Source organism: Rana temporaria, chromosome 1 (genome assembly GCF_905171775.1).
Source record: "Rana temporaria chromosome 1, aRanTem1.1, whole genome shotgun sequence".
Taxonomy (NCBI): Eukaryota; Metazoa; Chordata; class Amphibia; order Anura; family Ranidae; genus Rana; species Rana temporaria.
In genome coordinates, this window is record NC_053489.1 from 353,085,061 (window position 1) to 353,229,239 (window position 144,179).

The following is a 144,179-nucleotide window of genomic DNA, read 5'->3' on the forward strand; positions in this document are numbered from 1 at the left end:
TTTGACAAAAAACTGATTTAGGTAAGACAGGTCTATTACTAGCCTCCATCCTCCTGAGGCTTTGGGTACTGGAAATATCGGGGAGTAGAGACCTTGGAATCTTTCTTGATCTGGAACCTTTTCTAGAGCGTGCTATCTTATGAAATCTTCCACCAACTCTAGAACTACTGGGTTGGAGGGCTTGTTGAGCATGAACCTCTGTGGTGGAAAAGACCCCAGCTCTAGAGAGAACCCTCTTGAGACGATGTCCGTTACCCAGGAGTCCGACGACGTCTTTTGCCAGATCTGAGAAAAAAAACTCAGCCTGCCTCCCACTGGAGGAAAGGCGCTGATGGCGTCAGGCTTCTTTGGGCTTATTGAAAGGCTGCTTCTTGGCTGTCGCTGAATCTTGCCTTTTTTTATAGTAGGACCTTCTGCCCCGAAAGGAATAGTTCCTTTTTGGGGAGTATCTGGATCTCCCGTAGAACGGTTTACTCGACCTTTTCTTCTCTAAGGGAAAGGCAGCATCTTTCTCCTCATTGTAAGATTTGAGAATATCTTTCAGATGAGGGCCAAACATGGATGAAGGATGGAAAGGCATGTTAACAAAACTGACTTTGATGATATGTCACCCGACCATTGCCTTATCCAAAGCGCCCTCCTGGTCGCATTGGACAAGGCGAGAGATCTGGAAGAAAATTTTAGAACATCCACAGGACCATCACATAAAAACTCTGCGGCCGACTTCATCATGTCAACTCCTTTCAACAAAGAGTCTCTAGACACCCCTTCTTCTATATCTAGAGATAATTGACTCAGCCAGATCCTTAGGGCTCTGGCTACCGGAACTGAGGAAGCCGCCGCTAGGTAATTATTTCGCCAGATCCAGCTTAGGTGGATTTTCCCACTCAGATGAAAATTTGGAGTCCAGCCTATAAGAGGATTTAAAGCGGGCCCCCGCATCAGATTTTCTGTCAGGATTGGCCCAGTTCTTTTTGAACCAGTCACTCAGAATGGGATGAGAAGGGAATCTCATATCTGGGATCTGAGGAAAATAATATAGCTGAACCTTCTTTAGTCTAGCCGATACATCTTTGGAAGATTCTATAGTGTCCTTTACCGCAGACAGTAACTTGGGAATCTTATCTTTGGGTAACAAGTACAAGTCGTCATCCAAATCATCAAAAACTATTTCCGGATTGGATGAGGAGGCACTATGTTCCCCAGATGAGGAGTTAGATGCAGCAGGGGATATATCTCTGGTACTTCTCTTTCTCTTTTTGGGCACCAGAGAGTCTTTAATTTCTTTGAATGTGTTACACATTTCTCCCTTAAACCATGACAGGAAAGAACTAGCATTATCAGATTGATTCAAACAAGATGCGCAGGTGTCACTTGTATATGATTCTGGCAGTGGTTGTTCACATTTGTTGCATAAGTTGCCACTTAAATAATATGCTGCTGCAGATTTTAAGTATAAAATAAGTAAAAAATAAGGACCATGCCTCCTACCTCTGACCGGCCAAGGGATCTGCTGCCTAGGCTGAGTGCAGCCATTTGCAGATTCCGCCGGTCAGAAATAAGCCAGGGACCCGGACCGGAAGTGACGCGGCAGAGCACTGGGATCTCCGGACCCCAGCCGCCTATACTGTACACCATATTCATGCAAGCTGTCGGTCAGCAATCGCTATCCAAAAACGAGTACTTAATTTGCCATCGGCGCTTACCGTTTCCTCCGGTCCTAGACGTGAATTCCGGAACTCCCGGAAGTGCGTCATAGGTCTGCGCGGTCCTCTGTGGCGACTTCCGGCCTATGGAGCGCAAACATCCCCGGTATCCATTCAGCCGCTGAACGGGGAATACATGGCGGCCTCCTCAGGAAAACAACGTCCTTTATTGCCGGACCAGGGGATGTGGGGGTGCAGGCCGAGGGACCGAGGATAGCACCCGGTATACAGCCGCCCCTAAGCTCAGGAACCCAGAAGCACCGGGTGTGAGCACTTGCCTCACGTCTTCTTCATCTGTGGTAAGAAGAAAGAAAAAAATACGTCTGTGTGTGTTCTTGGGGGAGGTTTATAGCTTCAGGACAGGTGGACTTGCTGTGCTTGATTAATTGATTTAACTTGTCTCACTGCTAGTTTAAGTTTTCTTCCTTTAGGGGTTAGATGGAAAGCTTAACCCAGTGGCGGAACTTTCAGGGTCGCTGCAGTCGCCGTTGCGACTGGGCCCTGCCGCTGTGGGGGGCCCTAGTTGCCGGGTGTCTTCATTGCGGGACAATGAAACGCTGGGTACAGTCATGTAATGTGGATTATTTCAGTGGAGTCTGAGCCGCGGTAGCGCTTGCTCCGGCACGCAGAACCACCTCCACCTTCTGTCCACTGGTTGCTAGAGCCGCTTGGCGTGTAGCAACCAGTGACATCACGGCTGCAGTGCACGCCCTCCGTGTTCAGAGCTGAAAGCGCGGGAGGATTTCCTCTTCCTCCTCCGACCTCCGCGCTACAGCTCTGTCTCCTGGGGTCCAACACAGCTGAGATCCGAGGCCGCCCCTTAACAGTTTCACAGCATCTGAGAGGGAGAGCAGCAGCATGACATCTGAGAACAACAACAGAGAGTGGGGGCCCCGGTGAGCAGCAGGAGGCTGGCTGGAAGGAACAGCGCAGGAGTGAGAGAAGACCTGACCTGAGCAGCAGTGACATCCTCCCAGTCCCAGAGCCTGCACTGCACACCTTCTGCCAACGTCTGCTCCAGCTGTGCCTGTCAGCAAGAAGAAACAGGCTGACCGAGGACAGAGGACAAGGATGGTCTGGAGGTAGGTGCATCACACACACACCTACCCACAGACAGGGGCTGGGACAGGGTGTACAGGAAGGACTGCAGGCCAGCTTAGGGGGTCAATTTCACTCTCTCTTCCACCCCCCCTCTCTCTCCTATCCCCCTCGCTCATCCACCTCTCTCTCATCTACCCCCCTCTCTCCCTCCCACCCTCTCTCTCCCACCCTCTCTCTCTCTCTCCCACACACTCTCTCTCTCTCTCTCTCCCCCACCCTCTCTCTCTCCCACACTCTCTCTCTCTCCCACCCTCTCTCTCTCCCTCTCTCTCTCTCCCACCCTCTTTCTCTCTCCCACCCTCTCTCTCCCACCCCCTCTTTCTCTCCCCCACCCTCTCTCTCTCTCCCCCACCCTCTCTCTCTCTCTTCCACCCTCTCTCTCTTCCACCCTCTCTCTCTCTCATCCACCCTCTCTCTCATCCGCCCCCCCTTCTCTCTCATCCACCCCCCCCTCTCTCTCATCCGCCCCCCTCTCTCTCTCATCCGCCCTCTCTGTCTCTCCCACCCTCTCTCTCTCCCTCCCACCCTCTCTCTCTCTCCCACTCTCTCTCTCACCCTCTCTCTCTCCCACCCTCTCTCTCCCCCACCCTCTCTCTTCCACTCTCTCTCCCACCCTCTCTCCCCCACCCTCTCTCCCCCACCCTCTCTCTTCCACCCTCTCTCTCTCTCTTCCACTTTCTCTCTCTCTTCCACCCCCTCTCTCATCCGCCCCCCCTCTCTCTCTCATCCGCCCCCCCCTCTCTCTCACCCACCCCCCTCTCTCCCACCCACCCCCCTCTCTCTCTCCCACCCACCCCCCTCTCTCTCTCTCTCACCCACCCCCCTCTCTCTCACCCACCCCCCTCTCTCTCTCTCTCACCCACCCCCCCTTTCTCTCTCTCTCACCACCTCTCTCTGTTTCATTCATTCACCCCCCCCTCTCTCTCTCACCACCCGATCTCTCAACCACCTCTCTCTCCCACCCCCCTCTCTCCCACCCCCTCTTTCTCTCTCCCACCCCCCCTCTCACTCCCCTCTTTCTCTCCTCCACCCCTCTCTTTACCACATCATATCTCTCTCTCTCTCTCACCCCCTTCTCTCTCTCCCCCCAACTCCTCTCTCCTCTCCCACTCCCCCGCTCTCTCACCTACCTGATCTCTCACCCACTCTCTCCCAACCACCTCTCTCATCCACCCCCTCTCTCTCCCAACCCCTATTTTCTCTCTCCCCCACCCCCTCTGTCTAAAAACTCATATCTCTCTCTCACCCCCTCTCTCTCCCTCTCAAAACCACCTCTCTCTCTCATCCACCCCCCCTCTCTCTCTCATCCACCCCCTCTCTCTCTCTCATCCACCCCCCCTCTCTCTCATCCACCCCCCCTCTCTCTCATCCACCCCCCCTCTCTCATCCACCCCCCCTCTCTCTCTCTCCCCCCCCCCCCCTCTCTCACTCACCCACCCCCCCTTTCTCTCTCTCTTTCATTCATTAACCCCCCCCTCTCTCTCTCACCACCCGATCTCTCATCCACCCCCTCTCTCTCCCACCCCCTCTTTCTCTCTCCCACCCCTCTTTCTCTCTCCCACCCCCCTCTCACTCCCCTCTTTCTCACATCATATCTCTCTCTCTCACCCCCTTCTCTCTCTCCCCCCCAACTCCTCTCCCACTCCCCCGCTCTCTCACCTACCTGATCTCTCACCCACTCTCTCCCAACCACCTCTCTCATCCACCCCCTCTCTCTCCCAACCCCTATTTTCTCTCTCCCCCACCCCCTCTGTCTAAAAACTCATATCTCTCTCTCTCTCACCCCCTCTCTCAACCACCTCTCTCTCTCTCAACCACCTCTCTCCCTTTCTCTCAACCATCTCTCTCTCTCTCAACCATCTCTCTCTCTCTCTCAACCACCTCTCTCTCTCTCTCAACCACCTCTCTCTCTCTCAACCACCTCTCTCAACCACCTCTCTCCCTTTCTCTCAACCATCTCTCTCTCTCAACCACCTCTCTCTCTCTCTCTCAACCACCTCTCTCTCTCTCTCAACCACCTCTCTCTACCACCTATCTCTCTCTTTCTCTCTCTACCACCTCTCTCTCTACCACCTCTCTCTCTCTCTACCACCTCTCTCTCTCTACCACCTCTCTATCTCTACCACCTCTCTCAACCATCTCTCTCTCTACCATCCATCTCTCTCTCTCAACCATCTCTCTCTCTCAACCACCTCTCTCTCTACCACCTCTCTATCTCTCTACCACCTCTCTCTCTCTCTCAACCACCTCTCTCTCTCTCAACCATCTCTCTCTCTCTCAACCATCTCTCTCTCTCTACCATCTCTCTCTCTCAACCACCTCTCTCTCTACCACCTCTCTATCTCTCTCTCTACCACCTCTCTCTACCATCTCTCTCTCAACCATCTCTCTCTCTCAACCACCTCTCTCTCTACCACCTCTCTATCTCTCTACCACCTCTCTCTACCACCTCTCTCTCTCTCAACCATCTCTCTCTCTCTCAACCATCTCTCTCTCTCTACCATCCATCTCTCTCAACCATCTCTCTCTCAACCATCTCTCTCTCTCAACCACCTCTCTACCACCTCTCTATCTCTCTCTCTACCACCTCTCTCTACCATCTCTCTCTCAACCACCTCTCTCTCTCAACCATCTCTCTCTCTCTACCATCCATCTCTCTCTCTCTCTCAACCATCTCTCTCTCTCAACCACCTCCCTCTCTCTCTCCTCTCTACCACCTCTCTCTATATCACCCCTCTCTCTCTCTACCACCCCTCTCTCTCTCAACCACCTCTCTCTCTCTCCCCCACCCACCCCTTCTCTCTCTCACCCTCACCAAGCCATTCTCCCCTCCCAAGTGGACACTGACTAACGGGTGACAGCTCTCTGGGGACTCTGATGTGTGGGGGGGCTCTCTGTATGGGGGGAGCTCTCTGTGAACCCTGATGTATGGGGGTCTCTCTGGGTACTCTGATGCATGGGGGTGCTCTCTGGATACTCTGATGTATGGGGGGTGCTCTCTGTGGACCCTGATGTATGGGGCGCTCTCTGTGGACCCTGATGTATGGGGGGCTCTCTGTATGGAGGGGTTGGATCTCTGAGGACTCTGATGTATGGGGGCTGGGCTCTCTGTGATATCTGATGTATGGGAGGGCGCTCTGTGAACCCTGATGTATGGGGGTGCTCTCTGGGGACCTTGATGTATAGGGGGCTCTCTGAGGACCCTGATGTAAGGGGAGACTCTCTGGGGACCCTGATGTATGGGAGGAGACTCTCTGGGGACCCTGATGTAAGGGGGACTCTCTATGGACCCGGATGTAAGTGGGAAGGCTCTTTGGGCACCCTTATGTAAGGAATTGTCTCTCTGGGGACCCTGATGCAAGGAGGATCTGCACTTAGTTATGTGACAATATATACACATACACACACGTGTATATTGTATACATGTTTATACCCGCCCAAGCATATGACTTTCTTTACTTGCTTGCTACACTGCTATGGGCTCTAGCCCGAGATCTTTTGTAGACCGAGCAATGCCCATATATGGGGGGGGGGGGCCCTTCATGGTTTCTTGCACCGGGGCCCTGAAGATTCTAGTTGCACCTCTGGCTTAACCCATTGTGTGCCGCCGTAGGACGCCCAGGAAATAGTTTATTCCCATTGACGCTGGGGCATTTTATACTCCCACTGGTCACAGTCCAACCCCTCTAAAGTCTGGAGGACAGTACACTGGCTTTTTTGTTTAGAAAGTTTGGAGACTCTAAAGGGAAGGATATAGTATGCTGATTGATTACATTCACTAAAACGCTTTGTTATATTTCATACCGATTTAGAATACATCAAATGTTGTTGGCAATACCTGCAAAGTAAAAAAAAAAAAAAAAAAAAAGCGGCTGGGAGACAGATACCATCTTAACAAAGTAAAAGCTAGTGTCAATCATCTTAGACTCCGCCTACACCATATTAATGCACACAAAATCCACATTTGATGTTTAATAAAGATTTATTAAGCTATTCTGAAACAGGTTTTTGTTAGTCATGTGACTGGAGGGGCACCAATCGGGGCTGCCTATATACAGGCTCACACTGTAGAGAGCATACATCATCAGAGTAATAGAAGCCCCTCCCAGGGATTTTTCCCTGTAGATGCCAAAGAACAGAAACGATCATGTGACCACACAACAGCGCTGCAGAAATAAAGTACTTTGAGCATTTAAAAGAAAAAAATAATTAATGATCTATTCGATTTATGTGGATGAATGCTGATTAACAGTTCTTTCTTTAGTATTACTCTAGGTTGTTTAGCAAAATAAAACAGGGTAGGACTGACACCACTCAGTTGAGAAAATGATGCGTATTTTTAGCCCACAACAAGCTTTAGGAAGTGGAGTGCATTTCTGGCAGATCAAGAGGGATTTTTATATTTTTTTTGTACTTGCAGATGCTGTAAAGGGATAAAACACAAATAAATGTGGATGTTTTAAAACGAGATATTGTTTTTTTTTTCTGTTGCATTGATATACACGTTAAATGTTACCATTTTAACCCTATGACTTGTACATAGACTCAATTTGCAAGAATGGTGAATTTAGTTCACCTCACCTATTATGCTGTAATATTAACTATTAGTTATTTGAAAGTTCCCACTTTTTTTTTTTGTAACGCATAAGTAAGATTCATTATAGAAACAAGCGAGAGAAGAAATTGTAGACATTTATTTATACAAGCACATGTCAACAGATCACATTTAGCTAAAGCTAACTATTTGTTAGCAAGACTGGATTAACCCTAATACTTGTCACAAAAATGTGTACACTGGGCCTTTTTCGTAAAACATTCAGGCAAATTTTGTCTTGGCGGTTGAACCGCAAGTGCATTGGGCAGAGACATGCTTTGGTGGAGGAAAACCTCTTACCATATAGGCATTCTTATGCTGCACAAAGAGATGGACTTCAGAGTGTCGGCATTGTGTTTGTTGACCCTAGAAGGTATGAAATCTGTCTGATAGATGTAAAAACCATAATGTAGGCTTTCTAAAGCTCAAGTGACCCCAAAGGCTCATAGAAATAAGATATAACTGAGCACAGTATACAAGCGTAAAAAGGGAGGAAAAAAAAAAATTGGCTGCACACCACTACGGAGCTAAAACGAATAAAATCCTTTGTCACGTGCCACACAAACAAATCAGGAACAAATGTTGACGTGTTTCACAGGGACATTTCATGCTCAATTATAACCAGGGAGATGTCCGAGACCCAACTATTTAAGTGCAGGCCTGATGGAAATACACCTGCAACAAATTAGGTGTCTGACTATCCCTGGCTGAACATAAGGGCACAAAGAGTTACAATCATTAATCGATATATGCAATATTAAAAAAGAGAAATCATATAAAAAAAAAACACACAAATCAAGACCCATTTATATAATAATGTGTGTAAAACATACACAGTGTATTAAAAATGAACAGAAAAAAATGTGCTACACTGTCAATGACGAGTATGTGTATATCAGCTATCCATACATATACCCACTATAATATAGAACTGAAAATAAATAAAATAAGTCAGAGTGAAGATGGTAGTAATTAAATCCCAATAATGATAGTATGTGTATATTTTAATGAAAAATAGGAAAATTGGGAGGAAGGCCTCAATAAGAGACCCTTATTTGGTAGGTCTGGTATCTCAGCCTAATCAATACTATACAAACATGTTTTAATAAACCCCAACAAACTAAGTATAAAGGACTATAACGGTACCCAATTTTTGTAAAAAGTATTATATGATAAAACTGCACAAACAACATGCAAATCTCACAAAACATTACCAACCATGTAACTGCAACAACTCACTCTCCTATAAGGGAGCCACCGTAAATCTGTATTCAAGGAGTACTAGATGGTTTTGGTTATGTTTTAGGTGCAGGTTTTGTATGTTGTTTGATATGTACAGTTGTGCTCATAAGTTTACATAACTTGTGTGCATTATCAGGACAAAATCACCAGGGTAACACAAAGGGGTTTGAATGGCTATTAAAAGGTAACCATCCTCACCTATAATCCGTTTGCTTGTAGTGTGTGTGTGTGTGTGTGTATATATATATATATATATATATATATATATATAGATATATAAATAAATAAAAGGTCAATGAGTTTCTGGACTCCTGACAGACCCTTGCACCTTTCATCCAGTGCTGTGCTGCACTAACGTTTCTGGATTCTGAGTCATGGGAAAAGCAAAAGAATTGCAAAGGATCTGCAGGAAAAATAGGATTTTTGTACTCACCGTAAAAACCATTTCTCCAAGTTCATGGACAGACACAGCAGCATCTTGACCTTAGGGTATTATCCTCCTAGGAGATTTAATATGCTATTTTTCTGCCTAGTCAAACACATCACACAGTACAGTACCTCCCAGGGGACGGTTCCCCTGGGTACACCCCCCTCGTTCATGGACGGACACAGCAGCATCTTGACCTTAGGGACGTCCCCAAGCAGTGTCAAAAAATTGAGGGGTGGGAAAACACAGCAAACCAACTTCACCTCAAACAAACCAGAGCTCCTCAACGGAGGAACTGCAACCTTAAACAGCCGCCTGCAAAACCTTGCGGCCGAAGGAGGCATCCGAAGATGCACTCACATTCACCTTGTAAAACTTTGAGAAGGTGTGGACCGACGACCAAGTCACTGCCTTACTACACACCTGTAAAACAGACGCCTGATGGCAGAAAGCCCAAGAGGCACCAATTGCCCTGGTTTAACGCGCCGTAACCGGGAAGGGGGCGCCCGCCCCTTTAGAGCATAGGCCTGAAGCACGACCTGCCTGATCCACCTAGAAATGGTGGCCAGCGAGACCGCCAGACCCTTTTTAGGACCAGTCACCGACACGAACAGTGAATCTGACCTCCGGAACGGTGCCATAGCAGACAGATGCACCCATAGGGCTCGAACCACGTCCAAGGAATGCAGCGCAGCCTCTCTTGGGTTCACCGGCCGAGGACACAAGGATGGGAGAACAATGTCCTCATTAATGTGAAAGGCCGAAACAACCTTAGGTAGGAATGACGGCTGCGGCCGCAGCACCACCTTATCCCTGTTGATGACCAAATAGGGAGCCTTGCAAGACAAGGCCGTCAATTCAGAAACCCGTCTGACCGATGTAATTGCCACCAGAAAAAACACCTTCTGGGAAAGTCAATAAAGGGATCTCCCTAATGTTCTCAAATGGAGGCTTCTGAAGCACCAAGAGAACAAGATTCAAGTCCCACGGAGGCAGTGGAGGACGTACCGGAGGGGCCAAATGCCGAACCCCCTGCACAAACGTACGCACCAGGGAGTGCGCCGCCAAGGGTCGCTGAAAGAAAACAACCAAGGCTGAAATCTGCCCCTTAAATCATACTTAAGGCGAGTGTCTGGTCCACTCCACGCTGTAGGAACAGCAGAATCCGGGACATCACATATGCACGGGGGTGCCAATTCATCTCCTCACACAGATGTAAGCCTTCCACGTACAATGGTAAATCTTCCGGGAAGTAGACTTCCACACCCTCAGCATGGTAGAGATCACCGAATCAGACAGACCTCGGTCCCTCAGCACCTGGCTTTCAATAGCCACGCCATTAAAGCCAACGACTGTAATGCAGGATTAAAGATAGGACCCTGCGACAGAAGGTCCTCTCACAGTGGCAGGCGCAACGGAACATCTGCCACCAGACGCACCAGGGACGGCGAGGCCAATCTAGAGCAATTAGGATCGTCGGTATCCCCTCGGCTTCCACTCTGCGGAGCAGACGAGGAAGAAGCTTCAGAGGAAAGGCGTAGATTAGGCGATAGTGGCGCCACCAACGCGTCTGACACGTCCGCTCACGGGTCTTTTGACCTGGCCACAAACATCGACACCTTCCAATTGAATCGTGATGCCAGGAGATCCACGTCCGGAGTGCCCCATTTTAGACACAGACTCTGAAACACGTCCGGGGGTAGCGACCATTCGCCTTGGTCTAGCGTTTGGCGACTTAGGTAGTCCACCTGCCAGTTTAGTACGCCCGGAATGTACACAACCGAAAGAGCTGGAACGTTCTGCTCGGCCCACCGGAGGATGTGGGCGACTTGTGTCGCCTCCTTGTGCCCCCCTGATGATTGACATAAGCCACAGTCGTGGCGTTGTCCGACTGAATCCTGACCGGGCAGCCCTGTAGACTCAGAGACCACTTGGAGAGGCACAGCCTGATCGCCCAGAGTTCCAGGACATTGATCGGCAGTCGGGATTCTTCCTGAGTCCAACGCCCCTGGGTCAAATTCCCGGAGGGGCTGGCAGGTGATAGACACATCCTCCTCTAACTCTGAGCTTGAAGAAGCTCTCAGAATAAGGTCATCCAGGTATCCGACAATATCGATTCCGCGCTGCCTCAGCAGGGCCAGAATCGGACCGAGCACCTTGGTGAAAACCCTTGGCGCCGAAGCCAGGCCAAAAGGGAGGGACACAAATTCAAAGTGGTCCTCCCCGACCGCAAATCGCAGAAATCTCCAGTGCTTTGCGCATATGGGGATATGCAAGTACGTGGCCTTGATATTCAAGGACGGCAGGAAATGCCCCGGATGGAGCGCTGCTACCACAGAGCGAACCGACTCCATCCTGAATTTTTGCACCCTGACAAAACAGTTGAGGGCCTTGAGATCCAGGATTGGACGGACCCCTTCCTTCTTGGGGACCATAAACAGATTGGAGTAAAACCCCTGAAACCATTCTAGTAAAGGAACCGGCACGATCACCCCCCTCACCAGCAGATCCTGAACAGCCCCAAACAGGGCCTCCCGACGACCCGGAGGAATCTGGATGTTGGCAGAGAAAAAAAATCTGTTTGGTGGACAAGAGAGAAACTATCTTGTACCCCGAGGAAACTACTTTGCAAACCCACCGGTCGAAAAGAAGAGACATCCACCGAGCCACGAATTCGCAAAGTCGGCCCCCCCACCCGAGAGAGGGGCGGGGCAGACCTTCATGCGGAAGCAGGTTTTTCCGCAGGCTTGTTGGGCACCTTAGAGGCCTGGGAACGTTTACCTGCCGCACCGGGCGGACGAAAAAAAAAACGCTTGGGGGCAGAAAAGGACCCCTGACTTTGGCGAGGCTCCTTGCCCTTACCGGATTGTGGGAGCAGAGTGCTCTTACCTCCCGTGGCATCTTTTATGTCATCCAGAGATGCCCCAAAAAGCCTTTGACCCCTAAAGGGCAAGTCCACCAAGGCCTTAGAGCAGTGTTTCCCAACTCCAGTCCTCAAGGCACACCAACAGGTCATGTTTTCAGGCTTTCCATTATTTTGAACAGGTGATTTGATCAGTTTCACTGCCTTAGTAATTACCACAGCCGTTTCATCTGAGGGAAATCCTGAAAACATGACCTGTTGGTGTGCCTTGAGGACTGGAGTTGGGAAACACTGCCTTAGAAGACACTTCAGCCAGATAAGGCGGCGCAACACCACCACATAGGCCGAGGCTCTGGAGAGCAAGGGAAGCGTAACCAGGGCTGACTCGCAGACAAAATTTAAGGCCCTTCACCAACTGGTCGGCCAGCGCCACACAGTTCGGAGGGGCTTGATGCTCCTCCAACTCCTGAAGCAACAACTTTACCCGTTCAGCAAGTGTCTGAGACACTAGAGCCCCGGCCAAGACCGGTCTCACCACCGAGCCCACCACCGTGAACATGGAGCAGGCCACAGCCTCAGCTCTCCTATCTGTGGTGTCCTTAAAAGCGGGAGCCCCTTCCACAGGCAACGTGGTCGCCTTGTTCAGTCTGGACACAGGGGGGTCCACTGACAGAGGAGATGTCCATTTCTTCAGGAAATCCTCCTCAAAAGGATAAACGGACCGTAAAACATCTTGAAACAGAAAAAAAACTTTTGCGGCCGATCCCATTCCTTGTACAAAAACTTTTCCAGATAAGGAACACAAGGAAACACTTTTGCAGTGCGGGCTGGCTTACGGAACCCAAAAAGGGACCGACATCTCTGATGTCTCCGCCGAATCCTAAATTTTTTGAGTATCCCGCACCGCAGTGATAAGAGCTCCCACCAGCGCCCTATCATGTGCCGACCCTGATGCAGAGTCATCCTCCCTGTCCGTGTGGACTGGGCCTGCATCCTCTGACACCTCGGAACCAGGGCCGGGACCAGAGGCTGGGCCCGATTCCGTGTCAGAGGCATCCCCAGAAGAAGGCGGGGGCACTTTTTACCCCCCTCCTTTGTTGCCAAGGTAGAAGCGGCGCGTTGCCAAACGCTTCTAGCCGTCATAGCATCCACAGAGACCGCAGGTACAGGGGCACTAAGGGTTAACTCCGGCATGTCTGGGGGAGAAACATCCGGTTCGGACGCCATGCTGACCCACCCTTTTGCCACCCTTGGAATGCAAGGCAAGATCCACAGGCCACCCTCCTGGCCGCAGCGGGGAAAAAGTGTTTTATGGGATGTGCTTATTGGGTTACCTTTATAGGCTGAAGAATGGCATGTTTTGCTTTTTTTAAAAGTAGTTGTAAACCCTTTACAACCACTTTAACCTACAGGTAAGCCTAGATTAAGGCTTACCTGTAAGTGCTTGAAATATCTCCTGAACCTCAACGGTTTAGAAGATATTCACTAAAATCACAGGCGCCGCTGTCTACGACGCATGTGCCATAGACAGTGGCGCAGGTGCACTGTAGCGTGCCATTCCCGATTGAGGCCGTGCCGTCACTGGCGGCTCCCACGTGATCCCAGCTCCGGCCAATCACAGCGCCGGAGCCGCGATACCCGGAAGTAACCTCCAGGCAAGAGGACGGCTGCGGAGGCTGTCATAAAGAGGACCCGTCACGATATATTCCTATTACAAGGGAGGTTTACATTCCTTGTAATAGGAATAAAAGTGATAAAAAAAATTTAAATGTAGAAAAAAAAAGTGCAAATATAATAAAAATGAAGTAAAATAAAAAAAATGCCCCTGTCCCACACACACGCAAGTCCCGCCCACATATGTAAGCACCGTTCAAACCACACATGAGAGGTTTTGACGCGTGCGTTAGAGCGCCAGCAACAATTCTAGCAATAGACCTTCTCTGTAACTCTAAATTGGTAACCTGTAAAAAAAAATTAAGGGTCGCCTATGGAGATTTTTAAGTACATGAGTGTGCTCAATTTTAAAGCGCGACATGTTGTTAGGTATCTGTTTTACTTGGCATAACAATCTTTCACATTATACAAAAACATTGGGCTAACTTTACTGTTTTGTAATTTTTAATTCATAAAACCGTTTTTCTCCCCAAAAAAAGGAGTTTGAAAATTATTGCGCAAATATTGTGCGATATAAAAAGTTGCAATGACCTACAATTTATTCCCCAGGGTGTCTGCTAAAAAACATATATAGTGTTTGGGGAGTTCTGAGTAGTTTTCTAGTAAAAAAAAAAAAAATATGGATTATTGCATGTAGGAGAGGAGTGCCAGAATAAACCCGGTATGGAAGAGGTTAATTTGCAGTTATTTCCTCTAATTTCCGTTTTGGCTATGGGACAGGAAGTGAAGGCAAATCTCCACAATGGGACACTGATGGCGGGGGGGGGGGGGGGAATGTAAAATCGGCAATTGTAATTATGGCATCACTAATATAAAAAGAAGCTAGTATTCTGACAATTTTCATTGTAGGGCAGCACACAATTTGAGATTTGTCCACAATACTTAATAGCTACTTGCAGATGTAGTTAATTGCTAATGGTTTTAAAAGAAAAGGAGGCCCCTACTGCCAGATTTAGAATCCATGGCAACCTCCCCTATCCTTTCATGATTCAGAGTGGCACAAGACGAGGATGTCCTCTGTCCCCGGATCTCAATATCATGATTATGGCACATCTACCCAATGGCATCAGGTGCAATGATTCCATACTGGGCATTACACTTGGCTCCTGCACATACAAATCAGCCTCTATGCAGATGACTTATTCAACCCAAAAATTGGCCTACCATCCGTACTTAAACCAGGAATAAACCCAAAAGCAAACATTTGTTATACAGTAAAGCAGGAACAAAAATTGTTTCTGGACAGCCGCACTCTGAACAAGTTGTAGCCTTTATTAAAAAGGCTGCAAGATAGTTTATTTTGAAAAACCGATTTGCTCGCTCTGAATCACCAGGTGAAAATAGAAGAAAGTCTAAAAAAACAAAACAGAGACATGCCAGACGTGGTTTCCGCTTCCGGGGGGAGTGGTCTGAGTATGGAGGAGTGAGGAGGAATGTGAGGAGCCCCTAGCGCGATCCTTGCGTGCACCCAACAGCTGACCGACTGACAGTGGACTGAAGCGTCCACCGCAGAGCAACCCAGCGAGAGCGGCCAGTATATGCTTAGAGCGCGTTGAGGTTAAGCAGACCGTGTGTCCCAGGGAGGGCAGCCTGCAGCGGCACATGTCGCGTCGCGGAAGACGACCCGGAAGGACTACTCGAGCACCCAGCACTCAAGCTCACTCATACATCACCCGCTATCTCAGGGCGAAGACGGACGCTGCGTTGCAGTCAGCGGCGGTCGCCGGGAACACCACCAGCACGAGAGATTTGCAGGAGATGGCAGCTGCTGGAAATACGATGGCGTGTGGAGGAGATTCTCTATCAGAGGTATCGTTTCCAGCGGCGGCGGTGACACCCACACAGAACAGAGGTATGTCCAGGGGGAGAGATTGCTCCACGGAAGCAGAGACTAACAAGCTGCTGGTGACAGAGGTATGTCTGGGTTATAATAATATGCCCCCACAACTACATGAGATACAGGAGGAGAAGGGACAAGAGTCCAGAACTGACATGGAGCAGCTAAGAGCACTTATTAAGGCTCTCCCCACAAAGGAGGACATACAGTCTCTGATCAAAGGCATTATGGGGGCACTGAGAGAGGAAATTGAGGAGGTACGTGCTGGGGTAGCAAAGGCTGAGCTTAAAGCTACATACTTAGTAGAGCTAAATTGTAGACTGGAGCAGAGAATGGGGAATATGGAAGAGGAGCATGCGAGACAGCACCAACAGTTGGCTATGATACAGCTACATTCTGAGGAGGCTGAGGACAGAAGTAGGCGGAATAACATCAGAATTAAGGGGGTCCCTGAAAATTTGGAGGGTCCCGCTCTGAGAGAGGCGGCCATGTCCATATTTAATCAAATTCTGAATAACCCTGTTGATACACCAATTGAACTGGACCGGGTCCACAAAGTCCCTACTTTTCGTTCCCCAGCCCAAGGAGGCCCTAGAGATGTGGTGTGCAGAGTACATTTTTTCAGGGTGAAGGAAGATATAATGCGAGCTGCATGGAATGAGGGAGTGATAAAGTGGGAGGGTGTCGACATACAGGTCTATCCGGATCTATGTAGGCTCACAAAATGGAGAAGACGAATGTTAAAACCCTTGCTGGAATACATACGCCTTAAAGAAGCTACATACCGATGGGGGTACCCCCTGGCAGTGATCGTTAAAAAAGCAGGGCAGAACTTCAATCTAAGGTCCCCCGCACAACTAACAGAACTTTTTCAGTTTCTGGGAACAGATCCTATTGAAGTTCCAAATTGGTTAGAATCACCCATACTGTTGGATCGATACTAGCTCTAAAAAGACAAAGGGAGACTGGGGATCGTAACAATGGGCCTATGTGAAGACAAGAGGAGAAATCCCTCTGGAAAGGGTGAAGAGAAATGGAGGGCATTTGGACATCTTACCCCCATATGTTTTTTTTTTTTTTTTTTTTTCAGGGGGTCTGAACTAGAATGTCGGGACTCTGCCTGTGTTTTTTTTTTTTTTTTTCCTTTTTAGTGTTTTTTTTTAGGAGGGGGGGGGGGGGGGGGGGGAGGGACCCAGAATACTGTTGTATACCGGTTAAATACAAATTGATACAAGTGAAAGTGAAAATGAAAAGTGAAAATGACAGTGAAAATGGAATGAGGGATTAAGGTCCAAACAAGGTGTCTGGGAGAGATAGGCGGGGGTCGTTCCCCCCCCCCTCCCTCCCTCCCTTTCCCTTTTTTTTTTTTTTTTTTGGAGGGAAGCGTGGTGGGAGCGAAAAAGTAGAGGAAAATGCTAGAATGACCCCCCATTAAGGGGCGCCCTGGTGCCATAAAAATTAGTAGAAGATCAGATGCCCCGTCTGAGGCCTAGGGGGGGGGGGGGGGGTAATAGGAATGTATACTTTTTTTTTTTTTTCTCTAGGGGAGGGGGGGATGTGTGTGGTCTGGGGGGTATCTTAGGGTGGGTAATAAGGGGGGGGTTAAAGGCTTGTGGAGAGGGGGGGGGAGGGGGAGGAGAGAGGGGGGGTGGGGGTAGGTTAAATAGCACCATAGGGGTATAAAGGGTTTATAAAATAAGTGTTATACAAAAGGGATATTAAAACTAAATTAAATATAATCACAAGGATAAATGGGGCCTTTTTGTGCTCCCCTTCTATGTGTGTATTGTTTTTTTTTTTTTTTTTTGGAGATAAGGCAGGTTTTTAAGCCTTCACTAAAAACACATCGGAGTGAAGCATGGACACGGGGATAGAAGTGATAGGGAATAGATAGGATATAAGGGTTAAAGGGGCTTGGGCCGAAGTGGGGCTAGGAAGGGGTAGGTAGGGGGGAAATTAAAAGGTCTGAAGGTTTGAAGGCCAAGCTCTCAGACGGTAGTAAAATATCTGGGTTTTTTTTTTTTATTATGTTGTCTTTTTTTTTATGATGTTGTATAGCAATGCACCATGGAACTATACCTCTTAATGAGGACTAAGAATAAGATAGAATAAGGTAGAAACAGGGTTGTAAGCTATGTTGCATGATACTGATGAGGAAATGCTTATAGAAATTTATATATGCTAGAAGAAGCTAATATGGCAGAAGGATGAGATGCTAAATGTATATTTTCCCTCAACAGTATATAGGAATTTTCTTATATTTTTTTTTTATGGGGGGGGGGGGAGTGGGCCCGGGGGGGGGGGAGGAGGGGAGGAAAGGCACATGTGCCATTTTTTTTTTTTTGGTTCTATAGGTTCGCCTTTTTCTCTCTTCCTCCCCCTCCCTCGTCCCTCTATGTTTCCCCCCTTTTTTTTTTTTTTTTTTTTTTTTTGGGGGGGCATGCTTTGGGAAATCTAGGGGCGGAGATTGTCAGAGGGGGGTCTTCGGAATAAAGGGGTATCCTTAAAGCTGGGGTGAAGAGATACATGGTTAACATAAAGTCAATGTGAAACGTATGAAGGGGTGCGCGCGGGCAAACGCGGGGGAGCTCCCGACGCGTTGTCCTCGCTCTTTTCTGCACATACACTCTCCCCACCAAAAACGCCTCTCCTCCAGTTGGAGGTAGACCGGAGGCGTTAAATAAAGGGAAAGGGGATTTTCCCCTCTCCCTGGGGTTTTTTTTTTTTTTTTTTTCTCTCTCTCGTTCCCCCTCCCGTCTAGGTCCAACAGCGATCCGCCTCCAGAGTAGCGAGGGGACGCGGGTTGGAGCCGCGGGGGAGGGGAAAGGAAGTGAAATTACTCGGGCATTGGGGCGTGTGACCAGTCCTCGAGATACGGGGAATAGGGGTAGGGGGGTTTTTTTTTTTTTTTTCTGTATGTCTGTCTAAAATTGGGGTCGCGGCCTTTCTCTCTCCCCCTTCTCCCCTCCCATCCTCCTTGGTATCTTCGAGCCCCCTCGTGAGGTTAAAGGGTAATCCCCTACACTAGAGTAGAAAGATGACAAAAACGGATATAATTAATTTCACTTCATATAATGTCAAAGGCTTAAATAGCCCAGAAAAACGTACTAAATTATTGGCAGAACTTAGCAGGATTAAGGCACAAGTAACCTTTTTACAAGAGACCCATTTTCGAAAAGATAAAATACCCAGATTGGGAAATCAAAGTTTTCCGACTGTATACCATGGTGCCTCGCAGACATCGAAGGCGAATGGAGTGGCAATCTTGCTCTCAAAACAAATGATTTGGAAGGAATCAAATGTAATTACGGACGATGTAGGCCGGATGCTAATCGTAAAAGGGGAGTTAGGGAATCAAAAAGTTACTCTGGTGAACTTATATTTACCCAATGAAGACCCTACAGCCGCATTGGAAAAATATCTGGAAATGGTACAACAACATAAAGAGGGGTTCCTTATCATGGGGGGTGATCTAAATATAGCATTAGACCCAGTGATAGATGTATCAAGGGGAGTGTCTCATATCTCCAACACAAAACTACGGAAAGCTAGGTGTTTATTGAAAGAAACTCAGGTAATAGATAGCTGGAGGATGACCCATCCGCATGACAAGGATTATAGTTTTTTTTCTGCGAAACACAAAACATACACAAGGATAGATTATGTCTTTATAGATCAGAACATTCTTTCAAGATTACGAGGAGCAGCGATAGGATCTTTTACGATATCCGATCATGCGCCAACCAATTGCAGTATAGAATGGGGAGAAAGGGGGCCACGAGAATGGAATTGGAGAGTTAATGAGACACTCTTAAAAGATCCGGATTATGAGAAGCAGATAGCTAGGGAATTAGACAATTTCTTCTCTATTAACGACTCAGATGAAACACTGCCTATGAATATCTGGGAAACACATAAATGCTACCTAAGAGGGGTACTAATCTCATTGGGGGCACATAGAAAACGTAATCTGAGTGCTAAACTGGATAGTCTGCTGGGGGAAATCCAACTTCTGGAAACAGCACATAAGAAATTACAGACACATCAGATAGGGGAAAAGTTGGCGGGCTTGCGGGAAAAATTAAATCTTATGCTAACGGACAAAGCAAAAGCCAAATTGAGCAGGTGTAAAAGAACTTTTTACGAATTCGGGAATAAACCCAGCAGGTTACTGGCGAACGCACTCAGAGATACGAGATCCCGCAACCAGATCGAAAAAATTAGAACGCAGGGGAATGTACTGGTGAGCTCAACACAGCAAATAGCTGAAGCATTTAGAGTCTATTATTTAAACTTATATAATTTGGAGAGGCAGGGTGGAAGAATTAATACTGCAGAAAGGGAGGAAAGGGCCAAGGAATATCTATTGTCTTCAAAGATGCCAAAGATACCTACAGAAGAAGCAGAAAAGATAGATGGCCCGATTACAGTTGAAGAATTTCTGGGAGCCTTAGGAGCATTAAAAGCGGGAAAGGCGCCGGGTCCTGATGGTTATACCTTGCGGTATTACAAAATTTTTGCGGAAAAACTGGCACCTAGGTTCGTTGCGGCTTTTAATTCGATCCGCGAAGGACAGAGGATGCCAGCGGAAACCTTAATGGCCGAGATTGTAGTGATTCCCAAGGATGGGAAAGATCCCGCCGAGTGTTCAAGTTATCGGCCAATATCCTTGCTAGATGTCGATTTAAAAATCCTGGCGAAGATACTGGCAGATAGACTGTTGCCGTATATCCCCGCTCTGATACACCCAGATCAAGTGGGTTTCACCCCGGGCAGAGAAGGGAGAGAGAATACCCAAAGGATAATAAGCACAATATATTTAGCACAACAACGCCACCAGTCCGTAGTTTTGATATCCGCTGATGCGGAAAAAGCCTTTGACAGGGTGGAATGGGGATATCTAAAAGTCATGCTATCACATATTGGTTTGGGGAAGGGCTTACTGAACTGGATCACAAGCCTATACTCCTGCCCATCGGCAAGAGTGAGGATTAATGAGAAAAAATCAGATCCCTTCCCTATCCATAATGGAACCCGACAGGGATGCCCCCTATCCCCAATTATATTTATTCTTTCCCTGGAGCCCTTTTTAAGAACTATTAGAGCAAACAGCGATATAAGGGGTATACGGGTTGGGGAAGACGACTATAAGGTGGCAGCGTATGCTGATGATCTACTGTTCACATTAACGTCCCCGATAACATCGCTCCCCTGCTTATTAGCAGAGATAAAAAGATATGGAAAAATTTCCAATTTTAAAGTCAACTACAACAAATCGGAAGCAATGGGAATTGAGGTGAACAGTGGATTACGGCATCAGTTGGCCGGTAGTTTCTCTTTCAGATGGACAGATTCCCATGTGGAATATTTAGGGACGAAGATACCGAGGAAATTGGGCAGGATCTTTGAATTAAACTTTATACCCCTGATAAAACAAATAAAGCTAGATTTACAAAAATGGGATAAAGAAACATTCTCATGGTTTGGCCGAATAAATATAATAAAAATGAACACGATGCCAAGGCTAATCTATCTTTTGCAGACCCTTCCCATAACATTGCCGATGGGATTCCTGAGAGACATACGAGCAAAGTTTATGAAGTTCATTTGGGCTGGAAAACCGGCCAGAGTCCGGAGAAATATACTGACTCTACCCAAAGATAAAGGAGGAGTGGGCCTCCCAGATCCAATGGGGTACTATGATGCCTCTCATCTAGCACGAGTAGTGGATTGGTGCACACAACAGGCTGACAAACCCTGGGTCAATCTGGAACAAGAAGCCAGTAGTATCCCTATAGAAGGTCTGGCGTGGTTGGGGGAGAATAAGATACCTCAGAGCGCAAAGAAACACCCGATGATAAAGGCTACACTTAGAGTTACCAGGCGGGCGTGTAAGAATACGAATCTGGTGAAATGTATCGGCCCTATGACACCTATCCTAGGAAACCCGAGCTTTGGGCCAGGGTTAAAAGACCGCTATTTCAATAACTTGAGACGGAAGGGAGCCTGCAGGCTGATACATTTCATGAGAGAGAACCACGTAATGCAGAACGAAGATTTAGAACTGGTATATGGGGAAGACTTAGATATATGGAGACGTAATCAGTTGAGAACGTTTTTAGGATCTCTGAAGACCCACGAGGCAGAAATAGGGACTCCGTCCAAATTTGAGGAAATCTGTTTAAAAAAAGAACCATCGAGGCATATGCTATCATATATGTATACCTTATTGATCGAATCAAAGGCGCCACGAGAGCTTGTCTTCATACAGGCATGGGAAAGGGATCTGGGCGTTAAGTTTTCAGATACTCAGAAAAATAAGATCTTTGCATTTATACATAAAGCCTCAATCGCATCTAGGTACCAGGAGGGGGGATATAAAGTTATGACAAGGTGGTACAGGACACCAACAATACTAAATCGTTTTTTTTCCCACTACGTCAAAAATTTGCTGGAGATGTCAGAAAGAGGAGGGCACCATGGTACACATATTCTGGGAATGTCGGGTGATAAGAGAATTCTGGAGGATGGTCTCGGAGACAATCCAGGAAATTACCGGGATAAACTTAGGAGACAGACCTGCGGCGTTCTTGTTACTCGACATTCCCATATCAATGGAAAACTATAAACAATCTCTAATCCGTCACTTGATAACAGCCGCAAAAGGCGTGTATACCTATCCTATGGAAGAGTACCGTCTCCCCAACAAAACTGCAATGGCTTAGCAGAATAAATGAGATACAGATGATGGAAAACCTCACAATGGGAATACAGGAACGAGAGGAGACCTATTGGAGGACCTGGACTCCATTCATTGAATATAGGGAGCGGAGCTTATAGGGGGGGGGGGAGGGGGGAGAGACGGGGGAGAGACCGGGGACAGATGCATTTCTTCTTTTTTTTTCTTGTTTTTTTTGGGTGGGGAGGGAGGGAGGATTTTTGGGTGGACGATTAACATTTCCTCGGGCTTAGAACACCCCCTTGGAGGATAGCAGACGAAAATAGCGGGTTCACCAAGGATAGGGGACCTGGGCCAGTACAGAGGAGATTAGAAATGTAATAGGAGGCGGAAATATAGAGTATATGAGATGCTAAGGTGAAGATTACAAGGAATGTTATAAGGCTGTAAAATAGAGTTTATGAGATGTTAAGGTGAAGATCTCAATGAATGTTATAATGATGTAGAGATTGTAAAAGCTGTACCTATTGTTTCATGTCTGTGGAAGGAACAGAGGAAAAGAGAAAAAAAGATATACAAAATAAAGAATTATAAAAAAAAAAAAAAAAACAAATGCAGCCATTTTCACCTGGTGATTCAGAGCGAGCAAATCAGTGTTTCAAAATAAACTATCTTGCAGATATATCAGTGAGAGGGATGAGACGACCCATTTACTACCGTCAGGGGTGCTTACAAACGATCAGCTTTTATGTAAAACCTTTATCCCAAAAGAAAAAATGGTTTGCTGTAACTGCTTATATAGTGTTAGCTGCAATTAGGCGTCAATTTGTTAGTTTTTCTTAATTTGCTAGTACATCCAACCCTCCCCCTCCCCCAGACTGAATGCTACTGTCCAAAAGGTGCCCCTTGCTGTGCAGATTCCTCCAGAGTGGGGACACACTAAAGGAGGTGTGCTACTGGCCAGATCACCAGGTAAAAACAGAGGGGGGGGGGGGGCCTAAAAAAAAGAAATTAAATTACATTCTTGGTTTTAATACCACTTGAAGGAATTCAGAATATATGAGGAACTTGGCAATTAAAGAGTGAATTGAAAGAAAAGGACAACGGTATACCACTGTTTCACAAATTTATTTTACAAATATATTTGTAAGCAGAGAAGGGCTGTTCACAAATAAAAAAATCATAGTCAATTGTTTCCACTTACATAATACACAATTACGCTGTTAAACACAAAATCAGCAGGGAGTAAAATACTTTGTTACATCCTAACTGCAAGAAAAGCTCAAAATGTAGCAACATAGAGCTAACACTTCTTGTGTGGAGGGAGATTCATGACAGTTTGCTTTCAATGCCTATAATACAACATTGTTTTAAAAAGTAGTTTCTTTGAAAAACGAATAAGCAAGGAGATTGCTGGTGAGCAGAACAGTCCTGATGATACCGGGGAACATTATGCGGACAATATACCATTTTATTGTGGTAATCTAAACATTTGTAAGGCTGGGCACGGAACAATTTTTCATTGTGTATTGAAAACAGGTCTGTGATCCAGTGATGAAATATTGTCAGAGATGCGTTCTCTGCATTTAAAAAAAAAAACCTTTTTTAAAAATTAAAACTTTACCAATTGAGTGGGAAAAGATCACCAGAAGCAATTCTTTACAACATATGTGATAAAATTCAAGGTCAGTTCCCAGGGAGAGTATTTACAGTAACTGCGACCATTCTGGTTAAAAGGGACTAAATGTTGGGTTAGGTCATTCTTGTGCTGGTGGATCCTGGCACTCCCGCTTCACTATAGGAAAAGAACAGGTATGTCAACCATAGAGATTTGTATATTTTGATACAAAACATCAACATTTAAAATTAAAAAAGGATGAACTACACAAAAAACAGTATAGACCGATTGGGGCTCCTGCATACATGAAATCTATAATCTTTTTAATAAAGTAGCATGCACACACAAAAATATGACACCACAAAAATCAATAAATTATATTGTAGGATTAAATACCAAACAAATGCTAGAAAAACATGTTGTGGGGGAGGAGATCTCAAGTGGAATAAGAATATGAATAATATACAAATAATCAAAAGGGGTTTATATAGGTTCCTATGTTGACACCAGACATTAAAAGCCTGTTAATTAAAACGGTCATCTTACATTTAGAAGCCACATTTCTTTGGAATTCTAGGTAAAAAGGAACAACTATGGTCATGCTTTGCTAAAATGCTGCTGTTAGAGCAAATTCCCCCCCCCCCCCCTTCAATTTATTAACAAGGGAATACAGAACACACTTACCGTTTCCTGGTGGACCGGAGCCTGGTGGAAATGGTCCTCCCGCTTTGAAATCTGCAATAACGAAACATGTTCCCTTCACATAACTAGGTCAGGATACAGCTCACCAAACCAGGTGCCAAAAAAATGTGAGCAGTACATTTTTAATTATACAGCACAACTAATAAACAAGGCACTAGGACTATGCAGGGATACAATTACACAATAATACATGCAGCCATGTTCAAGATGAACAAACGGTAGAACACAACATGCTCATCAAAATCTTCAAACTGGGCAACCAGAACCGGTGTTTTTGCCTCCAGGTAGACGAAATTGATGTCACACAGTCGTACAGACGCCAACACGTTTCAAGGGGGACCCCTCCTCAAAGCAATTTTTTTAATTTATTTGGAAATTAATGTTGTCTCAGATAATGCACACGGCCGATGTGCCCTCTTTTTTACATATAGTGTCTATGGATTCCCCAATCTGAGGAGGGCAGCAAGGCCCAGTGGAATGTAGTGAACAGAGACCTGGTTCATGCTATAGGCATGAACCAATTCCACAACACTGGTGCCATACTTGAGTGCAGAAAATGTTTACTATAAATTGTTCCAAGGCATGCGTCTGCATTTGTTAGCTTCTTGGTTCAACAAGAAACTGGACAGATGAGTCTAGGATGCAGGACCCGACTGTGGAAGCAGCAGATGCCCTGGTGGAACCACGGTATCAGTATGCCCAAATGTATGCCTTTTCTCTGCTGAATTGTTTACCTCACCTTCTTCTAAAGATCAATGCTGAGGATATTCCAGTTATTCTCATAACTTCAGAATGGCCATGCAGCATGTGGTACGTCAGCCTCGTTCGTCTGTTAGTGGATGCTCCATGGCCTCTACCAAATCGGTTATGTCAAGAACCGATTGCTTACCCTGCTTCTCATTTGATGGCCTGGCTGTTGGATTTAGTTATTCTGACCATGCCTACAACTCATAAATCTATTTCTCACAAAACTTTGAACCTATTTGGGACATTTCTTTGACATTGTTGTAAGGTAGTCTTTTTGTTACAACTACTTGTTGGTGATTTTTGGAGTTATCAGCATTGTCCTGTAGGAAGCCCCATTTAATCTTACACAAAAACAAGGTTGTTTTAAGACCATGAACCCATTTCTTTTCCCCCAACTCATTAATGATATTGTGTTGCTTTCCCTGTGTCCAGCTCCAGAGCCTTGACGTGGCAAGGACCAACCGTCTACATCCAAGAGCATACAGCTGGTCGCTTACACCAGCAAACACATACAGCTATATTCTGTCTATCATTTGTACAAGTGGCTGTAACCACCACCTGTGTCTCTTGAGCTCAGAAATACGCCCATATTTTTGCAAATAAGACCATATCAAGCTAGTTACCGTATTTATCGGTGTATAACACGCACTTTTCCCCCTTTTAAAATCAGGGGGAAATCGCCGATATCACTTTTTTTTTTACCAACAGGGCGGGTGGGGATTGGGCGGTGGTGTCATGCCGGCCGTCCCGCCTCTCCTAGCCCTGGGATAGTCTGCTGGCATACTATAAAGATTAAAAAAAAAAAACACTGCGAGTCCCTTCACATCCTTTGAAGTGTCATAGCCCGCACACACCTCATTCTCCCTGTTTCTGGCCACTCTCCTTCTCCTCCCCCTCCGAGTCTAGTTTAAGGTTGGAGGAGGAGAGCGGTCACATGAAACAGAGGAAAGGGATCATGTGACCAGCCGGAAAGGGATCATGTGACCAGCCGGAAAGGGATCATGTGACCAGCCGGAAAGGGATCATGTGACCAGCCGGAAAGGGATCATGTGACGCAGTATGTACGAGAAGTGACTGGCAGTGATTGTATTAAAACTTTAGAGTACGCTGGAAGTGCTGACCCAGGAAACTGGGGGGTCTCCTGGGAGTGCAAGGGGGCTCTGCAATGTAAAGGAGCTGTGTACTGTGCAGGGGGAAAATTCTGTGTAATGTAAAGAGGAGCTACATAATGTGCGGGATCTGTGCAAAGTGCAGGGGGGGGGGCGCTTTGGTCTGTGTAATGTGCAGGGGGGGGGCTTTGGTCTGTGTAATGTGCAGGGGGGGGGCTTTGGTCTGTGTAATGTGCAGGGGGGGCGCTTTGGTCTGTGTAATGTGCAGGGGGGGCGCTTTGGTCTGTGTAATGTGCAGGGGGGGGGGGGGGCTTTGGTCTGTGTAATGTGCAGGGGGGGGGGGGGGGTGCTTTGGTCTGTGTAATGTGCAGGGGGGGGGGCTTTGGTCTGTGTAATGTGCGGGGGGGGGGAGCTTTGGTCTGTGTAATGTGCAGGGGGGGGCTTTGGTCTGTGTAATGTGCAGGGGGGGGTGCTTTGGTCTGTGTAATGTGCAGGGGGGGGGGTGCTTTGGTCTGTGTAATGTGCAGGGGGGGGGGGTGCTTTGGTCTGTGTAATGTGCAGGGGGGGGGGCTTTGGTCTGTGTAATGTGCAGGGGGGGGGGCTTTGGTCTGTGTAATGTGCAGGGGGGGGCTTTGGTCTGTGTAATGTGCAGGGGGGGTCTTTGGTCTGTGTAATGTGCGGGGGGGGGGGGGGCTTTGGTCTGTGTAAGTGCATGGGGGGGGGGGGCTTTGAAATGTAAAAGGGGCTGTTGAAAGTTTTTTTCCTTAAACTTCCCTCTTAAAATTAGGGTGCGTGTTATACGCCGATAAATACGGTATATAGGACTTGCAAAAAAAAAAAAGTTAGCTTCTGTTATTTGGTTAACAAAAACAAATAAATAAAAAATAAAAAAGACCGGTACCCATTTCTATAGTAAAAAAATGGCAACATTTTGTATTGTATATGAAAAGGAAGTTTAAATGGATTGGATCAATTTTATGTTACCTTTCTTTAAGGTTCAAAATTGATAATTTTATTTCCATTTTTGGACTGATTGTATGTATAAACTCTCCATTTTACAAACAAAGACAAATGTTTTTGGTTTCAGACTTTCTTCAATTGAGCGGAGTAAATCGTTTATGTATATTCTAGGTTAAGAAGTCTGTAAACAGACAGACATTCTATAAAAGGTCAGCTGGTAAACACGTAAAAAGCAGTATTTTCCAGCATTTCAAGTTGCCAGCCCTTGAAAAAAAAGGAAAAAGCTGAAATAAGAAATTTTTTACAAAAATTGCTTTTTTTTTTTTTTTTGTCCTGATCAAAATAAAAAGTACAAAAATAGACACCCAAAACAAGCACCAAATGTCTCCTTTGTGAACAGACACCTAAAAAAGTATATGAAATGAATTGGATATCCTAATCTTTTTCAGTACTTACTCTCATCTCTGGCTTTCATTCGTGCAATGAAAGAGTAACTTTTGTTCCTACGGTAGTTTTCATAGGGATCATCAAGAGAGACTCCCACTCCTTTGTACTGGTCCCATTTGTCACGGATGTCTCCCCCTTTTATTGGGTCCTGGATACCCTGCTCATTAGCACCAAGGCCTCCAGCTCCACTCCACCCTAATAGAAAATAATGTTTTTTGTTACATCAATAAATTCAATGGTTTCCACTGCAAAAAAATATAAATTTTTTTTTTTTACAGATGAGCTTTTAGAGAGCATATCTACAAATCTCCAAACAAGCTATGAAATAATATATATTTTCAGATGAATTCTGTAAACAAAACTTTAAAATGCAGTTCAAGTAATCAGCTTCACTTTTATGACAGACCAACAGCAGTGCATTCTTGACCTACATTTTATTCCCCTGCGGCTCTGTTTGGCTAATGGGAAAAAGCATTAGCCCTGTGAAGCTAACAGGGCTTAGGACTCACTTTGCCTCATAGGACTGTGCCCAGTACCTAAGTGACATGAGGAAAGAAGGGGAGATAGTGCTATCCTACCCAATTTCTGGAAGTCCCGAGCATGTTTGTTCAGTACCAGAGACCAAAAGGGAGAAAAGGCAAGTACAGATGTGTTCAAAATAAAAGCAGTTCAACGTCACTAACCAGATTAATCACGGTTTTTGGTATAAATTATATTTCTACATGGCAAATAAAATTTACTAGTAGGTGTAGTGGAGTAAAATAAAACAAAAAACAGACCAGTGATCAAAGAAAGTGTAAAGTTACCTGTGAGTACTGTAACAATTAGAAGACGCTGATGTGAAGCCAAGCTATTGGCAAGTAGACCCAGAAAAAGTCCCATTGTTGAAAAGAAAAAAAAATGACATGTGCTGAAGAGGTTACAACTTGCCAAAGAACACATTGACTGGCCTATAGAGAAATGGCGCAACATTTTGTGGACTGAAAGCAAGATTGTTATTTTTGGGTCATGGGGCCGCAGTTTGTCAGATGACCCCCAAACACTGAATTCAAGCCACAGTACAATGTGAAGACAGTGAAGCATGGTGGCGCAAGCATCAGAATATGGGTGTTTCAACAAGAAAATTACCCTAAACACACCAGTAAGCGAGCAGCATCTTGGTTCCAGACCAACAAGATTAACGTTATGGAGTGGCCAGCCCAATCCCCAGACCTTAATCCAATAAAAAAAAAATTGTGGGGTGATATCAAAAATGCGGTTTCTTTGGTAAACCATGAAATGCAAAGGAATTGTGAAATGTAGTGCAATCTTTCTGGGCTGGAACACCTGTCCACAGGTGCCAAAAGTTGGTCGACTCCATGCAACACATATGTGAAGCAGTTCTCAGAAACAGTGGTTATACAACTAAAATATTAGTTCAGTAATTTACAGGAAAGCTAAATCTTCAGGAAAGTTTTTCAGTTTATACAGTAAATGTTTGAGATTGACAAAGAAAAATGCAGACACTATTTTTTCCTTTTCTTCACTTTCTGTAAAGCAATAACAAGTTTGACAAGTGTTCCCAATGCATTTGCATGCATGGAAATAAAAGCCATAATAAGGATTTTAAGCTTTACTCATTTTTTTTTAAACACACTGCTATTAATTTTTAACACAACTGTATGTGCTGTTGTTGGGGATGTCAATAATGTTACTTTTCCCTGCATTTGTAAAGCACAGGTCCGCTCTCATTTATTTTATTTTTTTTACTTAAGTTTCCTTTTATTACCGGCGACATGTGAACATAGCATGGCATAAATGTGCTCTACAATAAAAACCTTTAATATATACGAGGGGATAGACAGGTGCGTTCTACATGCCTATGTCCTACTGCATGCCTAGACATCACCAATTATTATATATTTTTTGTCACGACAGCTAAATTTGCAAAAGCAAAAAGAAAAAAATACTTCATGTGCCTGGATTATTAAAAAAAAAAAAACCACACACAACACAAAGAATATTCACCCATTTTTACTAGCATTTGGTGCCCCTTGTTCTCCTCCCCAAGACGGAGGATATTTGTTGTACTTGCTCCAGCTGTGGCACCCAAACCCGATGAAGAACTAAATAAAAAAAAAAAAAAAAAAAACACACATGTGAGAATGCAGTTGGCAATGAGGATGGCCGCAACATTTGACAAAAAGAACAATACAAAAAATAGTAGTGTCATTGGTGTCATTCCTTGTAAATGTGAAGTGTCATATTAAGTGTCACTTTATATCAAAGTGCCATGAATCCAATCTCTTATGTGTCGGATTAGAGATACAAAGATATACAGTTCAATAATGGGAAAGTTAAGTCCCCATGGTAACATGTGTAAACTTATTGTTGTGCTCCTGCTGCCCCAAATGAACTCTTGGAACATGCTGCAAACATGTTTAAGGTAAGAATGTTTAAAAAAATATAGAGGGGAGGACCTGTACAATATTTATATATATATATTATATAAAAAAACACACACGTTTGGAAAAAGCAAGTCAAAAAGTGTCCAAGTAGCGAGGGTATCTCGTTTAAATCCAACAAGGGGGCTATATTCGTCCTGTATAGGCATCAGGGTTTTAAAAAGGTAAAGATACTGCAAGGTAGGACATTTTTCTTTACAACAAAAGGAGTAAAGATTGCTCAAAGTGGGCTTGGATAGTTGGTTAGGTAGGTAGAGTGCATTTGATTTCTCAAAAATAGAATAGATTGTTAAAAAATAAATCTTAACAAAATGATTTTTCCAAAAAAAAAAAACACACACAACTTAGATAGGGCTGTGGGTACAAATGCCTCTATACATTTTAAACTATAAATTATCACCTGGTTCAATAAGTGAAGGTAGGAGATAGATTTAATGTTGCAATAACCAGTTTAAAAATGGAAAATACAGGAATTTAGTGAACAGAATATGTTAAAGCCCTAAATAGTGCACACTGCGGCCAATGACATTCATAACCATTTAAAATGTACCTATTATACAGTAGCTGGGCACACAGTAATTGAACTGATGAAAATGTAGGGTCCAATTCAGATACTCTTACTAGAAAAAAAGAAAGTATTTAAACCATTTGGTTTAACATTTACTTACGGAGGGGTAGCACTGCGAGATCTAGATCTGCGCCGTTTTCCAGGTGAAAAAGATTTTGATCTCGATCTCGATCCTGACCTTGACCGACTTTGAGATGACCGAGACCTGCTTCTGCTCCTAAAAAAAAAAAAAAACATAACAGAAAAGCCATTAGTCTTTCGCCAGCTGGTTGAAGATGATAATCATAGCGCAAACACCGTAAGAGGTAGAGATAATACACACACACACATGCAGTAGTCACCAGCAACAAAGAACTAGTTTGTCCATTAAGGATTGAGGAGTAAGGCTGGGTTCACACTACTACACTACTTCCATCCTACTTTGCTCTGCTACATTGGTCCTACATTTATCCTACATTGGTCCTACATCCATCCTACTTTCATGAACAGGATACTACTTTGGTCCGACTTCAATGATATTCAATGGGCCTGAAGTAGGATCAATGTAGGACCAAAGGTAGTACAGGGAGCATTTTCAAAGTCGGACCGACTTGTGTAGGACGCTACAAGACGCTCTCATAGGGAAACATTGAACACAGAGCAAAGTAGGATGAAAGTAGTGTAGTAGTGTGAACCCAGCCTAAGGCTGGGTTCACACTATACTACACGACTTTCATCCTACTTTGCGCTGCTACATTGGTCCTACATCCATCCTACTTTCATGAACAGGATACTACTTTGATCTGACTTTGTGATAGTCTGACTTGTTCTTTGACCAATCAAAACAATCTCAGAGTGAGATAAATTCCTTTTACTGCTGCTGTAATCACATGTCGGATATCAAAAGTCGGATGGTAAGGACAAGGCTCCTACTTTGGTCCGACTTCATTGATATTCAATGGGCTGAAGTAGGATCAATGTAGGACCAAAATAGTACAGGGAGCATTTTCAAAGCCGGACTGACTTGTGTTGGACCAGTTAAGACGGCTCTCATAGGGAAACATTGATTTTCACACATCATGCGACATGAGCTCCCAATGTAGGACCGTTTGTCGGACAAGTGTGAACCCAGCCTAAAGGAGGGAACAAGTGTTCACAATAATATAAATTAGGAACCTAATCAGGCATTATTCTTTCACAATAAACTTTACCTAGTCTACAAACTGAAAACCCGCAAACTCATTCTTGCTTTGCATGGCCTAAGAATTATTAAAAAGCTAAAAGAATAGAATACTGCCTAGGCCATGAAAACTATTCTGGGTTTTAAAATGGTCAACTGAACCTGTAGTTTAAATAAGCCAAGAACTTCAGGCCACTGACTGGAGAGCTCTGACTCAGCAGGGGGTGTGTTGGATCCACTCTGCAACATGCTGGCAGGACACAGGCTTTCCTACTTAGGCTGCAACTGTTTTCTAAGGAAGACATACTGTAACACTTTATACATCTTTTGTTACGATGCCCCTGCAATGTATTTAAGCCAAATCTGAGAAAAAAACACACACACACACACACACACACACACACACACACACACACACACACACACAGGAAAGGTCTTTTAACCACTTGACCTCTGGAAGGTTTTACCCCCTTGGTGACGAGGGCAATTTTTTGCTCATCAGCACTGTGCTACTTTAACTGGCAGTTGTTTAGTCATATCAATTAAATGTATATAATTTTTTCACACAAATATAGCTCTTTTAGTGGTACACACCACTGGGTTTTTATAATATAAAACAAAGACTGAATATGTTTTAAAAAAAAAAGCGATATTTTCTAATTTCTAACATATCCAATAAAATCCAAATTTCTAAATTGAGGCCAAAATGTATTCTGCAACATGTCTTCTGGAAATCCAACACTGCTAATGACACTGGCCGAAAACAGGGCAATTAAGGGTTAACTGTGGACGACAATCAAAGGGTTAAATGTGCCCAACAAAGGGGGCGTGGCCTGGCGCATGGCGGAGTAAGACGCTGACTCGTGAGCTCCTGCACACACCGCGCTCACGAACGGCTTTCCAACCGAGTACACGCCGCATCACAGGTCGGTAATGGGCAGGAAGGGAGGGGGAGACACTCACCATACCCCCGAACCGGGAAGGGACGGCGATATCGATCGCTTCTTTCACAAAATCCGCCCGGAGCAGCGTGACCCCCCTCCATCCAAGATGGCGACGGCCCGTTCTGCAGGGACACACTCGGCCTCCCAGGGCTCCTCTTCCCATAAGTCCTCCTCATCAATGAGAACCAGGCAGAGGGCCATCTCTCCCCCTGAGTCGGATGCGGGCTCGACCCGCTCAGCTTGCCATTCCCCAGAGTCACACCGCTCATATGGAGGCTGGGATCTTGAGGCCTACATAAAGGCCTTACCTACCAGGCATGACTTTGAGGCCTGTGTGCAAAGGCTAGAGCGTTCATATAAGCAAGAGATGGCTGAACTCAGAAGGGATGTCACACATAGGCTGGAGGAGGTGGAACAGAGTGTGGAAGAAACAGTCACCACGCTACAGGCTCATGAGGTTATCCTAAATGAACACACTGCTCAGATCCAGCAGCTTATGCTCTCTCAAGACGAACAGGAAAATAGGGCCAGGCGCAATAACATACGCGTCCGCGGCCTCCCTGAAACAGTTGAAATCAAAGATTTGGCCCCAGTAGTCATTGGTATCTTTAATGAACTGTTGCAGAAAGATAAGGAAGACCCAATAGAGCTTGATCGGATCCACAGAGCGCTGGGGCCTAAGAACCCCAACCCAGATTATCCCAGGGATGTGATTTGCAGGGTTCATTTCTATGCCATTAAGGATGCCATTATGCAGGCGGCTCGTACACAGGAATCTGTTTATTTTAACGAAACCCGCATTCACCTTCTACCAGATGTGTCTAAGCTGACTCTAGACCTCCGCAGAGCACTGAAACCCCTGACCGGGGCATTGCAGGCTAAACAAATCAAATATCGGTGGAGCTTCCCTTTTCAACTATCGGCATCCCATGATGGGAAATCAGCCTCCTTCCGCACCCTTGGAGATCTCCCCAAGTTCCTGGGTACCTTTGAACTGCCACAGATACCCCTGCCGGACTGGCCCCTGAAAGCCGCAACCCCTGGATTCCAGCCCTCCTCCGGATGGAAGAGACAGTCCAAGAAACCTAGACGCTCCAGGGCGGAGGCCCCCCCACCGCCAACTGATTGAGAGACGGAGCCCTCTGTCCGAACTTACCCCTTATTTTTTCAGCTCCCCCTTATTTGGGGCATGGATCGGCTGGACTGTTTTCCGGTAGTTGTTATGGTTTGAAATAGGTCGGAGCACCATACCACTGACTGTTCCTGATGTGCCTTTTTTGATAACAAAGTTCTTTATTTACTGTGTGTTACTCAGGGCAGCCTAAATCTCCCGTAATGGCCCCTTTTCTTAGGGTTGCTCTGACCTCTCAACCCCGGGCCCAGCCCTGACCCTCGAAAACAGGAGGGCTCCCCCAGCCCTCACTCACCCTCTTCCCTCCCCCCCGCCCCCTCCCCTACCTAAGATAGGCCTAGGTTTCATACTAGGGCTGCATTTGGTGTGTATATATGTTTCGCTTGGGACCCCTCCGGTGGCACGAATACGGAGGCACGAACAGGTGCCTCAGCACCCCAGATCTGCTGGGGCTTTATGCTCTTTTTCTGCCGCCCGGGAGGTCCCAGTTAACTTCAAACTGTCGTTACTTTGAATTGTATTATTTAACTCTATGCTTGCGGTGTGTGCGGGCATCTTGCCATGTGCTGACCGCGTTTCCCCACCTAGGATATTCAGCAGGCCACGATGGCACCAGCTGGAATGTTGCTAGCAACAAGTTTAGTGCGGCCCTACGGGCCAAGATTTTTCTGTGCGGTCTCTTTCTTTCTCTTTTTCTCCCTCTCTCTGTCTCTCTTATCTTCTATCTCTGGGCCCCTTGCCCGTTCCTCCCCCCCCCCCTCCCAATCCCCCCCCGTGGTGTGCCGGTCTCTCCCTGTAGCTCTCAGGTCCCCCCCCTTGTGCCTCTTATGGCTGTCCCTGCCGCCTTGAAGATTTCCTCCCTGAATTGCCGGGGCCTCAACGTACCGGAGAAAAGGAGACAGATTTTGTACCATTTTCACAAACAACGTACCCAGGTTCTCCTTCTACAGGAGACCCATTTCAGATCAGACTCACTCCCCAAAATTGCCAGTAAACACTACCCCACCTGGTTCCACAGCACCAACCCCTTAGCTAAATCTAAGGGGGTCTCGATAGCCTTCCACTCCTCCTTTACACCGGATGTCTTAGACAACTATGTTGATCCCTCAGGGAGATATATAATGCTTAAACTGTCATATAAAAACACGATCTATACTATCACTAACATTTACTCTCCCAACCAGGACCAGCCGCAGTTTCTCTCCTCCGTGATCACCCGCCTGAAGAAGTTTAGTACGGTCAACATGATCCTGGGGGGCGACTTTAATGCTGCTCTTGTACCCCATCTGGACACATCTACCGGTAAGTCCTCGCTCTCCCTGGCTGCCTTGACCAAGCTGCGCTCCCTCCTTTCAGACCTTTCCCTGACAGACGTATGGAGGGTCCTGCATCCCTCGGACAGGGATTATACCAACTATTCCCCCGCACATTCCTCATACAGTAGGTTGGACTATATTTTGGTCTCACAGACTCTACTTGACCTGTCACCGACAGCATCTATCGGTGTCAAGCTGTGGTCAGACCACGCCCCTATCCACCTCACCCTGGGGAAGATCCCCTTCTTCAAACCTAGGTCGTCTTGGAGACTTAATGATAACCTGCTCTCAGACTCGGCCTGTACAGCGGATATCATTCAGACAATTGCACACTTTATTTCTGACCACGCCCAGGACGGGACAAATCCCTTGACGAAGTGGGAGGCCTTGAAATGTGTTCTTAGAGGCAAATTCATTCAGCATGGGTCTCGGCTAAAGAAGGCTCGAACCATGGACATTAATCGCCTCCTCGGTGCCATTACTGCTTTAGAGGACTCACACAAGCGCTCCCCGGAACCCTCTAAATTAGTAGACTTGGCAAACGCCCGGCGGGACCTTTTACAAATTTTTGCGGACAGAGCATTAGTGGCCAGGGATAAGGGGCGGTTTACACATTATGCCCAAGCTAACAACTGTGGTAGGCTCTTAGCAAACACGCTACAACCACGGCAGGCAAGGAAGCACATTCCCTTCGTTGCTTTAACCAACGGAAAGAAGGCTCACAGTAACTCGGCGATCGCGGAAGAATTCCGACGTTTCTATTCGGGCCTATATAATCTCCCATCACAGATGACAGAATCCCCGACCAAAGGATCCAACTCCCCGGAGGCTGTCTCCTCTTATGTACAGGACACTGCCCTCCCACCTATTCCGACTGCGGAAGTAGAGGAGCTTGAGACGCCTCTGACGGAAGCAGACTTGCTCCTGGCCATTAAGAAATTGAAGAATGGTAAGAGCCCCGGCCCTGATGGGTTCACCCCCCGGTTTTATAAATTTTTCGCACCCCAGCTATCCCCATTGCTCGTGAAGGCCTTCAATGCTATTGATGAAACACTATGTCCATCCCCGGGCCTTTTACACGCCCAGATAGTTGTCATCCCAAAACCTGGAAAGGACCAGTCACTTTGCCCCAACTACAGGCCAATATCTTTGCTAAATATTGACCTGAAATTATTCACCAAAATTCTATCGGAGCGCCTCTCCCCCCTACTCCCTAAAATTATACACGGCGACCAGGTGGGGTTTGTCCCGGGCCGGGAGGCTCGTGACAACACCACCAAAACAATCCACCTTATAGCATATGCGAAACGCCACCACATCCCGACCTGTCTTCTTTCGTGTGACGCCGAAAAGGCCTTCGATAGGGTCAGCTGGCCCTTCCTAAGAGCCACACTTACCCAAATAGGCCTGGGCCCCAAGATGTTGGCACGTATCATGTCCCTATATAGCAACCCTACTGCGTCGGTGTTGGTTAATGGCGTCGTCTCGGAACAGTTTGCGATAAACAACGGCACCAGGCAGGGGTGTCCCCTATCCCCCCTCCTTTTCGCTCTTGTTATAGAGCACCTGGCACAAGCACTAAGGGCAAACCCTAGCATACGGGGCATACCAACCCCCTCATCTCATTGCAAGCTCTCCCTTTATGCAGATGATCTCTTGCTATACGTCACTCATCCACATATCACCATTCCCTCTATTCTGGCTGAGATCAATAGGTTTGGTGCCCTGAGTAATTATAAACTTAACTTATCCAAGACAGAAGCTCTGAATCTCTCACTAATCGCAACCCGTCCTGACGGCCCTGAAATCCAATTTCTCTTTCCAATGGAGAACTAAATCTGTCACCTATCTGGGGACGGAGATACCGGCTGACCTCTCGGAAATATACTCCCTTAACCATGGCCCTCTCCTGCATAGACTCAAACGCCTCACTGAGGATCGCCTGAATCTCCCGGTGTCCTGGTTCGGGCGTATGAATACTCTGAAAATGGACATTCTGCCCAAGTTGCTATACATGTTCCAAGCTTTACCGATAGCCCTCCCCTCTACGTTCTTTCGGGCGCTGCGATCAATGTCAATACGATTTGTATGGAGGGACAGCCGCCCGAGACTGAAACACAAGCTACTCTGCTCTCCCATCACTAGAGGAGGGGCAGGTCTTCCAGACTTCGAGCGGTATCACGCAGCAGTGGTCTGTTCGAGGATCTTGGAGTGGTTCCCACGGCCACTGAACAAAGTAGCCACCTTGACCGAACAAGATCTGTCTCCCATAGACCTTCGGGCCCTCCTTTGGGGCCATGAAGGAACACACAAAGCTCTCGCAGGTCTGTCACCCTTGACCAGGGACGCTCTGGTGGTATGGTACCGACGGAGGGCGACCTTCGCCCTGACCACTGACCCAAGCCCACTGACCCCCATGTTCGACAACCCAACACTCCCAGAAGGCAAGCTTGCCCACGCGTTCAATGGATACAGGAGGGACCAGTGGCCCACCGCCCGACAATTTGTCGATGCAGGCACGGGCTCTTTCGTAGCTGACGAGTCCTCCTCCCTACCGAGGGTGACCTGGCTCACGCGTATACATTTGACTACTTATTGTAGGCAACTTTATGACTCGAGACAGATACATAGGCCCCCGACGGAATTTGAACAATTATGCTTACTCCCAGAAACCCCACGTCATACCCTCTCCCTATTATATAAAATGATCCTGGAGCATATGGGTACTTCTCTTCCCAAATTCACCGCAGCTTGGTCAAGGGAGCTGGGGACAGACATCAGTGAGGCAGCCTGGCAAAAAGCCTTTTACTACACACATAAATCCTCCATCTCGAGTTATGTTCGAGAAAAGAACTACAAAGTCATATCACGATGGTACAGAGTACCGTCTACCCTCAGGATCATGTTTCCCTCTGCGTCTGACTCATGCTGGAGATGCAACTCGGCTACCGGTACGTATATCCATATTTGGTGGGACTGTGAAATTATCCGTCCATTTTGGACCCAGATATTTCAGATCTACTCAAACATGTATGATAAACCCCTCTCTCCCTCCCCAACAGTTGCCCTGCTGTCCATCCTTCCGGGGACCTTTAAATTTCAGAAACACACTCTCCTTAGATTCTGTCTCAGTACTTCTCGGCAATTGATCTCCAGACACTGGAAATCCCCCCTACCCCCGTCCCTAGCAGAATGGGTTAATGAAATGAACGGAGTCATGTTGATGGAAGAACTCCAAGCTAAGGCCCTAGAAACGCACGCCAAGTTCTCCTTCACATGGGGAATATGGAGGCACTACTCTTCCTCAGATGCGTTTAAAACACTACTTTCACCTGACTCGAGCTCTCCTCCACCATGATAGACCCAAGAGGATCTACAAAAGCGAAAAAGGTCCAGAGCCCGGAGTGACCGGGCACACCGCACACACCCCCCCCCTCCCCCCCATTATCCCTCCATCCTCATCTTTCCTACCCTTCCCCCTTTCTCTCTCTACTCCCTTCTCCGTTCTCTCTAACTGACTTTTTACTTCTTTACCTTTCTTCCTGATCATTCGACCTTTCACCAACAGGCTAGGTTGGGCCAAGGCCATTGTTTATTTTTGTGTTGTTTTAGTTTAGCCCCCTTGGCTTTCACCTTGCGGATTCAGAGACAGGGTCCTCCCGCTGCCTTTCACAAGATGGTACCCCTGAAGTGTATAAGTTATCCTTTTGCTTTCTCCTGGCCTAGGGCGCAGCAGGCTCCCAGTGGGGCGCCCGGGCGGGAGTAGATGACAGCAGTATACATAGGAATACTCGACAGGGATATATGTGTAATTATCTCTCAGGTCTTGCGAGGGGATTCATGTTATGTTATGATTAATACCGTGGAAAGTGTCTGTCTACTTCAGGGTAGTCCGGCCCGCCCGATGTGGGAGGACCGGTGCCCGCTTTCTTTGATGTCTGTCAAAAATTCTAATAAAACTTTTATTGAACGTAAATGTGCCCAACAAGTGTATGCAACTGTATATGTGCGGCTTGTAACTCACAGAATCTGTCTAGCTTCTCTCCCTGAACGAAAAGATCTCAGGGAGGAACAAACCAGACAGATCCTGTGCGTTCTGTTTACAAAACACAGTGGTCTGTGCTTTGATTGGCCACAGCCGATCAGCAGCTATACGGCCAAAATCATTGGCTGGAACCTGCTGACACTCGATCTGTGGCCAATCACAGCATAGATCAGCAACGCACAGTGTGCCCAAAACCCAGGAAGTAAGCCGCAACGTACTCCTAAATCACTTAGCCTGGAGCGGTCCCTTGCCCACAGTAAGTGCACTGTGGGCAGGCAGCAAGCAGTTAAAAGGGGTGATCCAGGCTTTTTTTTATGTTTATTAAAAGTCAGCAGCTACAAAAAGTGTAGCTGCTGGCTTTTAATAAACATACACTTACCTGTTCCCCTGTCCATTGACGTGCCGCTGGGAGCTTCATTCCGGTCCCCCCCATTCACCTCCGGCGCCTCCACTGCAACTATGGGCACCCGGCCGTGACAGCTTTCGGCTTCGCGGCCGCGCAGCCACTGCACATGCGTGAGCGGCGCTGCGCCATTTGATTGGACAGGCGATCGCCTGGGACCTGCCACGTGTCCCAGGCGATCGGCAAAAGGCGATTAGAGTATTCGCCTTTGCAGCCCCTTAGCAGAAGGAGGAAGTGGGACAGGAAGTCTCACTCCTCCTGAAGCCCCCACTCCCCGCCCCCCAAAAAAAAATGACATGCCAAATGTGGCATGTAAGGGGGCGAGGAGTGGATTAAGCGGAAGTTCCACTTTTGGGTGGAACTCAGCTTTAAGAGCAAGGTGCATGCATTATATAATGTATTTTTGTTTACAGAGCAGTATCTTCAAAAGCATACACTATTTAAACACCTTTTTTGTTTATTAATGCAGTTTTCAAAAGATACTTTAGAAATGTGGCATATTTTCTGGCTCCCAGTGACATTTTAAAATGGAAATAGTACAGGAGTTTTTTTAGTCAACCTGCAGCTCTACAGCCCATCTAAATATCCTTAAAATGTGTACACAGTCAGTAGGTACATATGGCAACAAATAAACTCAGTAAAATGTATGTACACTTCACCTGGACCTGGATTGAGAATATGATCTGGATCGAGAACGAGATCGTGACCGAGACTCAGAATAAGAACGAGAAGACTTAGAAGATCTGGAGTGCGAGCGCGAAGACGACCGGCCCCGACTTTTTGATCGACTTTTAGATCTTGATGTCCTACTGAAAACGACACAAATTTCAAAAATTTTAACAAATCAATCAGAAGCTAGAAGAAAGAATAAATACAGCTGCAACACAATAGAAAGGGTAAACATTGTAGCAAGTCTGGAATACTAATTACATAAACACATTACATACACCAGTTTCATATACGGCATTAAAGGGGTTGTATACCCCGCATGCACATTTTTACCTACCAGGAAAGCCTATAATAAAAAGCTTACCTGTAGGTAAAATTAATATCTCCTAAACCTTTATGGTTTAGGAGATATTCTCTTTGCATACAGCTGCTGACGTCAGCGGGACATGTGCTTTGAAGGTGCGGCGGATGCTGCCGGAACTCGCTCCAAAAGGGAACTCCCACGAGCATGCGTGGGAGTGACGTCATTGCGGCTTTGCCCACTCACAGCGCTGGAGCCGCAAACTCAGAATAAACGTAGAGGGACCATGTCAGCTCCCTCAGTGATGACCTGGAGTAAAGCATATCATAATGATCTAGTATGAGGTGCATATTAGCTCATTATGCCTTTGCCTTACAGGTTTACATACAGGCTTACATAAAACCGCTTACAAGAAAAAAAAAAAAAAAAAAATGAAAATACTGCACTGCAACACAATGGGAGCTTGATCTTGACTTTAAACTGTACAGATAAAGGCAATGAATATACACAAATTTCTTAATAAAAAAAAAAGAAGGTTTAAGATGTACATCTCTGATGATGAAGCAAGAAAAAAAAATAAAAAATCCACAGTGTTCTTAAGCTTTATAGCGTATTTCCACTTTTGCAGTCAAATTTCAGAAAACCCCACTATGCATTTGCTATATGTTCCTATTCACACAGAATGCCACACACACACATGCTCATGCAGCGATCACATGCAAGTGATCAGGACCTGGACACAGACTGCTCGCCTGTGATCGCTCCTTAAAAAGATTACATGCGAGTTGGTGCGATTACCTACAAGAGACAGCAGCCTCCCATTGCTTTCAATGAGGCTGCCTACTCACAGCTAATCACCTTGAGAAGAAAAAAAAACACTGAACGTAATCTTGTAAGTATGTTTGGAAAGGGGACTATTCCTGATAGTTTTAAAGGGTGTTTTATGAAGTGCTGAGAGAACCAGATTCAAATCCCTTAGAGTGACAGCCGACCACACAGGGCAGACCACATAAAAAGACACGCTGTACAAAGGTCTTAATCGAAGAATGGAAGGCTAGCAGTCTATGGAACAAGCCCATAAGCACCAGGATTTGACCCTTGCTGGTATTCAGGTTTAAATGCGTAGTGTCACACACGCTGTGCTCTTGTTCCCACCAATTCTGCATGAGGTTGCACCTACCAACTACTGCTTCCAATCACAAGAAACATGCTTTTTAGCCCCACTTAGTCGTTGCTGTCACCTACAGTGATTTGGTCACCTTTAGCCGCCTGAACATCTCCTGCTTCCAGAAACTGGTTTTAAGCACCAAGGCTTTGGCCTAATATCTAGAGCCAAGTTGTCCCTACGTAGCATCTTGACATGTCGAATCGCAGACACATGGGGAGCAGTCCCACTCTACCGAGTCCCGTCTAGTTCACATTTACTAATAGTTCCAGGGCAGCCTGCAGTGCTCCTCTCCATGCCTGAAACATTGTCCCCTGCTTGAGTCCCTACAGTCCTTAGAGTCTCTTGCCTTCCTCAGGCATGGCCCACTTCTTATTTAGTTTCCAGTAGGATGTCACCACAGCAATACGTTCTGTGGTAAACCAATGCAAAAATGGGATAAAAGTGCCCAATGGTTTCAATAAACAAAGCAGGTCCTACTCACAAACTGAGTCTTCAGATACAGGGTCACACCAGAGGCTGTGCCAAAGCTCTGGACCTAGAAAGCGCTCAACGGCTAACACATCACACAAAGATCTGGAAAGCACCACAGTGTGGAGCCCAGAGGTCACATTTCAGGCAATTGCCCAGTCTGGCAATGACCTCCAAAGTTATTGCCAAGGCTGCATTCACACCTGAGCGTTTTGTCGCCTGAAGCATGAAGCTCCAAAACGCTAGAGGGGAAAAAATACATTATTCTCAATGGAGATGGTTCACATCTCCACTCCAAAACGCCTGACCCTGAAGCTCAAACAAGTTCTGGACCCTTTTTTGTCGCTCAAATTGAGCGTATTGGGGCGTTATTCTGTTTTTAACATTGGTGACCCAAGACCTATCCAAATTCGCAACAAAACACAGTAAAAAACGCTGCAAAAATCACGGCAAATTGCGGTAAAAATGCAGCAAATATCGCGACAAACGCGGTAAGAAACGCTACGCTCAGGTGTGAAGCCTTAGGGTAAACACTCCAGATCCCCAATTAAGAAGCATGTAGGGAAAGTCTCGATTGAAGAAAGAAATGGTCAGAAAAAAGGCCAAAACTATTTTTATTATTGAAACGGTATCCAACTTCCTAGGATACTAGCAAACAAACTGAAGTTATCTGGGAGTGGGTCGCTGCTTTTTGTTTGCCGTGTCAAGAATAACCCAACTGTGCGTGACCACAACCATAGGAACCACATCTTCCTCTGCCTTCCTTCATATTACATGCCTGTTAGCATAGCCTGTATATGAGAGTCATCAATAACTTTACATTTCTTATTACAGCATGCCAAAGACTCAATTCGGTACTGTTAAGCCCTGTACACACGATCGGTTTGTCTGAAAACGGTCCATTTTCATCGGACAAACCAATCGTGTGTGAACCCCATCGGTTTGTTTTCCATCGGTGAAAAAAAATAGAACGCGGTTTAAAATTTTCCTATGAATAAAAAAACTGATAGAAAAAAAACGATCGTCTGTGTATAACTCATCGGAGAAAAATCCACACATGCTCAGAATCAAGTTGGCGCATGCTTGGAAGCATTGAACTTAATTTTTCTCAGCACGTCGTAGTGTTTTACGTCACCGCGTTGGACGTGGTTGGAATTTTGACCGATTGTGTCTAGGCAAGACTGATGAAAGTCAGCTTCATCGGATATCGGATGAAAAAATCCATCAGATTAGATTCCATCAGATATCCGATCTTGTGTACAAGGCATAACACTGTATGTTGACCAATAACCCAATACAAAAACAGATACTGTAGAGAGCCTCGTCCTTGAAACCAGAATGAATATGTTACTTTGTTGAGAACCATCATAGCAATTCTTATTTTTTCATTTAATGGAAAAACTTTTATGGAGGGATGAAAGGAAGAAAAGTGGTATTGGATATTTCATTGTAAAAAAATAAATAAAAAAAATGTTTATGTGCAAAAGATATGGAGGAAACCAAGTTCCTATTCGAGGTGTTCAAGTTCCATGAAAGAGAGAAAGAACCTATCCTCCTCACCTGCTCCTCTTGTCTTGGCCTTTTCGTCGGCGGGCTCTCATCTTCGCTCTGAAAAATTCATAAAGGCCATTCTGCTCCCAGCCTTCACTGCACATGTAAAAAAGACACAGATTCAGATAAGCTAAATGAAACCGCAAGAAATTACAGAAAAAAAAAAAAAAGTTTTTATATTACCTCCACAGAAACAGATAAACAGCATTGCATATTATCTATGGCCCTCACTTTGAAAACCACAGAATGCAAACACAGCTGTAAAGAGGAACTATAAGAGCCGGTTCACACAGGGGCGACCTGGGATCCGACTTGAAGTTGCCCCAAGTCGTGTGGAAGTGAATGGAGCCGTCTTAATACACACTACTGAAGTCACTCCGACTTCAGAAAAGGTTCCTGTACTACTTCATTCCGACTTGTAGGCAACTTGTACCCATTGATTTCAATGGAAGTCGCCTCAGAAGTCTGATCACTGTCTTAACTGAAGCAACAATACAGGAAGATAACTTTCTCAGGCAAACCCCTCCCTCCCATAGAGCTGATTGTTGTTTGATTGGCCACTGGAAAGCCTCCTGTCCTGGAGGCGACTTGAAGTTGCCTTGTACTGTCCTGGAGGCGACTTGAAGTTGCCTTGTACTGTCCTAGAGGCGACTTGAAGTTGCCTTGTAAGTTGCCTGATGATTCATACTCAAGTCGTGTCCAAGTTGCCTCCCAAAGTCGTGCTGGAAGTCGTGTTGCCCCTGTGTGAACCGACTCTAACCATTTTTGGTCAAGTGCATTGAACTTGTTTAGGTTTATAAAGTGTTTAAAGCCATTCACTAATAAACATTACTACTGGTTAAAGCAATGATGATGATTTTAGAGATCAATCCTGGCTAACTAAAAAGTCCAGCACTGGTAGCTTTAAGGAATAATAAACCCAAAAGCAAACATATTGCAGCTCATCAATTCTTAGATGTGATGGCTGCATTCGTTTTTCTGTCTTTTTTCATCTTGCGATCCGCAAAAAAAAAAAAAAAAAACTTTCCTGCAGTATATCAGTTTACATGGATGAAACAAACCAACCCACACTGACAGGGGTGATTAGAATGATCATCTTGTGTTTCTTCATGCAAAAAAAAAAAAAAAGTTTGCTACAGCAGGCTAATTTCATAGTAAGGCGCTTTACAGGTGCTATAGTGCTAAAAATAGCGACTGCAAAGCGCCTCTCCTGTCACTCCAGTGCGAAAGCCAGAGGGCTTTCACACTGGATCGGTGCGCTGGCAGGATGCTAAAAAAAACGATCTGCAAGCTGCATCTTTGAGGCTCTTTAGGAGCGGTGTATCAATTAAATCAATGGGCAACGCCAGCAAAGCACAACTGCAGTGGCACTTTTAACTCTTTTTTGGCCGCTAGCGGGGATTAAAAGTGCCCCGTTAGCGGACGGAAATACTACGTAAAGCACCGCTAAAAAGTAGCAGCGCTTTACCGCCGACGCCCCCAACGACCCGAGTGTGAAAGTGCCCTAACTGCTTCAAGTGTAAGCTGGAGTTTGGCTTTAATTTGTTAGTGGTTTTAAATCTGCCAATACATTTATCAGCCTGTCCCCAGACAGTGGTGTCTCTCCTCTTCCCATTCATCCAGAGTGGTGTGTTACTGGCCAGATCACCAGGTGAAAACAGAGGGGGAAAAGCCAGAGAAAATAAAAAAAACGGATGCAGCCAACACATCTAATGATTGGTAAACAGTGTTAATTCTGATGTTTCGTTTCAGCCATAGTCTTGACTAAAATGTCTTAATTTTGTTTTGGTCTTATTTTAGTCACCTGAATTATTTTAGTAGTTGTCTTGTAATGCATTTCTCTAGAGTTGCCAAACTCATTATACACTCCTGGAGTAAAAATTGAATGACATTATTTATGGTATAAAGCACAGGTGTCAAAGACAAGGCCCGCGGGTCGAATCCGGACCTCCAGGCCATTTCATGTGACCCTTGCACATCTCCTGCAGCTGCAGGAGAGCGCCAACCCCCTTCTGGTCCTCCTCCAGACCCTTACTTTATGCTTTCAAGCAATGCATCCAGCTACTTCCCAGCAGCAGCAAAAGGAAAGGGGGTGCACTGTGATGTAAGGGAGAGTGGGGGACTCAATTTCTGATGGTGGGGTGGCTCTTGACATCTAATGTAAGAGAAGGGGATGCGCTGGACATCCAATCTTACAGATACAACCGTCCTTTTGAGGACAATCATAATGGGGATGCGGCCCACAATGAAATTGAGTTGGACACCCCTGGTATAAAGGGTTTCAACATGCACTACACAGATTTAGTTGTTGCGATATATAACGTCTTTATAAATAAAACAAAGTTCCATAAACGCACACAAATATTGCTGTCCGTGTTATCTGCTTGCCTGTACATCCCGTACGGGTAAGCCAATACTCGACAGGAAGACTCAAACTACCACTACGCTCCACATCGCCCCGTCGTAGTTCATTGAAAACTACAAGCCGACAGCTGCAAAGGATGTCGGGGGATTGTAGTTCATTCATACACACAGAACCATATGAAACATCTTACATATTAGCATAATATAAAATTGATATTAGTACTTCTTGGCACCATGTTACATTCTTTTAAAAGGTGGACAGTCTTTTACACTTTAAAAGGGCATCTCAAGTGTGTTAAAACTTACCTGTTTCGAGGTCTATCATGTGATGGAGGGCTATAAAATGCCTCAACAGCAGCCAAAAGCCTTTCACTAGGTGGCATTGGAGGAGGGAGGCGGATATCTTTGGGATCAAGAGGTTTGTACTCATGATCTTCCAGCTGCATAGAGAGAAAAAAAAAAAAAAAAAGATATTACCAATAAAAGTGTTATCACAAGGCAACAGACACAAAGCTGAAACGCAATTTAAAATGTTCAAACACATTAGAAATACTTCAGTTTTCCAGATTGTCATCCGACTGGGATACAGGTTTAAGAAACGTCTTCTAAAGTCAATAAACACAACAAACAATACCAAGTGGTATTGAAAAGACTGAAGTAGTCAGGTGGATATTAAAAGACGAAGCTCAAAAAAAAAAATAAGTCTCAGATGTCTCTTATTAAGATAGACTATTACCTGTCTGAAGGGACAGTATGCTAGCTTGGGGGACAGTTGGGCTGTACCCATTCTACATCAATGTGAATTAAATTACTGCCCCGGAAAGAGTAAACAGTCCAGAACCTGGAGATAGCAGCTTCCATCAGAAGGTTGTGAGCCAGATGTTTTGGTTGCTGACAGAATCCACATCCAAACTGATCCACTTTTGTACCAGACAATCTGCTAGTGACAAGTTGCATCTAAACATACAAAAGGCAATAGTACTAACCTTAACCAATGGCGCCATAAGTCCTGCAGGGAGGTCAAAGTAAGGAACATTCGGAACAAGACTGGGGTCATCATGGTTGACGTGTGGAGGTCCTGGTCTACGCATATGAGGTGGCTGACCATTAAACCCATGCGGTGGTGGGCCAAATTCTTGGTGTTGAGGACCTCCCCACGGAGGATGTTCATTCATGCCAGGATGTGGCATTCTGTGGCCTTGGTGATGGTGTGGTGGTCCCATATCTAAAGCGAGCAGAAGAAAAGAACAGGGAACAGTCAAAAGATATAAAACAAGAGTGCTTTACAATATACCAGCATACTGCATACAAATGACATCACTCCAAGTGTTAAAAAAAAAAAAAAACACATTAACCACTTTAGCTCTCGTACCTGTACCCCCTATGGACCAGGGCAATTTTTACATTTCCACTATGTGTCAGTTTATTTGGTGATAACTTTGTCATTACTCGAGACAATACAGGCACATTTTTTTGGGGGGGGGGCGGGACATTTTTCTGTCAATATGGTTTTGCACAGGTGGTTTTATTTTCTATAGAAGCTAGAGCCAGATTTTTTTTTAAATACTTTTCAGGATGTTAATTCAACACACCAGGGATGAATACTTAGCAGAGAAAGTCATGCCAGTAGAACCACTTTGAGGAATTTTTCTCGAAGGCCCCGCTCTGAGGCCACCAGATTCTCCATTTGATTAAAGGTTACCGAAATTGATGAAATGGAGGATGAAGGTGGTTGTGTCTGTTTCCAGAAAAGCAGGATACAGCTTTTCACTGCCATAAGCAGCAATGATAAAATGGATTGTCTGCAAGTCTTCCCTGAGATCTGGTGATGGTGCTGAAGAACGAACGCCGGATCCCACGGTACGACATGATCAGTGAATTTCTGGGCAATGGGGTTGATTTACTAAAGCTGGAGAGTGCAAAATCAGGCTCACTTTTACACATAAACCGATTAGCTTGAAGGTTTTACTGCCAAATTTAACTGAATAAGCTAAGCTTAGAAGCTGATTGGTTTCCCCAATGTGACGTACCTCCGACCAAAAAGGAGTGCAGAAACCAGCAGAACCAAAAGATGAGACATAGGGGAAACATTTTATTGATCCTGATGGGTGTGATATATCAGCGTGTTAACAGTTTTAGATTCTGATTCTTGAGACCTAGAACTGTTAGAATATTACTTTAAATATAATTTTGGGTATTCTTGTTGTGCAGCACTGAAAGCACTGGCAAACAAAAACAGTGCAAGCTTGGTAAAACCCCTCCTCTGATCAGGATGCCATAGGTTTGTGGGAAAAGTGGTTCCAAAAGCATGGCAATGGTAAGGATCTGTGTCCCTCAGTGAACATAATAAACTGGATTTCAAGGTTCATTTAAAAAAAAAAAAAAAAAAAAAAAAAAACACAGATAGAAACCTTTTTTTAAAAAAAATAAAAGTATATGCACTAGCTACGAGTAAGCATCACATGATGTGAAACATGTCAGCCACCTTTTTCATTTTGACTGCATCACTTTGGTTGTTTTTTGGATTTTATTTGTATAATAAAGACATTGGGCCAAATCCACAAAGACCCGGCGTAACGGCGAATTTCTAATTTAAGTTACACTGCCTTAAAATTTCTACCCAAGTGCCCGATCCACAAAGCACTTACCTAGAAATTTCTGGCCGTGTAACTAAAATTCCGCCGGCGCAAGGCGTTCCTCATTTCATGGGGGCGATTCCCATTTAAATGAGGCGCGCTCCCGCGCCGGCCGTACTGCGCATGCTCGTGACGTCATTTTCCCGGCGTGCATAGCGCGAAATTACGTTACGCCGGGCTTTGTGGATTGCGACAGGTCAATAAAGTTGCGTCGGGAAAAAAAAAATTACGGCGCGGGAAAAAAGATTCAAATTCGAAAAAAAAACGCGTCGCTAGACAGAAGGGTCTGCTTTTACATGGTGTACTAACTTTACCCCTAATTTTGCGTATGCAACTTAATACTTACGGAGAAAAAACGAAGCAGAAAAGCTTCGTGGATCTCCGTAAGTGCTAATTTGCATACCCGAGGCGGCATTTCGACACGAAATGCCCCCAGCGGCGGATGCGGTACTGCATCCTAAGATCCGGCAGTGTAATTCAATTACACATGCCGGATCTTCTCCCCAACTATGGAAAACTGATTCTGTGGATCAGTTCCATAGTTAGGACCGGGGATACGACAGAGTAACAGCAGTTACTCCGTCGTATCGCTTGAGGATTTGGCCCATAGTTTTAAGGAGTGCGGCAGTCCAGGACCTTTTTCTATCCAATGCACCTGTGCATTGCCAGCATCCTTTTGGTTTAGTGGGATGAAAGCTAAGCCAAGGTATTAGCAGTTTTTAGAGCGGTATAATTTCTCACTATATGCACTAGGACACAGCTTTTTATGTGACAGAGTGGAAGATATAAATATCAGTTCGTTTTGAAGCAGTGGGGAGAGGCGTAGATCAGCAATAGTGAAAGATGACAGGTAGGGAGGGGAGGAGGACAGAGGGAGACACGAGAGAGCTGCAGATAGCAGCATAGGACTGAGGCACATACGCCGACAATGGTGTCAGGGCTCAGCAGCCCCGATATATCGTGGTCAGCATACAGGAGGGGAGGGTAGAAACTGGCAGGATCAGCCAGGTATTTCAGGTGATAGAAGGGGCCAAATTACACAGCACATGTACTGTGCTATATAACATGTTTCAAAAGAAATAAGATCTTTATTTTATTTTTTGGGGTTAACAAACGCTTTAACACATGTCATCACCAGACAATATCCAAGCACAATAAGAATTGTTACTTGCATATAAAAACTATTCTACAACTAAATAATAAATAAAACAACTGTCAAGAATGGCTAAATGATCCGAGAGCCTATAATTACCTAAGAAAAATTTTGAACTATAAATACATCACCAATAACAGTATTCTAAAAACATGATCCAATATATAACCTAGGTTTACCTCTTTCTCTTTCTCCCTTGAAGGTTATAAGATCTTGAGAGTTGATCTCTGTATACAGTTAGGTCCCATTAGGGGTGGGCAGAAATTGACTAACAAGAATACAGTCATTACCTTGTACACATTTGTTTACTTCTTGTTTCCTGTTTATTGTGTGTTTAAATATCAAACCACATAATGCGTTATTGGCCTACCCTAATGCTATAATTGTTGGATTTTATCAACCATTAAATTATTAAACATTTTAAGTAAAAATAAAACCTGGGAAACGTGTGAACAGAACACCAGTGTTGGAAGCAATTGCTTAGTGCCAAAAAGCCCAAGAAGCAAACCTATATCTAGTAGAGAGCATCTCGACAGGAAACGTGCCGTGTTTGTTATAGTGGTTGTAAAAGACAAACGGTCGTTTTTTTTTATGCATCAAGGTAAAAGAATCTTCCAGTTGTTCCCCATCCCACCTTCCCTAAATATTTACCAGAGTCCAACATCGATTCCGCACTGTGCCTGGCGTCCATTCTTCTTTCCCCTCTTTCTTCTCTCACAGGCTCTATTTAAAAAAGAAAAAGAGCCTTTGCAATCACTTGAAGACAATAAGCTTAAACGATGATCATTCTGTGCCACAGAGAAGTGGCTGCTCTTTGCTGAGACCATCAGGAATAACAAAGACCAAGTCAGTCTTTTTAATGTAAGCAGTGGCTGCAAGGTAGACCTGCAGTACATCCAGGTAATGGAGGGAAGTCTCCATTTGATGAACTGAAGCAAAGAGGGAGGGAAAAACAATGTCCTGGTTGAGGTGAAAAGCAAAAATTACCTCGGGTGGGAAGCAAGTTCTGGGTCTCAGCACCAAGACCAAAAAAAAACGTTTAATAGGCTAAGGCCAACAGAAAGTGTTCTTTTAAAAATTAGGCAACCAGCTCAGACACTTTCCTCACAAAGATGATTGAAAAAGGAGATGCAACCTTGTGGGCGAGGGTGGAAAGAGAACATCTCCAATAGGTTTAAAGGGTGGTTTATCTGAAGCACAGAGAGAACCAGATTCAGTGCCAAAATCTGATGGTATTCAGGGTCAAATATTGATCCAGGCCCAATTTCAGAAACGTCACAATTTCTGGACAGTCTCTTACCTTGCACCAAGCAAAGTATGCCTTCTATGTGTGATGGTGGACCTCATGGAAAGTGGTCTTCCAAACCTTTAGCATGGTAAGAGTCACTGATTCAGGGATACCCATCCCTCAGGAATTGGGCTTCAACAGCTATGCCGTTAAAGGCAGCGACTGTGAAACAGAATGGTAAACTGGCCCATTGGGACAGAATATAGATGATCTGGAAGAGTCCTTGAGCTTCTGCCAAAAGTCTATTTAGGACAGCACAGTTGCTTATTGGTTAGCCTCTACCTTGCAGCACTGGAGTCATCAGTTGGAATCCTGGCAAGGACACTATTTGCATGGAGTTTGCATGGGCTCCTTGTGCCTGCGTGTTTCCTCCATGAGAGAAACGCTGGTAGTCATCACCTGCCTTAATTTGTCTTACTATGCGTTTACATGCCCGAAAGATTATACGATTCTTGATGGCAGGGACTGAGCTCTGTAAATTCGGGAAGCTATATACTGTACATGCCTGTAACAAATAAATAGGTTAGAGTACCACATTTCCCTCTGCTAGTTTGAAGCTTTGAGTATCACATGACTGCCCACTGTCTTGTTCCCTGTGGACTAAACGAGCAAGGTGTTTTAGAGGAGGAAAGGAACAAATAAGACTGTACTGATCCCACTGACCCACTGCCTCTGGCTGAGGAGACAAAACTGTCTATTCTGGGGTTAAACTGAAAGTTCACATCTGGCATCCCCCACTTTGGTGTCTGTCAGGTGAATTGGCCTGTCTAAAGACCAGGGCAACTTTTTCCACAAGGAAAGGATTATTGTGTTGACTGGGACTGTCTTAAAAAAAAAAAAAAAAAAAAAAAAAAAGAGGCCAACCTCAACCCCCGAACTGTCATGCAGAAGCAAAGAGTTGAGTGATTCCTGGACTGAAAAATATGAGTATTGAGTGAACAGTTGGGATCTTCTAAGGAAGAAAGATTGATGCTAAATGCTGGGAAAAAAGACACAACACTCCACCCAGTAGATGGCATTAGCGGTCAGGACCTCAGGGCTCTTCTTTGATACACCAATGGAAACATTATTTCAAAAGGTGCACAATGGTACTAATAAAGAGCTCCTGGTACTTGGTGCACACTGCCTTCTCACAAAGTGAGTCTTCAGAGATGGTCACACCTGGGGCTGCGCCACAGCTCTGAACATGGAGATCACTCCATGGGGAACACGTAGTACAGGCAGGTCTGGAAAAATGGTACCACGGTCTGAAAGTCACATTCCAGGCTAGCCCCGCAATGGTTTAGTCAAAGGGATTCCAGGTTCAGTCTCCATAGTGAATGTTGAGGAAATACTGATCCAGGGAGCGAATATAGACCAGCTCAAGTAGCTAAAAGAAAAATTAGATTATAGAAAAGAAGTCCATCCTTCTGTACACTGGAAAAACACTAAGGCATGCTGCAAGTGAGTTAAACCAAGCCAGCACAGTTTGTGTGCGCCCCCAAATCGGTGGTAGTACAACCGAAAGCTTGTCTGCTGCATTTTTGGTCAGAAAAAAAAAAAAAAAAAACACAACACACACCAAAAATGCACCTCCCTGATGAAATGCATTGAAAGCGTAGCAAGAACGCATCAATAACGCTCCCGTGTTCCCTTTTTGATGTGTTTTTTGAGCCATAACACCTATTAAAAACACACCATTAGCACAGTAAAATCAAGGTAAATTCACAATATCACGGCAACATTTTGTGCATTTTCGGAGATGTTATCTGCACCTTTTTTCCTCAATCGCCAAAATGCTGAAAACACCAATTTTCGGTGCATCTCTACTTTGCATCAGCACATCACCCCCAACCCCAGGAGCCATAGCGGTCACCTCATTATGGACTGAAGGGGCCAACAGCATGCTCACGCGCAGAAGCGAAAGTATACGTGAGTAGAGCCCGCATGTAAACGGTATTCAAACCACACATGTGAGATATCGCCACGATTGGTAGAGCGAAAGCAATAATTCTAGTCCTAGACCTCCTCCAACTCAAAATATGCAACCTGTAGAATTTTTTAAACGTCGCCTATGGAGATTTTAAAGGGTAAAAGTTTGTCGCCATTACACGAGCGGACGCAATTTTGAAGCGTTACATGTTGGGTATCAATTTACTTGGCGTAACATTATCTTTCACAATATAAAAAAAAATTGGGCCAACTTTACTGGTTTTTTTTTTTTTTTTAATTAACCACTTCCCTACCGGCCCATAGTAAAATGACGTCCACAAAGAACCTCTGCCGTTCTGAGTGGACGTCATATGACGTCCTGGGCTTTGTGGGGGGATATCTGAATGATGCCTGCAGCTAGAGGCATCATTCAGATATCCTTCTAAACTGCCGGCGATTCTGCACAACGTAAGAACGATCATAGCGGCGGTTCCGCCGCTAGATCGTTCTTACAGGCGGCGGGAGGGGACATCCCCCCCCCTCCCGCCGCCATCCGGTGCTTCTCCGGGCTCTCCCGTGCCATCGGGGGCCCGGAGAACGAATCGTCTGGCGCGCGCAGGAAGCATAGAGAAGACTGGTGACCAGATGGTCACCAGTCATCTCTATGACCGTCGGAGGACCCTGGCGCGATGTGATGACGTCACGCCCGGGTCCCCGTAAGTAAACAAAGCCGCGATTGCGGCTGCTAAGCAACAGCAAGCATGAGATCGGTGAATTTTTTTCACCGATTTCATGCTTTCCAGCCTGGAGGAGAGATGTGGGGTCTTATTGACCCCGCATCTCTCCATAAAGAGTACCTGTCACACACATTTCCTATTACAAGGGATGTTTACATTCCTTGTAATAGGAATAAAAGTGATCAAAAAAAAAAAAAAAAATTAAAAAAAAAAGTGTAAAAAAAGAAATAAATATATATAAAAAAAAAAAAAAGAAAAAACATTTATTTTTTTAACGCCCCTGTCCCCGGTAGCTTGCGCGCAGAAGCGAACGCACACGCAAGTCCCGCCGACATATGTAAACGCCGTTTAAACCACACATGTGAGGTATCGCCGCGTGCGTTAGAGTGCCAGCAACAATTCTAGCACTAGATCTCCTCTGTAAATCTAAACTGGTAACCTGTAAAAAATTTCAAATCGTTGCCTATGGAGATTTTTAAGTACCGAAGTTTGGCGCCATTCCATGAGTGTGCGCAATTTTAAAGCGTGACATGTTAGGTATCTATTTACTCGGTGTAACATCATCTTTCCTATTTTACAAAAAAATTGGGCTAACTTTACTGTTTTTTAATTTTTTTAATTCATGAAACAATTTTTTTCCAAAAAAAAGGCGTTTGAAAAATTATTGCGCAAATACCGTGCAAGATAAAAGGTTTCAATGACCGTCGTTTTATTCCCTAGGGTGTCTGCTAAAAAAACATATATAATGTTTGGGGGTTCTGCGTAATTTTCTAGCAAAAAAATTATGATTTGTACATGTAGGAGAGAAGTGCCAGAATAGGCCTGGTATGGATGGGTGTATAACTGCCCTGTATGGAAGAGGTTAAAAAATAAGACAAGTGTATTTTTTCCCAAAAAAAGTGCGCTTGTAAGACCGCTGCGCAAATACGGTGCGACAGAAAGTATTGCACTGACCGCCATTTTTTATATATATATATATATATATATATATATATATATATATATATATATATATATATATATATATATATATATATATATAATGTTTGGGGGTTCTAATTAGAGGGAAGGAGACGTCATTGAAAAAAGTGATTAGAACTGTCTTTTAAAAAAAAATATCTGTGCCAATATTTATGCAAATTTCAATCCTGTGCAAAAATATAAAGTGCTTGCAAACAAACAAAATTATGTGTGTGATCCAGTTCTTGCCTTTAAATATATTCTTGCATTATCCTAGTTTATGTTCCATTTTTTTAAGGATGTTACTTTTAGTAAAAGGGACCAACTGTGTATGCTTTTGTTTTACACAGTTGATCTTTTCTCTTTTCAGGAGATCTTTTCTGCTGGCAGGAAAGCGTGCACCCAATGCGCTGCGACACCTCTTGATAAGAAGCTCATTTATTTCTAGCGAGTGATCCAACTAACTTGAGCAGAGCACTCAAGTAGGTACTTTTTTTAAAGTCACTTTATACGTTTCGTGCGCCCCCACCTCCCCCACCTGCTGGTAATTGAGGCCGCGGCCTTCTGCAGGCCTAACCTTCCTTCTATGAAGGCTGTGGCCTTAATTACCGGCGGGCGCGGGGCCGCAGCGATCGGGTGGCGGGGGCGCACGAACACACAGGATCCTGTGTCTCCGTGCGCACCCCCCGCCACGCGATCTCGGCGGGCCTGCGCCGGCCGGTAATTGAGGCCGCGGCAGGCCTAAGCTTCCCCGGGCGCCAGGTCACAATTTCTTGTCGCAATTGCGACCGGCGCCCGGATTTTGTCGAGCCCCGTCTTACACAGGTCCATTTTTTTTTCTACATCCACCCTCGGCTCCATCACCCGAGGCACCTCCTGCCAGTGCTGTCAGCTATAGTAATTGGTTGCTAGGAACGCCCGTCATCCAACTGCAGACCTTCAAACACTGCCCCGCCTACCCGCATTCTCGTGTAGCTGCTGGCTCCACTAAGGTTGGAAAGCAGTGGACTGTGTTGCAAGGGGGTAAGGAAACCGATTTAAATATTGGGTGAGGTGGCTCTAGGGACCCTGATGTGAAGGGGGGGGGGGGGTGATGCTGGGGACCCTGGCGTAATGTGTGTGTGTGTGTGTGTGTGGGGGGGGGGCTATGGGAACACCGAAGTGTGGGACTCTGGGGATCCCAACATAAAAAGGGAGGGGGGGGCAGACGACTCAGGGAACCTGATGGAGCACAGGAAACGCTAGGGTCACGCCTTAAGATACTTCCGGAATGCCAGCCATTGATACACGTCAGTCATTTGACATTAAACACCGTTGTCATGGCAGCAGATAGCTGCCCTAACCCCTGTATTTTCTTTAACGACGGGTGGTCCGCTTTAAGGTAAAAGTGGTCTCTGCGGCAGATTCGCCGCAAGATCACTTTTAATCGGCAGCGGGGGAGGTGCCCCCTTCCGCCGAGTCCTGGTATTCTCCGCCACTTACCAGATACGTCAGTAGTGGTGGAGACAATCCTTTCCCCTGCTTGGCACCAAGTCGAGTGAGGGAATGATGGCCCCCACTCGACTCAATTGCCACTGGATGACGGCAGGGACAATTTTTCTTTAGTGATAAAAATAAAATAAAAAATAAGATTTTTTTTTTATTGCTTTGAAGTGTAAATGCAAGATCTGAGGTCTTTTTCTTTTTTGATCCCAGACCACACCAAAAAAAAAAAAAAGGTCCCGTTGTCCTTTTTTTGTATTACAAGGGATGTTTAAATTTCTTGTAATAGGAATAAAAGTGATCCAACATTTTTTTTCTTTTTAAACCATAAATGTTTTTTTTTAAAAGCACCCCTCTGTGCTTGCGCGCAGAAGCATACACAAGTAGCGCCCACAATATTAAAATGGTGTTCAAACCACACGTGACGCATTGCCGCGATCGTTAGAGCGAGAGCAATAATGCTAGCACAGGACCTCCACCAACTCAAAACTGGTAACCTGTCGAAATTTTTAAACGTCACTTAAGGATATTTTGAGTGGAGATCCCCTCAGATCTCCACTCTAAGGGGATCCAGTATAACCAAGAACATATCCAGAGATCTGGAGTACTCTGCATTTCTCCCACTGTTGATGTCAGCCCGCCTGGGGGGGCAAGGAAAACTGTTATACCTACTACAGTATCATTGGCAGTTACAGACTAGGACCAAGGTTTATGGTGAGAGTAGATATCCACACTGTGTCCAGCCTGGCCTAGGCTGACACCATCGTGGTTCACTGCAATTCCACCCTGCCTGGCCTTTTACTGTATTTTTATCTGCCTTGTGTTATTCAATCAGACAGTGTGAGTGGACGAGGAGTGTGTGCGTTTAAGCGACAACGTTGTCGATTAACATTTAATTTCTGTGTAGTCTGTGTTTATTACCATTTTTGTGACATCACGCAATAACGTTTTTCTTACAGTGGGTGAGACTACGGTTGCTTTATTCCCTTCCTCCTTTTAGCTCCTTTGGGGGTCCTTACCACCTTTTGTGCCAGGCTCATCCTGGTGCTGCACACTATGTTTTGTATGTTACTTACTCTTGCACTCTATACATCATGTTGTACATTCCATAGACCTGACTAAGGTGTTCATTGTCCCAACAGTTGCTGGTTTTAATAAAGTTCTTCTTTAGGCTGGGTTTACACCAGTGCAAATTGGATGTGGCTTTCCCTGCATCCAATTCGCACAGCAGGAGATTGTGACTGGCTCTCTATGGTTTACACATCTCCACAGCGGCTCCAGTGCCAATTGCACAGGAGCCCTGTGCATCTTTTGGTCCGTTTCAGGTCCGAATTCAGACAAAAATTTATGAAAAAGCATGCAGCAGTATTTTGTGGGTACAAGGACTGTGGTATACAGTATGTGTGCATTGTATACAGCGACTAGGCACAGATTCTGTTTAAAACATCCCCCTTTAAGCCCCTCACTTTGTTAAGCAAAATCTATCCTCTGTGTCAAATTCTACGGATCCCTTAACTCTTCCTCACTTACTGGTGGACCCCTGTTCTCTATGCCTTGCTGACCCCCTGTACAGTCTACAGAAAAATAAAAATAAAAAAAACTGCTGACCTCCCATCCTCTTCCCCCTGGAAATTTTCTACTGCAAACCCACAACAGACAGGCTAGATCCAGCCCTGGCTGTGCACTGCTTGTATATGTTTTACACGGTTAATAATGGGTTAATAACAGGAATAAATGTTATTAAAATTAAAAGGTGAACTGACACCACCCGAGTCCACACTTACACAATCCCTGCTGCAAATATCAGCGCAGACCAAAGATTAAAGAGTTTTGACTATAAAAATGATTTATTTCTGTGAATTGGATTGAGCTTTAAGACTACATTTGCGTTTAGTTCATCAAACAATGTAAGACTTTAGGCAACACTGTAGTAAAAGACAACACATGACAAATGAACATTTGACACAAATAAAATAAAATAAAAAGTTTAAAAAACTACTCTTTTTTTTTTTTATAAAACAGGGGAGTATTTTGGAACCCTTTTTGGGCAGGAATAGCATACAAGTTGAGAGCATTAATGCCAACTACACTTTAAAGCGGAGGTTCACCCAAAAGCGGAGCTTCCGCTCATCCGGTTCCCCCACCTCCGGTGTCACATTTTGCACCTTTCGGGGGGGGGGGGGGGGGGCAGACACCTATCTAATACAGGTATTTGCTCGAGGGATCGACCAATATCATTCCTTAGGTGCCGATACAACACCGACTAAAACCCTCCTTCGCACTTCAAAGTATTCAAAACGTCAAGATTGGCGGTTTTAAATACTTTATTTTTTTTAAACTGGCACCTTTAAAACGCCAGTAATCCGGGAAGTGATGCAAATGACACCGCGTCCGGATTACTAGATCCGAGACCAGAACGAAGTTTCCGCTTTGTTCGGGTCTTTGTCCAGCCGGCGGACGTGCCGGCTGGTTGCTCGGGCCTTCCGGTGGGACGGGGGAGCCCGGGGCGAGCGGCGGAATGACGTCCCCTCACGTTACTTGTAATAACAGCCGAGCGGCTGCTGAGCCGCATCGGTTGTTATTACAATAAAGCCGGCCAGCAGCTGCATGCATCATCCCGGTAAAACCCCTTAAAGCAATATTGATCTAGTTTGACACCGATTATTCAGAAAATGCCGATATCGGCCTTTCCGATAACCAGTCGATCCCCAATTTGCTCCCAATTCCGGCGAGAGATCCCTGCAGAAACTGTGGCAAGTCACACTATGTCCGGCCCCTCCTCCCCAATCCCCCCCGCTGTCTTCTGTGAGACACACAGGTCCCAGAAGACAGCAGGGGCCAGTCAGGATGTGCAGCGCGACTCGCGCAATAGGGAACCTGGCTGTGAAGCCGAGGGACTGGTTGGCTTCGGGTGAGGACATTGCGGGCACCCTGGACAGGTAAGTGTCCTTATTTTAAGGCCTCATGTACACTCGGACATTTTTTTCTATAGTCAATAAACTCCCCATCGTGTTATCCTAAGTGTCCATGCCCACATAGGCTGTAAGCAGTTTTTGGCTGGGGTGTTTTTTGGCTTTAAAAGACGAAAATAAAAACTAGTGGGTTGAGAGGAGTTTTTCAGCTTTAACATGAAAAAACGTTGATAAACGCCGATAAAGGCTCAAAAAACGTGGTTCACCAGCATTTAACATTTTAGATCCATTGAAATAAAAAAATATACATAGATTTTTTTTTTTTAATTAAACGCTAAAAAACGCTATTGCAAAAACGTTAAAACGTTGAAAAACTCACTGCAAAGCTACTGGAGTCCAGTGTACACGAGGCCTAAAGGTCAGCAGCTGCAGTATTTGTAGCTGCTAACTTTTAATTTTATTTATATTTATTTTTCAGCATAACTCCGCTTTAAGGGCCTGTACACACCATAGCACTGCAGTGGCATTTATTCTGAATTGTATCCCAAAGACCTTGTCAGATGTGTTACAGTACACTGCCAAAAATGCTACATGCCCCCTTTTTTTAAGTGTTACACAGCCCAGTCAAATGAACGTGCTGCCCTAATGCAACACATGTGCAGTGAGGCAGGACATCAGTGTGAATGGGCCCTTACTGAATTGTTTCTAAAGACTGACAGCAAATGGAGAAAATGCCATGTCATGCACTCTTTGTCCATGAATATTTATTAAACTGCATGTATAGCCAAAACGAATTTTTAAGTTTTAGATATAGTAAAAAAGGGTCAAATCCCTGTCCGTTCTTCAAATCCCTGTCAAGCCGTGTCCCCCAGCCAGACTAGAATGTTAGAGGAAATCCCCCAAAGCGAGGCGCCCATGAAACACGTGTCCGTATTAGATTTCCCTCCTTTCACCTACGTCCCCTTAGGGCAGCGCTACCATTTTGGGATATCTCTTCACCTTCTGTCATTAACAATGATTAATGATGAGGGGCAGTTCTTCCCATCAGGGACAAAAGACAGCAACTGCTTTTGTTAACCACTTCCATACCAGGCCTATTCTGGCACTTCTCTCCTACATGTAAAAATCCTAATTTTTTTGCTAGAACATTACTCAGAACCCCCAAACATTATAGATTTTTTTTTAGCCGAAACCGTAGGGAATAAAACTTTTTTTTGGGGGGGGGGGGGGGTGGGAGTTTTTCATGGAAAAAAAAAAAAACAGTACCGTTTGCCTATTTTCTTGTATAATGTGAAAGACGATGTTACGTGGAGTAAATAGATACTCAACATGTCACGCTTTAAAATTGCTTGTGGAATGGCGCCAAACCATGGTACTTAAAAATCTCCATAGGCGTCGATTTAAATCTTTTTACATGTTACCAGTTTAGAGTTACAGAGGAGGTCTAGTGCTAGAATTGTTGCTCTCGCTCTAACCCACGCGGCGATTTCTCACATGTGTGATTTGAACGGCGTTTACATATGTGAGTGGGACTTGCATGTGCGATCACATGGGGAAATTTTATATTTATTTTTTACTTACTTTTTTTATACTCTTAAAAAAAAAATTGATCACTTTTATTCCTAGTACAAGGAATGTAAATATCCCTTGTAATAGGAATGGTGCGGGACAGGTACTCTTTATGGAGAGATGTGGGGTCTTCTCCAGGCTGTAAAGATTGCGAAAAAAAAATTAAATAAATAATCTTTCCTTTCCAGCCAAGATCTGGGCTGTGTTTACTTCATAACGTCGCACCGGGGCTCCGACAGTCGTACAGACGACTGGGGACCATCTGGGCACCGGAAATCTCAGAATACGCTGAAGCCAGCAGATGATCATTCTCCGGGTAGCCAAATGGTGCGGGCGAGCCAGGAGAACCACCGGAGGGCGGCAGGGTGTCCCCTCCCACCGCCTGTAAAAACGATTAAGCGGCTGAATTGCCGCTATGATTTTTCTTACAGTGCATAGAATCGCTGGCAGAAAAAGAAGATTATATCTGAATGATGCCTGCAGCTGCAGACATCATTCACATATCCCCACTGAAAGTCAAAGACATATGACGTCCTTGGGCTGGAAGTGGTTAAAGAAATTCAGTTGTGTGCGTGTAAAGGCGGCTGCTATAGAAATGACTGCAGGACAAAAACCCACTGGTCTCAAATGTTATCAAACCGTTTTTGAAATCACGGTGCTTCCACAAACTCAAGCAGCAACAAGACAGAATAGCATTGTTAATAATTACCTGAAGGGAAGTCTCCTTGGGGATAATCAAATCGGTGAGGAAAAGGTGGTCGCTCAAAGGGGTGTCGTGGGGGAAAGTCATCCTGCATAAACCGTGGAGGAAATCGATTGAAGTTGTGAGGGTGGGGTGGCTGGTTGAACTGAGGTGGATGTTGTTGATGAGGGGGAAAAGGCCCTCGAAAATGTGGAGGACGCTGCATGCGAAAAGGAGGGTCTCTCTGAGAACCACCCCATGGAGGCTGTTCATGCTGATTACTCCAAGGAGCATCAAACTGGTTATTCCATGGAGGTTCCCTCTGGCTGTTCCATGCTGGTTCTGGCTCATTGTTCCAGTTAGGATCACGATCATTCCACATACCTTCATGGCTATTATTCCATGGAGGACAGTGTGGTGGGGGTGCCTGGTGATGAGGAAAAGGGGGTTGTTCACAGGGCTGTTGAATAAAGAAAAAATGCAAAAAATTAATAGCTCAAACAAGTACATTTCTTTGTAGAATATCAAAAGATAAGAAAAAACTGCCAAAAGGATAATTTTAGGAAACATACTAATAAAATTTAAAAAATAGTTCAAATGAGACTGAAAAGCTTGTGCGTACCTGCTGTTGTCCCCAGGGAGCCATAGGCTGGGGCTGGTCAAACCAAGGTGGTTTGTTAGGAGGCATCTGCTCATGAGGAGCTGGACCTCTACCTGCAGCTGTGACAGGATCTGGTACATTTCCAGGAGGGGGCTCAAATTCTGCCGGAGTGGGGATAGTTAGAGTAGGTTTCACTTCCTCTGTGGTGAAAATACAGCATTTAAAAACAAAAGGAAGGGTGAAGTTACATATTGTATATGAAATATAAAACACCACTACATAGAACAAAAAAAATAAAACGCAAAAAAACAAAAAAGAGTTGGTTACCTTGTGGGGGCACTTGAGCTGGTGCAGGGGCAGGAGTAGGCACAGGAGGCTCTGGAATTTGTTCTATCACTGGGATCTGGATCTGCTGTTGCTGCTGTTGTTGCTGCTGCTGCTGCTGTTGTTGCTGCTGCTGTTGTAATTGTTGCTGCTGTTGTTGTTGCTGCTGCTGTTGTTGTTGTTGCTGCTGCTGCTGTTGTTGCTGCTGCTGCTGTTGTTGCTGTTGCTGTTGTTGCTGCTGCAGTTTTACGCTAGCCACAAATTCTTCATGTTGTGTTTTCAGGGTTTGGATCTGTTGCTGGAATGCCACAAGAATTGGCTGCACAACACTGGAATTCTCAGCCAGTAAAGCAGCCTAAATAAAGAGAAAACAAGATAAGGTAATGGGCACTCAAAAACAGTGACATAATCAAGAGTTGATAAATTGGCTAAACAAGTAGGATTGCGAGAGGTTGAATACAGAAATTTATAGTGGGTCGTAAAGGGAAAAAAAAACAAACACACACACAAACATGTCATGTTCTGCGCAGTGTTTTTGCAAAGAGCAGACCAGATCCTACTCTTCTTAGGTCCCCCGCCACCTGTTAGTAATATCACATCTGTGGAGCAGTATTCTGCTGTCATCAATTTGTGTCCCTGCAAGGATTAATGACAGCAGGAAACTGCTCCATAATTGATAGTGCTACCAGTGGGGTTACTCACAGGACAGGAGCAGTTCGTCTTGATCCAACTGAGAGGTTTTATTACCAGCAACCCTTCCATTTGGGGACCCTTGTGGGGTATCCATCTGAAGCAGGGGCAGCGATTTATTTTTAAGTACCCACATGACAGTAGAAAAGGGTCGCTGGTTTGAATCCCAACCATGACACTACCTGCATGGAGTTCCTCCAGGTACTCCAGTTTCCTCCCACATTTCAAAGACATGTTGTTAGGTTAATTGTCTTCTGTCTAAATTGGCCCTAGTATATGAATGCGAGTTGGGGACCTTAGATAGTAGCTCCTTGAGGGTAGGGACTGATGTGAATGTACAATGTATAAGTAAAAGCGCTGCATAAATTGATGTCGCTATACAAGTACCTTAAATAATATTATTATTATTATTAATAATAATTTCTCCTGTAAAATCCCCCTGTGGAAAGGCATGGACCTGAAACACGTCAAGTTACTGAAGACAATTTCTATTTTGTGTGAAAATGTATTCACATGCAAGAGGTCTATAATGGTCATGTAACCCTTTTACAATTTTTAATGTCTAAATAAATCAAAATAAATTGTCCACTGTATCAATAAAATATTAGTTTTATACTAATTGTTGGTGGTCGAAGCTGCCTTTTAAAGTCCACTTCTTCGGGGATCCTCTTTTTTTCAGCTACAGAACCACAGCTCAGAAAACACTCAGGAGTTGGCAAAGGCCCATTTTGTGCAACCTAGTCAGCTAGAAGCAACACTGGAGGAACAGCTTCAATTGGATAGTCCTGTCTTTGGAGGAGAGAATCGAGCTCTTACGTTTCTTTAAATTCCCACCAATTCATTTCAGTAAGCTGAAGGGCTGGACAGTTAAGTATTTAGTTGAAGAATCTGCAATAAGTGCAGAGTAATACATAGATATTTTAGTTTCATCTGGGTTTCTCATTAGTGTTTTACCACTTAAGACCCGGACCTTTAGGCAGCTAAAGGACCCAGCCTGTCTTTGCGATTCGGCACTGCGTCGCTTTAACTGACAATTGCGCGGTCGTGCGACGTGGCTCCCAAACAAAATTGGCGTCCTTTTTTTCCCCACAAATAGAGCTTTCTTTTGGTGGTATTTGGTCACCTCTGCGGTTTTTTTTTTTTTGCGCTATAAACAAAAATAGAGCGACAATTTTGAAAAAAATAAATCAATATTTTTTACTTTTTGCTATAATAAATATCCCCCAAAAATATATAAAACCTTTTTTTTCCCTCAGTTTAGGCCGATACGTATTCTACCTATTTTTGGTATAAAAAAAAAAAAAAAAAAAAAAAAAAAATCGCAATAAGCGTTTATCGGTTGCTTTGCGCAAAATTTATAGAGTTTACAAAATAGGGGAGAGTTTTATTGCATTTTTATTAATTATTTTTTTACTAATGGCGGCGATCAGCGTTTTTTTCGTGACTGCGACATTATGGCGGATACTTCGAACAATTTTGACATATTTTTGGGGCCATTGTCATTTTCACAGCAAAAAATGCATTTAAAATGCATTGTTTACTATGAAAATTACAATTGCAGTTTGAAAATTAACCACAAGGGGGCACTGAAGGGGTTATGTATGACCTCATCTGTGTTTCTAACTGTAGGGGGGTGTCGCTGTAGGCGTGATGTCATTGATTGTGGTTCCCTATATAAGGGAACACACGATCGATGACGGCGCCACAGTGAAGAACGGGGAAGCTGTGTTTACACACACACACACACACACACACACACACACACACACACACTTCTCCCTGTTCTTCAGCTCCGGGGAGCGATCGCGGGACTCCAGCGGCGATCGGGTCCGCTGGTCCCGGAGCTTCGGGTCGCGGGGGCGCGCCCACGACTGGGCACTTAAAGAGGACGTACCTGTACGTGCCCAGCTGTGCCATTCTGCCGTCGTATATGTGCAGGAGGCAGTCCTTAAGCGGTTAAGGGAAGTAATTCGAGTTGGGTTGCTTAGGGACCCAAATTGTGTTTGAACAGCATATTGGAGTTGTTAAAGGAGTTCTCTGACCTAAAACTTTTAACCCGCGCTGTGCCCGGGCTGTAAAACTATACAAAATAAACTGTCACTTACCTGCCTACGATCCCCCGTTGTTCCGATATCGCCGTCCCGTTCTCCGGTCCCCTTCCGCTTCCTGTGTGTCGGTGACTCATAGTGCGCTCAGCCTATCAGCGGCCGCAGCAATGTCCCGTCGCGGCCGCTGATAGGCTGAGCGCACTATGAGTCACCGACACACAGGAAGCGGAAGAGACCGGGACCGGAGAACGGGACGGCGATATCGGAACAACGGGGGATCGTAGGCAGGTAAGTGACAGTTTATTTTGTATAGTTTTACAGCCCGGGCACAGCGGGGGTTAAAAGTTTTAGGTCAGAGAACTCCTTTAATAGTAAAACAAAATAAATAAAAATTAGGTGAAAAATCAAGTCTTCTTGTAGATGTGAGTAGGATTTAAATCCCTGTATGGTATAAAAAGGTGACACAAAAATTTGACTCCTCGGGAAGACCATCTCCGCCTGCAAGGAATGAAAAGTAATTCAAGGAGAGAAGGGTTAGACCATAAATGGATTATCGTATATACTCGAGTATAAGCCAAGTTTTTCAGCGCTGAAAAACCCCCCTGGCTTATACTCGAGTCAGTGTACCTGAAGGGCCACCAGCGTCCATTGTTTAAAAGTCGCAACTTCCCCCTGGTCCATTCCGTGATAGGCGTTTCCCAGCAGACACTGTGTTCAGTGTTCTGCCAATCACAGATGTCTTTTCATCCTTGGACAAGAGAATGTCCGTGATAGGCGGAACACTGCTGGGAAACAGAGTCCGAGGATGAGAAGACGTCCGTGATGGGCTGCTGGGAAACGCCCATCACGAAACAGGACCAGGAGGAGACCGTGACTTTTAAACAATGAATGGACGCCCGCAGCCTGTAAAGACTTCAGGTACACTGACTCGGGCACAGTGAGGCGTGCAAATGGGCATTGTTGATCCTCTTTTCCGTTTACAGTATCTGCTGCATTCTCACCCTAGACTTATACTCGAGTCAATAAATTTTCCCATTTTTTGGGGGTAAAATTAGGTACCTCGGCTTATATTCGAGTATATACGGTATTTGGGGAGGATGGCCAGCGATCAGATAAAGTATGTTTTCCTGCCCAAAAGAAAAAAAAAAAAAAAAAAAAGGAGGGCGATGTGCAACATAGTAGTACAAGCAATCAGGGGTACCAGACGCCTGTATATAATATTCTGCAGAGATTTAAAGCAGGAAACTATGGCAGCTTCAGTGGTTGTGAACGCATTAGCCGGAGATGAACAGAGCCAATCAATGTAGACCAATTGGGAAGCTAAAAAATAAAAACATAGAAATCAGGAAAGGCACATCAAGTTAGCTGGCAATTTAAGGATATCCAGAGCAATTATATTGGTTCATCCCTGCCAAAAGAATGCAGAGCAAATGGTATCAAGTTGTTTAAAAAGAGGCATAGGGATTTTACAGGAGGAACATGTGTTGGCAAGAGATTCTGGTATATGCCAAAAATCTCAAATAATGGGTTTTAAATATGCACACATCGGTGGTCAATGCAGAGTGTGGGGTGTAGATGTTATTTTAGATTTTTTAAATAAAATGCAGCGCTCAAAGTTTTAAAATGATGACACCCGTGAAAGATGTATTAAACAAAAAGAAAGTGAATATATAAAATGCGTTATTCAAATAATGTCTGATAATAAAGTGACAATATAAAAAAAATAAACAAAAAAAAAAAAAAAGGACTAAAATCAGGATCCCAATCTACTTGTCCCTCATGACAACTTACTTGTCCTGAAAAAAATAATTACTTTAAATCAAAACCGTATTGACCGCATCAGATCGTGGGTGCAATGCAAGACTCCTGCAGACTGTCAGTGTAAGCGGTCTGCCTTTTCATCATGCGGGCAGGTAGTTTCACACCGACAGGAAGAATCAATGAACTACCACAGCACTCAACAGTGCCGTGCTAGATAGAGAACTACAAGCCGACATCAACAAAGGTGTTGGCACTTGCAGTTGATTTCTTCACAGAACTCTGTGAATGAACGATGCAGAAGGCTGCAGGTGCTGGAACATGTCGCATGTTCCACCCTAAAAATGGGTTGAACATGTAACATGTTCATAAAGGTGAACCTATCCTTTAACCCTTTTAGTGTTACAAAGGAGGTCCGGTGCTAGAATTACTGCTCTCTGGCGTGTGCGGCAATATGCAATATACATCGCAATCAACGTTTTCATGCGTAGGCATTCCTGACACGCGTGCCTATGTTTTTACGTGCGTATATGTGTGGGGGGGGGGGGGGTCTCAATTTTTTGAGGGAGGATTTTTTTGTGCTTGGGTGTAACTTTTTTTTTTACAGTTAAAAAAAATAAAATATGTTTTCTTCATCACATAGGAGACAAAAAGTCTATGTGATATTTTGGTGACAGGTTCTCGTTAATGAGACATCCAGGGTCTAAAAGACCCTGGATGTCTCCCCTGTGCTCTACTGAATGTAATGCAATGCAGATCGCATTCATTCCCGGCCTCCATTGCCAGGGACACAGACAATGGCAACCCAGGAAGTGACATCAAGCACGCCGCACTTCCAGGCCAGGAACAAGAAGGGGAGGAGGAGAGCAGACTTGTGTTCTCCTCTGCATCTCTACCCAGCGGCACCTGCTATTCCGGTCCCGCGGAGGGTGGAGGCATTTTACCGGCATGAGCCCTGCTGCTTGCCCGCAGCAGGGCTAAATGTAAAAGAAAAGCCATCTGCCCGGCACTCGGAACGGAATGTCCCGGGCCTCGGGTGATGCAAATTGTGTATCCCTGGATATGGTAAATGTCCAATGTTCATTTGCAAAGAAAATTTGAGAAATCCTTCACTACCGTGTCTTGCATTCTTTTAAGTAAGGTGAACGCAAACTCACCAAACAGAAATGCTGTCTAACATATAGAACAGCCAAGTACGCTTGTTGATATGACTCTTCTGAAAAGTAATTTGAGTAGCATCTGTTTTAAAGTCTGGCAAGCAGTTGACTCAAGTGCTTGCCAGACTGCAGACAGTATTCAGATGTCTTTTCCCTAGCAAGTGGTTCATTGATTGGATGGGAGCGGTCATTTCCTATCATGTCCATGAGGTTTTTAATGGAGAGAGCGCATACCTGGCCGACTTTAAAATCGGATACTCCTTCAGAAAAGAGTCATATCAGTAATGAGTGCATTACTCATAACTAAGCCTCTAATTTGATGCATCAAGCATCCACTCATGGACTAAACATTATTACGACTGTCATTTTTATCTTAAACTATTAATACATTTATATTTTCTTGTCTGTAAAATTAAAGTTTTCTTGTCCGTGTGCTCACCTTAATAACAGACACACTATCTCCAACTAACAGTCCCATCACGCTTTGAGAGAGCACAGTCTCTCTTGTATTTCTCCTTTTTAACAGTAATGAGTGCATTCAGCTGTTCTATATGTTAGAGAGCATTTCTGTCCAGTGAGTTTGCATTCTTTAGGCAAGGTGAAGGCAAGACACTGAATAATTTATCAACTGTTCTTTGCGACAACTGAATATTGGACATTTACCATATCGTTACTTTATTAAATCGGACATTGTTTGAATTACACATTACATACCGTATTTATCGCGTATAACACGCACTTTTTCCCCCTGAAAACAGAGGGTAAACCGTGCCTGCGTGTTATACACCGATAATATGTTTTACCAGCAGGGGGCGGGGGATCAGGCAGTACGCCCCAGGAGCCACCCATTGGAGGGGGTGTCAGGATGGCCACCCCGCCTCTTGGTCCTGGGACAGCACTGCCTGCATAGTCTTAAGTTGAGAAAAAAAATAAAATCACTTGCCAGCCCCTTCTCATACACTGCTCCTTCTTTGTCAGTGTCATTGGGGGCAGCACAGTGGTGCAGTGAGTAGCACTCTCGCCTAGCAGCAAAAGGGTCGCTGGTTCGAATCCCGACCACGACACCATCTGCCTGGAGTTTGCATGTTCTCCCTGTGCATGCGTGGGTTTCCTCCGGGTACTCCGGTTTCCTCCCACACTCCAAAGACATGCTGGTAGGTAAATTGGATCTTGTCCAAATTGGCCCAGTATATATATGTATATCTGTGTGTATGATTGTGTGTCCCAAGCATGTCACGATCCTACGGGGTAAAATTACCGCACCAGCCAAGCAGACTCTGGCTGGAAAAAGCGCCCAGAGGCGATTCAGTTCGCATGAGTTGCGCTATACAAGTCATTCATTCATTCATTCATTCATTGTAAAACAAAGCTTCTAAATATCTATCTCAATAGCCAAGTTATTTTTCTGGCTGAGGAGAGCAGGCATGAGACCAGGTCACTGAAAAAAACACCAGGAAATAATGAGGTAAATGGAAGCTTCATTTTACAATATGAGTGACACAGAAGGAGCAGCGTAGAAGGGGCTGGCAGTGAATTTTTCTTAACTGTAGAGTATGGTGGCAGTGCTGTCCCAGGGAACTGTATACTGTAAAAAAAAAAAAAATTCCCTAAAATTCCCTCTTAAAATTGGGGTGCGTGTTATACACCGATAAATACGGTATTCACCATTGCTTTTTTTTTAGTATGGTTCACGGGTGTCATTTTAAAACTTTGGAGCGCTGCATTTTATTTTTAATTAATTGCATGCTGCTCTTTATATACCACTGACATATTTCAAATGTTATTTTCTATTGATCTCCCCAGTGGAAACCCACACAAGTAAAGCTGCTTAGTTGCCTGGAAAACAGACAGCACTGCAGGCTTTGTAAACCAAGTCAGTCTTAAATATTTGGCCCTTAACTGCTCCTCTAAATAAACAAAATATGTGACTACTATTGACCAATCGGAAGGTTTACCCCCTTCAGGACCAGGGCAATTTTTTTTATATTCAGCACTGTGCTACTTTAACCCCTTCCATACAGGGCATTTTCACCCCCTTCCTGCCCAGACCAATTTTTACTTTTCAGCCATGTTGCACTTTGAATGACAATTGCGCGGTCATGCAACACTGTACCCAAAACTAAATCTTTGTTTTTTTTTCCCCCCCACAAATAGAGCTTTCGTTTGGTGGTATTTGATCATCTCTGCGGTTTTAATTTTTTGCGCTATAAACAACAAAAAAAAAAAATTTTTTTTTTTTATTTAATAAATATCACAAAAAAAAAAAAAAAAAAAAAAATTCCTCAGTTTAGGCCGATACATATTATTCTACATATTTTTGGTAAAAAAAAAAAAAAAAAAAATCGCAATAATCGTATATTGATTGGTTTGCGCAAAAGTTATAGCGTCTACAAAATAGGTGATAGATTTAGGGCATTTTTATTTTATTATTTTTTTTCTACTAGTAATGGCAGCGATCTGCGTTTTTTTATTGTGACCGTGACATTGCGGCGAACACATCGGACACTTTTGACACGTTTTTGGTACCATTCACATTCATACAGCGATTAGTGTGATAAATATGCACTGATTACTATGTAAATGTGACTGGCAGGGAAAGGGTCAACGCTAGGGGGCGCTGAAGGGGTTAAAATGTTCCCTAAAGTGTGTTCTAACTGTAGGGGGGAGGGGACTCACAAGGGGAGGAGACCGATGTGTGTTCCTCTGTACTGGGAACACAGCATTGGTCTCCTCACCTCTGACAGGAGGTGGATCTGTGTGTTTACACACACAGATCCACACTCCTGCCGTGATCACCGGCAATCGCGGCCGCCGGGCACGTGCGCCGGGTCACGAGCATCACCGCAGGCGCACGCCTTAGATCGCCGGGAACAAAGGACGTCATATGACGTCCACCCGGATCGAGGGAGGGTTCCTGCCGGCGTCATTTTACAATGCGCCGGTAAGGAAGGGGTTAACTAGAAACTGCAACACTGTAGGCAAATTAAAGTGGAGTTCCACCCTCTTTAAACTTTTCCTCATCGCCTGCTGCTCAGTACCCTTAAAAAGTATTTGGCATTTATATATATATATATATATATATATATATATATATATATATATATATTTTTTTTTTTTAAACTCGGTTTTATCAATGATTTTCTTCTCCCATCCGCCGCGGCGTTTCATCCCCCGTCCGCTATGCCTCCTGGGAGATGTTTGTAATCAATCCCAGCCAGGAGACAATAGTCAGGCCGCAGTTACACACTCCGGAGATCGCGATAAGCCACGCCCCCAGATCGCGATAAGCCACGCCCCCCGTTTCCTTATTGACCAGCACATCATGACACCCAGCAGAGGGGCGAAATCCTGCCTGTGTTCATGGTGCAGGACGCTCCTCGCTCACAGCAGCGATTGTACAATCTGCACCCCAGTTCAGCACCGCTCTGAAACATATTAGCCTGCTTGTGCAGCACTGAGCATGTGCGAGGTCTGCAAGGCTGAAATCCAGGAAGTCATACAGTCTGGCTTCATGATGCCCACACTTAAGATGGCCCCAGTCAATTTCTATTTTATAAAGTGTCTAAATGCTGTAACAACCTAACAAAATGGACCTTAGTTTACAGACTAACTTTACTAGAATACATTAAGCTTGTGTATTACAGGGGTATTTATATTTAAAAAGTGAAATTGTGGCCGGAACTCTGCTTTAAAAAAGTTCTCTTTTTTTTTTCTCACAAATAGAGCCTTCTTTTGGTGGTATTTAACCACCACTAGGTTTATTTTTTGGTATATAAAAACGAAAAAAATACAGAAAAAAGTCTTAAAAAAAAGCAAGTTTTGGTTATAATATTTTGCAAACAAATAATCTTTTATAAATTTCTGGCCAAAACGTAGTCTGCTACATTTCTTTAGTAAAAATAACCAGTGGTAAAATAAATCAGTGTATATTATTTAGTCGACATGAAAGAGTCCACAATTTATGAATATATAGAGAGAAAATGGATTAATCCTGATGCACTGATGGCCTATCTCATTTCGGCGGGGGAGGGGCAGAAGGTGATCAGGGATTTTTTTTTTTACACCAATTTTGCTTAGAACAGTGATGATCACGGTTATGAATTAAAGCCAAATAATAACTAAAACTATTGCACATAACAGCTTGATTACTATTGTGATCTGCGATTGGCTACAGCCAATCACAGGGTGCTGCGATTGGCCCACAACTATATCACATGGTACCTGGGCCAATCACAGCATAACAATAATAAAAGCAAACCAGTCATGAATAGAAGTCATTAATGTGGTTACCACTTCAATACTGGGCACTTTTACCCCCCTTCCTACCCAGGCCAATTTTCAGCTCTGTTGCACTTTAAAAAAAATTGCACGGTCGTGCAACACTGTACCCAAACTACATTTTTATAATTTTGTTCACACAACTAGAGCTTTCTTTTTGTGGTATTTAACCACTGGGTTTTTATAAAATTTTGAAAAAAAAAAATCATTGTGCTTCATAAATTTAGGCCAAGATATGTTCTGCTACATTTCTTTGGTGAAGATAACCCAAATCAATAACTATGGTGTAAAATTTACATACATACACATATCATAAAAAATCTGGGCAATTTCATTTGAGGCACAAAAATGTCAGGACAGTACAAATATCCCCCAAATAGCCCTTTTAAAAAAAAAAAAAAAAAAAAAAAACAAACAACAGGCCATGGTATTTAATAAGAGGCAAGGTTTTTGAAGTTGTAATTTTTGTAAACAATTACAATTTCTTATTTTTTATTTTTTTACAGTACAGTGTCATCATTTAACCACTTCCCTACCGGCCCATAGTAAAATGACGTCCACAAAGAACCTCTGCCGTTCAGAGTGGACGTCATATGACGTCCTGGGCTTTGTGGGGGGGATATCTGAATGATGCCTGCAGCTAGAGGCATCATTCAGATATCCTTCTCTTGTGCCGGCGATTCTGCACAATGTAAGAACGATCATAGCGGCGGTTCCGCCATCCGGTGCTTCTCCGGGCTCTCCCGTGCCATCGGGGGCCCGGAGAACGAATCGTCCGGCGCTCGCAGGAAGCATAGAGATGACTGGTGACCAGATGGTCACCAGTCATCTCTATGACCGTCGGAGGACCCGGGCGCGATGTGATGACGTCACGCCCGGGTCCCCGTAAGTAAACAAAGCCGTGATTGCGGCTGCTAAGCAACGGTAAACATGAGATCTGTGAATTTTTTTTCCCGATCTCATGCTTTCAGGCCTGGAGGAGAAATGTGGGGTCTTATTGACCCCGCATCTCTCCATAAAGAGTACCTGTCACACACATTCCTATTACAAGGGATGTTTACATTCCTTGTAATAGGAATAAAAGTGATAATAAAAAAAGAAGTGTAAAAAAAGAAATATGTAAAAAAAAAAAAAAAGAAATAACTTTTTTTTTTAACGCCCCTGTCCCCAGTAGCTTGCGCGCAGAAGCGAACGCACATGCAAGTCCCGCCGACATATGTAAACGCCGTTTAAACCACATATGTGAGGTATCGCCGCGTGCGTTAGAGTGCCAGCAACAATTCTAGCACTAGATCTCCTCTGTAAATCTAAACTGGTAACCTGTAAAAAATTTCAAAGCGTTGCCTATGGAGATTTTTAAGTACCGAAGTTTGGCGCCATTCCATGAGTGTGCGCAATTTTAAAGCGTGACATGTTAGGTATCTATTTACTCGGTGTAACATAATCTTTCATATTTTACAAAAAAATTGGGCTAACTTTACTGTTTTGTTATTTTTTTAATTCATGAAACAATTTTTTTCCCAAAAAAAGGCGTTTGAAAAATTATTGCGCAAATACCGTGCAGAATAAAAGGTTTCAATGACCGTTGTTTTATTCCCTAGGGTGTCTGCTAAAAAAACATATATAATGTTTGGGGGTTCTGCGTAATTTTCTAGCAAAAAAATGATGATTTGTACATGTAGGAGAGAAGTGCCAGAATAGGCCCGGTATGGAGGTGTGTATAAAAGCCCTGTATGGAAGAGGTTAAAGTGTGGCGGTGATCAGAGAAGATTTTTTTTTTTTTTTTTAAACACAAACACACACACAGTGACCAGAGCAATATCATGTTACCATAGTTACATTATACTACTCTGGTAAAGTGATCAGGATTTTTTTTATTTTATTTTTTTAACAAGCATTATGTGTGCTTATAGCAGTGAATTATAATGCTATAAGCAAGCATTTTACTGAATGAAATGGATTCAGTTTGTTTCGTTGGGATTAGCTGTGATTGGTCAAAGCTAACAAAATGGTACAGATGAGTTGCGATTGGCCCTGTCTGTACCATGTGATCACATTGACCAATCACAGCTAGCAACACAACAATGGATGGCATGAAAGGAAGCCATCCACTGTTTACAATCATTATGTGATTTGCTTTGATTGGCCACAGCGGTCACATGGTACCGGCAGCAAGCCGGTACCATATCAGTCATTGGCTATGCCCAGTGGACACAGCCGGTGACAGATTGCGGAGCTGCGCAGCCTCAAGACCGGTGCCATCACAGAGCACGTCATATGACGTCCACTCATAAGGACGGATGTGTGGCAATATTGTAATCATGTGCTTACTATGACCAATAATAGCGATTACATGATACCCCACCTGCTCACAGCGGCCAGGTACCGATCACCATGACCCACTGTGTCCACCAGACACCACAGCGGACATGGGTTTGGGGCATGCCAGTGCCCATGGGCTCAATGATGTACCAGTACATCGCTGAGCCTGCCCCCTGCTCACAGTATAACTGAGCAGGTCAGCAAGTGGTTAAAAACTTCACATAAAATCACAGATTTACCAGACTGGACATTGAATTAGTACAGGCTTTCGGGTTTTGCATGGTAAAATACCATATTTCTAGAGAGCATTAGAAACTTCTGGGGACTGCCTTACCCTTTTTTTTTTAATTTATAATCACGAGGTCAACAACGAAGTTTAACCTTTCAGGGATGATAAATTACCTGGTGCTGTCCCAAGCCAAGGGCAGGACTCTGAAGTTGCTGGATTGTAGCTTCATCAAAATAACCGTTCTTTTCCCAAAGCTGAAGCAACTGTAGGATTAAAAAGATCACATGACTAACAATATTCTGCATTAACCCTTATAAAGATGATATTAATAAAATCAGTTGTGAGTGATCTTAGTCTTTTAGACCCCTTTCACACTGGGGCGGTTTTGCAGGCACTATTGCGCTAAAAATATTGTCTGCAAACCGACCTGAAACAGCGGATGCGGTGCGCTGGTAGGACCGCTCTAAAAGTCCTGCTAGCCGCATCTTTGGAGCGGTGTGTTTACCGCTCCTCCACAGCTCTTCCCCTTGAAAGCAATGGGAAACCGCGGCTAGGGGGTGGGCACAGGAGGACAGAGGAGAGAGCGGATGACAGAGGCACGTAAAAATATCAGGGCTTAGCAGCCATGATGAACCGTGGTCAGTTTACAAAAGTGGAGGGTCAAAATTGGCTGGTTCAATCAGGTATTACAGGGGATACAAGGGGCCAAATGATACAGCACAAGCACTGTGCTGTTATACACGATTTAAAAGGAGCAGGATCCATTTTTTGTTTGTGGTTAACAAACGCTTTAAGAATACATGGGGTAAAGCTGCACCAATATGGATCGACTTGGTAACAACCAGCCTGCTCATAGATGGATTGAATCTCGGCCGATTCCTGTTGAATAAGCCAAGATTAGATCCATCTACAGTGAGGGAATAAAGTATTTGATCCCCTGCTGATTTTGTACGTTTGCCCACTGACAAAGAAATGGCCAGTCTATAATTTTGGTAGGTTAATTTTAACAGCAAGAAACAGAATAACAAAACAATCCTGAAAAATGCATTTAAAAAAAGTTAGAAATTTATTTGCATTTTAATGAGTGAAAAGTATTTGACCCCTTCGCAAACCATGGCTTAGTACTTGGTGGCAAAACCCCTGTTGGTAATCACAGAGGTGAGATGTTTCTTGTAGTTGGCCACCAGGTTTGCACACATCTCAGGAGGGATTTTGTCCCACTCTTCTTTACAGATCCTCTCCACGTCATTAAGGATTTGAGACTTCAGCTCCCTCCACATATTTTCTATGTGATTAAGGACTGGAGGCTGGCTGGGCCACTCCAGGACCTTAACCACTTGCCGGCCGGCTCATGACGATATACGTTGGCAGAATGGCACTCCTGCTCAAACTGACATACCTATACGTTAGTCCGCAAAAGCAGGATATCGGTCGTGCGCCCGTTGTGGGAGCGTGCCCTCGGGTCCTGCGGACTCTATGACGGCCGGCAGCCCGCGATCGTGACAAGGAGAGACAGAAGAGCATTTCCCTGTTCTGCCTATTAACATGACAGAAATCTTCTGTTCCCTGTCATGAGGAACCACGATCTCTGTGTCACGTCAGTGGTAGCCTATCCCCCCTACAGTTATAACACGCAAAGGGAACACATTTAACCCTTTCATCGCCCCCTAGTGTTTAGCCCCTTCCCTGCCAGTGACATTTATACAGTAATCCGTGGCATTTTTTAGCTCTGATCGCTGTATAAAATGTCAATGGTCCCAAAATAGTGTCAAAAGTGTTCGATCTGTCTGCTGCAATGCCGAAAAAAATAAAATAAAATACATAAAAAAAAAAAATCCATAAATCTATACTCCATTTTGTAGACGCTATAGCTTTTGCGCAAACCAATTAATATACACTTATTGCAATTTTTTACCAAAAATATGTAGAAGAATACATATTGGCCTAACCGGAAAAAAACCTCAACAGTGTCGCACAACCACACAATTGTCAGTTTAAGCGATGCAGTGCCGTATCGCGCAAATAAATAAAAAAAATGCTCTGGTCATTAAAAAGGGGATAAAATCTTCTGGGGGTGAAGCGGTTAAGGACCGCCCACTGCATATATACTGCAGCAGGGCGGCCCTATTGTACGTGTACAAGTTACTGTAGGTGCGTGCGCTGCACAACAAGGGGAGCCAATTCACGAGTCCAGCAACTGATGTCCGGTGGCCACCTGCGATCACCATTCTGCCTCTGAGGAGCGATCTGCCAATGTTAACAAACAGATTCCCATTCTGTCAGGGGAGTACAGTGCGATTGTCTGTTCCCAACAATCGCTCTGTACTCCGTCAGTCCACTCACATTTAGAAACACCTCCCTAGGACACACTGAATTTTAACCTCTTTGATCAGTGGTTATTTTCAGCTCTGATCACTGTAATGTTTTTTTAAATGGTCTGTCTTTTTTGTTTATAGGGCAAAAATAAAAACCAGAGGTAATCAAATACCACAAAATAAAGCTCTATTTTGTTTGGGTACCGCGATGCAGGACCAATTGTCAGCTAAAGTGACGCAGTGCTGCATCGCAAAAAATGGCCTGGTCATTAAGGGGAAGTAAAACCTTCCGGTCCTGTTAAAATGTGTCTTCTAGAGCCACTCTTTTGTTGCCTTGTGTGTTTTGAGTCATTGTCATCCTGAATTACCCATCCACGACCCATTTACAATGCCCTAGCTGAGGGAAGGGAGTTCTCGCCCAAGATTTGATGGTACGTGGCCCCGTTCATCGTCCCTTTGATGCAGTGAAGTTGTCCTGTCCCCTTAGCAGATAAACACCCCCAGAGCATAATGTTTCCACCTCCATGTTTAATAGTGGGGATGGTGTTCTCCCCACTATGGTGTCATAGGCAGCATTCCTCCTCCTCCTCACACAGCAAGTTAAGTTGATGCCGAAGAGGTCTATTTTGGTCTCATTTGACCATAACACTTTCACCCAGTTCTCCTCTGAATCATTCAGATGTTCATTAGCAAACATGTCCTTGAAAGTGTAGTGTGTTACCAATTGTTTTCTTGGCAACTTGGCTGCCTTGAGATCAATGACAAGATTCTCCTGTGTAGTTCTGAGCCAATTCCTCACCGTTTTCATGATCATTAAAACTCCACGAGGGGAGATCTTGCATGGAGCCCCAGACCGAGGGAGATTAACAGTAATTTTGTGTTTCTTCCATTTGCAAATAATCGCACCAACTGTTGTCACCCTCTCATCAAGCTGCTTGGTCTTGAAGCCCATTCCAGCCTTGGGCAGGTCTACAATCTTGTCCCCGACATCCTTGAAAAGCTTCTTTGGTCTTGGCCATGGTGGAGCAATTAGAATCTGATTGATTGTGTAGACATATGTTTTTTATACAGGCAACAAGCTGAGATTAGGAGCACTCCCTTTAAGAGAGTGCTCCTAATCTCAGCTTCTTACCTGTATAGAAGACATCTGGGAGCCACAAATATTGCCGATTGATAGGGGATCAAATACTTATTTCACTCACTAAAATTTTTAATTAATTTATACATTTTTAAATGCATTTTTTTGTTGTTATTCTGTCTCTCACTGTTAAAAGAAACCTACCATTAAAAATTATAGACTGGTCATTTGTCGGTGGACAGAACGTACAAAATCAGCAGAGGTTCAAATACAAAAAGTATGACCAGCTTAACTCGCTCTGCCCAACCAGCTATTCAGAGGCTTTGTTTGAACAATTCGTGGACAGTGACAGCATTCTTGTGTTTAGAGCCAGGATCTAAAGTTGGACCAAGCCCTGCTTTTTGTCATAACTTACAACTTAGCACAGTGGGGGAAGTTGTAAACCAGCATTACTGTCACAGCTTGGGTACCAAAATACTTACACGTGCAATCTTCTGCTGCTTGTCTTCTTCCACCGCTAGGAAACTGGTACAGTAAATAGGAACCACTACTTTCTGAAGAGCTGCCAAAAGCTCACGTGCTTGCTTTCTCTGACTGTGAGCAAAATAATAAATACAACTATATAAGTAATGCATTTTTTTAAAGCATAAAAGCGACAGGTTTACATAAATCTCCCATACAGCGTCAGGACCCAAAAGAAATGCCTGCACTTCGAGGTATGGGGCATTCTGTTATAAAACCCTGTATACCTAGGACAGGATACAACACTAGCAAACTATAAACATACCAGAGCTTCTGACCCTCACCCGTTACCTATGAACTCAAAAAACGGAGCTAAAGACTACCCGAGAGGAAATTCAGTACGTTTGTAGTCATGCTCCAATCTGGTAAAATACCTGAAGTCGACAGACAACGCACAGAAATTTTTAAAATCCACATTAATTCAGCCCCTTGACTGTTACACATGTTCAGTGTCACTAGCGCAAAAACAATTGAACTTTTCTATGTTGGAAGCATTTGTGGTGTTGATTCCGAAACCTTGCAAGAACCTGGACCTGAGCTACTTCTACTGTGCAATCTAACTTCCAAAAGTAGATGCTAAGACACCAATTAAAAATATAAAAAAAAAAAAAGTTTGAAGGTGGTTTTTACAACTCTGGAAAATGAAGACCAGTCGAGTTTTATTCCAGGTAAAAGGAGTAGATATTAAAGTGTGTGTTTTTTTTTTTTAGGGTATCAAAGGTTGTTTTTATGGCTTAACTACTTTAAGACACTTGTTTAGAAATCTTGGGGTGACCCTCTCAGCTGGTGGAACAGGGGTGTTTGCCACCTTAGATATCAAAGAAGCATCCAATTCTGTCAAGTGAGAATACCTCTGAGCAGCACTATGCAAGTTTTGGTTTGGCCATAATTATATATATCTCAAGTACACCCATTTATCCTGAACCCAAAGCCTGCATACCCACTATTATTCTATGTCAGCACCATTTACAGAAGAACTAGATAAGGTTGCCCTCTAGCCCCATGGATTATTTGCATTGGCTCGGATACCTTTTTTTCATCTTTCCCCAAGACTGGGAGTCTGTGCGAGGGTTACCTGTCAGCCCCCTGCAAGAAAAACAATTTCCCTTTGCCAACAATGCTATATTTCTGTAATACATTTCTGTAATTTCTTTCTACAGTCAGTCCTGTAGATTGATTCCTGTGGCTCTTACTCTGGTCTAAGAAGCAGGCTGGAGATCTGTGTAGGTACCTGCAATACATGCCGAGTGCTGCTTACATGATAGGTATACTTAAGCACCTGATCAGAGTTTTCCTTAGCCATCAACGTGCAGCTAAATGTTGCTGATAAGAAAACTACTAATATTGTGATTTGTACAAAATGGTGGTTAAATTATTTTAAAAAGCCACTACGCAAAACAGCTGTGGTGTGCCCAAAGGATAAAGGACCAAAGCACATGGCTGGCACTACTTACCAGTGATGAAGAACATCATTAGTCAAGTAAATCAAATGCAGACGTAATTCAAAGTGTGCTCCTTCAGCCGTAATCCGATTGCGCAGGTGCCCAGCCATAAGTTCACAATGCTGAGGAGATTTGGCATTGCTGAACATCCAGTTCTTTCCTGCCTGTTAACATAATTTATGAAGCCTGTATTAGTTACGCATGTTCTGGTTCATTTACTAAACAAACTCTACTGCTTAGTTCCTCCTAAAACAGTCGATGCGGGCAATAAAAAGGCCAAAACACATACATCCACAAAACTACTCTGGTTGCCTGGTTCAGAGGATCAACTGAATAAACCTGCCCATTCCAAACACTCCTATCTAATAGGTTGCTATAACATTATTAATAGGTTACGCTAGAAATTAAGGAATTGTTAAGATAAAAAAGTGTTCTTTTCAGCTTTTTTTGTACAGAGGTAATCTCTAAAGACAAGGAGAAACCTTTACATTTTGAGGTCTGTTGCATCTTAAATGAGCAATAAAAGAAAAAAAAAAAAAAAAAAAAAAAAGATTACTTACAGATATGGCATCCTTGGTACATGTGTCAATGATTGGTTGCAGCAAGTTATCAAACTCAGTCATGTCCAGATGGGTTTCTTCACGCTGTTTCTGCATCTGTTGTTCAATGGCATGTGCCACTGCAGCTGTTATTTGCTCCTGAGACACAGAAAATGTTCAAAGGTCTCAATTCTGCATATTTGAGTGTTTAAATTATAAATCTTCTAGCTCTAACATGCAGTGGCAAATCAGAAAGATTATATGGGATTGGGGGGGAGACGAGGACTATAACGATACCTGTCTCAGATTGAGTAGCTGTTGTTCTTGCTGCTGCACATTCCACTGGCTTTGCTGTACAAGGTCCTCTATAGAAGGTGCACCTTGAGGAGGGGGAACCAGTGTAGGGGGCAAAGCCAATGCTGGAGGGGGAATTATGGTAATCTGAGGCGTGGGCTCTATGTCCTGGGCTTGCTTGCAAATAACTGAAAACAAGAGAAGAAAAGCAAATTTATTTTTAAATCTGAGTTGCAATGTGTCCATTACCAGTTTCTATATGGGTCTACATAAAAGATACATTACAGTTCATTAAATCAGGTAATCACACAGAAAAAAATAAAAAGGTGATGCAATTAAAAGTACACTGCAACCAAGTGAAAACTGTACAATTGCTTGCCACAATACCACATATTGACAAGGTTAAAGCGGAAGTTCACACAAAAAGTGAACTTACCCTTTTTGGATCCCTCCCCCCCCCCCCTTCCGTGTAACATTTGGCAGCTTTCAGGGGGGAGGGGGGGTGCAGATACCTGTCAGACAGGTATTTGCACTACTTCCGGGTTTTGACTGCCACGGGAGTGCAGCCTCGTTACGTAACCCCCCTACTGTCTTCTGGGAAACACTGTTCCCAGGAGAGAGCAGGGACCAGTGACGGCGCATGCAGTAGGGAATTGGGCAGTGGAGCCACAAGGCTTCACTTCCTGATTCCCTCACCGAGGATGGCGGCGGAAGCAGCCGAGGACCGAGCGATTGCTCAGCCTCGTCTGCTGACATCGCGGGCGCGCTGGACATGTAAGTGTCCATTTTTAAAAATTTAGCAGCTGCAGTATTTGTATCTGCTGGCTTAAAAAAAATAAAAAAACACGGGTGGACCACCGCTTTAAAGTAGATGCATTTCAGTGTAGCAAACAAAGCTGCTTTGTACCTCTGTCTGAAAGGACTGCTCTGGAGAAGATCAAAGAAATATAGCTGCAGGAAATTAAAAAAAATAAAAAATAAAAGGTTATAAATAACGTTTTACATACTTAGTTGCTGCTCCATGACAAGTTTATATTTGTAGTAGTTGAAGAATTCTCCTCCGAACAGGAATGAGAACTTAGGGTTGTCTTTTTGCTTCTCCATTGTCATGTTCTCAAATTCTGGTCCATTTCTAGCCACAAATTGCGCTAGTTTGTCAATAACATTCCGAAGCTCCTGGTCTGTTAAGAAAAAATAAAAAAAATATTTATATACAGGTGAAACGCGATAAAATTGAATTTTGTGCAAAAGTTCATTTATTTCACTAATGCAACTTAAAGGTGAAACTAATATATGAGATAGACTCATTACATGCAAAGCAAGATAGTTCAAGCCGTGATTTGTCAGAACTGTGATGATTATGGCTTACAGCTCATGAAAACCCCAAATCCACAATCTCAGAAAATTAGAATATTACATGCAATCAATAAAACAAGGATTGTACATAGAACAATATCGGACCTCTGAAAAGTAGAAGCATGCATATGTACTCAGTACTTGGTTTGGGCCTGTTGGTGAGCCTGTGCCAATTGTAGCCTCAGTTTCCTGATCTTAGCTGACAGGAGTGGCACCTGGTGTGGTCTTCTGCTGCTGCTTTAAGGTTTGTTGTGCATTCAGAGATGGTATTCTGCATACCTTGGTTGTAACAAGTGGTTATTTGACTTCCTGTTGCCTCTCTCATCTCAAACCAGTCTGCCCATTCTCCTCTGACCTCAACAAGGCATTTTCATCCACACAACTGCCGCTCACTAGATATTTTCTCTTTTCGGACCTTTCTCTGTAAACTCTAGAGATGGTTGTGTGTGAAAATCCCAGTAGATCAGCAGTTTTTGAAAATACTCAGACCAGCCCGTCTGGCACCAACAACCATGCCACTTTCAACCTAGGTTCACACTGTAGAGATGCGGAAACCAGCACAATTCCTGCATCGCATCTCTCCAGCAGGCAGTTCACACTGTCCTCTGTAGGTATCAATACATTGCTAATGACACCCCCAGATCGACTCACAGTGCGAACTTTGGATTCAGATCGCACCCCTGCAATTCAATTCCAGAGCAGAAAAAAAAAGTCCCTGCACCTTTTTTGTGCGAATCCAATGTGAGTTCAGCCATACGACTGCATTGCTGAACGCGCATTGCACAGACATCGCATTTGATCATCACCACAATGTGGGTGCGAATCAGATGGAATGTCTGTGTTAAAGGGGAGGTTCACCCTAAAACTACTTTCTAGTATTACAATGTCCCGACACATTACAATACAATTATGCCTATTTTTTTATGCTGTACATACCTCGGTACAGCTAATTACCCCGCGGCTTCCGAATCCCGCGGGAGTGGGCGTTCCCAACTTGCTGGTGATTGACGTGATGACCAAAAACGAGCTGCCCCCGTCGCATAAGCTGCGTCACGATTGCCGAAAGGCGAGTCTGCGCTATACTGCGCACCGCCGTTCGGCTCCTTTCGGCAATCGTGACGCAGCTTACGCGACGGGGGGGGGGGGGGGGGGGACTCGTTTTTGGTCATCACGTCAATCACCAGCAAGTTAGGAACGCCCACTCCCGCGGGATTCGCAACCCAGAAGCTGCGGGTGAATTAGCTGTACCGAGGTATGTACAGCATAAAAAAAAAAAAAATAGGCATAATTGTATTGTAATGTGTCGGGACATTGTAATACTAGAAAGTAGTTTTAGGGTGAACCTCCCCTTTAACTAGTGTGAAGCCGGGCTCAAAGTCACTTAAATTCCCTTCCTTTCCCATTCTGATGCTCGGGTTGAACTTCAGCAAGTCATCTTCACCAAATCTAGATGCCCAAATGCATTGAGTTGCTGCCATACGATTAGCAATTTGGGTTATCAAGCAATTGAACAGGTCTATCTAATAAAGTGGCAGGTCTGTGTTTATATTTTCACACCAAATACTCCATTCAAAGCCTCTCTGAACATACCGTCATGGCAATTTGTAGCATTAATGGAAGCCTCCAATCCTTCTAATAAGTGTCTTTCCATGGCAGGCAGTTCGCTTTCTATTCATCCGTTACCCCCTTCACTCAGTCTGCCAGCATGGCGCTCTTTTGAACGACAAAACTACAAGTACACAGCACAAAGAGAAATAAAATGGCAGCGCTCACCCTCTGGGGGGAGAGGAACCTCCATAGCGAGGACTACGGCCTGCACCGACCACGACCACTCACTTCAGATCACCGCCACTCGTACACTGCAACCGGAAGCGTCGCAAAACACCACCTCGCTCTACGTTCCATCACCAGGACACGAACCGCACACTGGAGACGTCACCAAATGTGCGACGGCAAGCGGAAGCGCAGGCTCAGCCATGATTGCTACTCCAGACTGCCCGCTCTAGATGCACGAGCGTCTCATAGAAGAGAAGGAACGCTTTACAAACAGATGGAGAGCTGCTTTCTGTGTCATATTGGCGTGCTGTACAAATGGCCCAAGCAAGGGGCATTAGAGAAACGCAAAGTGTTCTCTGTTCACAGGATATCCCCCACTCTGCTCTTAGCAAACAGTCCATCTCTGTGTGCCATGTCATGGTAGTTAAAGTAGGCAAAATGTTTTTCATTCCATTTTGGATAGAATAAGAGATAATCATAACTGTTTTTGCCCATTGGAGAGATTTCCATACACTTCCTGTCCAATAACTGAAACAGGAAGTGGGAGGAATTCCCTTCAAACTGAGGGAATACCTGGGTGTCACCAGATTTAGTGTTCTTATCCTGCTCTGGAGACAACCCAAAATTTGGGATTTTCTATTTCACATTCAATTGTAATAGTAAACAGGACAAAATAGGGCGAATATCTCTAATGGGGGCACAGACAGCAATAAAAACGAATAGGTATCCCTCTCTGCTCTATCCAAAACGTAAGTTGTATATATATATATATCGATTTTTTTTTTCTTCCAAATAACAAACATGTTATACTTGCCTGCTCAGTGCAATCCTCTTCTCAGGTGCACTGCCTAATGCCTAAATAGCAAGCAGCTGAGCAGGCTTGGTGTGCTTATTCTCTCACACACAAAGCGCAGCTCCACCCCACCCCCGCTCTCTCCTCATTGACTCACTGGCTGTGATTGACAGTAGCAGGAGCCAATAGCTACCACTGCTGTCAGCCAATGAGGAGGGGAAAGACAAAGCTCTTATGCATTTCGCTGGATCACGATGGGGCTCAGGTAAGTATTGGGGGGGCTGCTGCACACAGAAGGTTTTTTTTGTTACCTTCATACAAACAATGCATTGAGGTATAAAACCTTGAGCCTTTACAACCACTTTAAGGAAAGTTATGCATTTTGTTATACTTTTAAATCACTAGCAGACCTTCACCCAAAATGACATATTGGGCTGCCCTGCCTAATCCCCCCCCCCCATCATTCTTATCAATGGACATCTTTTTTTTTTTCACCAATATACTTTATTCATGCTGCAAAGCAGCGCTTCCACTCTTCTCACCTAGGCAAGAAGTTCTTCCTGCCCCCTGTACGTAGGCAGATGTGCTCAGTTCCCAAAGAGAGCCCCGTAGCACATTTGTGTATGCACCAATGTGTCTCCGATATGCACATATGTGGGGCTTCCCACCCACGTGCTAAGACTGGCAGCAGGGGTGGTCCAGAATCTTTCCTGTCATTTCATGTGCACGGAACACTCCTGCGAATATGCTTTAAGTGTGTGAAGGGGGCGGGGATCCGGACACACAGGTGCTATGGGAAGCATTACGTCATCGCAATCATGTGATTGCAGGTAAGCAGATCTATCAGCTGGCCTTTAGACTGCCCATGGAGCACAAAGCTCTGTGCTCCGAGCACTCCGACTCTGGCATTATGTGTCCCATGGTGGTTAGTGATTGGCGGGTCCGTATGATGGTGCTTTTATCGGACCCGCCAATCGGGCGGATGCTCTATGAGCACAATATTGTGCCACACGCTGATGCACGCTCCCGAAGCTCGCTCCACTCTGCAAGGGGGGCGGGTGTATTACAATTATATTGTGTAAGGGGCAGATGGCACAAACTCCCCCATCAACAGTGCAAAACACGCCCTTCTTTTCATACACCCGCCCCCCTTGCAGACGATATAATTGTAATACACACTACACCCCCCCGTGGCGTGTGTATTACTATTATATCGTGGAGTGGAGCGAGCTTCGGGAGTGTGTGGCAACGACTGTCACAATGCCCTGTTCATTGCGCAGGTGCAGTCTACAGCTCTTCATGTTCGGTAATTTTCGGAGCTGGAGCGCTGCGCAGTCCAGGGCGGGCATTATCCACCGGGGGACATTATAGGCCGGGGCTGCTAGAGTTAAATGTGTGGCATGTAGGGAGAGGGGCAGCCAGGCAGTGGGTAATGTTATGCTAGTTGTATGGGCTGTCCTCTCATCTCCTCTCCCCCAGCTTGATATTCTCTCAGTCTAAGAGTGGAGATCAGAGCTTCTCCCCTGCCCATGGAGAGCCAGACCATGTAAGATGGGCCTGATGATATCTGATCTGTCCCTGGCAGGGGGGATGGATGGGGGGGATCTGATCACACTGGATGGCATGGTGACATTGTGCTGGGAGGACAGGAGATGACAGCAGTAGAGGAAGGCAAGCTTCCTTCACTGCACTGATCTGTGCTGCATCAGAACACTGACAGGCAGATCTATTGTCCCCTGATCATTAAATTTCTCCTTCCTCGCTGCATCCAGCTATCCATCCATACATCCTTGCACACCCCTTCCTGCTGGTTGTGTATATCCTGGCTATCCCTCCTCTTTCCTATATGAAAGCAGTTTATTTCTTGATATTGTCCTAAAGCTGACCATACTCTGTCCAATCCCCTTTTTCAGCAGACCATACACAATACAGTCTGTGCAATCTCCTATAGATCTTCCAACTACTATGTAGTGCAAGAGCTTGCCCTGTGGGGGGGGGGGGGGGGACAGGTCTGTTTTGCACTGCCCCTAAAATTTTGACCACCAGCCACTGAGTCCTCACATATCCTATTAAAAAAAAAAAACAGCTATACATAAGCATTAGTACTTTAACCACTTAAGCCCCGGACCAATATGCAGCTTAATGCCCAGAGGTGTTTTTACATTTTGGCACTGCGCTGCTTTAACTGGTAATTGCGCGGTCATGCAATGTTGTACCGAAATGAAATTTGCGTCCTTTTCTTCCCACAAATAGAGCATTCTTTTGATGGTATTTGATTGCCTCTGCGATTTTTATTTTTTGCGATATAAACGGAAAAAGACCGTAAATTTTGAAAAAAATAGATTTTTCTTAAAACAAAAAGTAAAAAATATCGAATAAACTAAATTTTAGTCAAACATTTAGGCCAAAATGTATTCAGCCACATGTCTTTTTGACACAAGTTGCGGGTTACGCCTAGCCACGTACGGGACCCCGAAAACCAATCACCGCCTTCAAGATTTGTGTGAGTGAAATCAAAGATTTATGTCCTTAGAAATCTTGAAGGTGGTGATTGGTTTTCGGGGGCCCGTACGCGGCTAGGCTCCCAAAAAGTCCCACACATGTGGTATTCCCGTACTCAGGAGAAGCAGCAGAATGTATTTTAGGGTGTAATTCCACATATGCCCATGGCATGTGTGAGAAATATATCATTTAGTGACAACGTTTTGTAACTTTTTATTTTTTTTGGTCATTATTCAATCACTTGGGGCCAAAAAATTAAATATTCCATGGACTCAAGATGCCTCTCAGCAAATAGCTTGGGGTGTCTTCTTTCCAAAATGGGGTCATTTGGGGGGGTTGTGTGCCATCTTGGCATTTTATGGCCTTCAAAACAGTGATAGGTAGTGAGAAGGGAAATCAAAATTGTATGCCGTTAGAAATCTTGAAGGCGGTGCTTTGTTTTCGGGGCCCCGTACGCGGCTAGGCTCACAAAAAGTCCCACACGTGTGGTATCCCCGTACTCAGGAGAAGCAGCAGAATGTATTTTGGGGTGCAATTCCACATATAACCATGGCGTGTGTGAGCAATATATCATTTAGTGACAACTTTGTGCAAAAAAAAATCAGTTTGTCATATTCCCGCAACTTGTATCAAAATATAAAATATTCCATGGACTCGACATGCCTCTCAGCAAATAGCTTGGGGTGTCTACTTTCCAAAATGGGGTCATTTGGGGGGTTTTTTGTGCCATCTTGGCATTTTATCGCCTTCGAAACTGTGATAGGTAGTGAGGAGTGAAATCAAAAATTTACACCCTTAGAAAGCCTGAAGGCGGTGATTGGTTTTTGGGGTCCCGTACGCGGCTAGGCTCCCACAAAAAGTCTCACACATGTGGTATCCCCATACTCAGGAGAAGCAGCAGAATGTATTTTGGGGTGTAATTCCACATATGCCCATGGCATGTTTGAGCAATATATCATTTAGTGACAACTTTGCGCAAAAAAAAATATATATATATATTTATTTTTCCCGCAACTTGGGTCAAAATATAAAATATTCCATGGACTCGAGATGCCTCTCAGCAAATAGCTTGGGGTGTCTACTTTCCAAAATGGGGTCATTTGGGGGGGGGGGGGGGGTTTTGTATTGTCCTGGCATTTTATGCACAACATTTAGAAGCTTATGTCATACATCACCCACTCTTCTAACCACTTGAAGACAAAGCCCTTTCTGACACTGTTTGTTTACATAAAAACATATTTTTTTTTGCAAGAAAGTTAAGTTGAACCCCCAAACATTATATATTTTTTTAAAGCAAAGGCCCTACAGATTAAAATGGTGGGTGTTGCATTTTTTTTCCCACACAGTATTTGCGCAGCGTTTTTTCAAACGCATTTTTGGGGAAAAAATACACTTTTTTTATTTTAAAGCACTAAAACACACTATATTGCCCAAATTATTGATGAAATAAAAATGATGATCTTAGGCCGAGTACATGGATACCAAACGCGACATACTTTAAAATTGCGCACAAATGCGCAGTGGCGACAAACTACATACATTTTTAAAAGCCTTTACAGGTTACCACATTAGATTTGCAGAGGAGGTATACTGCTAAAATGACTACCCTCGATCTGCCCATTCGTGGTGATACCTCACATGCATGGTGCAATTGCTGTTTACATATGACTCCAGACCGACACTTGCGTTCGCCTTTGCGCAAGAGCAGGGGGGGACAGGGATGCTTTTTTTTATATATATATATTTATTTATTTAGTTTTTTTTTTTTTTCTTGTTGGACATATATTGTAAACTTTTTTTTTCATGCAGCCTGTTGGCTGAACGAAAAAAAGATTGATCGGTGGGTATACCTCCCTTCATCCACCCACTTCTAATGATGGGCATACATGCACCATTTATATATGCCGAAGCATGGGGGCATCCTCCTGCAAAAAAGTTATGCCGCGTACACACGGTCGGACTTTTCTATGCTGCATACACACGGTCGGACTTTTCCACGGGAAAGCCTCCGTAGGAATGTCAACCATATGTACGCGGCATTAGGAGCAAAATCGCTCCTCCGCCCCTAATGCCCCCATGCTTCGGCATATATGCTCTTTTTTTAACTGTGGTGGTGAAATCACCTCCTACAGCGTTGGAGTCGCGGCTTTATATAACGTGGGAGCAAACGCTGTTGCTGTCACGCTAAATAAATCCGCACTGCAACTGAATGGCGTACCTGCTAAGCAAATGATGGTTAACATTAAAACAAAGTAACATTACAGTATAACAGTAAGATCATACCATACCTGCAAAGCAAATACCAAAAAAAAAAACATAGTAAAAAATAAAACATTTAACGCAACCTGTGCCTAAAATATATATATGCCGAAGCATGGGGGCATCCTCCCGCAAAAAAGTTATGCCGCGTACACACGGTCGGACTTTTCCACGGGCAAGCCTCCGTCGGAATTTCGACCGTATGTACGCGGCATAAAAAGTTATGCCGCGTACACACGGTCAGACTTTTCTACGGGCAAGCCTCCGTAGGAATGTCGACCTTATATACGCGGCATTAGGAGCAAAATCGCTCCTCCGCCCCTAATGCCCCCATGCTTCGGCATATATGCTCTTTTTTTAACTGTGGTGGTAAAATCACCTCCTACAGCACTGGAGTCACGGCTTTATATATCGTGGGAGCAAACGCTGTTGCTGTCAAGATAAATAAGTCCGCGCAACAGCTGAATGGCGTACCTGAAAATGGTAAAATAAATTACATACCTGAAAAGCAAGCATGAAAAAAACATAACAACAATATAACTTTGCAGAATAGAATACAGTAAAAAAGAGCAGAACAATAGAGAGAGAATAGAGAGGGAGAGAACAATAAAACGACAACTATTTTTTTTTTTTTTTATATATATATATTTTTTTCTGTTTTTATTTTATATATTTTTTTTTTTAACACTTTTTTTTTGTAACTGTTCAACTTTTCGGTTTGGGTCTCTCAAAATGCGATGGCATCTTGGGAGACCCTGTGTAAGTGTGCCTAGCCTGTGAAATGTTTTACCCTATGCTAATACTTCACTCGTGTGTGGAAGCGTTCAAAACATTCACCAATACAAAGACCAGGATCGGCAGGACATTGGGGACAAAAATAACGGGTATCACGCCTAAATCCGCGCTTGGTACAGACACGACATTTTCCTTGGGGGGCTCGTTGGGTAGGGGTACTCTCGAGGGCATATGAAAAATGCCTCTCATGCAGTCGGCTTACTGCATTTGTTAGGGGATGGTGAGGTACAGAACCGCCTGGATACAGGAGTTCTGAGATGATATCCTGGAATTGAAGGAAGGATCCAGTCCGTCCTGAAGCTTTGTATAAGACATAAGCATTCAGTAAAGTCAATTGTAAAAAATGTAGAGACACTTTTTTGTACCAGCGTCTCGCCTTACGTGCAATATGATACGGCGCCATCAACTGGTCGTTGAGGTCCACCCCTCCCATATTTTGGTTATATTCATGGACACAGAGGGGTTTCTCCACAACACCAGTCGCCGTACGAATTTGTACTGTCGTGTCTGCGTGAAGGGTGGCAAGAACGAAAACATTCTTATTGTCCCGCCACTTCACAGCGAGCAAATTATTACATCTGCAGCAGGCTCTCGCCCCCAGCCTAAGACGGGAATCTACAAGCCTCTGGGGAAAGCCCCGGCGATTAGGTCACACGGTGCCATATGCTCCAATCTGACGATCAAAGTGGCACGCTGCTGTAATAATTGTCCACATACAAGTGGTACCCCTTTCCGAATAAGGGTGACACCAAGTCCCACACGATCTTGCCAGCGCTCCCCATGTAATCTGGGCATCCTTCCGGCTCTACCTCACTATCTTTGCCCTCATAAACCCTAAAGCTCCATGTGTAGCCTGTTGCCCTGTCACAGAGCTTATAGAGCTTGACCCCGTATCTGGCACGCTTGCTGGGAAGGAACTGTTTGAAAGACAAGCGGACAGAAAATTTAATGAGGGACTCATCAATGCATACAACTTGCTGGGGATTAAACAAGGCTGCATAACGTTCGTTGAAATGGTTTATGAGGGGTCGAATTTTGTAGAGCCGGTCAAATTCAGGGTCTCCACAAGGACGACAAAGTGCATTGTCACTGAAATGCAGGAACCGCAGGATCGCCTCGTATCGATTCCTGGCCATGTGAGCAGAGAATATGGGCATATTGTGAATTGGATGTGTGGACCAATACATCCGCAACTCCGGAAATTTGTGTATGCCCATGTTGAGGGTAAGGGCCAGAAAGGTCTTAAATTCGGAAACCGTAATTGGTTTCCATTCTTTGGCAAGGAGAGACTGGGGATTAGCGGCGATGTAGGTACCAGCATATAAATTACTCTGGTCCACAATAGATCCATAGAGATCTTCCATGAAATACAGAAAATAGAAATCAAGTGGCATAAAATCAACTGTATCCACCTGCATACCGGGTTGGCCAGTGAATGGGGGAAGTACAGGTGCTGCAGAAGTGGTGGGGACCAAATCGGGATAGGCGAATTCTGCAGGAAGGGCACGATGGGCCTGTCTCTGTCTTCTTCTTGGTGGCAGCGGGACACTACTTGTGCTTGCCACCTTCGCCAGCTTGAACTGCACTTATGGGACTCCCCACGTCACCACGTGATACTGCAGTGCTGGATAAACGACCAGGGTGTACTAGGCCGCTGGTGCTTGCCAGTTCACCAGAAGGAATAGTGGCGCTAGTACTTCTCTGCTCCATACAAGGGTCCTGCGGTTCTTGCTGCTCAACAACATCAGACCGGGGTCGGGTACGCCTGGCCTTAGCAGGGACCACAACTTCGTCGTCAGAGCTATCCAGCATGGAGCCGCTGTCGTAAACGGGTTCGTATTCTGACAGATGCGTGACCTCCTCCTCTTCACTATCTGTCATGCTCAGAATCCTGAAGGTCTCTTCACCAGTGTACATTCGCTTTGCCATTTTGGGCTCTAAATTTAGTCGTACACTGGTGATGATTCACGGGAAAAAAAAGCATCTGACTGTTAGCAAACGTAGAAAACAACTGTTAGCGATCGCAGGGATCAGGCCTGTCTCTGCGAACGCTGCAGTTATGTGTCTTGTGTTTTGTAAGTGACAGTGATCGATCGATACTGCACTTGGGTGGGTTGGGCTGGGCTGGGCAGAGGGGCAAAATTGAGGTGCTAGCGGGTATCTGGGCTGATTCCGCTAACAATGCGTTTTTGGGTACCCTAAACTGCTGGGTACGCTAGTATAGATCTGATCAGATCAGGTATCGATACGTTCAGATACTATACCACTAAGGGGGGTGTATGCTTTGCGCGTGGGTGTAAGCGTTACTGGCACTAACCTAACGCTGCCTGGGGCAACGCAAACCCTGTCTGACGCTAAAATTTAATTTATATCACCCGCCGGGCGATCAGGGGGTTAAACCTTTATTGGGTTATATACGGCGGGTGCCCTGATGCTATAAACAGCAAACTAACCAACCAGCGTCAACCGTAACACTTATACGGTGATCACTGGTGAAAGGGTTAACTAGGGGGCAATCAGGGGGTTAAAACCTTTATTAGGTAATATATGGGGGTACCTGACGCTTTCTAAAAACCTGGCGGCGAACCTAAAATAACGAAATAATTAACTAGCTACCTAGCGGCAACAGTGACACTTATACGGTGATCAGAAAACCGATCGCTTAGTGACACTGGCAATAGGGGGTGAAAGGGTTAACTCTAGGGGCAATCGGGGGTTAAAACCTTTATTTATGGGGGTACCTAACGCTATAGAAACCTGGCGGTGAACCTCAAAAAAACAGTGACACTAATACAGCGATCAGAAAACCGATCGCTTAGTGACACTGGCAATAGGGGGTGAAAGGGTTAACTAGGGCGGTGATCAAGGGGTTAAACCTTTATTAGGGGGGGTAGGGGGCTACCCTGGACCTAAAGGGGCCTAAAGCTAACTGCCCTAACACTTTTTTCTGTCACAAATGACACTAAATGCAGTGATCAGAAAATAAATGATCACTGCAATCAGTGACACTGTGACAGGGGGGTGATCAGGGGGGGTTATGTGTCTATGTGTGACTGTGTCAGTGTGCTGTTGGTGCAACTCACAGTTACGATGTCTTCTCCCCTCTGGAACCGGACTGAAAAGACCGCCAGAGGAGAGATGACATCACTTCCTCCCTACCTGTGTTTACACTTACACGGGCAGAGGAGGAAGCTGATTCGCGGGGAGTGATCGCGAGGGGGTGGCTGGAAACCAATAGCCGCCCCCTCATCCCGGATCGCTCCCACACGGTTACCGGCCGTCGCATGTACCCCCGACCCCGGGAAAGGCAGGGACGTACATGTACGCCCATATGCCTGTACGTGCCATTCTGTGGACGTACATATACATGCGGCAGTCGGCAACCGGTTAAAGTGACCCTCTTGCGTGGGAGCTCAAACTCCATGAGAAGCAGCCTGTAAGATTAAAGCCCAAACCTGGGCTGGAAGGAAAAAAAAAGCCCTTGCCTTGTAAATGCTTGTTAGTTCTGGGGGGGGCATGAGAAGGCTGCACTGTTTAGGATATGATGTTTTTCCTTGGGTGCTCCAGGCTGTGGCTGGTCCTTCAGCATTAACATGTAAAATGCAGGGGTTACTAGCTAATCTTTGCCTACAGGTTTAAGAAATACTTATGTTAATTCTTTGTTCAAACAGGGTTCTTTAAGTGGTGCCACTGGTCCTGTGAAGCCTCCGCTCTAAAGTGCTCCCAGACGTGGTCGCAGTCCTGCCTACTTGATGTACTGTGCAGGGAAAATCTTTCAGTGGGAACGTGTTTAGTAGACAATTCTCAGAGGTGAAATTCCCACTCATTTTGTGAAAAAAATTCTACTTCCATTTATTATACATGATAATGTGTTACTGACAGCAACATGATGTGCAGTTGGCTTTGTGCCTACTCCACAGCCTATGTTGACTGAGGCTGGGTTCACACTAGCACACACAGTGGCTCACAGCAGGAGTCCAGTGCGTCTCCATTCAGCATTTCTAGTCCGATTTCAGCCCAAATGTTGTGCTGAATTTTGACCTGAAACAAACCAAAAGACATACAGGACTCCTGTGCAATTCGCACCAGCTCCATAGAGAGCCAGTCACAATCTCCTGCTATGCAAATTGGATACGGAGAAAACCGCATCCAATTCGCAATAGTGTGAACCCAGCCCGAATCCCTAAATAGACTGATATACTGCTGTAAGCACTATCTGAAAGTGACAGCTTGGGGACTGCACAAGATTTCTATTTTGTCTTTTTGTTTTCGCTGGATTTTGACTTATCTTGTGCAAGATAACTGCTATTTTCTAGAACAGACTTAAGCCTCATACACACGGTACGGACTTTTCTGTGGATTTTTGTTCGAAGGGCGATGGCCGTGAACTTGGTATGCATACACACGGCAGGACTTTTTCAGCAAACTTTCCCAAAATCACATGGTTTTTCTGCTCTTTACCGCCACCCTTTGGTCAACTTCTGCTATTGTTGGTTGATTTTAACATTGGTTCTGAGCATGCGTGTTTGTACTTTGGACTAAAGTCCAATGGATTTCTGTACACACGGCAGGACTTTTGTTGCTGAAAAGTGTCCGTTTGCAGAGCAAACATTTGTCCGATGGAGTGGACACAGTCGCAGATTTTTTTGAAAACCTGCTCATTTTGAAATTTGTCAAAAAAAGTCAGACCGTGTTTATGGGCCTTATGATATGCAGCCAGTAAAATAAGTATTGACTACGTCACCATTTTTCTAGGTAAATATATTTCTAAAGGTGTTATTGACATGAAATTTTCACCGCATGTTGATAACAATTCATGCATACAAAGAAATCAGTTCAGAAATTAAGTTATGTGTAACAAAATGGAATAAAACAGGGAAAAAGTATTGAACACATGAAAAGCCAAGACACCAGCTGAAATCTATCAGTGCAAATTAATATCGGCTGGTTCAGGCTGGGTTCACACTACTACACTACTTTCATCCTACTTTGCTCTCTGTTCAATGTTTCCCTATGAGAGCGTCTTGTAGCGTCCTACACAAGTCGGTCCGACTTTGAAAATGCTCCCTGTACTACTTTTGGTCCTACATTGATCCTACTTCAGGCCCATTGAATATCATTGAAGTCGGACCAAAGTAGTATCCTGTTCATGAAAGTAGGATGGATGTAGGACCAATGTAGGATAAATGTAGGACCAATGTAGCAGAGCAAAGTAGGATGAAAGTAGTGTAGTAGTGTGAACCCAGCCTCAGTCTCAACTGATGGCCTATGAGGCTGGGTTCACACTACTACACTACTTTCATCCTACTTTGCTCTGCTACATTGGTCCTACATTTATCCTACATTGGTCTTACATCCATCCTACTTTCATGAACAGGATACTACTTTGGTCCGACTTCAATGATATTCAATGGGTTGAAGTAGGATCAATGTAGGACCAAAAGTAGTACAGGGAGCATTTTCAAAGTCAGACCGACTTGTGTAGGACCAGTTAAGACAGCTCTCATAGGGAATCATTGATTTTCACACATCATGCTACATGAGCTCCCAATGTAGGACCGTTTGTAGGACAAGTGTGAACCCAGCCTAAAAAGGTGTCTTATTACCAAGGTGTCACAGAAGAAACATCTTATGATGGTAAAAGTAAAGAGCTTCCTCAAGACCTTCGCAACCTTATTGTTGCAAAATATACTGATGGCATTGGTTACGGAAGGATTTCTAAACTTCTAAAATGTTTTAGTGAGCACTGTTGGGGCATAACCTGGAAGTGGAAAGAGCATAATTTCACCATAAACTGGCCAAGACCAGGTTCTCCTTGCAAGATTTCTGACAGAGGAGTGAAAAAGAATTATCAGAAGAGTTGTCCAAGAGCCAATGACCACTTGTGGAGAGCTTCAGAAAGACCTGGAATTAGCAGGTACAATTGTTTCAAAGAAAACAATAAGGAACAAAATCAACAGCCATGGCCTGAATGCACGTTCACCACGTAAGACTCCATTGCTGAAGAAAAAGCATTTTGAAGCTCGTTTAAAGTTTGCTGCACAACATTTAGAAAAGCCTGTGAAATACTGGGAGAATATAGTCTTGTTAGACAAGACCAAAATTGAACTCTTTGGATGCCATAAAAACACACCATATTTGGAGGTCAAGTCACACTACATATCACCCCAAAAACATACCCATATGAAACAGTGAAGTTTGGGGGTGGGGCTGTTTTTCAGCACATGGTACTGGCAAACTTCCTATCATTGAAGGAAGTATGAATGGAAAAATGACATTTTTGATAAAAATCTGCAGCCATCTACTAGGAGGATGAAGATAAAAATGAGAGTGGACATTTCAGCAAGACAATGATCAAACACAAAGCCAAGGAAAATCTCAATTGGTTTCAAAAATAGAAAATAAAGCTACTAGAATGGCCCAGCCAATCAGCTGACTTGAATCCAATAGAAAATCTATGGAAAGAACTAAAGATCAGAGTTCATAGGAGAGATCCACTGAACCTTCAGGCCAGGTTCACACCTATGCGAATTGAGTGCGACTTAAACCGCATCTAATTCGCAGGACATTTCAAAATACATTGTTTTCAATGAGGCTGGTTCACATATGTGCGATGCATCCGCACTGCGGATTGCCTCCAAACCGTGTGCGGTTTTTATGTCTTGCGGTGCGGCTCAGGTGCGAATTCAGTCCCATTATCTTCTATGGGTACGCAGCTGAATTCGCAGATGTGTTGATTTCTCTTCAGTATTTGTCTCATTCAGTTCAATACACTTCCCCCTCCCCCTCCCCTCTCCCAGGTCTCCAAATTTGCACCTGATCTGCAGCTAAAACGCAGTTGATCTGCAGAACACCTTATAGAGAAATTCGCAAAGACAACGGAGCTCCAAAACGCAACGCACTAGTGTGATTCAGGCCTTAAGGTTTGAAGACTGTGTGGAAGAATGGGCCAAAATCACACCTCAGCAATGCATGGGACTAGTTTCTCCATACAGGAGGCGTCTTGAAGCTGTCATTACCAACAAAGGATGATGTATGAAGTATTAAATACATTTTAGTTAGCGTGTTCAATACTTTTTCCCTGTGTCATTATTCCATTTGATTACACATAACTTAACTTCCCAACTTATTTGTTTTGGTTTCTTTGTATGTGTTACCGTCATGTGGTAAAAAATTCATGTCAATAGCACCTTTGGAAATATATTTACCTAGGAAAATGGTGACATGTTTAAAACTTATTTTACCCATTATACAGGTATCTCACAAAAGTGAGTACACCCCCTCACATTTTTGTAACAATTTTATTAAATCTTTTCATGTGTACAGCTTGTAAAACAGTGTAAATTTGCTGTCCCCCCTCCAAAATAACTCAACACACACCATTAATGTCTAAACCGCTGGCAACAAAAGTGAGTACCCCCCAAGTGAAAATGTCCAAATTGGACTCAATTAGCAATTTTCCCTCCCTGGTGTCATATGACTCATTAGTGTTACAATGTCTCTGGTGTGTTAGAATTTGGTGTTATCGCTCTCACGTACTGGTCTCTGGAAGTTCAACATGGCACCTCATGGCAAAGAGCTCTGAGGATCTGAAAAAAAGAATTGTTGCTCTACATAAAGATGTCCTAGGCTATGAGAAGATTGCCAAGACCCTGAAACTGAGCTGCAGCAGGATGGCCAAGACCATACAGTTGTTTAACAGGAAAGACTCCACTCAGAACAGACCTTGCCATGGTTGATAACACGATATTGGAGAAAAGCCCTCTCCTCCCAACTATTCATTTTTGGAAGCACCTGGTATATTCTACTTTTCCTTATTGCCAAGACACCTACAGTAATGGCGGTTGCCCAAAAAAAGTCACCAAAGTGTGTGCAGGTTGGATTGAGGACTGCTCTACAGCTACTCTCCCTAATGTTTAATGACACCTTTTAGCGGTTATTGAGTGGGATGACCATGTGGTCCCTGTTTATAGGTATGCATTGTCAGTCTTGCATTATCTTACCAATTTTAATGCGAGCCATGCACCATTTTTTTTACATTTTATGATTTACTATGCTTGCCCGTTGATGTTTCTTGGCAACAAGATCTGGGCTGTGTGTCCTACCCCTGTGCTAGTTCTTCAAAAACGTTGAGGGATCTGCTTTTAATGTCACAGCAAATCACCATATCTATTCATTATATTTTCTGAAGACTTGCCCATTGCTGTGTGTTAGTGCACCCTGCAGAGATTTTGAGTAATTGAGACAGCCTTTTTATTTTAGCTAGAGCTCTGCATTACATATTTGTGGCGCACAGGACATTTTTCTGCCCCTTACTCCAAAAAGCTTGTTAGGAACTAGAAAACATATTTGCGATACCCTCGTTGCCAGCAGATCCCAATAATGTCTCCACTTAAAATGGTTGTAAAGGTAGAAGGGACTCGCCCTCCTGATTAGCTTAGACACAGCAGCAGCACCATTGGCTAATGAACTTTGACATCAGTAAGAGCCAATCAGGAGAGAGGGGTCAGGGCCAAACTGCATGAATGGATACACAGAGCTGCAGCTCAGGTACCCCCAAAGCAAGCTGCTTGCTGTGGGAGTTTGGGTTTAAAGGTATAAGGTGACAACCCTAACACATATGAATTACACCGTTTCTGAGGCTAATTTAATGCAGATCCGTCACCAAGTGAGTTTAATTACTACCTTAATCAGCCACAGAACCTGTGTAATTGTGTTTTTTTTTTATCCCTTTTAAAAAAAAAAGAGGGTCTGCACAGAGCAGGTAAGTATAACATGTTTTTATTTATAAAAATGGAAAGGGAAAATAAAATAAAAAAAGACTTTAATGTTGGCTGCTGGGAGAGTATTTAGCTCCTCTCCCCAAGTTTCCAGAGTACTTAAGTGTTTGCCCTACTAGTCCGAACTTCATGATTCTGTTGGTTATTCTGCCCCTGTACCAGTTATTTAGTATTTTGTTGCAACTGCATGTACCCATGCCCTTTGTACCAGATGTCTGCACTGGACCCCCTCCCAAACCCACCTTAGCCACTGGCCATTCAAATGAATTAACGTTCAGGTGCTTGACGTGCCTAGTGTTGCACGTTTAGAAACAACCAGCATTTTTCTTTATGCCAAAACGCTGCTGCTCCTGGCTGTACAGGCAGTTTTTTTTTGTGTGTGTGTTGTTCTACCTCTAAACACCTGTGTGCATTGACACATAGGCCAACGTGGAGGAGCCTTAAGAGGCAGAGGAAAGGAACAAACCAAACACTTTAAAAAAAAAAAAAATACGATTTTTGTACTCAACGTAAAATCCTTTTCTCTGAGTTCATGGACAGACACAGGAGTAATCTTGACAAAGTGGGTATAAGCCTTCATTCAGTAGTTGACTACGCAGAAACTTGTAGAAAGTGTTAAACACATCACACACCTTACCGTACCACCCAGAAGTATAAGCCCTCTCTGCATCTTGAAAGCTCAGTTCATCAAAAAGCAGTACAAACTCAAAAACGGAGGGGTGGGTGCTGTGTCCATTCATGAACTAGGAGAAAAGGATTTTATGGCGAGTACAAAAATCCTATTATCTCTTTCGTTCATGGACAGACACGGCAGCAATCTTGATAAAAGTGGGACGTTCCAAAGCAGTGTAAAAAAAAACAAGGGGTGGGAAAAGCATAAAATTAAATTTCACCCCAAAACAAAAACAGAGCTCAACAGAGGAGTAACTCTAAACAGCCACCTGCAAAACTTTGCGGCCGAAAGAAGCATCCTATGATGCACGCTTCAACCTTGTAGAATTTGGTGAAAGTATGAACAGACGACCAAGTCACCACCTGGGAAACAGACGATTGATGTCGGAAAGCCCAAGAGGCACCTATTGCCCTGGTTGAATGTGCCGTGAAAGGAAAGGGGGGGGCTCTTAACTCTTTATGGCATAAGCCTGAATCACAATCTGTTGGCTCCACCTTGAGATGGTGTCCAACGAGACCACCAGGCCCTTCTTGGGACCAGCCACCAAAACAGTAACCTCCGGAACAGAGCGGTAGCAGCCAAGTCTATGCTCGGACAACGTCCAAGGAATGCAATGCCGCCTCTTTAGGATGCGACAGACAAGGATGGAAGTACAAATGTCCTCATTGAGATGGAAGGTCGAAACGACCTTAGGCAGAAAAGAAGGCTGTGGACACGGCACCACCTTATCCTTGTGGAAGACCAGAGATGGAGCCTTGCATGACAAGGCTGCCAGCTCAGAAACCCGTCTGACGTGACAGCCACTAAAAAGACCACTTTGAAAGTGTTAACAAGGGAATCTCCCTAATGTTTTCAAACGGTTTCTGAAGCACCGAGAGGATCAGATTCAAGTTCCACAGAGGTAGTGGAGGACGGACCGGAGGGCCACATGCCGAACCCCCTGCCGAACCCCCTGCACAAACGTACTCAGTGTCAGTCAGGGCAGAAATCTGCCCCTTAAGGCAAGCTTTTGGTCCACCCCCCACTGTAAGAACAGGACTCTGGAAACCAAAAAAAAAAAAAAAAGTATGTGGATTCCACCTTATTTCCTCACAAATGAATATGTAGGCTTCCAAAATGTGATGTTAAATCTTCCTAGAGGATAACTTCAAAGCCCTCCTCATGGTAGAAATCACTGAATCTGACAGGGCCTGGTCTCTTAGCACCCGGCTTTCAATAGCCATGCCGTTAAAGCCAGCGACTGTAAAGCAGGATGAAGTATGGGACTTTGCAACAGCAGGTCCTCTCTCAGCAGTAGACGCCAAGGAACATCTGCTACTAGACGCACTAGGTCGGCATACCAAGGACGCCAAGGCCAATCTGGAGCAAATAGAATTATTGGAATCCCCTCTGCGAAGCAGATGAGGAAGGAGCTTCAGGGAAGGCATAGATTAGCCGATAGTGACTCCACCGTGCCACCAACGCATCTGTCACGTCTGCCCATGGGTCTCTTGACCTGGCCACAAACCTCAATACCTTTTACGATTGAGTCGAGAAGCCAGGAGATCTACGTCCGCCTCGCCCCATCTTTGACAAAGGAGCTGAAACACATCCGGGTGCAGAGACCATTCTCCTTGGTTCAGTTATCTGGCGACTCAGGTAGTCCGCCTGCCAGTTTTCCACGCCCGGAATGTATACGGCCGACAGGGCCGGTACGCTCCTTTCTACCCACCTCAGGATGTGCACGACCTCCGACACTGCAGCCGAGCTTCTTGTTCCTCCTTGATGGTCGACATACGCCACCGCCCTGGCGTTGTCCTACTGGATCCTGACTGGATGCACCTGTAGCCTCTGAGACCACGTGGAGAGGCAAAGCCAAATTGCCCGAAGTTCCAGGACATTGATCGGCAGGCGGGATTCTTCCTGAGTCCAGCGACCCTGGACCAACTGAACACCACATACTCTCTCTCCGCAGACCAACACTTTAGCCAGAGCAGACGGCACAACACCACCGCATAGCTTGAGGCTCTGGTCAGCAGAGGACTAGTGTCCAAGGCTGACTCGCAGACAAATTTAAGGCCCTGCACCAACTGGTCGGCCAGAGCCACCTCGTCCGAGGGAGCCTGACGTGCTTTTAACCCATTGTGAAGCATCTTTGCCCATTCAGTGAGCGTCTAAGACACCAGGTCCCCAACCATCGTTGGACGCACAGCCGAGCCCACCACTGTGTATAGGTTGCGGGTGACCGCCTCAGCTTTCTTTTCCGCAGAGTCCTTGAAAGCAGGAGCCTCTTCCACCGAAATCGTGTTACCTTGTTTAATGTGTACACAGGAGGGTCCACTATCTGAGGAGAGGTCCATTTTTCCAGGAAACTCTTTGAGAGGGCAACGCCCCACCAAATATTTAGGGACTGAAAAAACCTTCTGTGGTTTGTCCCACTCCTTGCATAAAAGTTTTTCTAAATAAGACACACAAGGAAACACCTTAGCAGCGCGGGTCGGGTTACAGAACCCGAAAGGGACCGACGCCTCTGTTGCTTCTGCAGACTCCTCTATGTTTAGAGTATCTTGCACTGCGGTGACAAGGTCACCTACCAGAGTCTTTTCGCGTGCCGACACAGACCCATCCTCACTGTCCGGCCGATCTTGGTCCGCATCCTTAGATACATCAGAGCCAGGATCATGAGCCATAGCTGGACCCAGCTCTGCATCAGAGTTGTCCCCCAGAAGATGGGAGGGGCGCTTCCCCCCCATGTGTCCACGCACCGCTTACACAAAAGCCTCTAGGATCGCCAACATAGCGTCCACCAATACATCGGGTGCAGGGGCATCAATTGCCAACTCAGGTGTTTCAGGGGAAAAGGCGTCTGCTTCTGACACCATGCTGACCCACGCACCCGACACCCACAGGGACTTCAAGGCAAGGTACAATAACCCCCCCAGAAGATTTACCGCACAGCTGCTGTCCGCTTCCTACTTGAGCTGCTTCTCCTTGCAGCTGCATGTTTCAGTCTGACCACTCCGCAACATGTGTCTGTAAAATCGCGCCATTTAAATGCTCCTCTAGAGGCAAAAAAACACCACAAATGCTGTGAAAACGACGTGGACCACACAAAAATGGCCGCTGAGCAGCAGATAGAGGCCAAACAGGCACCGGGCACTGCCAAAATGGCCAACGGCAGCATGGGAGGGAGAACATACAGGTAAGCAAAACTGACACTCTCAATGGCATCTCACTAGCAACCCGTAAGCGGACGTACAGCAGTTACCGCCACAGATGGAGCGCACCCCCCCCCCCCCAGCAGCCAGCCTAGCTCCCAGAGCTCAGGGAGGGAGGAAAGGATGGAACCCCCTACTCAACCTCCCCGGGAATGTCCAGCTATGTCCTGCTGAAGCAGACCATCTTCTGCGCAGTTACAGAGGCGACTGTCGGCCCGGCACGCTGTGACTCGGCCCTATAGACCGGTCATATGCATGCCCTGGAGCGTGCAACTCACCGGCCACCCGTAGAGCGACAGGCATGTCGTGGATGACCCAGTGCGTAGCTGAGGTCAGCACACGTTCGATGGCAGAAACTGGGGAGACTACAAGGATCTGGGATCCAGCCTGTCACCCAGTCAGCAGTTAATCGCAGATCACAGGAACAAACAAAAAATTTAATTTAGAAATAAACCTCCAGGCCTATGGACCCGAAGGGAGCCATGTCTTTCTCCTTTGCAGGAAAAAAAAAACTGAGCTGCGAGGGGTTATACCCAGAGGGACCGCCCCCCGGGCAGTACTGTGTGATGTGTAAAACTTTCTACAAGTTTCTGCCTAGTCAACTACTGAATGAAGGCCGATACCCACTTTGTCAAGATTACTGCAGTGTCCGTCTGTGAATGAAAGAGAAAGCAGCATTTTAAATTGCAACTACCGTATTTATCGGCGAATACAGCGCACTTTTTTGCCCTGGAAATCAGGGCAAAATCGTGGGTGCGCGATATACGCCGATACCCACTTCCCGCGCTGTGTTTTAACCACTGCGCCGACATATACCGAGCGCAGTACACTCGGGTATAGTCGGCTCCGCTCGCGGTCACGTCCTGTGCGTCCTTTACGCGAGAGGAGCCGAGCCTGCCCGACTATACCCGAGTGTACTGCGCTCGGTATATGTCGGCGGAGTGGTTTAAACACAGCGCGTGGATCGAGCAGGGAGGACACCACGATGGCCGCAGAAGGACGCCGGACCGGACAAGGCGGCCGATGGACGGCGGGCAAGACACCGACGAGGGGCATCCAAACTAAGTATTTTTTTTCCCAGGAATTTTCCTTCTAGGTTAGGGGTGCGCGCTATACGCCAGGGCGCGTTATAGCAAGATAAATACAGTATCTGCAGATGTTAGGAGCATCTGCTTCCACGTAACAGTTTTGAATTTCAATTAGCTGCAACAAGCCTGTAAGTTTAAAAAAATATGTTTATATATTTGCTATTTAACCCAGAACTTGTGAATTGCCACCCCACCTTCTCTACTTGAACATAGAAAAAATAAAATAAACAACATATACATATATACACACATATACATACTTTAATTGTAATGACATGTTAGCAACATTCTATGTTGCAGCCTTGAAAGCCCAAGATAGTGTGATGATGCACAGCTCAGGGTTGTGCCCACGATACAGACTGGGTTCACAGATGTGGGTTGAGTGGCACTGGCAGTAGTCATTCATCCCAGAATAGGAGCACTAATTCGTAGTGAAAATTAATTTATGTGGTGGACAACACTGGACTCAAGGCGAGTACTATAACCAAAAGCTGTTCCCCTTTTTTAATCCACTTTATTTTTATCTTTTCTAATTTCATACATATCTATGCCTATTCTGCATCCATTACAATTCAAGTAAATAACATACAATATACAACATTTTTATATTCCTATGAGATTCCAATGTACGTCACTATATTTTTATATCCCACCCCCTCCCCTTCCCCCTCTGCACACTACATAGTCTTTCCAACACCAGTTTTGGTGGTGCGACACTCACGTCTCTCAACCAGGAATGCCATATCTCCTCAAATTTACCCTCTGCTTTCCTTCTTTTGTAGGCCAGATGTTCTCTACCCAGCAGGGAGTTGACATACGCAATCCATTGTTTCCCCCGTGGGGACCCCGGGGGCCATCCAATAACGTGCTATGAGTTTTCTTGCCAGATACAGCAGTCTTGTTATCATATAGTACTTTCCTTTTGTGTACTCTCCCGGGTCAATGGCCCCTAGCAGATATACTAGGGGATCCAATGGAACTGGTACTTGCGCCACTCTAGTGATACACTGTGATACTTCCTCCCAGTACCTATGAAGCTTTGGGCATCTCCAAATCAAATGTATGAAATCCCCCTGCTGGGCCTTACATTTTGGGCACATAGGAGTATCCCTTCTTCTCCATCTATGTAGTTGTGGCGCAGTTCTATAAGCCCTGTGTAGTATAAAAAGTTGCGATAGTTTATGCGACGCAGAGACTGATACCACCGGGACAGATTCAAGCGCCCTCTCCCACTGGTCTTTGTCTAACTCCCCAATATCTTCCCCCCCCATCTCCTGCGACTTCTAAGGGAGGCATGATTCTGAATTGTTGCTAGCAATCCCTCAGCTGTTCCCCTTTAATACCAAAGTATTTTTTTGTCAAAATATAATGTCATACTTACCTGCTCTGTGTAGTGGTTTTGCACAGAGCAGCTTAGATCCTCCTCTTTGGTGCTCCTTGCCCCTCCCTTCTGTAGAGTTCCCCCACAGCAAGCAGCTTGCTATAGGGGCACCCGAGCTACAGCTTCTTTGTGTCCCAGCACCTTTCTCTGCTCATTGGCTGACTGACAGCAGTGGGAGCCAATGGTGCCGCACTGCTGTCTCAATAAGGGGAGGGAAGTCCCAGGCAGCCAAGACACTCCCACAACAACGCTGGATAGAGATGGGATTCAGGTAAGTATTGGGGGGGGGGGGGTGCTGCACACAGGCTGTTTTTATCTTAAAGCATCAAGATAAAAAAAATCTCCTTTACAATTACTTTAATGGTCCAATTAGCTACTTCCTTCTCAGCATATTTCAAAGGTCCTGCTGAACGATGTCCTGGAGACCGTATTGAAAAAGACTGCAGGAGAAATTTTAAATAAACGTCTTTTATTGTTCTTTTATTTTATTGTTGTAAGGATACAACAACTCAAACAGACAAAAATGAGACAAATTCACAGTACATAAAGAAATCTAGTCCCATTTACCCCCAAATTATAATGCAATTAAAAAAATGTATACAGTACGAGATTAAAAATCTCATTGCAAACACAAAATGTTCACTTAAAAGGCTTCATTCTTTTAAGAATGAGACACATTTAATTATTGTATATACATAAACAGTAGCGCTATTATATACACTCTGCCAATAAATAGTATCATTCTTCAAATAAAGCCAGTGTTTTTACTTGATAAGGGCAAAGGAGGGAGAGCTATACAAGGAAGGTAGTGACTGGACGAAAGCAAACATGCATAAATTACCTGTAGGTAAGATCTTAACAGTATAATTCACCACCATGGGAAAAAATAAAAATAAAAATGTATTAAATATTTGCAGTGATTTCACATCATTAAATTATGTGTAGCACAGAACTAAATGGTATTGGTAGTTACGTCGATAATTCCGTGATTCTGATAAACTCACTACAACTAACAAATTGCACTGTTTTAGCCTGCTTTGATTAAGGTTGATGTGACAGTTCAGCACACTATTGTTTTACCTAGAGGTGGGCTAGCATGAAAAGTTTGCACATTTTCATACACAGTAGAGGTGAACACAGAAGCCATGTCCCTCGCTGCAGGAAAGTATTCTGACACCCACAAAATCCCACCAGTAGCCATAGATCTGCAACAGAGCAAAGATTGGTATTGCCATAGGCCAGAATGACAAGTATTAATTATCCTCTTTTACAAGGTGCTTGAATTTCAGGTTTTATACCCAAGCAATAAAGTCACTTTAAAACACTCACCCAACTTCACCCTTATTCTCCAGTTTGGGAATATGTATAAAAGCAGTAAATCCGACTTTCAGCAAAGGTTCTGAGGTTTAAATCCTCCAGGTCCACGAGTTTTAAATGGCAGTGATTCATTCAACACCAGAGAGAATGTGTGTTGAAAGTCTTTCACTGCTTTAAAAAAAAAAAAAATAGACCCTGTGTGCAATACATTTTTTCCCCAGTTTTGGATAAGATGTGGAAGGGTTAGAAGGCAGATTTACCTTATTTTTGTCTAGTGTTCATTGAGAGGAAACAAAAGAAAATCCTACATTTTAGAGCTAGGAGTTCTAGTGACAACTGTCCAAACTGAAACCCCCCTTACTTTGTCCAGCTTTCTTCTCCTTACTGTTTTGTCTCCAAGATCTCCGAAAACTTTGCGATACAAGGAAAAAACTTAAACAATCCATTCAAATTGTATCCAATTAGGCAGGTCCTTGCATTGCATAGTTGATGGTAGATCAAGGAGATTTTACAATTAGATTGTATTTGTGTCTGGTTAGCTTTAGATAGGAAATAAGGGGAAAACTCCATAGCAGGAAAAAAAAAAGGGGGATGGATGTTCGTACCCTTCCCCATTTTATCCAAAATTTTTTAAAAATATATAAAATGACCATAACCTTACTTTAAAGGGACACTAAAGGCAAGATTTTTTTTGTTTAAAAATAACAAACATGTTATACGCTCCGCTGTGCAGTTCGTTTTGCACAGAGTGGCCCGGATCCGTGTCTTCTGGGGTCCCTCGGTGGCTGTCTTCTGCTCCTCCTTGCAAAAGCTTTCCACCTTTATGCAAGCTCCCTCGCATGGTGGAAAACTTTTGCGAGCGCGCTCCCGTGATACAGCGGCGGCCATAGCCGCCGACTTTATCACTCGGCCCCGGCGCACTGCGTCATCCGCTGTGATTGACAGCAGCGCCAGCCAATGGCTGCGCTGCTATCAATCCGCCCAGCCTAGCCAATCAACGGCCAGGCTGGGAACCGAACAGGATGACGAGAACGCGCCCGGGACTTTCGAGGGGCGAGGCAAGTAAACAAGGGGGGGGGCGGGGCGGTGCTGTCAGATGTTTTTTTACCTTAATGCATGGGATGCATTAAGGAAAAAAAAAAAAAAAAAAAAAAAACAACTTACCTTTACAACCCCTTAGAAGACAATGAAGTGCAAAGGGCATCTGTCTGTACAATCTTACAATTTTTGATTCATAATACAAGCTGTACCCAAGCCACACGCACACACATTGTGTGTATATTTATATATACACATATACAATAATTTACACCTGTGCATCACTGGCATTACTGTAACTTTTAACAAGTATATATAATGCATACCTTCTATGTATGAATACAAACATACTGATTGGAAGTACAAATGAAATTGACTGACCTGTACAATGAATTGCAAAGAAAAGATACCCATGCCGCAGTGCAATCCATGAATAATTTACATATAGATACCAAGAATATATTGCATCAGGTATACAAATTATTTGCAGCCTCAACTTACATTATCCGTAAAATGCTTCCCAGGTACACGGCATTACATGTATTCACATGCATCTACATTGCATCTGCAAACTTCTACCAAAAACGTAATTATGTTGCCCAGTGTCAAAAGTTTCTCATGTTCTAATAAGGCAACCAGCACAAAGTTATGACGATACAAACCTGGAAGCTGCATTGCAACTACAGATATTCCATAGAACTTGTTCCAAAACAGTTTAAATGAGGGTTACCCATACTATTTAAACACGATGCATTGAACTATTGCACAAGTACACTTTGTTTAAAAAAAAAAAAAAAAAAAGGAGAAACATATTTTGCTCTTCTCCACCAGTTCTTAGGATACATGGATACAATGATCACATGTCCCAGATGGTTAAAGGATAAGCTAATCTTTCAAAAAAAAATAAAAAATCCAGCCAATTTTTTTTTTATTAGGACCCAACATGTTTAGCAGATTGTGGGTGTAATGCCACAATCCTGCAGACTGGAACTCTCTGCCCGTACCTCTGATATGGGCAGGCAGATACACTCTTAGAGGAAGACTTAATGAACTACCTAGAGTGCCGGTTCACACAGACAGCTTCAAAGTTGTCTGATTCTGAAGCCACTTAGCACAGCGCGATCTCAGAATGGCTTACAGACGACTTCTTTAATAGAAGTCAATGCAAGCCACTCCGAAGTCGTCCCAAAGTAGTACAGGAACCTCTTTCTAAGTCAGAAGCCACTTGTGTCGCTCCTATTAGAATGGTTCTATTGTACCGAACGGAGTGCGGCTTATCAAGCTGACAAGTCGCCCCTGTGTGAACCAGCACAGAGCACGCAACAGTGCTCTGGTAGTTCATTGAGAACTACAAGCCAAAAGCCTCAAAGGCTGTCCCAATTGTAGTTTTCACATTCACAAAACATTTTAATGAATGAAGCCCCATATGGTAGCGTTTACTTTTTAGATTGCGACAGCAAAAGGGAAGGAAAGATCCCAGACTCATTAAAAATGGGGGTGTGGGGGCTGCTGCATCTAACATATTACACCCTAAATATGGGTGCAACATGTTACAAAAAAAGTAAAAAAAACGTATCCTTTAACTAGTTCTGATTTACATGTAAACTTTAAAATATAAAAGTCGGGCCCCTTGTTTAGCAAGGTAAAAGGTCAAAGTACAGAATGCAAAAAATAACCAATCTTTCTCTATACTGTTTCTAAACTCTGTATGTAATATACAAGACATAATTATGCAAAACTAGACTTGATTACACTTTAAAAGTAAAACAGATTATAGTCTAATCCAAACTGTAGTTGGATGTGCACTAAACACATTAAAAAAAATAAAATATGTAATGGATGAGAAAAAGTGACAAGAACATTTTAAAATGTGTTAACCGATGGCCACTCTGCCAAACATACTGTACATACGGTAGTTATTCTTGCCGATATGCAATTTAAACATTAATACACACACACCCAAAAAAAAAAAAAAAAAAAACACAATTGATGACCACATTTAAGCTCCTGATCTCTCAGATTAGACATTGTTCAAAAAAAAAAAAAAGTTATCTCTATTATTACTAATAAACCCAGGTTTACCCAAACTGTTAAAGGATTTAGAAACAAATAAATAAATCTGCTACATGTTGTCAGTTTGAAGGAGTTTTAAATTTGAATAAACCCAACACTCTTGTTGAGGTCTAGCTTAGCGATCCCCCCTAAAACAAATAAAAACTAAAAACATGCACAAATGAGAAATAAAAATGTTCTAGAACTGCTCCATTCAGGTTCTTCTGATGAACATAAGGGTTATGAAGAAATATTGGTCTGAGGTGACAGACAATCATGTTCTAGAACAAAGCGTTGGGAACGGATCTCCTACATAATATACATTTAGCAGAGTTACATTTATACATTGTTCGAGCCATCGCATTGCACCTACCACACATGCATACATTTATGACCTAAATAATATGGGCAAGGGTCACATTTCCTTTTCTGTATCTAGATCAGGACTTCTTTATATTAGGGTACTGTAATGTGCTTTTAAAGGGGATGTCACTTTTCCACCAGCCAGTAGTCATCCCTGATTGTCAAGATATGGGATATCTGGTCCAACAAAACAAAAAGTTGAGTTTGCCGAGACCTGAAATTGTGCCACTCAATTATATATTTACTCAGCAGTACTCAAAGCAGATTTCTGCATTAAAAAGAAGAAAGGAATCTCCATTCATTCAGACAAAAAGGGAGAGGAAGAAGGGTGGCGATATTGTGACATGGAAAAGCGAAATTAACTCTTAGCAAATACCGATCTATCCCCAGCAAGTAACTGAAGTAGTCACACAATAGTATTCACACACTGCTGTACCGAATAAGCATAACAGTGTACACATTCATCTCAGTTCTGGTCACTTCACAGTTTAAATCACAAAAACTAAACAGATAACATTTTGGTGGTAGGCAGCCTTCATCTATTCGTTTGTTTTTGCATTTACAATTGCCGGGTGTGTGAACACCATAAGAGTTAGCTGAATGATACCAAAGCACCATTTGACATCTTGAACCATTTGTTCTTTGAAAAAGTACTGGCTAGTTTATCACGACTCATTTTGAAAGTGCTCCACAATGATATAAGCAAGCAAATATAAGCATAAAGAATCTACCCACAGAATCTGAAATTTAAACCCAACGCCTGAAAAATTAAAACTCCTTCCTTGCATTGGGGCTGCACCAGCACTGCAGAGTTCACCGCTAGTTTATGTCTAGGGGATAGTTAAAGCATTTTACTTAAACGGATCCTCTGCTCCCCCATACTCTGATGGTGGATTGTTCCCCAGCATCCTTATGTCCAGTGCAGAGCTATGGACCCTGCATCAGTTGTCAGAGAACCTTAGGCTGCCGGAGTGCAGGGAAGAGGCTGCAGTATCGTCTACCTCCTCCCTCACCGTCTAGAACATGGGTCTTCAAACTACGGCCCTTCAGTTGTTCAGGAACTGCAATTCCCATCATGCCTAGTCATGTCTGTGAATGTCAGTGTGTTACAATGCCTCATGGGATGTGTAGTTCTACAACAGCTGGAGGGCCGTAGTTTGAGGATCCCTGGTCTAGAATGTACATGGAGCTTCGTAAACGCTGCTAAAAGCTGGCTGAATATTTTGCAAATGTTTAATAAATGCTTCCTATACAAAACTAGTGTTTACAGGCTGAAGAGCATGCAAACAAGACCTTAATGATACCTTTAGTCAACCTCTGCTTAAAAGGAACACTAAAGGTTCGTTTTTTATTAGATCAATTGATTGCTGTAAGCTAGAGCATTTAAATATCACTTGGCTTGTTTTTCCTTTTGACCTCCAAAATACAGTAATCCAGGTTTAAAAATGCCTGTAGTTCCCATTAGGCCGTGATGTAGCAAGAATGAATGCGCACCGCAAACCAGGAAGTCAGTGAGAATAACGATTCAGGAGTGACGGAGGTGAATAAAAAAAGCTTGATTTCAACAGGTATCAAACTAGTTATAATGCAAAACATTACTTTTTACTTTATCAGCTACTGTCAGACTTTAATTTAAGAGGAAAATATTTGTCTTTACAACCCCTTTAAGTTCCTCTTCTGTGGTTTCTTTTTGTCAGAATCAAGTGTCAGCCTATGTTTATCATGGGATGAGAAATATCCCAATGTAAATTGAAAAACAGCAGCCAAGACAGAAGATAAACAAATAATATAAATGTTGGAGGTAGAAATACATACACACATCTATTTTCCCACCAGTCAAAGAAAGTCAGTTTATCTTTAGTGATCCCTGTTAAAATTAGGAAAGCTTCTAAGACACTGTTGTCAGTTTTGAAACCTTGGACATCAAAATATGATTTTTGTACATACCATACAACCTGTTTCTTCAAGTCCATTGAGGGACACAGGAATTAACAGTGGAGCTATATGCCGACTACATGAGGTCGAGACACTAGAAAAAGGAAAGTTATAAGCCAGCCTTCATAAAACCCCTCCACTACTTAGTTTGTCGAGCAAGCAGTATACAAGGTCAGTAAAAAATAAATAAAATAAAAAGGAGGGTGGCACTTAATGCACTCAAAGCAATAGACTTTAGGGTAAACACAAAAATCCCATTTTGTCCAGGATATAGAAACGGGTGGGATGTTCTGAAACAGTTCAGCTGAGTGGTCAACAGTCACTGACAGAATCAAGAAGAAACTGGGAACACAGGACAAATACCTAAATCTGGAACAGATAAAATTAAGGCTACAGAGAATAAACCCGATGCTCAGACCTTGACAAAAATCACCAAGGGGAGTGGGTCCCCTGGAAAGAACAATGAGCCTACACCAACAAGATCACTACAACCAGGCAGATCAAGGCATTTGTCTGAAAATATAACAGATCATAACATGGACAACAAAAATTGAGCCACGAAAAAAGTCCCAAGAGATGCGTGGACAAGACCATTCCACAGGAGACGAGACAGGGAAGGAAGGTCACAGGATTGAATTTGCCCTGCCAGACAACCCATATCACATGAGATACGGAAGGAAATAGTGGAAGGTGGAAATAGTCAATATAGAATATTTCAAAGAATAGCCAAATAGGCTCCTAAGGCAACAACCAAGGTATTCCAGCTATGAAGTTGGTGTGACCAAGGGAAGTTGATGGTAAGCAAGAGTTGCCAACACCAGACACCTGCAAATTCTCATCTGGCAGGAGCTCACAGGTGTCCGGCTCTGCTAAAGACTTCTGCTTGCAAGAATTCAGAAGACTATCCTTTTTTTATGACGGGATCCAGAGATGACCACTAGGTTGGATAAAAGTGCCAATGTCACACAAAAAAAAATAAAAAAGCAGGTGCCTTCGAAGAACACTGATGTGTGCTTGATAAGGAAAGGAGCAGTAAGATCTGATTCCATGTGACCTGGCAAGTCAAGGGGTCCCCATACTTTATGGAGGAAGCAAGCTGAGAGGTACCAAATGCAAGGGCTGCAGTAGCATCTGTGGGTGCAAACCTTTCCTGACAACAGTGAAATTTTGAATGGGGAAACTTTATAAACCATGTTCTGACCTGCACGAAAACAGGAACTGCCAGGATGTGGCAGATCTGGGAAGACAATGCCGAGTGCAGTAAAACATGGGAGATGCAAAGCTGCTCAAGGAGATGCAACACAGCCATTAGGCTAAAAGGGGTGTCCTGAGCACTCAAATGACAGGGAGACAGACTACCCAAGGACCCGTATGGAAGTAAACACAGCCCCCGAAATTGTCGAAGCATGGTGCGCATTAACACGCAAGTGTCAGACTGGTTAGCCGACCTCTGGTTTTGGGCCCTACAGCCTTAGCGAGAGTTAAGCTCTACAGTACAGTCTGGCCACCAATGTCCCTGCTAATAACAATGCTAGTGTCAAGAGCAGGTCTCAAAACCATGTACCTCAAAAGGGCATGTGAACCAGATGTTCCCTGGACAGCTCATCTACGCATTTGTACCAACAGTTCAGGGAGATGCCAGTTTTGGGGCTTGCAACAAGCCAACACAACTAAAAGCACAAGGCTCCAGCCATCTGCACCATCCACTCTATAAAATGGGAACCTACCTCAGTAGTGAAGGGATCTCTTAAGGAATTCTACCTATTCTAAAAACAGTTTGAATTAACTGGCTCATTGTTGACTGAAGCCTTAAACTGTCAAACTGGGATCTAAAGAGAATTCAATAGTCAGTGAGGTTCCAAAAGGGGAGCACACCATTTACTCTTTTGGTGGCATTTTTGTTAAAAAAGGATCACCGGTGCAGCCATAGAGGCACATAATTTACAAATACCATCCCAAAGGGAAAATGCTCCGCCACAATTTCAGGTGGGGTTCAGGAGCTCTTAGGACATTTCGATTCTGCAGAAAGTAAAGATCCAAATAGCAGGTGAAGTGGAAAGGTCTTTGCAGCTTTAAAAAAAAGACCCAAAACTAATAGTTTCATATTACAGGTGTCAGCTCCTTGTGGGGGAACACCTCCAAAACCACTAGGGGAGAATGGGCTGAGGTCATCTGTGGCTGCAGAACTGTCCTCTGTAAGTCATTGTGAAAACATGTTGTGCTGTGTAGTAGTAATCAACCAGATGCGGTGTCAGTACTTGTAACCTTGCCTCACAAACCTGGGCAGCTGTTGATTATGAGTGTCTCAAGTGGCCAGAGGTGGCCAAGTCACTAGGGGGGCAGTGGAATTAGACTTGAGTTTCATGTGATGCTTCAGAAAGAGCAGCATCTGCCAGGCTACATGGCTGGAAAGCCAGCACAGAGCACACATACAGCATTCCACTTGGTGGATTACGTCAGTGATTGACCCCTTATAAAACTGGCAGCCAGAATTCTGAAAAAGACACCCAGAGGTGCAAACAGTGGTGTAACTCCCAGTGCTTCTGGCCAACTGGTCTAAGTCTTCAGATTCCAGGTCACACCTGGGGCTGTGCCACAGCTCTGGACCTGGAAAGCTCTCCATAGATAACCAAGGCAGTACAGAACTGTAAAGCACTTCAATGTAGAGTTCAGTGCCGGAAGGTCAAATTCCAAGCCAGCCCAACATGCCCAGCCAACTAGCATGAACAAGTAATGGGAAAATGCTGATCTGGATAGCTGCTATACAGAGATCAGCTCAGACAGATGTGCAGGGATCTTGACTGAAATCTCGGGGGGGGGGGGGGGGGGGGGGGTTGACCTCCACTAAATTCAGAAGGGTTAGCTTAAAATTTACAAGAAAAGGCATTCAGCCTCCTAGGACCCTAAAAACAATACCCAAATAAACAGGCATGTGCTGGGTAGAAGATTTATATGAGGACTGGCTTATAAATTCTTACAGTGTGCCAGTCTCTTGTATGCAGTAACAAAACCCAAACATTTCTAAATTTCTGTTTCCCTCTATGATGGACATGGTCAGTTTTTCAGCATAACTGAGCTACAGCTATAGTAGTTTTTACCACCACACTCTTACCATCCTCATCTCATTGTGCAGCTTAAACATTTCCAATTGATGTCATCTTTTATATTGTCTCTTTTTAAAAGAGCATACTTTATCTACAAACATAAGATAGGACATGAACAAGTTACACAGGTAACCATTAAAAGGTTCTTTGCATATAAAAAAGGGCTTGCTTCTATTTGCGAAAGACCACTTGAAGAATGTTTTCTTATTGGGTGTTTTGGATGACAAATGAGGATTACAATTTACCATTAACATCCCTGAGGGTGTTTAAAGATGTCATGCATTGTTAAAAATACATGCCAATACCTGCTTTAGCAGAACTATGTGCATATAAGCTGCACAATGCCATCTCTGGAAATCCTAACGCACAAGATTATAAAGTATATAAAAAGGAAAAATTGGCTATATTTTAGACGTTTCTTTGCTTGGTTGACTTTCAAAAACCAGACATCAGATTATAAAGATGGGTCCTTTTTGACAGTAAACATGCGACAAAATATAGTGGGTGCATGTACGGGGTACATATTGTACACTGCACAGTAACTATATGACCTGCTACACAGTACTTTAAAAAAGCAGTGCACATGCTCCAAGCATAAAATTACAACTGTTCCCCAATGCCACAAAGGCAAACCTAATGCAAGGAAGAACAATTTTAATGTAGAACCATTAAAACCAACATAGGATTGGTCACAACTGTGCTGCCTTCATTACAGAGCCTCCTGTGGACCTTTTCTGCAGTCTTAAAGGGGAAGTAAAAAGTTTTTAACTTGTACCTACAGGTAAGCTTATAATAAGGCTTACCTGTAGGTACAGTGAATATCTCCTAAACTTGCACTTTTTTTGGAGATATTCACACTGCATGCAGCCGGTGGCATCACCTTTGAATGCGCTCTGAAGGGACGGCATACCAGTGCTGTCCCCTCAGAGCAGCAGCCTGTGAAGTAATCGTGGCTCGGCCAGTTAGACTGCCTGAGCATGCGAACTTGGAGGGAAAACTGGGTAAAGATGGAAGCCCTGCCAACAGTGACAGTGCACCGCTGGAGGGCTTTGTTCGAACATAAGTATTTTAGAATGTGCTCATTATGCCATTGTCTTGCAGGTGTTTTTTTTTGGAAAGGCTGTGGTTTACTACCGCTTTAAAACTGCTAAACCTGTGCTAGTCTATATTTGCAACATATGGAAGTATTATGCAAAACTGAGATAATGGGTACTTGAAAAAAATAAAGGAAAAAAAAGTGTAAAACCTGTAAATTTTTACATTTTACTGGAAAATTTAGCTAGTAACAGATTAATGGCAACCCCTTTTTTAGATACCTGCACAGAAACAAGGATTTGTTACACCAAGATCTGAATGCCTTCCATAATAACCAGATTCATGTGAATAAAATGTAGGGATATCATAACCATCTTTCATTCCAAATGTACATTTTTATAGTCCAAACACTGGCCCATTTCTTATGAGTTATGTGCATATTGCAGTGTGCGGTTTCCAGGAGTAGACAAGACAGAAGATAGTGCTCTTTTTTAGAAAGGCTGAAGACTCATTTGCATGCAGCAGCCTGAGGGATCCAATACTTCTGAAAATGTGGGGATAGAGGAAATGCTCAACCAAAAGGAGCTGAAGGTGGCAAAATTAAGTCTAAAATCCTATACTGCCACACATCTTATAGTCTAGATGCAGAAGAATTAGGGGCTGAACAAAAAGACAAAGCTTTGATCATGCCCTACACTGCATTTGGGCAAGCCTACCATGCATCTCCGCTTCCAATGGACAAGCAACAAATCATACTGTAACCAATGATCAGTACAGGTATGAAATGTTTGGCCTTTTCTTGATGAAGTGTGATGTGAAGCAAGTGGAGTAAGGGGGAACGCCATGGGATGATGCTTCAAACGTCGTATCGATTGTGTGCATTTGGGTGGTTCTGTCGACTATACTGAAAATGATCAGTCAGTATATTTGTCCGACTATACTGATAGTCTCTTCCAGGAGTGAAAGCAGCAATGCCATTCTGAAGCTTTTCTGGATGTTCATGGTGGTGATCCAAGCCTTGAATCTCTCCAGAGGCAATAGGAAGTAATTGCTTCTTTGCTTCCTGGTTCGTATCATATTTGGCCTGAAAAACAATAACAGCAGTCACGCAAGAGCATATGAGCAGATATGGGAAAATAAATCACCAATTCCCCATTTAAACTGCAACTTTCTAATACATTTCTGGCAGTGTTTAATTACTGCCTGCATATAGTGTGAATACAATAACATTTCTCATTGACGGCATAGATTGTTTTAGAAATGGCTGTGAACAAGGATTTGTGAATTGGTTTGCAGCACATGTATGACTAAGCACCATTGAGAGTGTGAAACACGTCAGCTTTTTTATCCAGTACCCTGCTGTGGTTTATACTTTTATTTTGCGGCTGTCCAGACCTTCCCTCTTATGACGATTGTGTCACCATAACCCACCACCACAGAGGTGTCTTTACTAGGCGTTGCAGCACAACAAGGCACCAATGTGCTTTGCACTGCTGAAAATGCAGCCTGAACGTTTTGGGTGAATTGGGCTGCCCATTCCAATTGACTGCCTTAAAGCGGTTGCATAGGAAAAACTTTTTTTTCTCCTGGCACCTGTAAAGGAAAAAGCATAATGAGCTAGTATGCACCACATACTAGCTCATTATGAAATACTTGCCTTGGAACGAGGTGTCGTTACCGCTGTCGGTCCATGCCGAGGGAGATGACATTTCCCCTCGGCGTGTCTTCCGGGTATCGCGGCTCCAGCCGCAATGTCGTCACTCCCGTGCATGCGCACAGGAGACTTCTGTCCGGCAACTGCCGGGCCTTAAGCCGAACATCCCCTGTGCGCATGCGCTGCTGCATCTCCTAGGTTAAGGAGATTTTTTTTACCTACAGGTAAGTCTTATTATAGGCTTACCTGTAGGTAAAAGTAAAAAAAAAAACCCTATACAACCATTTAACATAAATTAGTGTGTGCGCTAATGCAGCGCGATAGCATGAACCCAGCCTTGGTTTGAGGGTGGGGGGTTTGGGAATATGACCAGGTTTCATGTTACACCCCAAATATGGGTATTACATAAAACATGCTCTCAAAAGTGCACTATGCCTATAACTAGGCCAGCATTTTGGGCTCATGTTGGTGTTGTGGAGCAGACTCAGGGCTATTCTGTAAAACTGATGGGGTTGGCTGTACTCTGCACAGAGGGAACCAGGAAACCCTCAGCTTTTAGAGTTTCTGGCTTCACAACTGTCAGAATTCTGGCCAGAAAGCCAGGTGCATAGCTGATCAAGCATTCTTGGCTAAAGAGGAAGGTAGATATACAACACCAATTCCAAAAAAGTTAGGACGTTGTGTAAAATCTCAGAAACCATTATTTTATTCAAAATAGAAAACATTTCAAATATTTAAACAGAAAATGTACCATTTCAAGAAAAAAGGTATGTAAAGCAAAACATTTTTTAAAATCTTGGCTAAATGTATGTAGAAGCATTAGAATCCTGTTGGGTAGCTTTATCCAGATTATTGGTCTTAAAGACTAATTTCTCTGGTACAGAAGAGGGATGGGGGAATAAAAACGTTGAGCCGTCACAAACACATAAGATAAAAGGAAAATTTCTGCTTTACAGACAATTTTACTTGACCATTTTCACACATATCTAAAGTCTACATATCCCATTTAACCAACAAAACAAAGGCTTATTATGGGACCACTCACCTTGTTATAAAGAAAAACTCCAAGAATTGCAGTCAACATGCCTAAAACATTAGTGCCAGTCACCGGATTGCGAAGCATGAAAAGAGAGACTGTAATAACCATGATCCTTTTTGTGGCATTGGCTACAGAATAACTTAGAGGGCTTATAAGATTAAGGATGCTGAAGGCAATCAGGTTCTGGGCAAAGTTACAAGTCCCGCTGATTACCAGGAGGAGAAGTGTCCATGACCATTGAGAGATGGAGCTCTGGAGAGGATGACAAATAGAGGGATGAAATGCAAGAAACAAAGAAAAAAAAAAAAAAAAAACAATCCATTTAAACATTTATATAATAGCAAGTGATGAGATTAATTCACCTTAAACTGATATTTCAGTTTTTGGTAGATGCTGGGAAATGTAACCTAGCAATGGAACCATTACTTAAGAAATCCATTGGAAAGATATCCATCTTAATTCCTGGCAATGCACTCCATCCAATGCATTCAATGGAATATACAAGTTAAAAATCCAAAAGGATACATTAGGCCCTTGGAACTAGACAAATCAGGCGATTTGTTCTGGGAACATAATCACACAGATCAGAGGGACCAAAGAAACAGTTGCTTGATTCATCTTGCCAACACCTAATAACTTTGTAAAAAAAAAAAAAAAAAAAACCTTAAAATAAATGGCCCAAGTATGCGGATCAGGTAACTCAGAAAATAGAAATAAAAATATTCTGCATTTCAGCTAGCTAACCTATACAGAAAGAGGCCAGTAATGGGAGCCTCCATAATTCTCACAGGAATTTTTTTTTAAATCAGTAAAATAATGTTTTTGTTAAGACTTCTTGGGACACATTGGAAGAACCTCTGTCCAACAAGTGAATTATTAAGACATATTGCAGTATTTGTCCATGCCTTTCCTCAAATATCCCCAACAAGTCATGTTTCCATAGGATAACCATTCAATTATAGAATCTTAAGTCTCACGTATTTCTTGCATCAAATGATACAACAGCATCAACCTATTTTCTATCAGGGTGTAACTAGGGACATTGGTTATAACCAGTTCTTAATGAGCTGAAATTACTGTGTATAAGTCACAGGCTAAATTGCTAGGTTTAAACCTGTAAAGGCTACACGGGAATGTTTAGGACACGTGTCAAAGATCTAAACAATGTTATTGCTCACCTCTCCGAATATGCTACCTGTCTGGTTATTCCGACGATGCTTTAGCTACACTACTCTCTGACCTACTAACCCACAATATGCATATAGATAAAGCCATTTTTTGTGACACGTGACCTAGACTACACACCCAACGATTGGTCAGAAATGTTGCTGGCGACGCATAAGGTCTCCAAAAATGTGGCAGCATTAGAAACATCCGATAAAAGTACTGTGCAGATGAGATTTGGTACCACATCGGATAGCAAGATATTTTCCGGGTTACCCAGCCACCCGTTTCAGGGGTTGCAGCAATCACAAAATTTAAAAAATGTAGCAGACTTGTCCCCTGGGTGCTCAAATCTTTTGAATCAAACCCACCTATTCAAAATGTCAATCCAACACGACCCTTGGATAGAGTTATTAACTGCTGAACCCTCAGAGTTGACCAGGAACCAAATAACATCTCTTATGTCATGACCGCTGCAAAACAGGTCATCACCAGACTGTGGAAGGAGTCAGTTCTCTGTACGGTTTGCTACTAAAAAACAAAGTCACTCGGGCGATGATACACGCTAAAGCCTGGTACACACGATCGATTTTCCTTGGACAAAGAGTAGGACTTTTGTCTGAAGGGCGTTGGCCATGAACTTGTCTTGCATACAAACAGCAAAAAATTGTCGGACAAACTACTTTTTTTTTTTTTAGCTCTTTAGCGCCACCCATTGGGCAAGTTCTGCTAATGTGTTATGGTTAGCATTGCTTCTGAGCATGCACGTTTGTACTTTGGATAATCCGACAACACACATTTGTTAGTAAGCTATGAATAAGCACTAAGGTTTGGTGTGAAACACGTCAGCTTGTACCTCGTTTGCTGTGGCATGTATCCTGTGTGTTTCACAAATTCAGGAATGAAATTGTACGAGTTCAGCTGAACTTGCACGATTTCAATCCCGCCGTCAGCGTGAACCTGGGTTCAATCACAAAGTAGCACTGTAATGTAGCATGTAAATATTATGCAAATTATATTTATGCCTGTATATTTACACACCCACAGGCCCTTTTCTAACTAAGTGTTACTAACCTCAAAACTACTTAAAGCGGGGGTTCACCTCAATTTTTTTTTTTTTTTTAAAAGCCAGCAGCTACAAATACAGCAGATGCTGGCTTTTAAAAAATTAACACTTACCTGTCCAAGTCCCCGTGACGTCGGCAGCTGAAGCCGAGCGGTAGCTCGGCTCTCCTGGCCGCCATCCTCGGTAAGGGCTTCACTGCCCGGTTCCCTACTGTGCATGCGCGAGTCACGCTGTGCACTTCCCAGTGGTCCCCGTTGTGTTATGGGAGCCGAGTGTTTCCCGGAATACAACGGGGGGGGGGGGGGGGGGAGGCGGAGAGGCCGGACTCAAATGTGACACCAGGGGGGGGGTGGGGGGTTATGAAAAGTGGAGTTTCACCTTTAAAATGCCAGTCATCTATGACTTTCTAAATGTTTAAACTTGGCTTCCTTGTTTGGGGGGGGGGGGGGGGGGCTCTGTATGCACTTAAACATTTTCTGCCCATACGATTGGTTGCTTGTTATTCCTCATAAGCTATCCTCTTGTTAAAACACTGACTGAGCATGTCACTGGGACTGGCCATGTCTACAACAGGAAGACCTAACTTACTCAACATTGAAGAGCAGGAATTGGCTGCAGGAGGTAGGAAGGGATTAGAATTTTATACAAATGGCTGCCATTCAGAGAAATAATGTTTGCTAAAATTCTAGCAATGTATAAAACAAACTAGGGGAAGATGGGTTTTCCCCTTCATTCTCACAGCAAACTTCCACTTTGAATACACAAAATTTTCTGACATGCATTTTTATGAAATAAACTAAATAAGTTTTATTTATATGTTTTTGGGACAATTTTCAGGCTAAATTTCTGAAGGCTACTCACCGCCACCTGCCATAAACATTACTGCAAGATTGTCCCAAAAGGCATAACAACTTTGGGCTGAGATCACAGCAGGTCTTAAATGCATTGTGGTGTCATTCTTTCTAAATAGCAGTCCAACACAGTAAGGAAATGCATCTGTGCTGGAGCACACCGTGCATCAAGTTAAGAAAAAAAGGGTTCGGTGACGTTTTGGCTAGACTAGGATGAAATGGCAGCACATTGTAAATCATTCAATACACAGGTGTTACCCCTGACTTGCCAACAAATGAGCAACAATTTACATTGAAGAAACAAGAAAATTAGGAAAAAAGGTAAATTTACCAGATCACTCTCCACCAAGAAGGATGAAAGATCCAGTAACACCCATGTAGGTATCATGAAAAATACAGCATGACATCCCAGAAGGTTCAGTAATCTTAGATGATGGATTCGGGAATCACGCAGCACCTATTGGAGTTAAAATATTTTTTACTTATGCCATTTTAACAATTTTAAAGTATGCTTGATGTGGTAATTAAGACAAATTAGACAACAAGAGGAGATATAATGCATAAAAAGGCATGAGATACTTGCATTTAAAAAAAGACTACTATTCTGATCTCTATAAAGTAAATGCCAACGCCATGCAGCTTTTTTTCCACTGATTGGTCATGGCTGCAAAAGCAGTCCAGTTCTCCTAACAAGTGTAATAATGTTTGGTATGGAATGAAGATTGTCCTCTGCTCACCCGTATAACAAGCTGAAAGATGGGTCATCCCGACACACCCTAAACTATTCCACAATGTTAATAATATTACACATTTTTGAAAACCGTATATACAGTATTGGTGAATTATTTTAGCTCATATGTTTTTGCTAAAACAAGTGTGGTGTTAGAGAAGTACAGTCAAAGCTTGTTTGGCTGTACTTTTTATGGATCACAAGAGTGCAATTCGTTTTGCACCTCTGTGACCTGTTTTCAGTCCACTCTCTGCTGATCTCACCAATGTCAGTCCAGGTACCGTGTCATCCTGACCACGGAGTCTGAATCTGCCAGGTGCCTGGACCGACACCCCTCTCAGCAAGCCACAGAGTGCCACTCCGCCCCCTCCACAGCTCAGCGTTCCAATGAGCGAGAAGGGAGAAGAGCAGAGAGCTGTGACTGAGTCTACAGATCTCTGAAAACCGAGAGATCGGCGATGTTCGATCGCTCAGTTCTCAGTGTAGAGGCACCTGGAGACAGATCGGACCTATGCTGCATCTGCCAGATTTCCTTACCCACAATGGTGGCAGCACCCGACAGCTGATGGAAACATCAGCTGCGGTGCTGACATTGCTGGACTCCTGGACAGGCAAGTGTCCTATTAAAAGTCAGCCACTGCAGTATGTGTAGCTGCTGGCTTTTAATTTTTTGCAGGGGTGGGCGGACCTCCTCTTTAAATACATAGCAATCATGAATGCTGCGTTTTAAAATATAGAATAAGTCTGCCAATTTCCCTACTCAAGGAACTTCCCTTAGTATAGGTTCTGATTGCTGTGTGTTGAACGATGTGACACACTTTTCCAACATGCAGAGAAACACGCTGCCATATAGCATGTTTCTAGTGCAAGCTTTTGGCCCTTTAACATGTTGCTTAAAGCGGAGGTTCACCCAAAAAACATCTATATAAGATCATATTCTTTATACTTTCAACATGTACAGTAGGCCCTTTTTTTTTGGGCTGTACATACCTTATTATGGCCATTTTTAGTCCGACTTCCGGTACGCTCCCGTGGGAGTAGGCGTTTCTATGCTGCGGCGCAATGTCATCTGGGACTTCGCACAGACGATTGACGTCCTTGAGAAAAAGTTCCCCCCGGCGGATAAGGCCCCCCCCCCCCTCTATTGCGTAGGCGCGTCACGAGAGTCACAGAGTTTCCGAAAGAACCCGAACATGCAGAGCTGCGCGTCAGCTCTATACGGTGCCTGCGCAGTCAGCTCTACACGGCTCCTAGTTGGTGCGCAGGCACCGTGTAGAGCCGACTCGCAGCTCTGAATGTTCGGGTTCTTTCGGAAACTCTGACTCTCGGGACGCACCTACGCAATGGGGGGGGGGCCTTATCCGCCGGGGGAACTTGTTCTCAAGGACGTCAATCATCTGGGCGAAGTCCCAGATGACATTGCGCCACAGCATAGAAATGCCTACTCCCGCGGGATTGAGTACCCGGAAGCCGGATTGAAAATAGCCATAATAAGGTATGTACAGCCAAAAAAAAAAAAAAAGGGCCTACTGTACATGTTGGAAGTATAAAGAATATAATCTTATATAGATGTTATTTGGGTGAACCTCCGCTTTAAGCAGCCAATTAAATGAACGGGCTACCTACACACAGCGTGCAGGTATGTGCGCGCACCTGCAGTAGTGCGAACCAAGCCTTACAGGCAGAGTGACCCCCCACCCCCAAACTAAACCAGCTGGGTAGGGTTGCTAGACATCTACACACTTACCTTCTTGGAAAAGATGTTTTGCAGAGAGAAACACAGAGTGGCAGCAAGAGCACTGATCAGGCCCCACATGTCAAAGGAGATTTCAGTAACAGTTGCCAGAAGAACTCCTCCAATAATTGGAACCAAAGATAAATACACCTAGGTGGACATGAAAAATACTTTTAGGAAACATCATTCACTTGTAAGTTGCCCTACATGCACGTATAAATGCACCATTATTCCTCTCTTGCAACACCAACTTCCCTCTCCTCCCTACGGTCTTAGGCCCCATGCACACGAGACGCTGCTAAACTCGAGTTCAGAGGCATTTGGGCATTTTTTTCAACTGCCCCTGAACACATTTAATGTTATCCTATGTGTCCATGCACACAATCACGTTTTTTGGCGTTTCAAAGCAGTTGGGTTTAGGGCCGTTTTTCCAAACCCAAAATTTTGGGTTCAGAGGCTTTCAGCTTTTGCGTTTTAGACGCAAATCGCGGCAAAACGCGGTACCGGCGTTTTGCCGCGATTTCGTTTATAGGCGTTTTTAAAGGTGACCTATTTTTTTACATTAGAAATCTCAAAAATGATGGCAAATGATGAAAAACCATAAAAAAAAAAACATAAAAAATGTAATTGCTTGCATTGCATTGTGGACAATCCACAACTTGTGGCAGGTGACGTGGCCAGTGGACAATCCACAACTTGTGGCAGGTGACATGGCCAGGTGACGTGGCAAGTGGACAACCCACAACTCGTTGTAGGTGACGTGGCCAGGTGATGTGTCAGGTGACGTGGCCAGGTCACGTGGCCAGTGGACAATCCACAACTTGTGGCAGGTAACATGGCCAGGTGACGTGGCAAGTGTACAATCCACAACTTGTGGTAGGTGACGTGGCCAGGTGACGTGGCAGGTGATGTGGCCAGGTGACGTGGCAGGTGACGTAGCCAGGTGACATGGCAAGTGGACAATCCACAACTTGTGGCAGGTAACGTGGCCAGGTGATGTGGCAGGTGACGTGGCTTGGTGACGTGGCCAGTCCACAACTTGTTGCAGGTGACGTGGCCAGTTGACGTGGCAGGTGACGTGGCCAGTGGACAATCCACAACTTGTGGCAGGTGATGTGGCCAGGTGATGTGGGAGGTGACGTGGCAAGTGGACAATCCACAACTTGCAGCAGGTGACGTGGCCAGGTGACGTGGCCAGTGGACAATCCACAACTTGTGGCAGGTGGGGTGGCCAGGTGACATGGCAGATGACGTGGCAAGTGGACAATACACAACTTGAGGCAGGTGACGTGGCAAGTGGACAATCCACAACTTATTGTAGGTGACGTGGCCAGGTGATGTGGCAGGTAACATGGCCAGGTGACGTGGCAAGTGTACAATCCACAACTTGTGGTAGGTGACGTGGCCAGGTGACGTGGCAGGTGATGTGGCCAGGTGACGTGGCAGGTGACGTAGCCAGGTGACATGGCAAGTGGACAATCCACAACTTGTGGCAGGTAACGTGGCCAGGTGATGTGGCAGGTGACGTGGCTTGGTGACGTGGCCAGTGGACAATCCACAACTTGTTGCAGGTGACGTGGCCAGTTGACGTGGCAGGTGACGTGGCCAGTGGACAATCCACAACTTGTGGCAGGTGATGTGGCCAGGTGATGTGGCAGGTGACGTGGCCAGGTGACATGGCAAGTGGACAATCCACAACTTGCAGCAGGTGACGTGGCCAGGTGACGTGGCCAGTGGACAATCCACAACTTGTGGCAGGTGGGGTGGCCAGGTGACATGGCAGATGACGTGGCAAGTGGACAATACACAACTTGAGGCAGGTGACGTGGCAAGTGGACAATCCACAACTTATTGTAGGTGACGTGGCCAGGTGATGTGGCAGGTGACGTGGCCAGGTGCCGTGGCCAGTGGACAATCCACAACTTGTGGCAGGTGGCGTGGCCAGGTGACGTGGCAAGTGGACAATTCACAACTTGGCAGGTGACGTGGCCAGTTGATGTGGCAGGTGACGTGGCCAGTGGACAATCCACAACTTGTGGCAGGTGACGTGGCCAGGTGACGTGGCAGGTGATGTGGCCAGGTGACGTGGCAGGTGACGTGGCCAGGTGACGTGGCAAGTGGACAATCCACAACTTGTGGCAGGTGACGTGGCCAGGTGACATGGCAGGTGACGTGACAGGTGGCGTGGCCAATGGACAATCCACAACTTGTGGCAGGTGACGTGGCCAGGTGACATGGCAGGTGACGTGGCAGGTGGCGTGGCCAGTGGACAATTCACAACTTGTGGCAAGTGGCGTGGCCAGGTGACGTGGCAAGTGGACAATTCACAACTTGGCAGGTGACGTGGCCAGTTGATGTGGCAGGTGACGTGGCCAGTGGACAATCCACAACTTGTGGCAGGTGACGTGGCCAGTTGACGTGGCAGGTGGCGTGGCCAGTGGACAATCCACAACTTGTGGCAGGTGACGTGGCCAGGTGACGTGGCAGGTGATGTGGCCAGGTGGCATGGCAGGTGACGTGGCCAGGTGACGTGGCCAGGTGACAATCCACAACTTGTGGCAGGTGACGTGGCAGGTGACGTGGCCAGGTGACATGGCAGGTGACGTGGCCAGTGGACAATCCACAACTTGTGGCAGGTGACGTGGCCAGGTGATGTGGCAAGTGGACAATCCACAACTTGTGGCAGGTGACGTGGCCAGGTGATGTGGCAGGTGACGTGGCCAGGTGACATGGCAAGTGGACAATCCACAACTTGCGGCTGGTGACGTGGCCAGTGGACAATCCACAACTTGTGGCAGGTGGGGTGACCAGGTGACATGGCAGATGACGTGGCAAGTGGACAATACACAACTTGAGGCAGGTGACGTGGCCAGGTGATGTGGCAAGTGGACAATTCACAACTTGGCAGGTGACGTGGCCAGTTGATGTGGCAGGTGACGTGGCCAGTTGATGTGGCAGGTGACGTGGCCAGTGGACAATCCACAACTTGTGGCAGGTGACGTGGCCAGGTGATGTGGCAGGTGACGTGGCAAGTGACACGCTAAATACACGTACACTGCTGCTCTCTCAGCTGCTCTGGTCTCACAAAATAGCTGAAATGGTTAAATAATATTGTTTTTTGAGCTTAGGGAGGGTCTTATGATGTTTCTTAACCAAATGCTTATAAACGCAAACGCGGTAAAACGCGGTAAAACGCGGTAAAACGCCGCGAAATTCGCGGCAAAAATGGGCGTTTTAAACGCCGGTTTTTGCGTTTGAAAACTTGTGTTTAGATGAGTTTGCATTTGCTTCTCGTGTGCATGGGGCCTTAATGTTTCTCTCCCCTCTAAATTAGGGGGCATATTTTGATAATACAGACAGTTGCCACCCTGACAAGTTTTTGTGGAATGATCCATTATTGGTTATATGTTAACATATGGTACATCCAACTGTTCTGAAACACACACACACACACACACACACACACACACACACACACACACTATGTAGTTTACTGAAGAGAACAAACATCATGGAGGCTATCCAATAGGAGCCAAGACCGAATGCGACTGCTGCTCCACACTCACCCTTGTGGTCTGCTTTTCCTTCATTATTATTCGAGACAACAGCACCACCCATATTGGCATTGTGGCCTTCACTGAAAAATAAAGAGTAAAATACTTCAAGGCATAGCCAATACAAAGAGCTCAGTTGTGTTGCTCAGAGCATCTAATATAGTATAGGTCAGACAAGGAACAAATAATTACATTTTACCTTTTACAATGGCTGCATTAGGATAGAGTTACAAATAATATTCAGGTGCACGAACAAAGCATTTATTTTAAAAATAAATATCAGACAACGAGCAAAGGCAATCGAGTCCGAGAGATTCCGGTTCTGTGCTCACATCCGATGACACTAGCACATTTCGCACAGAATTCACCAAGCCCTTTCAAAATTATCTGATCAACTAGACTCCAGTAAAGGCCTTGGTTACTATGGGTTTTTGCACAATAGAAACTGCTCTTTGACTAAGAAATGTAAACTGATTTAAGTTCTGTTTACATTAGTGCAGCTTTGAAATCGTGCCACTTCAGCGTGATTTCAAAGCCGCACATCAGTACGATTTGCACTGCCCATTTCATTGCAGCTTGCGACTTCATTTAACAGAATGCAAGTCGCAATGAAATTGGTAAAAAGTAGCGAACGATACTTTTTCATAATCACTGCAACATGAGTCACATTAATACGAACAGTTCCATTACCGGCGAGGGGGGTGACAATCGCATGACAAGTCGCACCAGTGTGAACGGGGACTAAATGATGCTTCAAGCTAAAGATGCATTGGGTTGCAAATTGCAGAGCAACTCAGCCCTACAGTAGTTTTATGTCAGCCATAGATGGGTCGAATCTTGATCCATGTAGGGGCAGGCTAGTTTCATCGTTCCATCGTTCGACTAGGGTACAACCAGTCTGCCTGATTTTTTTACATGCGATTACTGCCGATGGCTATAGCCACTAGCAGTAGTCATTATGTTCTGCATCCAGCAAGGTTCCCTGCAGGCAGAGCACAATAGTGCTGCAGAAGAGATTCCACCAATAACACTGTTTGTGTTGATGTGGGGATCTAGAGATTTTCTTTCCTTCCACCCGTGGTGAAAGAAAAGTCGAATAATCTATGACTTGCCTTTGAGTAGCCTCACAACTACTTTTTACACATGCATCCCTGCGGCTGGGCCGAGTTCCCGGAGAGAGTCTCTTACCTTCCAGTTGGCAGTGGAAAAGTCCTTTACTGTCCACACAGTATGTGCATGGCATTTGTCACTGTTCAGGGAGCTTGTGCTTGCCACATCTTGTCAGCAAGATCTCACATCTACAATGAACACAACTGACTTACTGTATAGAATGGTTGCAGAGCATTTAGGAAACATCCCATACACTGCATAAAGCATACACAACTCAGCCAACCTGTTCAAAAGGCAGCAGTGAAACCAGACACCTAAAGCAAGCTAGAGGGTGGGAAGAGGCAAGCACAGTAGGAAAGGATATTTTATTAAGACATATTAGAAAATAGTCAACCGATTCCAGCAACAAAGTCAATCAGTTGCAACCAGGATTGCAATATCTGCAACATTATTAAAACGCAAAACAGTCATGCAAGAACTTCTCAGGTTACTATACAATTCAGTAATTACTCTGTCTAACATATGTGGCAATACTTATGTTAGGTTCACACTTAAAAAAGCACCTGTTATTTTTTTCAAAGAGATATGGAGGAGGTGTGAACAAACTATTGAAAATAATAGTAGGTTTGAACAAGGACTAAAATGATTGTACAGTAATACCTTGAATTATGAGCATAACTCGTTCCAGAAACATGCTTATAATCCAAAGCACTCATATATATCAAAGCAGGTTTCCCCATAAGAAATCATGAAAACTCAGATGATTCGTTCTACAACGAATGTATGCAGTACTGTATGTGGCCAGAGGTGCGGGGATGCTGGTGACGCTCTGAGACACTCAGGAACTGTTGACACTTTTGAGTGCTCCGACGCACATTATTCCCGCCCTACAAAGTTGTGGAGCGCTTCCGAGCGTCCGAGTTCTCCAGCGCCCCCCAGACCTCTGGCCACATACGGTGATACACACACCAGCGGCTTGAGTCCTGCTCACAAGTCAGGATTTAAAAAAAATTATATAGTTAGTCTTGCGAAATTCTCATATACCATGTAAACCAAGGTCTCACTGTATATGATGATTTATTTAATTTTTAAACAGGTTTATACTCATTTGCTATGTGCAATGGAACAGCACAGACAGTACAGCCCCGAATCCCCTCTTCTCCCACACTGGAGCTCCTGGCTGCTCTCCATAAGTATCCCCACAGGAAGCAGCTTGTGCAGGCTTGCTCCACAGCAAAAAATTAAGGTAACAAAAAAAAAAAAATAAATAAAAAGTTTAGGCCAGGGGTGTCCAAACTTTGAAAGATGGCCAGATTTGACGAAGTGATAGTGCGTGAGGGCCGACCATTTTGCCTGACATTCTTTGAACCATTAAAATTTGTGTAAGTTTGTTTATCCGAGCACTAATACACTGCCCAAAGAGAATTCTACCTTTGTGGCTGTGTGTGGTGAATATACATCTCCTCTTTGGCCCCCCAACAAATCCCAGAGCTCCGCTCAGGGTAAGGATGAGCTCAGGTTGTAAAAAATATTTATTTTCTCGTCTTTATTCCCTGAGAAATCTGGCCTTTATCTCTTCTGTGGCCCCCAAGATCTCTATATCTATCTATCTATCTGATTATCTATCTATCTGATTATCTATCTATCTGATTATCTATCTATCTGATTATCTATCTATCTGATTATCTATCTATCTGATTATCTATCTATCTGATTATCTATCTATCTGATTATCTATCTATCTGATTATCTATCTATCTGATTATCTATCTATCTGATTATCTATCTATCTGATTATCTATCTATCTGATTATCTATCTATCTGATTATCTATCTATCTGATTATCTATCTATCTGATTATCTATCTATCTGATTATCTATCTATCTGATTATCTATCTATCTGATTATCTATCTATCTATCTATCTATCTATCTATCTATCTATCTATCTATCTATCTATCTATCTATCTATCTATCTATCTATCTATCTATCTATCTATCTATCTATCTATCTATCTATCTTTTTTTTCGGTTTATATCCGTTACAGTAGTAAACTTATCTTATCCCCTGAGAAATCCTTGAGTGCCTCTCACTACAAGGATGACCTCGGGCAAGCCCGCTAGGACACTGACAGCGCCCACACCACTGCCAATCACCACCGCCATTCACAGGCACTGAGAACTCTGCAGCTGTGGACTGGGAAAGTACTTAGGCTTTATAACCACTTTAAATCTGGACATAAAAGCTTAAATTATGTCTGCTTCCAGCTCAATTGGACAAAACAAAAAACGAGCCATGGATGGTCTATCAGCATCCCCAAGCTTTACAAAAGTGGATCTAAAAATCGACTGATTGGAAATGTATCAGTAAGTGCATCCTGTCAGATATTAGACTGCGATGGAGATTCCTTCACCAATGCGATTAACATGGATGGAGGAATCAATGATCAAGAAACCTAGCCGTGTTGCTAGCATAAGAAACTGATAACCATCTAAACAAAAGGTTTACATTTTAACCACTTAACAACCAGAAACGTACTGGTACATTGCTAGACTTTGAGTGGTTATACTGGGATGATATGTCTGCAGCTGCAGGCGTCATCTCGGTATCGTTTAAGCCAGGGGTCTCCAAACTACGGCCCGCGGGCCACATCCGGCCCGCCAGGCCATTTCTTCCGGCCCGCAGCGTGACTCCTTAGTCCACCTGTTAGTTGTGGAATCTGCGCTGCATATTCGCCCCAGGCAATATGCAGCGCAGGTCCCGCAATCCCTCCCGGCATCTCACTGTGTGTGTTGGCTGCTGGGACCACGGCATCCCAGCAGCCAATAAGGTGTTTAGGGCAGACCCGTTGCCGCCTCCCTGCTCCCGCCTCCCGCCTCGCTGTTAACCAGTAACGAGTGTGCAATACCAGCGGGGCGGGAGTCGGGAGATGCAGCAGGTCTGCACAGCCAGTGATGGAGAGTGGAGACGCGCTGGACACATGCAAGGAGGGGGGCTGATACACTTGAGTGGGGGTGGGTTGAATGGCGCTGATGGGGCACAAACATCTGGGGGCTGATGACTCTGATGGGGACACACGTGGAGGGGGTCTTCAGACCGATTTGGACACAAATTTTGGGGGGCTGATGACTCTGCTGGGGACACACGTGGAGGGGGGGTTGTAGACTGATAGGGACACACATTTTGGGGCGCTTATGACTCTGATGGGGACATACATGTGGGGGGGGGGGGGCTGATGACTGATGGGGACATAAATGTGGGGGGGGGGGCTGATGACTGATGGGACATAAATATATATATATGGGGGGGGGGGGGGGGTGATGACTCTGATGGGGACACAAATATCTGTGGGGTCTGATGGGGACACAAATGTGGGGGGCTGATGATTTTGATGGGGACACAAATATCTGTGGGGTTTGATGGGGACACAAATGTGGGGGTGCTGGTGGCTCTTATGGGGACACAAACATGTGAGGAGGGGGGCTGATGGCTCTAATGGTGACACAAATATGCAGGCGGGGGTGGGCTGTGATGGGGACACAAATGTGCAGGGAGACTCGGATAAATGATGGGGGGGGCTCTAATGGGGACACCAATTTGTGGGGATAGCCTAATGAGTGATGGGGACACAGAAGAATGGGGACACAGATGAATGGGGAGACTGATGGGGACACAGATGAATGCGGAGACTGATGGGGACACAGATGAATGGGGAGACTGATGGGGACACAGATGAATGGGGAGACTGATGGGGACACAGATGAATGCGGAGACTGATGGGGACACAGATGAATGGGGACACAGATGAATGGGAAGACTGATGGGGACACAGATGGATGGGGACACAGATGAATGGGGACACAGATGAATGGGGACACAGATGAATGGGGACACAGATGGATGGGGACACAGATGGATGGGGACACAGATGGATGGGGAGACTGATGGGGACACAGATGAATGGGGAGACTGATGGGGACACAGATGAATGCGGAGACTGATGGGGACACAGATGAATGCGGAGACTGATGGGGACACAGATGAATGCGGAGACTGATGGGGACACAGATGAATGGGGACACAGATGAATGGGAAGACTGATGGGGACACAGATGGATGGGGACACAGATGAATGGGGACACAGATGAATGGGGACACAGATGAATGGGGACACAGATGAATGGGGACACAGATGAATGGGGACACAGATGAATGGGGACACAGATGAATGGGGACACAGATGAATGGGGACACAGATGGATGGGGACACAGATAAATGGGGACACAGATAAATGGGGACACAGATGATGGGGTCACAGATGAATGGGGACACAGATGAATGGGGACACAGATGAATGGGGACACAGATGAATGGGGACACAGATGAATGGGGACACAGATGGATGGGGAAACTGATGGGGACACAGATGAATGGGGACACAGATGAATGGGGACACAGATGGATGGGGACACAGATGGATGGGGACACAGATGAATGGGGACACAGATGGATGGGGACACAGATGGATGGGGACACAGATGGATGGGGACACAGATGGATGGGGACACAGATGGATGGGGACACAGATAAATGGGGACACAGATGATGGGGTCACAGATGAATGGGGACACAGATGAATGGGGACACAGATGAATGGGGACACAGATGAATGGGGACGCAGGTGGATGGGGAAACTGATGGGGACACAGATGAATGGGGACACAGATGGATGGGGACACAGATGGATGGGGAGACTGATGGGGACACAGATGAATGGGGAGACTGATGGGGACACAGATGGATGGGGAGACAGATGGATGGGGAGACTGATGGGGACACAGATGAATGGGGACACAAATGAATGGGAAGACTGATGGGGACACAGATGAATGGGGACACAGATGAATGGGAAGACTGATGGGGACACAGATGAATGGGGACACAGATGAATAGGAAGACTGATGGGGACACAGATGATGGTGACACAGATGGATGGGGAGACTGATAGGGACACAGATGAATGGGGAGACTGATAGGGACACAGATGAATGGGGAGACTGATAGGGACACAGATGATGGTGACACAGATGGATGGGGAGACTGATGGGGACACAGATGATGGGGACACAGGTGGATGGGGACACTGATGGGGACACAGATGAATGGGGACACTGATGGGGACACAGATGAATGGGGAGACTGATGGGGACACAGATGATGGTGACACAGATGGATGGGGAGACTGATGGGGACACAGATGATGGTGACACAGATGATGGGGACACAGGTGGATGGGGACACAGATGATGGTGACACAGATGGATGGGGAGACTGATGGGGACACAGATGATGGGGACACAGATGATGGGGACACAGGTGGATGGGGACACTGATGGGGACACAGATGAATGGGGACACAGATGGATGGGGACACTGATGGGGACACAGATGAATGGGGACACAGATGAATGGGGAGACTGATGGGGACACAGGTGGATGGGGACACAGATGGATGGGGACACAGATGGATGGGGAGACTGATGGATGGGGAGACTGATGGATGGGGAGACTGATGGATGGGGAGACTGATGGGGACACAGATGATGGGGACACAGATAAATGGGGACACAGATGAATGGGAAGACTGATGGGGACACAGATGATGGTGACACGGATGTAAAGCCTCATGCACGCTGGAAGTTTAGCCCCGCTGCATGATGCTCCAGCGTTTAGGTGCCAGCAAAGAATATAGGAGCACCATCCAATCCTGCTGTCAGCAGTAAGTCAAATTCTATTCTATTCTTCTTCTGTGGATTTATTTATAAATTATGTTTCCGGCCCGCGAATATGTGTAAAATATAGAATGTGGCCCTCGAAGTAAAAAGTTTGGAGACCCCTGGTTTAAGCCATCGGTTGGCTTTCTTAGCAATCCTAGTGGCCAAAAAGTGTAAAGGGACAGTGTAAAAAAAATATAATATATATATAATATATTATATATATATATTATATATATATAATATATATATATATATATATATATATATATATATATATATATATATATATATATATATATATATATATATATATATATATATATATATATATATAAAATTAAAATTTAACGGGCCGCCATACAAAGGTTAATGCATGAGTGTAAAACGCGATCGGACCACATGTGAGGCATTACTGAAAACGTCAGATTGAGGGCAGCAATTCTAGCACTAGACCTCCTGTGTAAATCTAAAGTGATAACCTGTAAAGGCTTTTAAACTTTGGATGCCTGTGGATGATAACATTTATGTAGTTTGTCACTGTTGTACGGGCATGCCCAATTTTAAAGCGCAATATGTTTGGTATCTATGTACTCGGCATAAAAACATTTAGATTTTACCAATTGGGTATTAGATTGTGTTTTTGTGCATTGAAATTTAACGTATTTTTTCCCAAAAGATTGTGTACATACCATGCGACATAAAAATTAAAAACACCCACCATTTTATTTTCTAGGGCTTGCAAAAATAAACAACGTGTGTAGGTTTTAAGCAATCTTCTAGCCAAAAATACTGATTTTTACATGTAAACAAAAAGGCCTGGTGCTCAAGCCACACAAGCTACCTGGCTCACTGGATTGTTCTAGCCTTATAGTACAGAATCTGCGACCGGAGGCAAAATGCATGATTTATATTTTTACACTTTTTCCTATATCTGCTGAACATGGAACAAATGCCATGACACAGCACAGGCATTTGTTTGCAGAGGGAGTAGTCATTCCTCCCATGTGTCAGAAATGTAACTGAATGGAAACTGGGATTAATAAAGTCATCACAGTCATCGGTCTGTATTTCAGAAGGTCATCGTTTCATAATGTAGGCTGCCACAGCTCACTCTGGATATCTGACAGCAGCAGTGACATACATATTAATGCAACAACAGTGTTGATCACATTTTGCAGAAAAATTCTAGTTGCTAAGTGACCACCGCAAATCATTTCACGCTCATTATAAAAAATCTCATATATGGTCTGTAAATGACCAAATTGTTGACCTATTCATAATGTTGTCAAACTTAGGACTACCAGTTAGACCTCGTGCACACAAGCCATTTTGCAGTTTTTCCTGCCTCTAAAATGTCCCCCAATGTGTCCAAGCACACACAAGCTTTTACAGGCATTCAGAGGCAAGAAAAAACCCAGGGCCAGCACGCTCAGGAATAGGAGTGTTCCAACATTAAACATTTGACAAGTGTCTAAACACACTTTAGCACATCAAGCGCTTGGACATTCATTCAAATGCCCAGAATAAATATTCTGCCCAATGGAATGAAAGAATTCCCAAATTCTTGATGGGCCTAAACATGTTTGACACTTTTCTTTCCCCTGGAGCATAGGCGTCTAGTCGAGCAAAAAAAAAAAAAAAAAAGAAGTCCTGCATGCATAGGGCCTAAGGTTTAAAGCGGAGCGCCACCCTAAAGTGAAATTTCCGCTCATCGGAACCCTCTCCCCCCCTCCGGTGTCACATTTGGCACCTTTCAGGGGGGAGTGCAGAAACCTGTCTAAGACAGGTATTTGCACCACTTCCAGGAATAGACTCTGCAGGGACCTTTCAGGCAGTGCATCACTTCCTGTCCCCCCGTTGTGTTCTGGGAAACACACGGCTCCCAGAACACAGCGTGGACCAGCGAGGACGGCGCAGTGCGACTCGCACATGCACAGTAGGGAATTCCCTCACCGAGGATGGCGGTGGGGGCAGCCGAGAGATGAACGATTGCTCGTCTTCTGCTGCCGACGTCGTTGGACTCTAGGATAGGTAAGTCAGCAGCTGCAGTCTTTGTAGCTGCTGGCTTTTAATAAAAAAAAATTACGGCGGAGCTCCGCTTTAACCAGCATTTGACAACACAAAAGGATCTTTCAAAGAACAGCTTTATTTTTCCTGATGCTTTTTCCTGATGCTGTGACAAATTCTGCATCACCCTGAATTTTTGCTGCTACATATTTTCTTTGCATCGTTGAAACATTAAGAATAATTTTGCACTCTGATTATTAAAAGTAGTATGGGATTTTTATTTTTGATTCATACTTTCCTCAGTGGATGGAGCATCAGACCGATGTTCCATCTGTCCCCCCGCCATCTTTCCTTACTGCTTCTCCACGCTCACTGGAGCGATGAGCCGCGGAGGGGCAGGGAGAGGCTGTCTCAGCCGCTCGCTGAGACTTCCATCAATTAGGGCAGCTGGAAGATCCAGACTTTGAAGTCGCGATGACACGCTGCCCCGACTGATGGCAGCGACATCAGTGGAGAGCGGACTCTGCAGAAAACAGGTCACAGGAGTGCAAAACGAATTGCACTCCTGTGACCCTTAGGAGAAGCCCAGCCAAAAAAGCTCAGGCTGGCCTTATCCTTTAATCATTACAATACTTTGTTTGATTTTATGCTTACATAATTATTCGACTTGATTTTATTGTTCACCAATTACCTCATTTAGAACAACATAAGAGCCCTTTAACACTGGCAGCGCCCAGGCATCGGTGGATTTCAATGGGCAGAGGCATTTTAGGAGCAGTGTATCCACTGTTCCTAAAGCGCTGCAAAGAAACTGCTTGCAGGACTTTTGATGTCTTGCCAGCGCAGCGCCCAAGTGTAAAAGAACTCAGGCTCTTACACTGGGATTGCAGATGAGGCTTTTTTCAGGCGCTTTACAGGTGCTATTTCTAAAAAAACGCCTCCAGTGTGAAAGGGGTCTAAAAAGTTTCCTCATCATTTATGTCTACATCTATGCTTCACAACTTGAATAAGACTTAGACCCGGGGATTGTCCATTTCATACACTAGTAGACCATCAAAATGTAAAATTTGTCTTTAGCACACATCAGTTGAACAAACATGTCCAGAAAGTAAAATTAAACTGTATTCTTTCACAGTACAGGGCAATTTGGCCTGGTAAAGTGAGTCATGCCTCTAAAGCACACAGGTTCTGCCACAGAAAAAAAAAAAAAAATTTCAGTGCACCGTACAAATGTTGGCTTAAATTACATTTTATATAGAGTTGTGCCGATACTAGTATTGGTCCCGATACAGAGTATTTGCAGGAGTGCTTGTACTCGTGCAAATGCTCTCGATGCCTAGTCCGAAACCTGGACACTCAGGGATGATTGAAACGAAGGGTGAAGTTATAATTACCAACCTCCCTGTGTGGCTTTCAATAAAGCAGCCGACAGCCACAGAGGGGAGAGGAGGAAAAGCACACAGGGAGATTGGCGTTTAACTTCACCCGCCGCACCGATTGTTCCCGAGTGTTCACTGCATCCTCCGGCTCCCCTTTGTCGTTCCACCCTTGTCCCCTTTTGTGTGCTCCTCTGGTGCCACCGCTGGGACCCCCCCCTCCTCCCAATCTTTCAGGATGGAGAACAGAGGATAGAGAGTGGATGATGGAGCCGGTAAATATGTGATTTGCCGCCTCCTTCCATTTCCGAATGCACAGACAGTAATTACTGATGGTCCATTCATAACTAAGCATCGTAAACAGTTTATGATGTTTCAGTTTATGAATAGAGAGGAGCCGCTGTCTTCTCTATAACATCTGGTAAAAATGATGAAGTTACTTTCCTGCGCCTGTGAGGCAATCATTTTAAAATGAGGAAAGCTTTATTCCAAGGAGAGTTTCCCAGTTCCTGCTCCCAGTCTCAAATGTAGAAGGGATGATTGTAAGAAGCAAGTTTAGATATGGTATAAGAGCACTCGGTCAGAAAAGCATAGGTTTTCGAATAGGGTTAGGTCCCCATGTAGCCCTGTTTTAGGTTTATCGTAAAAAAGTGTTGAAGTTGAAAGTAGTGCAAGTTGGATGGGGTGCCATGTCTCGCAAAGGTTTCACCCCGTTGGAATAGTCTGTCAGATAGGAAATGGATTCGATATCTGCCATTGAAGAACACCTTTGCCACTCATCCCAGTTGGAAACCCTGGGTTTTCTAGAATCTAGGTCATGGGATCCAGGCAAGAGGAGATACCGTATGTCCTAATAACTTTGTTCCCTGCTTTAGGGGGTGTTACATAGCAGATAACGTGGGAAAGTAATTCAGCTTGTATAATTTATGAAGTTGTGATAGAAATTAAACACCAAGATATTTAATAGAACCATGGGCCCATTAAAACAGGAACTTGCAACAAAAAAAAAAAAAAACACAGGAACTTGCCAGGAGGGAAGTCTTGGGTACTGGAGGCAAGTGAAATGTCAAGGCACTGGGATTTCGTGACATTCATTTTTAATGTACTAAAGTTTTCCAGGGGAATGGTGGGGAAGGCAATTTGAGGGTTAGAGCAGGGGTTGACAAATTTGTTTGGAATCTAGGAGCCAGGTAAAAAAGTTAGGAGCCAGAAAACGCGCCCTGTCCCGACGAGCTTGCGTGCAGAAGCAAACACATACGTGAGCAGCACCCGCATATGTAAACGGTTTTTAAACCACACATGTGAGGTATCGCCGCGATTGGTAGAGTGAGAGCAATAATTCTAGCCCTAGACCTCCTCTGTAACTCAAAACATGCAACCTGTAGATTTTTTTTAAACGTCGCCTATGAAGATTTTAAAGGGTAAACGTTTGTCGGCATTCCAAGAGCGGACGCAATTTTGAAGCGTGGGTATGAATTTACTCGGCATAACATTATCTATCATAATATTAAAAAAAATGGGGATAACTTTACTGTTGTCTTATTTTTTAATTAAAAAAAGTGTAATTTTTTCACAAAAAAAGTGTGCTTGTAAGACCGCTGCGCAAATACGGCGTGACAGAAAGTATTGCAACGATCGCCATTTTATTCTCTAGGGTGTTAGGATAAAAAATATATATAATGTTTGGGGGTTCTAATTAGAGGGAAGAATATGGCAGTGAAAATAGTGAAAAACAACATTAGAATTGCTGTTTAACTTGTAATGCTTAACTTGTAATACCAACGGCTCACCACCAGATGGCGCCCCCCCTCCAAGCCAAGTCGACAGGACCCCATTTCTAGTCGCCATGGCGACCTGGCGCCCGGGATTTGTCGAGCCCTGGGTTAGAGACATGAAGCTATGCTTGTTCATCGCTATGATGTACAATATCGGAGATAGGGGGCATCTGACACATTTTGTTAGAGATGTGAACCGGGGCTGATAAAAGGCTGTGCCCCCTAATATGAGCTGTCGGTCAAGAATAGAGCACCGTTATTGGACTAACTACAGTTCAGTGTGGAAGATGGAATTCATACACAGAGAAGGGTGGAACATTTTACATCAATCGCAAACCTCAACGTAGCTTTTTCTTGGCTTGCGGTATTTAAATGTCAGGGTATGCAAACTGATGCTTTTTTCTAGATACATGCCGACAAGTTAAATCACTGAAGTATTCCTATTACTAGTCTACCTAGACTATTAAGCACCACAAGTGACCTGCCTAAATGTACATCCTCTCAGCAGCCCTCCCACATGCTGCTTTTAGGTATTGCTGACCCTAAAAAGCAGTGCTCCTTAGGTGTACACATGAACTTGCCCATTTTGTCAAGCACGGTGGAATGCATTTGAGTAGGAACATTTCTTCAGGGGATTCCCACTGGTCTTGCAAAACCACCAAGCACATTGCCACTGTAGCCCCTGTCAGCCTTTGCTTAAAGCACAATTTGACTCCCCTTTTCTTTAATATCACTCTGTCCCCCTCCTTTCAAGAAATCAGATTTTTTGGGAGGGGTGCGCAGTTTGTGCTTTTGCCTTAAATCACCAGTTGCCCAAAGCCTCCTGAGATACTCTCCTTATGCATCCCAGAAAGCTTTGGGTTAATTTAGAAAGATGTTGCATCCTGTCATTCTGACTAACCCAGCAAACCAGATAAGAGAAAAAAAAAAAAAAAGATAGCGGAGTGTAGAGCTGCACGATTCTGGCTAAAATGAGAATCACAATTTTATTGCTTAGAAGATGGATCACAATTCTCTGACGATTCTCACGGCGTAACATCTTTGACATTCAAAAAAATAATTGGGCTAACTTTACCATTTCGTTTTTAATATGTGATCACCGCTGGGCACCCGCGATCGCTCATTACAGAGTGAGAACCGGGAGATGTGTGTGTAAATACACAGCTCCTGGTCCTGTCAGGGGGAGAAATGCCTGACCGTCTGTTCATACAATGAATGAACAGCGATCAGTCATTTCCCCAAGTCAGTCCCACCCCCCCCCCCTTCAGTTAGAACACACCCAGGGAACATACTTAACCCCTTCCTCGCCCCCTAGTGTTAACCCCTTCCCTGCCAGTGGCATTTTTATAGTAATCAATGCATTTTTATAGCACTGATCGCTATAAAAATGCCAATGGTCACAAAAGTGTCAAAAGTGTCCGCCATAATGTGGCAGTACCGATAAAAATGGCTCATCGCCGCCATTACTAGTAAAAAAACTAATAAAAATGCCATAAAACTATCCCCTTATTTTGTAAACGCCATAACTTTTTGAGCAAACCAAACGCGCTTATTGCGATTTTTGCTTACGAAAAATATGTAGAAGAATACGTATCGGCCTAAACTGAGGAAATTTTTTTTTTTTTTTTTTTTTATAATATATATATATATATATATATATATATATATATATATATATATATATATATATATATATATATATATATATATATATATATATATATATATATATATATATATATATATATATATATATATATATATATATATATATATATATATATATATATATATATATATATATATATATATATATATATATATCTATTGAAGCTAAAAATAAAAAAAATATTTTTTTTTTTCAAAATTGTCGCTCTATTTTTGTTTATAGGGCAAAAACTAAAAACCAGAGGTGATCAAATACCACCAAAAGAAAGCTCCATTTGTGAAAAAAAAAAAAATAAATAAAAAAAAAAAGGACGCCAATTTTGTTTGGGAGCCACGTCGCACGACCGCGCAATTGTCAGTTAAATCGACGCAGTGCCAAATCGCAAAAAGTGGCCTGGTCTTTGACCAGCAATATGGTCCGGAGCTGAAGTGGTTAAGAAACAAGTGTCAGAAAAAGATTTAGACTGCAAGTGGTTAAACTTCCTGCATTTACACACAGAAATTTGATCCAAGAAGGAAGTGTTGGTTACAATGTTTCACGTTGTTAAAAACTTGTCAAACTGGGTTTTCTTTACACACACAAGTTTATCCCTTTGATCTAAGAAGATAGTTACAATGTTTCCTGTTAAAAAAATAATGCTTAACGGCTAGTAAATCCAGGAGCAGTGATGCCACCCATAAGCCCCTCAGCTCATCCTTTCTTTGTGCTCCTCCTGCCGCTAACAGACAAAGCGGAGCGGGATCATGTGACCAAACTGGAGTGGGCAGAAAATGGGGAAGTATATACATCTTTCTAACACAGGTTAATTAGTATAAGTGTTAGGAGGGAGGAGGGGGTTCTTTAAATAGGTTTATACTGGAATTCTACTTTAAGTGGAGACATCTCTAAGCTCAAATTGCCAGGTCACCATTCCTTCACAGTTTGGGGATGCTCTTCTGTTCAAATTTATATTATGGGAAATGCAGACAAGGGCTATGGTAAAAAGTTCTTGCCACCGAGTATCCAATGATGCAAGCGATTTTAGACGCCAGCTAGTTATCCAGCTCAGATACTTTTTTTTGGTGGGCCAACGATTTAACATGATTCTAAGCTTTATCCAGCCAGTGCTAAGCAACTGGAACACTTAACCCCCAACCTGTATATACTTGCCCTGTCTTTGCCCCTACTTCACACTGTCCTTTTCAACAGCTGTATTTTCAACTGTGTGCATTTATGTGGGGGGGGGACATGAAACCAATTCCCCATTCTTCCCCACATTATAGGGCTGCTCAGACACCAAGGCTGCCAACCAGGTTGAGAGAATATCCTCAGACAACTGTAAGCACCAAGTCACAAGTCTTTTGCTCTCAAAACTATTAGCAGAAGAGTAAAAAGAGGCTGAGGAATGTGCTGCTGGGGTGGGTGGTGGTTAAGTGTGCCTATTTGTCCTGTATGGCCAAAAGACAAGTTCACATTAAAGTTTCACATGACCCCTAATGCTACTGAACACCATTTAATATACATCATCTGCAGCAAGAAATACAATTTTCCCATTTAGTTCTTATGTGGGAAGATAACAATGGTATGCCAGGTGCACTACAGCTTCACCAGATCTAGCAAGGAAAACAAACCATGTGCTGATTCAAGGCTAGTTTTCCTCCTTCTGCTCACCGCCGCTTAACCCCTTCCCACCTAAGAGCAAAACAAATATTAATTCCTAAAGTGGTTGTAAACCCTTACAACACACCTTTTTCTACAGATAAGCCTATATACTAAGGCTTACCAGTAGCTACCTTGGATATCTCCTAAACGGTTTAGGAGATATCCCCTGTATTTGCATGTGCTGACGTAATCGGTACAAGTGCACTGAAGCAATGGCACGTACGTTTTGTTGCTTTCAGTGAGTGTGCCGTTACCAGCAGCTCTCGCACGCATGCGCAGGAGTGAGATCTCCGAGGCTATGGCCAATCAGAGTGCAGGAGCCGCGATACCCGGAAGTAACTCCGGCCTATGCGGTGTACGGAAACGGCGCGGGGGGGTTTCGATCCCAGGTGAGTATTAAATAATGAGCTAGTATGCT

The 144,179-nt window shown here is 44.3% G+C and overlaps 2 protein-coding genes across 2 annotated transcripts in view; both read right to left on the reverse strand.

Annotated features, from left to right (window-relative positions):
- Positions 1 to 23,232: 23,232 nt before the first annotated feature.
- LOC120909286 (calcium homeostasis endoplasmic reticulum protein) lies at positions 23,233 to 84,431 on the reverse strand. The gene is made up of 20 exons (XM_040321028.1): positions 84,295 to 84,431; positions 82,173 to 82,346; positions 81,169 to 81,353; positions 80,893 to 81,030; positions 80,345 to 80,496; positions 78,851 to 78,962; positions 75,149 to 75,238; positions 62,744 to 62,848; positions 62,497 to 62,599; positions 62,191 to 62,369; positions 61,596 to 62,028; positions 47,225 to 47,463; positions 46,545 to 46,678; positions 43,884 to 43,970; positions 40,377 to 40,526; positions 30,819 to 30,935; positions 29,714 to 29,811; positions 27,716 to 27,901; positions 24,426 to 24,476; positions 23,233 to 23,918 (listed from the first exon to the last, which is right to left on the reverse strand). The coding sequence occupies exons 1-20, from the start codon at positions 84,317 to 84,319 to the stop codon at positions 23,881 to 23,883; spliced, it is 2,796 nt and encodes a 931-aa protein (XP_040176962.1). The 5' UTR covers positions 84,320 to 84,431; the 3' UTR covers positions 23,233 to 23,880.
- Positions 84,432 to 116,823: 32,392 nt separating this feature from the next.
- SLC35E1 (solute carrier family 35 member E1) overlaps positions 116,824 to 144,179 on the reverse strand; it is a 32,035-nt gene continuing 4,679 nt past the window's right edge. Inside the window, exons 2-6 of the mRNA XM_040321041.1 lie at positions 128,415 to 128,485; positions 124,861 to 124,998; positions 122,715 to 122,840; positions 119,309 to 119,554; positions 116,824 to 117,693 (exon numbers count right to left, since the gene is read on the reverse strand). Coding sequence (XP_040176975.1) covers positions 117,466 to 117,693; positions 119,309 to 119,554; positions 122,715 to 122,840; positions 124,861 to 124,998; positions 128,415 to 128,485 — 809 coding nt within the window. The 3' untranslated portion in view covers positions 116,824 to 117,465. The remainder of the gene's footprint in view (positions 117,694 to 119,308; positions 119,555 to 122,714; positions 122,841 to 124,860; positions 124,999 to 128,414; positions 128,486 to 144,179) is intronic.

Coding starts and splice junctions, on each gene's coding strand:
- LOC120909286 (XM_040321028.1), bottom strand. CDS start 84,319: ATGGAGGTTCCTCTCCCCCCAGAGG. Junction 75,239..78,850: donor AGCAGCAGAAGATTGCACGT/GTAAGTATTTTG, acceptor TTAATCCTACAG/TTGCTTCAGCTTTGGGAAAA. Junction 47,464..61,595: donor CCAAGGAGACTTCCCTTCAG/GTAATTATTAAC, acceptor TGCTCGCTTTAG/ATATGGGACCACCACACCAT.